Below are 135,435 nucleotides of genomic sequence, written 5' to 3'. Positions count from 1 at the left end.
TGGTCCACACCTTGGCGCTCTCATTTTTGACAACACAGTGCTCAGGCCTACTCCCGAGAAGGCAGGACTGGAAACAGCCGTCCCTCCTACTGGTGAACTGGAAGTCTTTCCTGAAAGAGAGAGGAGGAGGATAGTGATGATGATGTTGAAAACAGTTACAGCCAATAAGTCAGAGTGGAGAAAGCTTTGCCACCCACCAACCCACCTGTTGGCTGGGAATGCCGTGGTTCTTGAGGTACACAAAGCCCACACCGGTCAGGGCCGCTCCCAGCTCCTTTGCCACCCGCTGGAGCTCATCCTCGCTCAGGCCCCCAGCCACACCCAAGCCTGCAGAAGAAAGATTAGACTTTTGGGTATCGACTGCGCAGGGCTCATCTAGATGATCATTTTTTGCATAACTCTCCGTCTTCCCCCTACAACACTAGCGGCAACAGTCGAAGTTACATCCAGGTCCCCAGTTGTACATCTGGGTAAACGGGTCAAAGGGAAAATAAAATACGTCCAGCAGCTTGACTGATGCGAGATTCTAACTCGAGTCCTTAAAGCAGCGAGTTAGATATCCTATCCAATGATCCGTCCCCCCCCCCCCACTCTCCCATGCGCCTGAAGGAGGGTTCCTGCCGAGAATGTGGTAAAAACTTTATACGAAACACAGGACGAAGAGTTTGAAGTCAGTACCTACTTTAGGTACTAACTCATCTTTTGGAAGGCTCACTCTCTCTCTCTCTCTCTCTCTCTCTCTCTCTCTCTCTCTCTCTCTCTCTCTACACACACACACACACACATATATATATATATATATATATATATATATATATGAAGGATATTATATTATATATATTATATATATATATATATATATATATATATATATATATATATATATATATATATATATATATATATATATATATATAATATCCTTCATCTTCTTTCTTTGTTTTATGTGAAATGTAGGTGGTCCGGAATGTGTGTGTGTGTGTGTGTGTGTGTGTGTGTGTGTGTGTTTCCCAAATTAAACTAACCTCGTCTAACCTGACCAAACAAATGATAATGCATACAGATCGCACAGTGCAGCAACAATGAAGCCTGACATCCGCAAGTAAAACACCTCGACCTCATCATAATATATTTTAACGAGGGTCGATGAGGTTAGTTCAGTTTCTAAATACACGTTTTCAGTCACTTACAACTCAAACTATATAAGAAAGAAAATTGTGAAAGAAAAGGAGCCACTGACCTTGTTTTAAAATATTACAAGCTTAATTCCCTTGTTAAACCTGTTATCATTGGAACTGCTCAGTATTGTATTCCAGTTTACCCAGACGATTTTACTTTTTTGGGAGAGAGACATAAGAGCCTGAGTGTTAATGCAGTCACCAATAAACCTCTAGTGGTCTGTTCGCCATTGAGGCCGAAGCCCCTGATCGTTAAGGCACACACATATGTATACTTTAATGATTTTTTATTTATTTTTTAATATTTTATAATATACCGGTATATTTTTTCCTTTTTCATATAACCCATAAAAAAACCTAATTAAATAAAATCAAAAACTAAAACTAATAAACCTAACAGGGAAATCTCTAACCTACACTAAATTCTAAAGATACAAATAGGTAAACTACACTAATGGGAGAAATACCTATACCTAGAGAACACCGTCGACTGCAGATAATTAGGTCTGTTCGGGCTGAAGAATATTCTTTAAAATCATTGCAATCATTTCACTTAAGCAGTAAAGGTGTAATTCTCAAAGTAATTCGCCTAAGAAAAGGTGTTAAGAATCCTTCCTAGCCTGGTACAATAAGGTTTTTATATCACCCTCTTTCTTAGTTATCTATCAGTTATTTAACTCTAAGCTATCTATCTCACCCATCACATTATTTGACCCAAAACTACCTCACCCATTGCAGCTTCTTTAACAGTTGTACGTCTATTATATCTTTTTAGTAACGACATAGACTGAACAGATAACGTATAAGGGTATATGAACGTGTCAAATTAAAAAAAATGGACTACTAAGGATGAGTTGCCAAAGCGCCTATTATGCTTACGGTATTAAATTAACACACAGTGACAGGAGTAAATAAACTGATCACGTGACCACAACACACACACACACACACACACACACACACACACACACACACACACACACACACAGAGCAGCGGGGACATGACGGCCAATAGTTTAATTCCTACACTCCAAAGACCTAATTTTACAGCACAGTAACCAACAAAAGTAGTGTCGCTTGTCCTGCTCCTCTTTTCATGTACTTAGAAAATCAGGCTCGTAAAACCGCAGCGACCTACACTGATGACACTGATCCATAGATAAATAAAGTCATAAGTTTTCAACCAGTACCAGAGAAATGAAGTTCCTCTGATCCCTCTGATTACAGACCAATAGCTATCACATCTTTTCTTGATAAAGTTTTTAGACTGTAATTAATAAGCTCATGGTTAAACAATGAGAATGAAGTCGCCAAAAAACTATGGAAGCGAAGCACCTCATGTCCGGGGATCGTTAGTGAGAGACAGGTGCACAGAGCCGCTCCACTTAGAAGTGATCCCACATCTAGAAAAGCGATTGTCCGACCATCGTTTGAGGGCAGGGCCGCCGACAACCATCACCAGACCCTGGGCAAGATTATCGACAGTGGGCCCCCCTTCCCCTGAAATCTGTGCTGAATATACGAGTATTGTACTCTGTTTAGCTCACAGTTAAAGTGTTCCCTAACCAGTGTGCAATGGCACATTGATGTACTGCCCAAAGAATTCTGGTGTGCCATAGCGTCCTCCTCTACCTCTCTACAAAAGAGCGATAATAACTACAAGGAAATTATACTACATACAGGCTATATTATGTAAAGAAAAATAAGTAATACTATTGTGTAATGGAAAGAAACAAATGAATACATTAAAGTTTCCTATGATTTCATGCAGTACTTTATATATGAAAATTGCACTCCATTCACGTAATACATGATACATGTTACAGTTTCTTTCCACTTAACACTATCTTGGAGGTCTCGGGCCCTCCCTTCGGGCCCGGGCCCCGGGGATTGTCCCCATCTACCTCTCCCCTCTCTCTTCGTCCCGGTTTGAACGGCAGGGCTTATCGTATCTTTACTTGCTGATTATGACTTCTTGAACGCTTTAATTGTTTTTCGTTTTTTTAAATTATTTTTCGTCTTTTACTTCGTGTATGTATGTATGTACAGTATGTATGTATGTATGTAATAGGATAGATAGGGAGGTATGTACTGTAAGTAGCCAGGTACATAGGTGAAAATCAGTGTCGATCATGTGGAGGATGTGGAAAATCGTTGCTACCAATATATAGCCGTGAGCCACTTCTGCAACGGGCTGCAGCATGCACTGAGCAAGGAGGCCGGAGATGTGAACATTTGCTGTAAATATGAATGACGTACCAGTGTCTAGCATATTGTATAATATTGTTATTAAATCTCATTGTAAATGATGGACTTCTCATTTACAGTCCCCTGACTCCAACACATCCAGAGCCGATCTGTGGAGTGCTGTAACTCCCAAACTATTGAGATTTCGCAATATGCCCATTTAGGAATTTGCATTCAGTATCGTCTCTGGAACATCCCCCCAGATTTTTGCTACATATTTATTGAACACCCTGTACACTAATGCCTGTAATTGTCCATGTCTATAATTATTACATACCATATTAATGCCTATATGTATGTATGTGTATATGTATTTATATATGTCTCAATCTACCTCTCTTCACAGACATTTTTACTCATTCTTAATGTTTCATTCTATTTCTTTTAATATCAGAGTTTCGTCTCACGCAATGGTTCCCATCCTATAGTTCAAGAATTCTTGGTCCAGAGCTCCCCAGTTTCAGGACTTTTTGTTGATCAGTATCATGCAAACGAAGGACCAATGAATATATTTGGTAAGCATGAGATGTTATGATTGTACGTTGATGATTCATGTATGACGGAGGGAGAGGATGTTAATTAAATTCATAAAATTGTTTACAACTTTTCAGCCTGTCCATATAACAGAACAAGGCTTTGGCACATAGTATACTGAACACTGTGCTGCTATGACAAGAGTGAATGCAATAATTATATAAATGTGAAGAAAAACTACATTTCAAAATCAAGAGATGAAGCCGTCATTGGTCGGATCCGATAGCATAATTTTTTTACGGGTTTCTGTCCCAAACAACGTCTAACTTCCAAACAGTGTTTAGTAAATTACAGTAAGTGATAAGTAACCCATAACACCTAACTTAGAATCAGTGTTTAGTTACTCACCTAACTGGCCGAGGTCGACGATTGGGATGGTGGTGGTGTCTGGCTTCTTGCTGGACATGACTGGGGCCGCACTGAGGGTACAGAGCTTCATGAGATACGGAGAAAGGTTAATGGATACACAGGTAGACAGAAAGAAAACGAAAGATCGACACAGGAAGAAAGGCAAGGAGAGATAGAAATAATTAGTTACAGGGTATGTCAAACTTCTAGATAAATATATGGTTTTATACATTGATGGTGGTATTTGTGGTGATAGTGGTAGTTGTGGGGATGGTTGTGCTGTAGTGGTGGTTTTGGTTGGGTGCAGTGGAGGTTGTGGTGATAATTAATGGTTGTGGTTGTAGTGGTGGTTGTGGCAGTTATTGCAGTAGTGATAGTTGTGATAACGGAGGTGATGATAAAAGTGGTGGTTGCAGTAAAGGGGATAGTTGTGGTAATGGTGATTGTTGTGGTGGAAATGGTGGTTGTGGTCTTTGTGATAGTTGTGATGGTAGTGGTCGTTGTGCTAATATTGGCAGGTGCAGTAAGTGCTATTTGTGGTGACGGATACTAGTGGTAATTGTGGTAGTAATGGTAAAAGTGACTGTTGTGGTGGTTGTGGTAATTGTAACTGTTGTGGTGGTAATGGCAGTTGTAGTAAAAGTTGTCGTGGTTGTGGTAGGTGTAGAAACAGGGATAGTTATGGTGGCAATGGTGGCTGTGGTAGGTGTGGTAATAGGGACAATTGTGGTGGCAGTGGTTGTTGTGGTAGGTGTGGTAACAGGGATAGTTGTGGTGGTTGTGGTAGGTGTGGTAACAGGGATAGTTGTGGTAGGTGAGGTAATAGGGATAGTTGTGGTGGTAGTGGTGGTTGTGGTAGGTGTGGCAACAGGGATAGTTGTGGTGATCGTGGTAGGTGTGGTGGCATAATGAGGGACATACCCGAGGGAAGAGAAAGGTATACAAACACATGCACACAGCTCTGAGAGTGTGAGCAGACTGATAAGGATTAGCTGTGCTCCATACGAAATTTTTACACATTCTCCCCTTCTACCCATCCTTCCCGTACCTGTCCCCCTCTCCCTCTCTCTCTCCCTCCCCCTTCCCCAACATCTCCCTCCCTCTCCATCGTCCTCCCCTTCTCTCCCCTTCCCATAATGCACGAAGAACATTGGTGGTCACACAGCCTCCCCTCTCCACCTCCACAACGTAACTCAATCAGTAAACTCTACCACTCTCTTTCTCACGCCGGTCAGACTGGTGGACTCAGTTTTCTCCTGGATATAAAGCGACTACAGCGGGGCGTATCATAGATGATTATAGGGCAAGATCGAGACTATGTAATGTTACGGGGGTGGGTGTTTACGACGGACAGTTGTTCCCTTTCATGCTAACTGCCACCTGAATATAAAGTCAAAGCAAAACCCGTCCCCTTAACTGCAGTTATTGCATGCATAAGAAAAAAAAAAGGGTAATATAACGGCTAATTACCTTAAATTATATCTTATTAAAGTCTAGGTTATAATTTAATAAAGTACACACATTCTCCTGCCTACTTAGGACAACCACTACTAAAAAATATTAATACTCAAGACACGGGTAAGTGGGGCACGTGAGGTATGGCTCAGAGGTAGGTGTGGTGAGGTGAGTATAAGGCACGGTGTCTCCACCAAAACATCTGCTAGGGCCTTTCTACCGAGATCATGGTAGCACCTTACCCAGGCATTTTTTCCCCCAGCACCTGTGCCTTGGAATTTATTTGATTTACACTAGAAACATAATACTATATGTGATCCTAAGTTCACAGTAATGAGTAAGCACAAATTACAGAATTGGCAGAGTACATATTATGATATTTGTTTGAAAACGTAGTAGGAAATAAAATTCTTATTAGCTAGAGTTATACTTAGATTAGGTACTTTTACCCTTAAACTTCCAGTTGCTTCCAACGACCTGGAAAAAGTAAAGATTCTAACTTTTATTAATTTACCACTATGAGCCATTAATTAACTTATATTCAGTTACTACTTGGAATTTAATCAATAGTTATAAACTGGCATACGGGAATGATTCTGTACTAAAACACTGCCACGACAGTGAACAAAAGCTTTTTCCAGCAGGCCGTTCACTTCATTTCTCTTTATCACTTCTCAGTTTATGCTAAGACTACTTCAGGCTACATTTAATGTGCCCATGAGGAATATGCGTGTGAGTACTAACCTCTTTAGGGGGTCAAAATAACCTACATATCCACGGGGAGTATGAGTGCGAGAAGGATCCCTGCCCAGCACTGCTCCGCCTCGTGTTATATAGACAGGGGCGAGGGGAGCCGCTAAAGGGATGAGACGAGGGAAAATTCCATTTACCAACTTTTTTCTTAGCTAATTTGTCAGCATGAATTTAATATGAGAGGAAGAGTTAACGAATATGATTGTTATCATGCACTCTTCTTTTTTTAATACTTCAGTTTTACCTCACTACCTCCTATAATCATACCATGAACATAATAGGCCAGGGTCATGGAAGGGAACCTGAAAAAAATTCGAGATAGCTGAGTTTTTCAGGAAAGCTACTTGGAAGCATGCCAAGTTGAAATCCACAAACATTCTAAACATTCCACATGAGCTACCGGTGTGGGACGAAAATCCATGATGGCCGCCAACGGCATGGGACTCTTATATAACTTTGGGACCAGAAGTCACACATGGTCATGTAATACTCCTTTTTAAAGTTTTTTGAGTATAAGAAAACCATTTTTTACCATTATTTCAATGATTTATTGATGTATGTTCAAGATACGATGAAGGTAATGATATTCAAGATATGAAGGTAATGTACTGTTTTAAACAAAGTGGTAAAGTCAACACATTTAAAGCCAACAACCAGCACTAACTTTTGCCAGCAGCAATTATTGAACTACCGTGTTTTTAAATAAAACATTTTTTTTAGCATCATATCTAGTAATGGTCACAATTATAGCATGGGGACTCACTATCTTCTCCATCAGGTGGGCATGGATTAGCACAAGATTGGCCAATGCACGAGGAACACATCGGTGTACAGTTAAGTCCTGCTTTGCGACATTTACATCTCTTAACACACATTTGTTTACACCCACATAACACAGTGAGAAGAACATGCTCTGTTGCTACTGGTCTGTCAGTCAAATTGGGATTGAGCATTCCACCTTGAAGCTCCCAACCCCAGTCAGTAGGACTTAGATCTTCAACATTGCCCAACCACTCCTGAACTGCAAAGTAGGCGCGTTATGAGTGATACTTTGCAGCTGAGGATGTATGAGGTAGGCTCTGAAGTTGGAAGCTGCTGAATGCCTTGCTCAACCTCTGCTTGTACTGGACAAATCTCAGCTTATCAAGTGTTGTACATGATGGATTGGCATTATATAACTTCAGTAAGAATATTTCCTCCACTCTGGCTACTTCTTCATGGCTGAAAATGCTCTTCTTAAACAGCTCCAACGTCCTCATACAAATATTCAAACAGGTGACCCACTCATGGAGGACATGTTGTAAGATGTCGGGTTATTAATCTGCATGCAGCTGAGATTCTTGATTTCAGATGAGGTAGCACATTATCTTCTCAACATATACAACGTCACTGCCTTGTCTGGAATCAGGAATCACAGCTGCGTGCTGAGAAATAACCTCAGACATCTTTCGTGTCCTCGATGAATGGGTCACCCTTTTGAATATTTGTATGAGGCACGACGGTCAGCACTTCGAAAAAATACTCTAATAATCAATTTTACCTATGGTTCGTGACTCGCGAGACACCTTGTATTTATTTCTCCCTAAGTAATCCTGCTTCTTTAATTCCAGATCAGTTCTATGGTACTTCGTAAGAAAGATTTGAGAAGAAACGTACTGGTAGTTATTTTCACCTGAGAAGCCTGAGTGGGTTTTTCTGTGACCACCGTTGGACAGGTATGTAGGACGTAATACTGCTAAAATTTGCCAGCGATATCATGGAGGACAGTGCCACTGAGAGAGAGAGAGAGAGAGAGAGAGAGAGAGAGAGAGAGAGAGAGAGAGAGAGAGAGAGAGAGAGAGAGAGAGAGAGAGAGAGAGAGAGAGAGAGAGAGAGAGAGAGAGAATGATAATTTAAAAAAAAAATCTACATACGTACAGGACTGGGATGATTAGGCTAATGTTACGTAATTTTGCTAGGGTATTGACCCTTCATCAGACCAGAAGTACTCTGTGAAGGCCTCTCTCACACTGCTAGCTACTGTATTCTTTTGGAGCTTTTTTCTGTTGAACTTGATAATCGAACAATGTTAGAGTTTTCTTCCCTAGTCCGGTTTGCTGATGCATTGATGTCCTTTTGTGTAGAATGCATACAGCTTTCTTTTCTCTAAACATAAAGTCGGTATTTCAGCATACTATTTTCTAGTAGTGCAGACTTTTGTAAGTATGCCATGTCTTCAGACTTTGTTGCCAGAGATGAATCATGCAGAGAATCGGTGAGTCCTTTAACCCATGGCCTGACGAGAGGTTGCTATGGCAATTTAGAGATTCAGATCACAACGCATGATTAAACTATACTTGTAACCTTGACGTTTGGCCTATTGCCCTCAAACCTATTATGATTGGTCTTTGTCTGTCAAACGTTCAACCAAATTTGGTTAAAGTCGGAGAAGAACTCGTTATTTAGCTTGGCCAGAACTTTTCTGACGGCGGCTGTAATCTCCCAGAATTCCGGAAGTCTTTTTTTCCTTGGGAAGGTAGGGGTGTTCTTAAACTGAATAAAATCGGCTGGAAGTAGGAAGTATAAAATACTCAAAGGTGTGGCGTCCCTCTTTTCTGGAAGGTTTTATTCAACCCAAAATACCATACCGGCATCTTGCAATTTGAGTGTTATACGCACATGTTTGTGATACACCCACACATGTGAACTAATTACAGTTCTGTTAACTTGAAATTACACATGAAGGGTCAGGATAAAGGCATATTCTAAGTGGCATCTGTGGCTGTTGTCTGCGTTATTAGGGGTTAACAAAACTCCAGCTTCGCCTGATGCCTGTTAGATTATTCTCATTGCAAGGCACAGCATGGAGTGCAAAACATACAATAGCCATTAGCTACAAAGAGTACCTCCACCAAAACAACCATGATCCCACACTCACACATAGTCCATCAGTTATTGTTTCCTGGTAGCAAACACCAAGAGCATGTTCTTACCACTGCTTTAAAGAGTAAACGGAAACTGTAGCACCAGTCGAACAGGGTAGTACTCCCGAGGTTGATGGCAAGCTGGTGACAGGGAGAGCTGGAGCTCCCGTTTCACCAGCCCTCAGGACTTGATCCTGACCATCTCCCTTTTCTGAACATTTTCAGTGCATTCATTTACACAGAGAGTAGGCCAGCATGCTCTCATGATACCTCTACCTTCAACTGTCTACACCACACTACATGCGCATAACATATCACACCTTCTATTCACATCTTTAGTAATGGCCGCTGCAATCTCACAATCAAATGAGGTGGTATCTCGGATTGCCACCACCGGCAGGGTAGGGCTGGAGGCACAGGGTCCTCCCGGTCGCTATCAAGCGACTGTGCCAGCAGCGACTGTTGCTATTTCCGGGAATGCTCGTCGGCGAAGAGGTGACGGTGCGGCCTCATTCTTTACCAACATCCGCGGCCTTACCACAAATTTAAACTCAGTTCATTTTTTCCTTCAGTCCATATCCCCTTTGGCCCTTTTCCTCACAGAACCACAAATCTCACCATCTACCAATATATCTCCATTTTGTTTTCCCGGTTACCATCTCCTTACAAACTTTCGAAACAAGGACGGCACCTGTTGTTATATCAAATCCCAATATGCAGTTGATACTATTTTAAACTTCACTTCATCCAGTTTTGATTACTCATTATATAAATTAAATTGCCAAAACATTACCAAATATATCTGTGTAGTTTATCGTTCCCCCAATGCTTCTTCGGAACCCAGTGTATTTGATTCCATATCCACTCAGTTGAGTAACCTTGACCTTGCCCTTGGCAATGAAATTACCATTTTGGGTGATTTTAACATACACAATGTTGAATGGTTATTGCATTCTGCCCGGACTGACGACGCTGGTCTAGAATGCGAACTGTTTGCGAAATCGTTTAATCTCACCCAGTTGGTAAAGCAACCAACCAGAATACCTGATAATCCTGACCATAATCCCCATCTCTTGGACTTAATCTTGACAAATAATCCAGATCAATACAGGATAGAGGTACTGTCACCACTTGGATCCTCTGACCACAATCTCATCAAAGCCTCATTAGTAAACCCTCCTACACCTCCCCATTCCGAACCTGTCAGGGTGACCCGATGGCACTTTGACAGGGCAGACTGGGATGGATTTAGAAATTATCTTGCTGATGTTCCATGGCAGTCTTTCTTCTCTAGTGATCCCAATTCTACCCAGTCCCACATTTGTGACTTAATACTAGCTGATATGGATTTATTCATACCAAGTCAACAATTCACTAAAAGATCAAACTCTCCAAAATGGTTTGATGGCAATTGTGCCAGAGCAACAGCCCAAAAGTCATTAGCATATAACTCTTACTTAAAATCAAAAACACCTGAATCACTCTCCCAATTTAAAATTGCTAGAAATCATGCAAAAGCTGTATTAAATCTATCTAAATCAAACTTTCTTCAAAAGCAAGCATCAAAACTACTTAACAACCCTAATGACAATAGAATATTCTGGTCAACTCTTAATTCTTTCAATATTAACTTTAACAAGTCATCTTCCATTTCCCACTAAAATCTTCAGATGGCAATATTACAAATGACCCACGTGGGAAAGCAGATATCTTTGCTAGTACCTTTGCAAGAAACTCCACCATAGATGATACCAGCCAGAATGTCTCAGTACTGGAACTTGATTCTCCCGAAATTGCCCCACTTAAAATACAGACAAGATTTGTAAAATCCATCCTAGACAATTTACCTACCAACAAAGCTCCAGGTCCAGATGGAATTCCGCCAAATGTTTTGAAAAAGTGTTCCCCTGAACTTGCCTCTGTCCTAGCTAAATTATTCAGATTATGCATACGTACTTCTTTATTCCCAAATTCATGGAAAGAAGCCAATACCCACCCAGTTAAGAAAGGAAGTTCGTCTGACCCCTCCAATTACAGACCAATAGCTATCACATCTTCTCTTGGTAAGGTATTTGAAACTTTAATTAATAAGCATATTGTTAAACATCTTGAATCCAACAACTTAATTAATGATAGACAATACGGTTTTCACCACGAAAGATCCACCATTGACATACTCAATCTCTTAACTCATACCATCCATCAATCAATTGATCTTTTTGGAGAAACTCATGCAGTAGCTCTTGATATCTCTAAAGCTTTCGACAGAGTATGGCACCGTTCCCTGCTGTCCAAACTCCCTTGCTATGGACTAACGTCTTTTGTTCCTTTGATTTCTTCTTATCTTAGTGACAGGAAAATAAGAGTAAAAGTAGATGATGTATATTCGAATTTCCACTCAATTAACGCCGGCGTGCCGCAGGGATCAGTTCTGGCGCCAACCCTATTTCTGGTTCATATTAATGATCTCTTATCTGTCACTCACAATCCCATTCACTCATATGCAGATGACTCAACACTACGTAGTTCATTCACACTCAGACATCCATTTACAAAGTCTAATATCTCTACCTCTCAACTCAGTACAGCCATCTCCATAAATCAAGATCTATCTACAATCAGTGAATGGGGACAAAACAACCTTTTCTCTTTTAATGCTAGTAAAACTAAATATATAAAATTTACTAATAGACAGATATTGCCAGATTCGTACATTACCTTCAGTGCTACTAGGATTCCCATCTCCAAAAGTATTGAAATTCTTGGTGTCTCACTTAACAGTGCCCTCAGCTGGACCTCTCATGTCAGATCACTTGCTAAAACCGCCTCAAAGAAACTTGGATTATTGTACAGAGTCCGTAACTTCTTCGCCGATGAGCAGTTAGCTATAATTTATAAGAGTCATGTGCGCTCTCAGCTTGAATATTGCTCACCCTTGTGGAATGGTTGTGGAGAGGTTGCATTAAGACAACTAGACAAAATTCAGAATAAAGCTGTTAGAATCATTAACAACCCTGCCATTACATATAAACTACCTCCCCTGCAAGTAAGAGGGAATGTTACCTCCCTTGCATTATTTTACAGATATTTTTTTGGCAAATGCTCAGACGAAGTTGCGTCCATGGTGCCACCTCTCCATGCCTTCCCTCGTGCTACTCGGGCATCTGGTAGCGCTCATGACTGGAATGTCACTCAACCATATTGCAGAACATCTGCCTATCAGAATTCTTTCATTCCCCGAACTGCATCTCTCTGGAACTCGCTTCCCCAGAGTTGTTTTCCTCCAAATTTCAACCCACAACTGTTCAAGTCTAACTGTTACAGTTATTTTATGAACAGAGGACACCAGTAATCTGGTGTATGGATTATTTTTTTCTCCATTTGTTTTTCCTTCCTCCGTTCTGTTATTTAAAAAGAAAAAAAACTTTATTTTTTTAGATAATTTCATAGGACCTCCTCTTTAGCTATTTATTTTATATAGTATACCCATTCCACTGCGTTTACTCAACATTTAGAGCTCTCTGATGCCTCATATCATAAAGAGTCATCCACGGACAGATTCATACCAAATACCTCTCAGCTTAAGATTATTACCTAAAAGAGGAAAGGTGTATGTAGAGGAGGTGAAATATTAGACGAACTTTTGTCCCTGACTGTACATTACTAAGGGAAACTAACTCGATAATAGACATAAATAACATATGAGAAAACAACAGGGAGTAATATGCACAATAAAACACTAAGGCTAAGTGCTCTTTTATGCCATGTAGAATACGGTCCTGTGACTTGAAACAGTTACATCATGATCTATTTTTTGTTGTGTCACGGGGAACTAAAGCATTCTCGCCTACCACTTCCTCATCCTCTCTCGCCTTGCCTCCCCTCCTCCCTCCTTACCAGGTATGGTTCGGAAAGTGAGGTGTGGGAAGTGTTCTAAGAATTTCCTAAAACTTGCACCAAACCACCCCATCAGAGAAGGCCTTCCTGCCATGTCATCTGGGGGGACGATTTCCGCTCTTTTATTTATTTATTTATTTATTGCTTTTCCACGTAAAAATAATTGGTTGCATAAAGAAATTGACCCACTGAATATTTTTTTTTGTTTATTCTTGTTACTTCCTGACAATTTCATCCAACTTAGGGAAGGACTGTGAGTAAAGGAGTAAACGAAAGTTGTATCTAACACCTGCAGTTCGAAAAAATACCTCTAATGTTAAATAAAACGACCTGGTGATATAAAGAATATAATAAGCAAGATAAAGAACAACTTTGATGGTCACACACACCCCAAACTTATCTACCATAAAAAACACACCCCAGAAAATGCCCTTTGTATCTGGACATATCCCTGAGACACACCTGATGCGTACCTCAGACACACCTGATGCTAACCACAGACACACCCGATGCATACCTCAGACACACCCGATGCATACCTCAGACACACCTGATGCGTACCTTAGACACACCCGATGCATACCTCAGACACACCCGATGCATACCTCAGACACACCCGATGCTTACCTCAGACACACCTGATGCGTACCTCAGACACACCTGATGCGTACCTCAGACACATCCCAAACACACTCAAAAATAAAACAATATATATATCAATAGGAGTGAATGGATTATATAGAAATACACTGAAAACTATTCAGACTGAATGTTAATTAGAAGTTAACTGATGTCCTGTATAATAGTTAAACTAGTAAATAATACCAATACAGTATTATCATTATATTATCATTATCATTATTATTATTCGTCTTTATTATTATCATTATTATTATTATTTTGTCTGTAGGTAAGTGTAAGTCCACAGTACTACTCTCTCTCTCTCTCTCTCTTTCTCTCTTAATATTATTATTATTATTATTATTATTATTATTATTATTTAGTGGTAGGTAGGGGCGCTCGCCATCCACTCACTCGATGTAGTGTTGGTATCGGGTGTCTGCCCTTTCCTCTCCTTCATCCTTCTTTCCTTCCATCCTATTCTGTCTTTCTTGCCCTCAGTCTTTCCTCGTCCTTCTGCCTACGGGTGACTTTACACTCCCTCTTCTGTCTTCCTTTCCTTCATTCTCTCCTCTTACTTCTACCTGTGGGTGACTCTACACTGAATTACAAGCCAAATGGTTTCCTGTACACCAGGAAACCATTTACTACGCTGGGTGGCAACCATATAACCAAATTTTGGCGCCAGGTGGCTTAGTGGTTAATTACGGCGCTCCAATCGGATTGAGCCGGTGAAAGTTTATATCCAAGGGGTGGTTGGGGTTTATTGCTCATGTAATGCCATTCAGGGATGAGTGAGGCTGGTCACTCGTATCTTAAATATCAAGACCAACTTGCATAGCCCTGGGCTCCTACGCTCCTCATGGGGCAATGAAGGATTGGATGATGGATGGATTATTATTATTATCAATTATTCTTTTTTCTTCTCTCTAGGTAAGGAAATGTCCATAGTAGCACATTTTTAAATACCTCCCTCCCTCCCTCTCTCTCTCTCTCTCTCTCTCTTTAGGTGTAAGTCATCCTGATTCTATTAAGGAGGTGCTGCTTGGCTGTGATGGGCTGGTAGGTGTTGGAGCCGTCAAGGGGGCGAACCAGGGTCTCTGCGTTCGGGACCACGAAGAAAGCAATCGACTGGCGGGGGGACTGACGCCTCACCTCCTCCTCCGGGATTATCACGCGGTGTTCCTGGGAACATCATAGTCATTATTATTATTATTATTATTATTATTATTATTATTAGTGTGTGTGTGTGTGTGTGTGTGTGTGTGTGTATAGAATAAAGTGTGAAAAATGAGAGTGAGAGTGTGCGATAAAGTGTGTGAAAAATGGTGTGAGAATGTGAGTGTGAGACGCACAGCGAATGTAGAGTGAGTGTGAGGAGAGAGTTTGTGATATATGTGAGAGCGAGAAATAGTGTATGTGTGTGTGTGTGTGTGAAAACATGTGTGGAAAATGTGGATGTATGAGAAATTTTAAAATGATTGAAAATAAAGGGGGTGGGGTTGAGAGAAAGCAGGAAAAGTGAGCGTGTGAGAGAGGAATGTGTGAGAATGGATCGAGTACCGTATGTAAAAAAAAAATGTTTGATAGAAAAAGTAAAGAAAGTGGGTGAATGAAGGAAGGAAAAAGTGTGTGGAGTGAGTGTGAGAAAGAATCCAGCGTGTGTGACGGATGACGAATATATGCAACAGGGTCATGATGGTGATGATGATGATAATGATGATGATATACAAGACAGCGACGATTAATAAGCATGTGCAATTAGTAAAGTAAGTTCCCTTAATATTCGACCACTTCTACTCATGTCCTCAGCTGCCTAATATTCCTAAGCTGAGAGAGACTTCGTATGGTTTCTCTGCACAAAGATGATTCCTTTTTCGATAATGCGTCACAGAAGGAGTGACGAACATACCTTAGTTGTGAAGTAGATGTAGTGAAATTATAGTCGACCTTTTGTCGCCATATTTATTTATTTTTTCTGGTGGTGAGTAAATAAATAAATAAAGGAATGAAATAAATAATGCCCAAGGTAAGCCAGTCCTCCAGAATCATGTCTAACGTGGCACCTGTAAAATGCAGTAGGGAATACAATAACCCAGTCAATTTATCTTCGAGCTAACTAACATAAATATAATGTATACATGAAGAGATTAACAGAACCCTGCACCGTTGATCGTGTTTCCCGACTGCCCAGAAGTGAGGCAAATATAAAAATATATAAATCAGTGTGTCTCGGAACCAGATAACTTTGTTCCACTCGGGTTCCTATGACTGACTCTTAGTTGAATACAATCGTCTGGCGTTCGCTGGAATAAAGAAAGAGAGAGAGAGAGAGAGAGAGAGAGAGAGAGAGAGAGAGAGAGAGAGAGAGAGAGAGAGAGAGAGAGAGAGAGAGAGAGGTGGGGAGGGGGTTATTCAAAACCATCATTTCATAATAACAACAGAAAAACTATTAAAACTTCCAGCTTACCGTGGCTACATATTTTCCACTTGTCCAGAACTGAAGAAGGTCCCCAGCGTTGAGTACGATGGTCCCCGGGATGGGTGTGGCGTCCACCCATCGCCCTTCCACGTCACGCACCTAAATACATTATCCATCTAAAATTATCGCCCACCTTTACAAGGTGGAGCGATAATGTTTTTGCCCGCCTCTGTGTGTGTGTGTGTGTGTGTGTGTGTGTGTGTGTGTGTGTGTGTGTGTGTGTTCACATTATATATCATGAACGGCTTGACCTATCAACATGAAACCTTCAGGGTATCAAGATATGGCCAAAATCTTGGGCGAGTCCGAAAATGGGCACTCTGGGTCAATGTCAAGGTCAGCAAAATGGCTGCCAAAGATCAGCTTGTTTTTAACGCCCTCCTTTAGCACCCTTATATCTCATGAACGGCTTGAGCTATCAACATGTATCTTTCAGGGCATAAAGATATAGCCAAAATCTTGGACTTGGCCAACAGCATAATCAGGAAGGCGATTAGCATTCGGGTCCCGAATGCTTTTCTTTCATTATATTTATCTACTGTAATTTGTAAATGGACCAGAGATAATTATGCTTAAATAAAGGAAAAAAATAAATAGAACTGTAGTTTGTATTTTTGGTGATATGTGACTTCCATGTCCCCTCTCTGACAACAGCTCATTCCTGATCTTGCTTTACGTAGCTCTGAGTCTCCTACTAGTTCATTCTTTTTTTCCCTCTCTTTTCTTTTTCTTTCCCATTTCTCCCACGTTTCTTTTTTCTCTTCATTCTCTTCCTCCATGCCCTTCAACCTTCCACCCTCCCCTTCCTTCCTTACCCTCCTAACCTACCTATGCAGTGGGAACTAGAAATTCCACATTAAATAGTCAATAACGTCGTCAGATCTGACCTAACAAAACCGAACTTGACTTATTCAGTGCAACTAAACAATTTCCACCCGAAATTATTCATAATCTAATCCGACTTAACCGACGTTAATTCTCCCTGAACCGACTAACAAAATCATTTGTAAATCATGTCAAAGATAACCTAACCGACCTTGAAATATTTTTCATTAATATAAAGCTTAAAATAGTATGTCTCATGTAACCTAAACTAAGCTACATTAAAACAACCTAACTTCATCTACTAAAACTTTACCTAACCGAAGCTAATCTAACAGCATCTGCAATGATTTTATCCAATTCAACCTTATTTAATCCCACTAAATCAAACCAAACTTAACAGAGCATAACATGACATCATCTGACCAAACCCAAACAAACCTGGCGTCTTCCTATGTCGTCCTTGTGGTGGTGACATAATCCATCTTACTATGATTTATCCTCGCCTAATTTAATTTATCCTAACCTCCCATGAACTCATCTCATCTAACCTAATCCAGTCATACATGGAGTCTTCCTAAGCGTTGCAAATGATCCTAATCTTACCTAATCCACAATCCTAAGCTAATATATCCTAATCTATCAGGACCTCACCTCATCTAACCTAACCCAAGCAAACATGGAGTCTTCCTAGGTGTTGCAGTCCATCTTAATCTCACTTAACGCTACTTATCCTAAGTTAAAATACTCTTATCCTGACCTCCCATGACCTCATCTCAGCTAACCTAATCTAAGCTGACCTGGAGTCCTCCCATATCGTCCTGAAAGAGCAGTGTGATGGTGCCGTAGTCGGTGTGAGCACCACATCGGATGGTGTTGGGCGGGACGGTGGCGGGCACAGTGGGGTAATAGGCCATCCGCAGCAGCGCAAGCGATTCACCACCGCTCTTGAAGAGCTCCTCCTGGGTTGAGGTGAAGAAGTATCGTTCCAGGTCTGAGAATGTAGTATGACTGGGGCTGTGTTTTAGATGGCATAGGAGGCTTCGTAGCACCTCTTCCTCAGAGATTTATTCTGCATATTACATCTAAGTATTCTTTAGTATGTTACTGATGCACAGCATGTCCGTACTAAATATGGATGAATAACATAGAACATCAAGGCGTAAAGGGCATAACAAATAGCTAAGAAGAAGGAGCCACGAAGAGTAAGATGCATCTTGGAATACGACTCTTAATCGGACCTAGGTAAAGTTTTTGACATAAATGCTGATCGACCCCATAATTATACATAACGAGAAAGCTGCAATGACTTTTGAATCCTAAAGATGAGAAATCAACAAAGTTTTTCAGAATATTAAGCAAGAATTTCATAGGTTTTGGACTAAAATGTGGTGACATATTACGGGAAATGTTTTTGCGGGAAATCTAATATGTTCCCTGAGTGACCTGAAGAATTTTAATAACTAGCGAAATACAGGTAATTTTAAGAGAACAAATGAGTTTTTTGGATGGCCTAATCCTTACCTCCGCCAGTTCATTAGAGGAGGTTATGTACTCATCCGTGTCTATCTGTCTGTCTGTTGGTCTGGTTGTGGACAAGAGAATTCAAAAAGTTGTTATCGGATTTAAGTGAAGTTTGGTGGATAGGTGGACAGTGGGTCATGGAAGAGATTACAATATTAGATTTTGAGATGGATCCGGATCCGTGCGTAGGAACAAATTATTATTATTATCATTATTATTATTATTATTTAGCGTCGACGTAGGTCTGCGCTTCCTCAGATCCTGTAACGGGGCAAAGGATCATCGCAGAATTAAAGAATTAACTGACTGACGCTGTGACACCAAAGAAGTATAGGTCTGGTAGGAAAAAAGACTTATCACAATAAATTTTAAAGCTTATTGATGTTGGCGAAGGTATGCACTCTCTGGGTGCTTTCCAGTTCGCTATGTATTCGCCAAAACTTGGAAAGGCAGTCTCCTCTGACAGTATATTAGATTGTTATTTCTGAATAATGTTCCACTTAATGTTAACACTCCTCCTTTCACGAGGAATGAATCTCGGGTCTGCTGTAGTACTACTATTGAGTTACTGGTGGTAATGTTATTTCGAAGTTTTTAGTCCTAATGAATTCCCTCGAAGAACTGGCGCTCTGAGGAAACAAAAAAAAAATCGACCACTATCATCATCATTATTATTTTATTAATGACTTCCTACGAGGGGTATATATTTTACCCCACGTTGGTTTGCTTGTTTGTCTGTCTGTCTGTCTGTATGTCTGTCTGTCTGTATGTATGTCTGTCTTTTATCAGGATTACTAAAAAAGTTATGAACGGATTTCCATTAAATTTTTTGGAGGGGTAGAGTATGGCTCAATGGACAGTCGATTAGATTTTGGTTGTGATCCGGAATCATTCTTTTGTTTGTTCACAAAATATCTCCAAAAATTCTCAATGAATTTCAGTGAAATATTGTGGAAGGGTGGGCCATGACATGAGCCAAAAAAGAATTTACTAAATTTTGGGGCAGATCTGGATCCGGATCCGGATCGTACAGAATAGTATCTCCAAAAGTTATCAAATGAATTTCAATGAAATTCTGTAGAAGGGTGGGTCATACGCCAAGAAAGAATTCTTTATATTTAAAGGAGGATCCGGATCCGGATCCTATCGCACAGTATCTCCAAAAGTTATCAATGAATTTCAATGAAATTTTGTGGAAGGGTGGACTGTGGGCTAAGAAAGGATCGATTAAATTTAGGGGCAGATCCGGATCCGACATTGCCGGAGGTATGCGCCCTCTGAGTGCTGCTCTAGTTATTATTAACATTATTGTTGTTGTTGTTATTATTACTATTATTATTATTATTATTATTATTATTATTATTATTATTATTATTATTATTACTATTATTATTATTATGATGATGATTATTATTGCTATTATTATTATTATTATTATCATTATGACATCAATTCTACCCAGTCCTACATTAATGAATTAATACAAGCCGATAATGAATTGTTCATACCCAGTGAACAATTCACTAAATGATTTGACTCCCCAAAATGGTTTGATAGCAATTGTGCTAGAGCAACGACCCAAAAATCCTTAACATATGACTTTTACGTAAAATAAAAAACATCTGAATCGCTCAGTCAATTTAAAATTGCTAGAAACCATGCAAAAGCAATAATAACCCTCACTAAATCAAACTTTCTTCACAACCAAGCATCCAAACAATTAAATAATTCTAATAACAATGGAATATTCTGGTCAACTCTCAGTTCTTTCAATAATAACTTTAACAAGTCATCACCCATTCCTCTACTCAAATCTTCAGGTGGTAAGGCTATTAATGACCCTCGTGGTACAGCGAACATCCTTGCCAGTACATTTGCCAGAAATTCTACCTTAGAGGAAGTCAGTCAGAACGTGCCTTTACTAGAACTTGACTTTTTCGAAATTGCTCCACTTAAGATACAGACTCGATACTTTTTATCCATGCTAGATAATTTACCAACCAACAAAGCTCCAGGTCCAGATGGAATTTTTCCAATTGTTTTGAAAAAGTGTTCCCCAGAATCAGCTTCTGTTCTAGCTAAATTGTTCATACTATGCATATGTACTTCTTCATTCCCTAACTCTTGGAAAGAAGCAATATCTTCCCAGTTCCGAAGAATGGAAGTTCCTCTGACCCCCTCTGATTACAGACCAATAGCTATCACATCTTTTCTTGGTAAAGTATTTGAGACTGTATTTGATATGCACATTGTTTAACATCTTGAATCCAACAACTTAATTAGTGACATATATTATGGTTTTTGATGCGAATGACCCAGGGCTGATATTCTCAGTCTCTTGACTCACACCATCCATCAGTCAATTTACCAACATTTAGAAACTCATGCAGTATTCTTGGTATTTTTAAAGCTTTTGACAAAGTGTGGCACCGTTCCTTGCTATCCAGACTCTCTTGTTAGGGACTATTATTTTTTGTTCCTCTAATTTCCTCATACATCAGTGACAGAAAGATAAGAGTAAAAGTCGATGATTCCGATTTCCACTCGATTAACGCCGGTGTGCCACAAGGATCAGTTCTGGCTCCAACCCTATTCCTAATTCAAATTAATGATCTCTTATCTGTCACTCATAATCACATTCATTCATATGCAGATGCCACCAAGGATAGCAGGCTGGTCATCTAACCAAATATACAGCCTCTGACCCCTACACCTCGAAGCAGACAAAAAAAAAAAAAAACTGACTGTTACTTTTCTTTTTCTTCTGGTTCTGCTGCTGCTTCTAGTTTACTTTTATGTTCCATTCCCCTAACTTTTTTTTAAATTATCTTCTCCTGCTGAGGGTTCATCAAAAGCCTTCTAGGCTATAAATCAGGCAACATCTCTACTGAGTCGTTTTTCTTCTGCAAATTCAGTGTTCTTCACAACAGACCACTTCCATAACCCAGACAATTACGAATCCTCGAATTATTAACATGGCTTTTTATTATGCGTATTAAGAAATGGAACAGGGAACGTATATTCAAGACAAATAATATTACCAGTCAACAGAAGGACTCATGGTCGTATGCTGAAACAAAATGTGGAGTACATTAGTCGCATGCGACAGCGACACAGTCTGGTATGCTTGAACAAACTGTGGATTCCACATTTGTGGTGTGCTACATATCAGCTATATCTGAATGCCAAAATTACTGCGAAAAATGTGAAGCAGATGAAGGTTCTTCAAAATCGTTCTCAGATACAGGTAATACTCGTATAATGAAATAATACAAAACCACTCTTTTCACACCATCACATTTACTAATCTTTTCTATGCCACAATTCAGGCGCCTGGTACAAGAAGGGCTTAACCACCACATCGGCCATTTTCTGTTCTTCACAGCAAACCCTTCCTTCACCCTCTCTTCACCATGTGGTACCCTTTTCCAAAGATAAAGCAACCTTCTTATGGGCGGAAATAAGGTCGGGAGTCACGTGGCCCCAGTGTGTCGTGACCAAGGCTGGCTTTGGTGGCAGTGGGTTCAAGAATACCAAAATGTTTATCATTGTCAGCGATTATAAGATGGACATCAAGGTGTAGCTAGGTTATGGCCTGACTCTATATGATCCAGTGCCCATTTGGTTGCAGGAGGACCAGGAGGAGGAGTATATCCCCTTGGTCTTCTCTTTACCTAATACGAGTGCCCCAGTTGAGTCAGGCTTACACAAGTGAAGCTTAAAGATTTGAGGGATCTCTGTAAATACGCGTCATATCAATTCCAGGGCTTCTTTGAGGATGTCTACAGCAGTCAGAGAGAAGAGGAGAGAAGGAGGGATGTTGGCTGGGGGAGAGAAAATCTGACTTGGACAAAAACTTCCTCATGTATTAACTCCCCACCTCACTCTCCATCACTCTACTCAAGCATTACTGACCTTGAGGGATTAGTAGTTGTCCACATTTTAAATATCTTCATTCATATCCAGACCTTCATCTGATTATGGATTTCACTTTCCAGTTCTACATCAAAACCATTGGTAAAATTCAGACTTATAAAATTCATTAAAATATATAAATAACTCAAAGCACGAGCAGATTTTTAAAGGTTTTTATATTCTTACTAATGATGTTTAAGGACACACAGTTCTACGTGTCAGTAACATTTTCATGAGGGTTTGGTAGGTAGGTTTGTTGAATAATTGCCTATAAAATATTACAAAAACAATATTTTGGTGTAAGATTCATGTAATTGAAAAACACTCCACTAGTCGATTCAACTGATCTAATACATCATTAATATAGATACTTTATCTGCTGAACCTTAACTCGGCAAAACGGATTTGGTGGTTACGCCCTTCTAGTAACGGGCGCCTCAAGTGTGACTAAGCATACGATCAAACTGCAGAATACACTCGTGGAGCGTGTCGATCGCACAGGTCTAGAATGACACTCTTTTTTATGTAAGCATGCGACCAGAAGTCTCAAATGCGTCTGAGTCGGTGAAGTGAAGCAGAGGATTTCTAAGGCTGGATCAATGGATGAAAGGATGTACGAGCTATTTAATGGACTTTCTCTTGACAGTACTCCTACTTTATGTTTTTTTCCTCATGTCAAGGAGACTTTTCATAATAAAATGGTAAGATAAAGCATTACGTAATAAAAATAAATGTTAAGGAAGAAATAATAGGCTGGTATGGAAGAAGTGTTTAGAGCTTTTTAATATGATGAGAAGAAGATGCTGGGGAGTCACCTAACCTCATACGAGATTTTCCTGCGACCTCCAGTCTTACCAATAGCGATGGCTATGGCGGTGAGGAGGTTGGATACCAGGGCCCAGCAGGAGGCGCGGAAGGTCTCCAATGCCATCCTCATCTCCGGCACCTCCTCGTCAGGCAACGGGTAGCTCATGTCCTTCACGTTAAATGCCTCACGCAGCTCCAGGAACTTGGCCGAGGCGTCCAGCCTGCCGGGGAGGAAAGGAACGAATCAACTTATGGCGTCCTCTGGTTCACACCTGACGTGGTGAGAGCAACTGTGTGTGTGTGTGTGTGTGTGTGTGTGTGTGTGTGTGTGTGTGTGTGTGTGTGTTTCTTCGTAGTAATTGCAACTCCACGCTCATCTGAGTGTGAACTCAATAGACTGCAGGCTGAAGTTTCCCTCCCCCCGCAATACTCCATCCTCCTTTTAGCAAGACAGGAAGGGAACTAAGGGACGTTTGCATAACTGAACAGCGTTACCAGCTGGTCATATCTGTGCTATCACGTGAAGGCGTCCCTCTCCAACACTATTACTATGCTAAACAAACCACAACAGCTGCCCTGCAAAGGCCAGACAAGGGCATGCGGCTCTGCTATAGTTCATTCACTTTAACACTGCGGAGATTTTAGCCTTCTTGCAACCTATGTCCCGCAGCTCAGTAGCAGAATAAGACAATGCTATGGTCCTGCTCCTTTCCTGGACACATTTTTGTGACTACCATCATATTCTAATGTAAACTATTGTTACAACTAAGCATTCAAGATGGACATATGGCAGTTGTACGCCAAATTAGAATAAAAATGGTATAGTGGAGACAATTTCTGATCCTCACACCACAAAAGGCGTCCCCCAAACAGATCAAAATCGTCTGTCAGTAACGAGAATGAAATCAGAAGGCGGCTTGGTAATGAAATGGGATATCATTTTTTTTTTTTTTTTAACTCCTTCATTACAAGACACCAAACACCGTGTATAGCCAGCAGGATTGTTGGCAAGATTAACGCCTTGGATTGGTGTCACCTCCCCATTTTGACCTATTCTTGTTGTCACCATGAAGCTTTACTCAAGAGGAAAAAAAAATCTAGTACTAATGGGGTTTGTGAGGGCTAGATCTACCAAGCCCCAGTTTGGAAAAGGAAAAAAAAAAAGTCTCGAAAGCTGAATAAAATCGTCTGAAGATAGCAAGAATAAAATGAGAAAATAAGTAGGAGAGTAGAAATGGTTAGACTAGATCAACTCTCTCTCTCTCTCTCTCTCTCTCTCTCTCTCTCTCTCTCTCTCTCTCTCTCTCTCTCAGACGTACTTCTCCCTATCCACAGCTATATATCCATGCCTCTGTGACGGTCCCTTCTCATACTTCAGCTTCGTCTCCTTCCCGAGGCTGAAGAACTTGCTGGCACTCGATAACACCGCCTCTACCTGTCAAGGCAGACGTCATCGTTAGAACACGGATCATAGAACACAGAACATATATCACGGTTAAACCACACTTAGAACATAGAAGATAGAACATAGAACTCAGGCCATAGAACACAGAGTATAGAATAGCTAGAACACAGAACGTAGAACACAATTATAACATGCATGACAGTAAGAACATAGAACAGAGATTTACAGTTAAAAAAATTAGAACTAGAACTCAGTTACAGCATAGAACATAGATCATGGTTGGAACACTCTACACGGTTAGAACACAGAACACAGATGGAACACAATTAGAACACAGAAAACAGAACACAGAACATAGGTCCTGAGTTATAATTAGTGGCTGATAATACTAAATGGTTTGCTAGGAAAACAACTCTTTTTCCACTCCCTGCTTAGCTCTCGTGGTGAGCGGACCTCTTGCCAGTCTCTCTCGAGTATTGGACTCTGCCTCAGTTACTGAGAAGCATTTTTCGGGAGTTTTTCCTGTTTTTAACCATTGCAGGACTTAGCCTAATTTACTTAGGCGATTTTTCTCTTTTTTTCTCTGTTTCTGGGTGGACTCTGTCTCTGACAGATAGCCTTGCGAGCTTGTGTGTGTGAGTGTGTGGGTGTTTTGTGAGTGTGTTTGCGAGTGTGTGGGTGTTTTTTTTTTTTTTTTTTTTTTTTTTTTTTTCCGGCTGCCGTTAGAGTCTCTCTGCGTGGTACGAAGCCGAACCCTGGAGGGCTGTCGTTAGGGCAGTTCCATGAGGGGGGGCCATTAGGGCCTGGTTATAGGAAGCGCAGAGAGCGTCTCTGATAGATTAGGGAAGACCCGTAAGGGGCAGTGGCGGGGCCTCCCACGTCGCCCTTTAGAGGGCGGGGAGCATAGGTAGCCCGTCACTGTAGGGAACTGCCGGCTTTTCTTTTTTTTTTTTTTTTTTTTTTTTTTTTTTTTTTTTCAGAGTGAGTGTTGGTGTATCTGTTTGGGTGTCTGTGTGAGTGGCGTCTTTGCGTGTCTGTGTGACTGTCCCTCAGGGACATGAGACGCACCCAGATCCCTAGGCCTACGGGGCCACCGCGCCCATCCCAGTCCCAGCAGAGGACGACTCGCCCTGCTGCTACACCAGGCGCGAAGCGAGAGCGGCGTCTCTCAGATGCGAGCTCTCACTCGTCAACGTCTGGTGACGTCTCCGCCTCCACTTCTTGTCGCCCTAAAGGGCAGGCTCCCCGCGCGAGGGCTGTCGCCTCAGCCTCCCCCCTTCCCACTTTGGCACGTGCAGCTAAGGTTGCACGTGTCCATGAGGCTATGGAGGAAGCTGCTTCGGCTCCGCTTCCCGTCCCTACCAACGCGCCCTCTGCTAACGCCCCTACTGCTGCCTGCCCACGCCGCCAGGCCCTTACCACTGCCATGCCATCTCCACACAGTGGAGCCCGTGCTGCACAGGCACCCGGTGCCGACCATTCTCCCTCTGGAGCTGCCCCTGCTACTACTACCGAGGACGCTGACGGCTTTATAACTGTGGCGCGCAAACCACGGCGAGCGCCGCAGGGAAACACCGCTCCTCCAGCATCAAGGACTTTGGCGCCACGGCAGCCTTCCTCTACTCGTCGCCCCTCAGTGTCAGTCGTGCCTCCTCCACCTCCTCGCTCGTCCTTTCCAGCCTTCCGCGTTCCCCTCCAGGCGGGGTTCAGCACGAGCTACGATGCAGTAGCCGCCTTAGAGCAACACCTGCCGGGCCTAGTGGCTATGAATCGTTACGGCCGCGACGACAGCTGCGTGCTGATCCCTACCGAGGAGGAGTCTTATCTGCGCCTGAAGGCAGTGGCGGAGGAGGAGGCCCCATTTGTCAAGCTCGTGGAGCTCACGCAGGGCGCCCAGACTACAAGGGCGACGGTCATGGGCTATCCTCGGCGCATGCCGGTGGACATCCTTCTGAGGCATGCGCTAGTAGAGGCAGCAGAACGCTGTCAAAACCAGCGCACCAGGGAGGAAACGCTGCAGGTCTGTGTGACTCTGCGAGGGCCTCTCGTGCCATCCCTCGACCTGGGCAATTGGGGAGTTTTCCATCTCCGCCCCTTCACGCCAGAACCGCTGCGCTGTTACCGGTGCCAACGCTACGGGCACCACCGTGCCAACTGCAACCGCCCCGTCATCTGCGGCATGTGCAGTGGCGCCCACGATACGGACGAGTGCCTGCAGCGGTTCAAGGCAAAGCAACCAATTGCGGCCAAGTGCCCCAATTGCTCAGGACGACACCACGCCTGGCACCGCAGCTGCCCCGCGAGGGTTCAAAGAGTGAACCAGGGTCGAGAGAGGCAGGTTGCTTTTGTGAAGGACAATCAGGCCACCAGCGCCACTCCAGCTCCCCCTGGCACCTTCCTCTGGGGACAACAGCGCCGCCCTCCCAGTCACCGTCCACCACCTCTCAGCGACCAGGAGTTCCCTCCATTGCCCTCGGCTCTTACTGTAGTCCAGACCACAGCAGAGGTTCACCGCCAACAGCCGCCTGTCTCGCCACCACTTCCCACGGTAGCGCCAAGTCAGCCCCTGACGCTTCCGCCACCAGTACCTGGCTCCACACCCAGCCCACCTACTGCTGCTGCTCCACCAGTCCTTGCGTTCACGGCGGAGGATCTGCGGGACCTGGGTTCCCAAATTGCAGTGGCCGTTGCCCAAGCAGTGTCCCTCAAACTGGGGATCACCCTCAAGGCGGCCTCAATCGCCTCCGCAGCCGATCGCATCATCGATCGCGCAATTGCCAGGAAGCAGCATGGTCCCGACACCCATCCTGCCCCTCGACGTCCGGCTCGCTCAACAGGGGGACCACGGACTCCCCCCCGCAAGCCGGCTCGCTCTTTCAAGCGAGCCAAGCCCAGGAAGGCCGCTGCTCTGTCTTCCACCCCTCAGCAGAGTCGGCCTCGCCCCCTTCCAGAGCAACAACCAATGCACGTCGTGGCACCCTCGACAGCCATGGCCTCACCTCCGTTGCTGGAGGACGTCCGTCTCTGTCTGTCTCCGGACGGCGGGACGGCTCCCCCCTTCGACTCCTTCAGTGGAACTGCCTAGGAGCACGGAGCAAGCTCCCGCTCTTGCAGGAGGCGGCTGCGAGGGACCGCCCCCATATCATATTACTGCAGGAGACCCTGCTCCCAGACAGTTCCACATTTCGTCTCACGGGTTACACCACCCATCTCCTCCCGTACGTTCGTGGCGTCACACGGGGATGTGCCGTTCTGGTTCAGGACCACATTGAGTGCACAGACTGTGAACCTCCTCCTTTCTGTGGACCTGATGTGGAGGTTCTGGGCGTGGTTCTCCACCTGGCTACGTCGTCCCTGACGGTATACAACGTGTACCGAAGTCACAGGGGCTCCCTGGAGATGGGAGATTTGTTCTCCCAGGCTGCCAGGGGCACTGTGTATGTCGGGGGCGACTTTAACGCCCACCACGCCTTGCTTTCATCGCCTCTCCCGTCCAATGATGCAGGGCGGCACATCTCTTTGGTACTGGAGGAGATGGATGGTGTATCTCTCTTAAATGATACAAAGGTCGCTACTCATGTGGCTGGGGGCCGTCTCGACCTATCCTTTGTGTCGTCCCCTCTGGCTGGATCTGCGACATGGTCACTTCACCCCCACCTCACTAGTGATCATTTCGCAGTTGAAATTACACTACCAATGCCTCCACTCCCACCTCCCCCTCTCCCTCCACCGAGGTGGGATCTCCGCAGGGCTGACTGGCCGGCTTTTGGCCGTGTGTTAGCTGCGGCCTTTGAGGCATCTCCTCCTGCCCCGGACCTCGAGAGTCGAGCAGATCAGGTAGCCCGTGCTTTTTCCCATGCTGCCTCTCTCACTATTCCTCTGCAGCGACGATCCACGCGGTGCTATCGGGACGGCTGGATTTACTGCGACAGGGTCAGGGAGCTGAATCACAGGCTCAATGCAGCACGCAGGCAGTACCGGCGGCGCCGTACATCCCCTCACCGTCGGTGCTTGGCTGCTGTCACACGCCATGTGACGTTGGAGAAGCGTCGCCTTAAGGAGGAGGCGTGGATTAGATGGTGTCGAACCTTGGATTCTCACTCCACTCTCCGTGAGATGTGGAGGAGGATCCGGTCCATCTCTGATCCACGTCCACCTCGACCACCGTCACACCCTGACCCTGCTGCTGAAGCCAGCCGTCTTGCTCAGCATTTCGCGGATCGTTCTGCTTCCCACAATCTTCCGCAACCCGTCCGAGCCCTACAGGAGCAGTTGTCGGCTTCTCGTGTCGCTGCTGTACAGGCTGCTTGTGCCAGACCTGACCCCGCTGATCCTCCCATCACCAGCAGGGAGCTTCATAAGGCGCTGCGACATAGAACCGACACTGCACCTGGCCTGGATGGGCTCGTCTACTCGCTCTTGTCTCATGCTGGAGATTGTGGTAGTGAGAGACTGCTTGGTCTGTTCAATCTCTCGTGGTCTGAGGGCCGTTTGCCGAGGTCGTGGAAGACAGCTATCATCCACCCGATTCCAAAGCCTCGCGATCCCGACGCCATGCGCCCTATCTCGCTCCTTAGCTGTGTGGCTAAGACAGCAGAAAGGGTTGTGCGTGCCCGCCTTGCCTGGCGTCTGGGACCATTGCACCCGAGGACTTTTGCATACCATCCTGGCAGGAGTGCTTCTCACTGCCTTGCTTCCTTCCTCGGGAGCTTCGAGGTGGACGGGGGATGGCAGTCTTCCTCGACCTCGAAAAAGCCTTTGAGCTGGCAAGCCCTCTAGCCATCCAGGCAGCCCTTGCGGCCCGGGGAGTTGGGGGTAGACTTCTCTCATGGGTGGGGGATTTCTTTTTGCACAGGTCGGCAGGGGTCAGGTTTCAAGGGGAGCTCTCACCGTTTTACCACCATCTTAACAGCACGCCCCAAGGGAGTGTTCTCAGCCCCTTGCTTTTCAATGTCCTTGTTGAAGGGCTATTAACGGTGGATTATGGTCCCGGCGTGACTCTGCTGGTGTATGCTGACGATTTGGCACTGGTCTTTTCGAGGGGGGACTGTTTCACCCAGGCACCCGCTGCTCTTTCTCGGCTACACACCAAGTGTAATGAACTCGGGCTGAAGGTCAACCTCGGGAAGACCAAGTGCCTACCTTTCGGTCTCCACCCTCCAGACCGTCCTCTCTTGCTTGATGGCTGCAGCATTGAGCTGGTCAAGCTCCACCGCTACCTGGGCGTCTATTTTGATGCTGGCCTCACTTTCGCCAAGCACGTCAGGTACCTGCGGGAGCGGGCTGCCACCCGAACTTCTGCTCTGCGTTATCTGTCTCGTCGCAGTCTAGGGGCATCCTATAACGTGTTACGCACCTTTTTTGTCCACGCTATCCGCTCTCTTGTGGACTATAGTGCCATATGTCTCACCAGCCTTGCCCCACATGTCTCTCAGTCCTTGGAGGTCCTTCAAAATGAGGCACTCCGCACCATGCTACATGCGCCACGCTGGACAAGGTTGGTTAACCTACGTCTGGAGAGTGGTTTTCCTTCACTGGCTCATAGAATTGCATTGCGTGCAACAGCTGAAACACTCCGGCTTGTGCATCGCCATCCACACCTGCCGGTCTTGGCTTTACTGCGGCGTTTAGCAGGCCGACCCCCTGACCCGCTTACTCGCCGTGACTGGGCTCGTGCCACTACGGCCCTACTACAGGATTTGGGCGTGGCTTCGGAGGTGTGCAGTGATCCTGAGGTAGACTGTCCAGGTTACTTGCCCCTCCCCCCTGGTCGCCCCCCCCTTTCACTGTTGTCTATCCCTCAGTGCCCAAGCCTCGCCACTCCATTCCGGCAGTTCTTCGGCAGGTCAGTCTTTGTAGTATCTCTACTGTCAACTCAACAGCTTCGGCAGTCTATTATACGGACGGCTCAGTCTCCTCCGATGGCTCAGCGGAGGCGGCTTTTGCTTTGACTTTTCCTTTTGGACCATACACTGAATCCTGGCGCATCTCCACGGGGGTCTCAGCCTTCCAGGCGGAGCTGGTGGCTCTTCTCGGTGCCTTGCGTCATGCTTACCGGCATCAGCATCAGCGAGTCGTTCTGCACACTGACTCACTCTCTGCCCTTCAGTGTCTGGAGTCTCTCACGCTTACATCTCACCGTTTCCTACTAACGGCTATATATACTGTTGCGTCTTTCATTCAGCAGCGTGGTGGCTCAGTGATTTTTCACTGGGTCCCTGGACATGTTGGCGTTTGGGGGAATGAACTGGCAGATACAACTGCACGTGCGGCTAGCACCCTCCCTGCTGTCACATTTCCGCTTCGCCCCTGTGCCACCCGTGTCCTCTCAGAGGTGTATGCCACTATCTACAGGCGTACCAGGGATGAGCATGAACTCTGTATTGCCGAGGGATCACGCTCGGCTGCCTGGTATGCGGCGGCCACATCTTATTCACCTCTTCCGATACCAACTGGATTACCCAACTTTATTCTAGTTAGGATTAGGCGTCTCCGCTTAGGTTTCCTGTGCTACCGCCAGGTTGCCGGCTTGGAGCCTGACCCATGCCCCCATTGCTATGCATGGTCCGCCGATCCTTTATCCCATTACTTACTAGACTGTCCGGCCACAGCGCTGCTTCTTGCAGGTCCTGGCGGAGGCTTCTCTCGTACTGGGGATGATGTCTTTGATGCAGCTAGGGTTGTTGGCAATGCATCTTTTCAGAGAATTTTGCGCACTGTGCGGGACTACCCTCCTCCTCGGTAATTTTCTCAGGCATTGATCCTGCTTTTTTTTTTTTTTTTTTTTTTTTTTTTAAGGCTTTTCTCTGACGGGCTCTTAGTTTGCCCGTGCCCCACCAAGTGTGGGTAAATATCAAACAACAACAACAACAACAACTCTTTTCATCGACTTACAAATACACATTTGAATGATGCTTGGGTTTCTAACGAAACTGGAACTAATTAAAAGGTCTTTATTTGAGTATGGTATCCATATTCGTAGAACGAAATGTCCCTTTAAAATGAATTTTGTGGGCCTAGATGTTAATTGTATAAGAAACTATCACGTGTCATTTCTTTTTTACTTTATCTCGGAATTAGAATTCAGATAATGACGATAATAATAGTGGTAAACTATGTGGCTGGTTATCTAAAGACAAATGAGGCAGTAAAAGAGCATTGTGATATGGATGTGGAATCTTCTGATATATGATTTGGCCATGTGGAGAGGATGAAGAATGAGAGACTGACTGGTAAAGTCTACGTGAGTGAAGTGGAGGGGGAGAGGGAAGGGGAGACCAAAGGTGAAATGGATGGATGGAGTGGTGAGAGCTATGCGAGAGGGGGGTGTAAACTGGAGGGAAGGCATCCCAACGGCAGAGGACAGGACGACGTGGAGGTGATTTGTTTGTGGCCGTCCCTTACTGGATTACGGCGTCTGGCAATACATGGATAAATTGACTGACTGACTGATTGATTGACTGTACATGCATAGTAAGTTTTAGGCCAGTCAAAGAAATAAAGTCGTAAGGATATGGCAATAAGCATTGACAAAAAGAACACCAAGAAGAAACCAAGGAGAAAAAAAAAACTCTCTTTGGAAATGCAAAATATTAATAGATCATGAATTTTTTTTAGGTCAAAAGGGTTATTCATATTTCATTCTTGCCGCCTCAAAAAAAAAAAAAAAAAAAAAAAAAAAAAAAAAAATTGTTATTCGGCTCGGGACTAACTTTTCGAACTGTTACGAGTAGAGCTGCATGTAGGCTTCTTTAATTCCTTCACCATCACCTAAGCTGAATATAATCACTCGGTAGCAGGACGAATAAACTGCAAATAATGTCCTCAGACTGAAGGGGACTAGGTCACCAATAAGAAACTGAACAGAGAGGCTGCTAGAGAGAGAGCAGCGAGGAGAGCAGCTGTTAGGTGACATGTTGGAACTTTTATAAAAACGAAAGAACGATGTAATACAATATATATCACGAAAGAAGAGGTACTACAACACTCCGAAGACACCCAAAGCCAACAGTGGAGAAAATCGATGACCCCTTGTAAACTGGGGATCAAAATACTTAATAACTAAGTGCGCCATGGTGTGAGCGATGTCCCTGGATTTTGACTGTCACTGATGGAACACATGTAATTGTTTGATGTGATCAGTCTGCATCCCAAAATACAACGTGGAGTCAGCAACGATATAAAGATCACACGTGTACTACCGCCACCGCATGCTTCAAAAATTATCGCCAAAACCTGGATTTCGGTCCACACCTTGACGCTCTCATTTTTAAGAACATAGTGCTCAGGCCTACTCCCGAGAAGGCAGGACTGGAAACAGCCGCCCCTCCTACTGGTGAACTGGAAGTCTTTCCTGAAAGAGAGGATGATGATGGTGATGATGATGTTGAAAACAGTTACAGCCAATAAGTCAGAGTGGAGAAAGCTTTGCCACCCACCAACCCACCTGTTGGCTGGGAATGCCGTGGTTCTTGAGGTACACAAAGCCCACACCGGTCAGGGCCGCTCCCAGCTCCTTTGCCACCCGCTGGAGATCATCCTCGCTCGGGCCCCCAGCAACACCCAAGCCTGCAGAAGAAGAAAGATTAGACTTTTGCGTATCGACTGCGCAGGGTTCATCTAGATGATCATTTTTTGCATAACTCTCCGTCTTCCCCCTACAACACTAGCGGCAACAGTCGAAGTTACATCCAGGTCCCCAGTTGTACATCTGGGTAAACAGGGACAAAGGGAAAATAAAATACGTCCAGCAGCTTGACTGATGCGAGATTCTAACTCAAGTCCTTAAAGTAGCAAGTTGGATATCCTATCCAGTGAACAGTCCCCCTCCCCCCACTCTCCCTTGCTCCTGAAGGAAGGTTTCTGCCGAGAATGTGGTAAAAACTTTATTCGAAACACAGGACAAAGAATTTGAAGTCAGTACCTACTTTAGGTACTAACTCATCTTTTGGAAGTCTCTCTCTCTCTCTCTCTCTCTCTCTCTCTCTCTCTCTCTCTCTCTCTCTCTCTCTCTCTCTCTCTCTCTCTCTCTCTCTCTCTCTCTCTCTCTGTAATATCCTTCATCTTCTTTCTTTCTTTTATGTGAAATGTAGGTGGTCCGGAATGTGTGTGTGTGTGTGTGTGTGTGTGTGTGTGTGTGTGTGTGTGTGTGTGTGTGTGTGTGTTTCCAAATTAAACTAACCTCGTCTAACCTGACCAAACAAACTATAATGCATACAGATCGCACAGTGCAGCAACAATGAAGCCTGACATCCGCAAGTAAAACACCTCGACCTCATCATAATATATTTTAACGAGGGTCGATGAGGTTAGTTCAGTTTCTAAATACACGTTTTCAGTCACTTACAACATAAACTCAAACTGTATAAGAAACAAAATTGTGAAAGAAAAGGAGCCACTAACCTTGTTTTAAAATATTACAAGCTTAATTCCCTTGTTAAACCTGTCATCATTGGAACTGCTCAGTATTGTATTCCAGTTTACCCAGACGATTTTACATTTTTGGGAGAGACATAAGAGCCTGAGTGTTAATGCAGTCACCAATAAACCTCTAGTGGTCTGTTCGCCATTGAGGTCGAAGCCCCTGATCGTTTAGGCACACACATATGTATATTATAATTATTTTTCATTTATTTTTTAATATATTATAATATACTGGTATATTTTTTCCATTTTCATATAACCCATAAAAATACCTAATTAAATAAAAACAAAAACTATAACTAATAAACCTAACAGTCAAATCTCTAACCTACACTAAATTCTAAAGATACAAATAGGTAAACTACACTAATGGGAGAAATACCTGTACCTAGAGAACACCATCGACTGCAGATAATTAGGTCTGTTCGGACGCAAGAATATTCTTTAAAATCATTGCAATAATTCCACTTAAGCAGTAAAGGTTTAATTCTCAAAGTAATTCGCCTAAGAAGAGGTGTTAAGAATCCTTCCTAGCCTGGTACAATAAGGTTTTTATATCACCCTCTTTCTTAGTTATCTATCAGTTATTTAACTCTAAGCTATCTATCTCACCCATCACATTATTTGACCCAAAACTACCTCACCCATTGCAGCTTCTTTAACACTTGTATGTCTATTATATCTTTTTAGTAACGACATAGACTGAACAGATAACGTATAAGGGTATATTAACGTGTCAAATTAAAAAAATGGACTAGTAAGGATGAGTTGCCAAAGAGCCTATTATGCTTACGGTATTAAATTAACACACAATGACAGGAGTAAATGAACTGATCACGTGACCGCAACACGCACACACACACACATACACACACACACACACACACACACACACACACACACACACACACACACACACACACACACACACACACACACACACACACACACAGCAGCGGGGACATGACGGCCAATAGTTTAATTCCTACACTCCAAAGACCTAATTTTACAGCACAGTCACCAACAAAAGTAGTGTCGCTTGTTCTGCTCCTCTTTTCATGAACTTAGAAAATCAGGCTCGTAAAACCGCAGCGACCTACACTGATGACATTGATCCATAGATAAATAAAGTCATAAGTATTCACCCAGTTCCAGAGAAATGAAGTTCCTCTGATCCCTCTGATTACAGACCAATAGCTATCACATCTTCTCTTGATAAAGTTTTTGAGAATGTAATTAATAAGCACATGGTTAAACAATGAGAATGAAGTCGCGAAAAACTATGGAAGCGAAGCACCTCATGTCCGGGGATCGTTAGTGAGAGACAGGTGCACAGAGCCGCTCCACTTAGAAGTGATCCCACATCTAGAAAAGCTATTGTCCGACCATCGTTTGAGGGCAGGGCCGCCGACAGCCATCACCAGACCCTTGGCAAGATTATCGACAGTGGGCCCCCCTTCCCCTGAAAATTGTGCTGAATATACGAGTACTGTACTTTATGTCTATCTCATGGTTAAAGTGCTCCCTTACCAGTGTGTAATGGCACATTGATGTCCTGCCCAAAGAATTCTGCTGTGCCATAGCACCTTCTCCTAACTCTCTACAAAACAGCGATAATAACTACAAGGAAATTATAGTACATGTAGGCTATATTATGTAAAGAAAAATAAGAAATGCTATTGTGTAATGGAAAGAAACAAATGAATACATTAAAGTTTCCTATGATTTCATGTATTCATGCAGTACATTATATATGCAAATTGCACTCCATTCACGTAATACATGATACATGTTATATTTTCTTTCCACTTAACACCATCTTGGAGGTCTCGGGCCACCCCTTCGGGCCGGGCCCCGGGGATTGTGCCCATCTACCTCTTCCCCTTCTCTTCGTCCGGATTTGAACGGCGGGGCTTAACTGATCGTATCTTGACTTGCTGATTAAGACTTCTTGAACGCTTTAATTGTTTTTCGTTTTTTAAAGTTATTTTTCGTCTTTTACTCCGGGTATGTATGTATGTATGTAATAGGATAGATAGGGAGGTATGTACTGTAAGTAGCCAGGTAGATAGGTGAAAATCAGAATCGATCATGTGGATGATGTGGAAAATCGTTGCTACCAATATAAAGCCGTGAGCCACTTCTGCAACGGGCTGCAGCATGCACTGAGCAAGGAAGCCGGAGTTGTGAACATTTGCTGTAAATATCAATGACGTACCAGTGTCTAGCATATTGTATAATATTGTTATTAAATCTCATTGTAAAAGATGGGCGTCTCATTTACAGTCCCCTGACTCCAACACATCCAGAGCCGATCTGTGGAGTGCTGTAACTCCCAAACTATTGAGATTTCGCAAAATGGTCATTTAGGAATTTGCATTCAGTATCGTCTCCGGAACATCCCCCCTGATTTTTGCTACATATTTACTGAACACCCTGTATACTAATGACTGTGATTCTACATGTCTATAATTATTACATGACATTTTAATGCCTATATGTATGTATGTGTATATGTATTTACGTATGTCTTAATCTACCTCTCTTCACAGACATTTTTACTCATTCTTAATGTTTCATTCTTTTTCTTTTATATCAGAGTTTCGTCTCACGCAATGGTTCCCATCCTATAGTTCAACAATTTTTGGTTCAAAGATCCCCAATTTCAGGACTTTGTGTTGGTCAGTATCATGCAAACGAAGGAGCAATGAATATATTTGGTAAGCATGAGATGTTATGATTGTACGTTGATGATTCATGTATGACGGAGGGAGAGGATATTAATTAAATTCATAAAATTGTTTACAACTTTTCAGCCTGTCCATATAACAGAACATGGCTTTGGCACATAGTATACTGAACACTGTGCTGCTATGACAAGGGTGAATGCAATAATTATATAAATGTGAAGAAAAACTACATTTCAAAATCAAGAGATGAAGCCGTCATTGGTCGGATCCGATAGCATAATTTTTTTACGGGCTTCTGTCCCAAACAACGTCTAACTTCCAAACAGTGTTTAGTAAATTACAGTAAGTGATAAGTAACCCATAACACCTAACTTAGAATCAGTGTTCAGTTACTCACCTAACTGGCCGAGGTCGACGATTGGGATGGTGGGGATGTCTGGCTTCTTGCTGGACATGACTGGGGCCGCACTGAGGTTAGAGAGAAAGAAAACGATAGATCGACACAAGAAGAAAGGCAAGGAGAGGTAGAAGACTTAGTTACAGGGTATGTCAAACTTCGAGATAAATATATGGTTTTATACGGTGATGGTGGTATTTGTGGCGATAGTGGTAGTTGTGGGGATGCTTGTGGTGTAGTGATGGTTTTGGTTGGGTGCAGTTGAGGTTGTGGTGATAATTAATGGTTGTGGTGGTAGTGGTGGTTGTGGCAGTTATAGCAGTAGTGATAGTTGTGATAACGGAGGTGATGATAAAAGTGGTGGTTGCAGTAAAGGGAATAGTTGTGGTAATGGTGATGTTTGTGGTGGAAATGGTGGTTGTGGTCATAGCGGTAATTGTGGTAGTAATGGTAAAAGTGACTTGACGGTGGTTGTGGTAATTGTAACTGTTGTGGTGGTAATGGTAGTTGTAGTAAAAGTTGTCGTGGTTGTGGTAGGTGTAGAAACAGAGATCGTTATGGTGGCAATGGTGGCGTGGTAGGTGTGGTAATAAGGACAATTCTGGTGGCAGTCGTTGTTGTGGTAGGTGCGGTAACATGGATAGTTATGGTGGTTGTGGTAGGTGAGGTAATAGGGATAGTTGTGGTGGTAGTGGTGGTTGTGGTAGGTATGGGAACAGGGAGAGTTGTGGTGATCGTGGTAGGTGTGATGGCATACTGAGGGACATACCCGAGGGAAGAGAAAGGTATACAAACACATGCACACAGCTCTGAGAGTGTGGGCAGACTAATAAGGATTAGCTGTGCTCCATACGAAACATTTTACACATTCTACCCTTCTACCCATCCTTCCCGTACCTGTCCCCCTCTCCCTCTCTCTCTCCCTTCCCCTTCCCCAACATCTCCCTCCCTCCCCATCGTCCTCCCCTTCTCTCCCCTTCCCATAATGAACGAAGAACATTGGTGGTCACACAGCCTCCCCTCTCAACCTCCGCATCGTAACTTAACCAGTAAACTCTACCACTCTCTTTATCACGTCGATCAGACTGGTGGACTTAGTCAGTTTTCTCCTGGATATAAAGCGACTACAGCGGGGCGTATCATAGATGATTATAGGGCAAGATCGAGACTATGTAATGTAACGGGGGTGGGTGTTTACGACGGACCGTTTTCCCTTTCATGCTAACTGCCACCTGAATATAAAGTCAAAGCACAACCCGTCCCCTTAACTCCAGTTATTGCATGCATAAGAAAAAAAGGGTAATATAACGGCTAATTACCTTAAATTATATCTTATTAAAGTCTAGGTTATAATTTAATAAAGTACACACATTATCCTGCCTACTTAGGACCACCACTACTAAAAAATACTAATACTCAAGACACGGGTAAGTGGGGCGCTTGAGGTAGGGCTCAGAGGTAGGTGTGGCGAGGTGACTATCAGGCACGGTGTCTCCACCGAAACATCTGCTAGGGCCTTTCTACCGAGATCATGGTAGCACCTTACCTAGGTATATCTTCTCCCAGCACCTGTGCCTTGGAATTTATTTGATTTACACTAGAAACATAATACTATATGTGATCCTAAGTTCACACTAATGAGTAAGTACAAGTTACAGAATTGGCAGAGTACATATTATGATATTTGTTTGAAAAAGTAGTAGGAAATAAAATTTTTATGAGCTAGAGTTATACTTAGATTAGGTAAGTTTACCCTTAAACTTCCAGTTGCTTCCAACGACCCGGAAAAAGTAAAGATTCTAACTTTTATTAATTTACCACTATGAGCCATTAATTAACTTATATTTAGTTACTACTTGGAATGTAATCACTAGTTTTAAACTGGCATACAGGAATGATTCTGTACTAAAACACTGCCACGACAGTGAATAAAGGCTTTTTCCAGCAGGCCGTTCACTTCTTTTCTCTTAATCACTTCTCAGTTTATGCTAAGACTACTTCAGGCTACATTTAATGTGTCCATGAGGAATATGCGTGTGAGTACTAACCTCTTTAGGGGGTCAAAATAACCTACAGATCCACGGGGAGTATGAGTGCGAAAAGGATCCCTGCCCAGGACTGCTCCGCGTCGTGTTATAGACAGAGGCGAGGGGAGCCGCTAAAGGGATGAGACGAGGGAAAATTCCATTTACCAACTTTTTTCTTAGCTAATTTTTCAGTATGAATTTAATATGAGAGGAAGAGTTATCGAATATGATTGTTATCATGCACTCTTCTGTTTTTAATACTTCAGTTATACCTCACCACCTTCTATAATCATACCATCAACATAATAGGCCAGGATCATGGAAGGGAACCTGAAAAAAAATTCGAGATAGCTGATTTTTTCAGGAAAGCTACTTGGAAGCATGCCAAGTTGAAATCCACAAACATTCTAAACATTTCACATGAGCTAGCCGTGTGAGACGAAAATCCATGATGGCCGCCAACGGCATGGGACTCTTATATAACTTTGAGACCAGAAGTCACAGATGGTCATGTAATACTCTTTTTTAAAGGTTTTTGAGTATAAGAAAACCATTTTACCATTATTTCAATGATTTACTGATGTATGTTCAATGTATGATGAAGGTAATGATATTCAAGATATGAAGGCAATGTACTGTTTTAAACAAAGTGGTAAAGTCAACACATTTAAAGCCAACAACCAGCATTAACTTTTGCCAGCAGCAGTTATTGAACTACCGTGTTTTTAAATAAAATATTTATTTAGCATCATATCTAGTAATGGTCACAATTATAGCATGGGGACGTACTATCTTCTACATCAGGTGGGCATGGATTAGCACAAGATTGGCCAATACACGAGGAACACATCGGTGTACAGTTAAGTCCTGCTTTCCGACATTTACATCTCTTAACACACATTTGTTTACACCCACATAACACAGTGAGAAGAACATGCTCTGTTGCTACTGGTCTGTCAGTCAAAATGGGATTGAGCATTCCACCTTGAAGCTCCCAACCCCAGTCAGTAGGATTTAGATCTTCAACATTGCCCAACCACTTCTGAACTGCAAAGTAGGCTCGTTATGAGTGATACTTTGCAGCTGAGGATGTAGGAGGTAGGCTCTGAAGTTGGAAGCTGCTGAATGCCTTGCTCAACGTCTGCTTGTACTGGACAAATCTCAGCTTATCAAGTGTTGTACATGATGGATTGGCATTATATAACTTCATTAAAAATATTTCCTCCACTCTGGCTATTTCTTCATGGCTGACAATACTCTTCTTAAACACCTCCAACGTCCTCATACAAATATTCAAACAGGTGACCCACTCATCCAGGACATGTTGTAAGATGTCGGGTTATTAATCTGCATGCAGCTGTGATTCTTGATTTCAGATGAGGCAGCACATTATCTTCTCAACATATACAACGTCACTGCCTTACCTGGAATCAGGAATCACAGCTGCATGCTGAGAAATAACCCCAGACATCTTTCGTGTCCTCGATGAATGGGTCACCCTTTTGAATATTTGTATGAGGCACGACGGTCAGCACTTCGAACAAATACTCTAATCATCAGTTTTCCCTATGGTTCGTGACTCGCGAGACACCTTGTATTTATTTCTCCCTAAGTAATCCTGCTTCTTTAATTCCAGATCAGTTCTATGGTACTTCGTAAGAAAGATTGGAGAAGAAACGTACCGGTAATTATTTTCACCTGAGAAGCCTGAGCGGGTTTTTCTGTGACCACCGTTGTATAGGTATGTAGGACGTAATGCTGCTAAAATTTGCCAGCGATATCATGGAGGACAGTGCCACTGAGAGAGAGAGAGAGAGAGAGAGAGAGAGAGAGAGAGAGAGAGAGAGAGAGAGAATGATAATTAAAAAAAAATTCTACATACGTACAGGACTGGGATGATTAGGCTAATGTTACGTAATTTTGCTAGGATATTGACCCTTCATCAGACCAGAAGTACTCTGTGAAGGCCTCTCTCACATTGCTGGCTACTGTATTCTTTTGTAGCTTTTTTCTGTTGAACTTGATAATCGAACAATGTTAGAGTTTTCTTCCCTAGTCCGGTTTGCTGATGCATTGATGCCCTCTTGTGTAGAATACATACAGCTTTCTTTTCTCTAAACACAAAGTCGGTATTTCAGCATACTATTTTCTAGTAGTGCAGACTTTTGTAAGTATGCCATGTCTTCAGACTTTGTTGCCAGAGATGAATCATGCAGAGAATCGGTGAGTCCTTTAACCCATGGCCTGACGAGAGGTTGCTATGGCAATTTAGAGATTCAGATCACAACGCATGATTAAACTATACTTGTAACCTTGACGTTTGGCCTATTGCCCTCAAACCTATTATGATTGGTCTTTGTCTGTCAAACGTTCAACCAAATTTGGTTAAAGTCGGAGAAGAACTCGTTATTTAGCTTGGCCGGAACTTTTCTGACTGCGGCTGTAATCTCCCAGAATTCCGCAAGTCTTTTTTTCCTTGGGAAGGTAGGGGTGTTCTTAAACTGAATAAAATCGGCTGGAAGTAGCAAGTATAAAATACCCAAAGGTGTGGCGTCCCTCTTTTCTGGAAGGTTTAATTCAACCCAAAATACCATTCCGGCATCTTGCAATTTGAGTGTTATACGCACATGTCTGTGATACAGCCACACATGTGAACTAATTACAGTTCTGTTATCTTGAAATTACATATGAAGGGTTAGGATAAAGCATATTGTAAGTGGCATCTGTGGCTGTTGTCTGCGTTATTAGGGGTTAACAAAACTCCAGCTTCGCCTGATGCCTGTTAGATTATTCCCATTGCAAGGCACAGCATGGAGTGCAAAACATACAAAAGCCATTAGCTACAAAGAGTACCTCCACCAAAACAACCATGATCCCACACTCACACACAGTCCATCAGTTATTGTTTCCTGGTAGCAAACACCAAGAGCATGTTGTTGCTTTAAAGAGTAAACGGAAACATTATTTCGTAGTACCTCCTCTTTAGCTATTTATTTTATATAGTATACCCATTCCACTGCGTCTACTCAACATTTAGAGCTCCCTGATGCCTCATATCATAAAGAGTCATCCACGGACAGATTCATAACAAATATCTCTCAGCTTAAGATTATTACCTAAAAGAGGAAAGGTGTATGTAGAGGAGGTGAAATATTAGACGAACTTTTGTCCCTGACTGTACATTACTAAGGCAAACTAACTCGATAATAGACACATAAATAACATATGAGAAAACAACAGGGAGTAATATGCACAATAAAACACTAAGGCTAAGTGGTCTCTTATGCCATGTAGAATACGGTCCTGTGACTTGAAACTGTTACATCATGATCTATTTTTTGTTGTGTCACGGGGAACTAAAGCATTCTCGCCTCCCACTTCCTCATCCTCTCTCGCCTTGCCTCCCCTCCTCCCTCCTTACCAGGTATGGTTCGGGAAGTGAGGTGTGGGAAGTGTTCTAAGAATTTCCCAAAACTTGAACCAAACCACCCCATCAGAGAAGGCCTTCCTGCCATGTCATCTGGGGGTGACGATTTCAGCTCTTTTATTTATTTATTTATTGCTTTTCCACGTAAATATAATTGGTTGCATAAAGAAATTGACCCACTGAATACTTTTTTTGTTTATTCTTGTTACTTCCTGACAATTTCATCCAACGTAGGGAAGGACTGTGAGTAAACGAGTAAACGAAAGTTGTATCTAACACCTGCAGTTCGAAAAAATATCTCCAATGTTAAATAAAACGACCTGGTGATATAAAGAATATAATAAGCAAGATAAAGAACAACTTTGATGGTCGTACACAACCCAAACTTATCTACCACCAAAAAACACACCCCAGAAAATGCCCTTTGTATCTGGACATATACCTCAGACACACCTGATGTGTACTTCAGACACACCCGATGCTTACCTCAGACACACCTGACGCGTACCTCAGACACACCTGAGGCTTACCTCGGACACACCTGATGCGTACCTCAGACACACCTGATGCTTACCTCGGTCACACCTGATGCGTACCTCAGACACAGCCGATGCTTACCTCAGACACACCTGATACGTACCTCAGACACACCCGATGCTTACCTCAGACACACCCGATGCTTACCTCAGACACACCTGATGCGTACCTGAGACACACCTGATGCGTACCTCAGACACACCTGATTAGTACCTGAGACACACCTGATGCGTACCTGAGACACATCCCAAACAAACCCAAAAATAAAACAAAATATATCAATAGGAGTGAATGGATTATATAGAAATACACTGAAAACTATTCAGACTGAATGTTAATTAGAAGTTAACTGATGTCCTGTATAATAGTTAAACTAGTAAACAATACCAATACAGTATTATCATTATATTATCTATCTATCTATCTATTGCCAGACGCCTTAATCCCGTTTGGAGTGGTCACAAACAAATCACCTCCATGTCGCCCTGTCCCCCGCCATTTCACTGCCCTGCTCCCAACTCACTCCCCGCTCTCTCATATACCTCTCCACCCCATCCCTCCATGTCATCCTCGGCCTCCTCCTCCTCCCTCTTCCCCCCTCCACCTCACTCACATACACTCTCTTCGTCAGTCTTTCACATTCCATTCTCTCCACATGGCCAAACCATCTCAGTGTGTTCCACATAACGCTTCCTATCACATCCACATGCACACCACAACGCTCCTTTATATCCTCATTCGTCAGCCTGTCTCTTCATATGACTCCACAGGCTACTTTTAAATAACTCATTTCCACTGCTTTCACTTTTGACTTGTGTCCTTCCAACAACGTCGAAGCTTCACTTCCATACGTTAGAGTTGGTATCACAATACTGTCATGTAGTAACTTTTTTACTTCCATGCTCAATTCCCTGTTTCGTATCACTGCTTTCAATGAACCAACAACCTTTCTTACCTGCTGTACCCTTTCAAGCACTTCACCCTCCGAACCTCCATCCTTACTCATCACACTACCCAAGTACTTAAACGTACTCACATTTTCCAATTCCTCACCATCCAACGTCGCTGTACATTCACTGACTTCACCCTCTCAAAGACCATCACTTTACTCTTCCCTACATTCACCTTTAGATTCCGTTTCTTACACACTCTCCGTAACTCATCCACCAAGCCTTGCAGCTCTCCTTCGTCTTCACTCAACAACACAGTATCATCTGCAAACAACAATACAGAGAGTTTCCAAACACTATCCTCTCTCACCAGGGCCACTCCAACATCCACCACCCTACCTTGTACCTGTTTTATTACCCCATCCATGTACAGATTAAACAACCATGGAGACATGACACATCCCTGTTTCAACCCAACTTTCAAAGAGAAAAATTCACTTAGTTCACCATCCACACTCACTGCAGCCTTAGCACCATCGTACATACTCTTCACAGCATTCAACAACTTCCCATCTACTCCATATATTCTTAACACTTTCCACAATCCTTGTCTGTCCACCCTGCCATATGCTTTCTCCAAATCCATGAAAGCCGCATACAACTCTTTCCCTTCTTTAGAAACTTTTCCACTAAAGATCTAAGAATGAATATCTGATCTACACAACCTCTTCCCTTCCTAAAGCCTCCCTGTTCTTCTCCAACTAATTTCTCAGTTCTTTCTCTAACTCTGTCAATAAGTATCCTACCATACACTTTTCCTATTATACTAAGAAGACAAATGCCCCTATGATTACCACACACTTCTTTTCCCCTTTTTCCTTTGTACAAGGGAATAATTATACCTGACTTCCAATTTTCCGGGACTCTACCTTCCTCGCAGGCCAATCTGCACATCTACCACATCCATTCTACTACTATCTCTCCCCCATGTTTCAGCATTTCACCACACACTCCATCAATTCCAAAACATTTTCTTACAGTCCCTCCACTTTACACTCAAATTCCTTCCAAATTCCTCATTCAGTCTCTTCTTACTCTTTCTTACTAATCATTAATATTATTCCTATTTATTATTATCATTATTATTATTATTTTCTCTGTAGATAAGTCCACAGTACTACTCTCTCTCTCTCTCTCTCTCTCTCTCTCTCTCTCTCTCTCTCTCATTATTATTATTAATATTATTATTTAGTGATAGGTGATGTAGTGTTGCTATTGGGTGTCTGCCCTTTCCTCTCCTCCACCCTTCTTTCCTTCCATCCTCTTCTGTCTTTCTTGCCCTCAGTCTTTCCTCGTCCTTCTGCCTACGAGTGACTTTACACTCCCTCTTCTGTCTTCCTTTCCTTCATTCTTTCCTCTTACTTCTGCCTGTGGGTGACTACACTGAATGACAAGCCAAATGGTTTCCTGTACACCAGGAAACCATTTACTACGCTGGGTGGCAACCATATAACCAAATTTTGGCGCCTGGTAGCTTAGTGGTTAATTACGGCTCTCCAATCGGATTGAGCCGGTGAAAGTTTATATCCAAGGAGTGGTTGGGGTTTATTGCTCATGTAAGGCCATTCAGGGTTGAGTGAGGCTGGTCACTCTTATCTTAAATGTCAAGACCAACTTGCATAGCCCCGGGCTCCTACGCTCCTCATGGGGCAATGAAGGATTGGATGATGGATGGATTATTATTATTTTTATCAATTATTCTTTTTTCTTCTCTCTAGGCAAGGAAATGTCCATAGTAGCACATTTTTAACCACCTCCCTCCCTCCCTCCCTCCCTCTCTCTCTCTCTCTCTCTCTCTCTCTCTCTCTCTCTCTCTCTCTCTCTCTCTTTAGGTGTAAATCATCCTGATTCTATTAAGGAGGTGCTGCTTGGCTGTGATGGGCTGGTAGGTGTTGGAGCCGTCAAGGGGGCGAACCAGGGTCTCTGCGTTCGGTTGCACGAAGAAAGCAATCGACTGGCGGGGGGACTGACGCCTCACCTCCTCCTCCGGGATTATCACGCGGTGCTCCTGGGAACATCATAGTCATCATTATTATTATTATTATTATTATTATTATGTGTGTGTGTGTGTGTGTGTGTGTGTGTGTGTGTGTGTGTGTGTGTGTGTGTGTGTGTGTGTGTGTGTGTGTGTGTGTGTGTGTGTGTGTGTGTGTGTGTGTGTGTGTGTGTGTGTGTGTGTGTGTGTACAGAATAAAGTGTGAAAAATGAGTGAGAGTGAGCGATAAAGTGTGTGAAAAATGGTGTGAGAATGTGAGTGTGAGACGCACAGCGAATGTAGAGTGAGTGTGAGGAGAGAGTTTGTGATATATGTGAGAGCGAGAAATAGTGTATGTGTGTGTGAAAACATGTGTGGAAAATGTGGATGTATGAGAAATTTTAAAATGATTGAAAAAAAGGGGGGGGGAGAGGTTGAGAGAAAGCAGGAAAAGTGAGCGTGTGAGAGAGGAATGTGTGAGAATGGATCGAGTACCGTATGTAAAAAAAAAAAAAAATGTTTGATAGAAAAAGTAAAGAAAGTTTGTGAATTAAGGAAGGAAAGAGTGTGTGGAGTGAGTGTGAGAACGGATGACGGATGACGAATGGTGATGATGATGATGATGATGATGATCATGATATACAAGACAGCGACGATTAATAAGCATGTGCAATCAGTAAAGTAAGTTCCCTTAATATTCGACCACTTCTACTCATGTCCTCAGCTGCCTAATATTCCTAAGCTGAGAGAGGCTTGGTATGGTTTCTCTGCACAAAGATGATTCCTTTTTCGATAATGCGTCACAGAAGGAAAGTGACGAACATACCTTAGTTGTGAAGTAGATGTAGTGAAATTATAGTCGACCTTTTGTCGCCATATTTATTTCATTTTTTCTAGTGGTGAGAAATAAATAAATATACGAATGAAATAAATAATGCCCAAGGTAAGCCAGTCCTCCAGAATCATGTCTAACGTGGCACCTGTAAAATGCAGTAGGGAATACAATAACCCAGTCAATTTATCTTGGAGCTAACTAACATAAATAAAATGTATACATGAAGAGATTAACAGAACCCTGCACCGTTGATCGTATTTCCCGACTGCCCTGAAGTGTGACAAATATAAAAGTAAATAAATCAATGTTTCTCGGAACCAGATAACTTTATTCCACTCTGGTTCCTATGACTCACTCTAAGTTGAATACAGTCGTCTGGCGTTCGCTGGAATAGAGAAGGGGAGAGAGAGAGAGAGAGAGAGAGAGAGAGAGAGAGAGAGAGAGAGTGAGAGAGAGAGAGAGAGAGAGAGGTGGGGAGGGGGTTATTCAAAACCATCATTTCATAATAACAACAGAAAAACTATTCAAACTTCCAGCCTACCGTGGCTACATATTTTCCACTTGTCCAGAACTGAAGAAGGTTCCCAGCGTTGACTACGATGGTCCCCGGGATGGGCGTGGCGTCCACCCATCGCCCTTCCACGTCACGCACCTAAATACATTATCCATCTAAAATTATCGCCCACCTTTACAAGGTGGAGCGATAATGTTTTTGCCCGCCTGTGTGTGTGTGTGTGTGTGTGTGTGTGTGTGTGTGTGTGTGTGTGTGTGTGTCTGTTCACATTATATATCATGAACGGCTTGACCTATCAACATGAAACCTTCAGGGTACAAAGATATGGCCAAAATTTTGGGCGAGTCCGAAAATGGGCACTCTGGGTCAATGTCAAGGTCAGCAAAATGGCTGCCAAAGGTCAACTTGTTTTTAACGCCCTCCTTTAGCACCATTATATCTCATGAACGGCTTGAGCTATCAACATGTATCTTTCAGGGCTTCAAGATATAGCCAAAATCTTGGACTTGGCCAACAGCAAAATCTGCAAGGTGATTAGCATTCGGGTCCCGAATGCTTTTCTTTCATTATATTTATCTACTGTAATTAGTAAATGGACCAGAGATAGTTATGCTTAAATAAAGAAAAAAAATAGAACCGCAGTTTGCATTTTTGGTGATATGTGACTTCCATGTCCCCTCTCTGACAACAGCTCATTCCTGATCTTGCTTTACGTAGCTCTGAGTCTCCTACTAGTTCATTCTTTTTTTCTCTCTCTTTTCTTTTTCTTTCCCATTTCTCCCACGTTTCTTTTTTCTCTTCATTCTCTTCCTCCATGCCCTTCAACCTTCCACCCTCCCCTTCCTTCCTTACCCTCCTAAGCTACCTATTCAGTGGGAACTAGAAATTCCACATTAAATAGTCAATAACGTCGTCAGATCTGACCTAACTAAACCGAACTTGACTTATTCAGTGCAACTAAACAATTTCCACCCGAAAATATCCATAATCTTATCCGACTTAACCGACGTTAATTCTCCCTGAACCGACTAACAAAATCATTTGTAAATCATGTCAAAGATAACCTAACCGACCTTGAAATATTTTTCATTAATATAAAGCTTAAAATAGTATGTCTCATGTAACCTAAACTAAGCTACATTAAAACAACCTAACTTCATCTACTAAAACTTTACCTAACCGAAGCTAATCTAACAGCATCTGCAATGATTTTATCCAATTCAACCTTATTTAATCCCACTTAATCAAACCAAACTTAACAAAGCATAACATGACATCATCTGACCAAACCCAAACAAACCTGGTGTTTTCCTATGACGTCCTTGTGGTGGTCACATAATGCATCTAACTGTGATTTATCCTCTCCTAAGTTAATTTATCCTAACGACCCATGAACTCATCTCATCTAACCTAATCCAGTCATACGTGGAGTCTTCCTAAGCGTTGCAAATGATCCTAATCTTACCTAATCCACAATCCTAAGCTAATATATCCTAATCTATGACGACCTTACCTCATCTAACCTAACCCAAGCAAACATGGAGTCTTCCTAGGTGTTGCAGTCCATCTTAATCTCACTTAACGCTACTTATCCTAAGTTAAAGCACTCTTATCCTGACCTCCCATGACCTCATCTCAGCTAACCCAATTTAAGCTGACCTGGAGTCCTCCCATATCATCCTGAAAGAGCAGTGTGATGGTGCCGTAGTCGGTGTGAGCACCACATCGGATGGTGTTGGGCGGAATGGTGGCGGGAACAGTGGGGTAGTAGGCCATCCGCAGCAGCGCTAGCGATTCACCACCGCTCTTGAAGAGCTCCTCCTGGGTTGAGGTGAAGAAGTATCGTTCCAGGTCTGAGAATGTAGTATGACTGGGGCTGTGTTTTAGATGGAATAGGAGGCTTCGTAGCACCTCTTCCTCAGAGATTTATTTTGCATATTACATCTAAGTATTCTTTAGTATGTTACTGATGCACAGCATGCCCGTACTAAATATGGATGAATAACATAGAACATCAAGGTGTAGAGGGCATAAGAAATCGCTAAGAGGAAGGCGCCACGAAGCGTAAGATACATCTTGGAATATGACTCTTAATCGGACCTACGTAAAGTTTTTGACATAAATGCTGATCGACCCCATAATTATACATAAAGAGAAAGCTGCAATGACTTTTGAATCCTAAAGATGAGAAATCAACAAAGTTTTTCAGAATATTAAGCAGGAACGTCATAACTTTTCGACTAAAATGTGGTGACATATTACGGCAAATGTTTTTGCGGGAAATCTAATATGTTCCCTGAGTTACCTGAAGAATTTTAATAACTAGAGAAACACAGCTAATTTTAAGAGAACAGATTTCTTTGGATGGCCTAATCCTTCCCTCCGCCAGTTCATTAGAGGAGGTTATGTACTCACCCGTGTCTATCTGTCTGTCTGTTGGTCTGGTTGTGGACAAGTGAATTCAAAAAGTTGTTATCGGATTTAAGTGAAGTTTGGTGGATAGGTGGACAGTGGGTCATTGAAGAGATTACAATATTAGATTTTGAGATGGATCCGGATCCGTACGTAGGAACAAATTATTATTATTATTATTATTATTATTATTATTATTATTTAGCGTCGACGTAGGTCTGCGCTTTCTCAGATCCTGTAACGTGGCAAAGCATCATCGCAGAATTAAAGAATTAACTGACTGACGCTGTGACACCAAAGAAGTATAGATCTGGTAGGAAAAAAGACTTATCACAATAAATTTTAAAGCTTATTGATGTTGAGGAAGGTATGCACTCTCTGGGTGCTTTCTAGTTCGCTATGTATTCGCCAAAATTTGGAAAGGCAGTCTCCTCTGACAGTATATTAGATTGTTATTTCTGAATAATGTTCCACTTAATGTTAACACTCCTCCTTTCACGAGGAATGAATCTCGGGTTTGGTGTAGTACTACTATTGAGTTACTGGTGGTAATGTTATTTCGAAGTTTTTAGTCCTAGTGAATTCCCTCGAAGAACTGGCGCTTTGGGGAAACAAAAAAATCGACCACTATCATCATCATTATTATTTTATTAATGACCTCCTCCGCGAGGTATATATTTTACCCCACGTTGGTTTGCTTGTTTGTCTGTCTGTCTGTCTGTCTGTATGTCTGTCTGTCTTGTATCAGGATTACTAAAAAAGTTATGAACGGATTTCCATTAAATTTTTTGGAGGGGTAAGTATGGCTCAATGGATAGTCGATTAGATTTTGGTTGTGATCCGGAATCATTCGTTTGTTTGTTCACAAAATATCTCCAAAAATTCTCAATGAATTTCAGTGAAATATTGTGGAAGGGTGGGCCATCAGCCAAAAAATAATTTACTAAATTTTGGGGCAGATCTGGATTCGGATCCGGATCGTACAGAATAATATCTCCAAAAGTTATCAAATGAATTTCAATAAAATTCTGTAGAAGGGTGGGTCATACGCCAAGAAAGAATTCTTTAAATTTAAAGGAGGATCCGGATTCGGATCCTATCGCACAGTATCTCCAAAAGTCCTCAATGAATTTCAATGAAATTTTGTGGAAGGGTGGACTGTGGGCTAAGAAAGGATCGATTAAATTTGAGGGCAGATCCGGATCCGGCATTGCCGGAGGCATGCGTCCTCTGAATGCTGCTCTAGTTGTTATTATTAACATTTCTGTTGTTGTTGTTGTTATTATTATTATTATTAAATAATAATAATAACAAGGGACGGGGGATGGAGTTATCCCCGTACCCTGAAGATTGGGTCTATGAATGTGCGTGGATGTAGTACAATTGAGGCTAAAAGGGAGGAGATTGGGAGAATGTTTGTGAGAAGAAAGTTGGATGTGTTAGCTTTGAGTGAAACGAAGATGAAAGGGAAGGGGGAATATATGTTTGGAAGTGTGAATGGAAGATTGTCAGGTGTTGATAGAGGAAGGGCAAGAGAAGGTGTGGCCTTGTTAGTGAGTCCGGAAGTGCAGCAGTGTGTGATTGAATGGAAGGAGGTGTCATCGAGACTGATGTGGGTGAAAGCGAAATTTGAACGTGAGTTGTGGGTGTTTGTGAGTGCATATGGGCCTGGTAGTGAAAGGGATGAACAAGAGAGGGAGTCTTTCTGGAATGATGTTGATGAGTGTCTGCAGAGTTTTGGAGCGAATGTGAATGTGGTAATGATGGGAGATCTGAATGCTAGAGTGGGAAATGTAGCAGTTCAAGGCGTAGTTGGTATGCATGGTGTGCCTGGAAGAAATGAAAATGGGGAACGAATGATAGCGATGTGTGTTGAGCGAGAGATGGTGATTGGGAATACGCTGTTTGAGAAGAAAGATATTTATAAGTATACATGGGTGAGACAGGAGGGTGGAAGGGTTGTTGATAGAGCCTTGATGGACTATGTGGTTGTGTCTAGGAATGTAATAGGAAGATTGTTGGATGTGAGAGTTCTGAGAGGGGGGGGGTGGAGGTATGTCTGACCACTACCTGGTGGAGGGAAAGTTAAGAGTAGGTAAGAGATGGGTGAGAGCTAGGAGGGTTAGGTGTGGCAGGGAGGTTTTGAAAGTGAGTGAGTTGGATAAAAGAGAGAAAAAGATAGAGTATCAGGAGAAATTGAAAGATGAGTGGAACGCAGTGAAAGATCGGGAAAATGGCAGTGTGGAGGAGGAATGGCAGTTGTTTAAGAGTGCTGTGGTGGAGCATGCAGAAGAGGTGTGTGGTGTGAGACGTGTGGGTGGTGGTGTAAGAAAAGGAAGTGAATGGTGGTGCGAGGAAGTAAGTATGGCTGTGGCTGAGAAGAGACGTGCATATGAAGTGTGGCTGCAGAGGAAGGATGAGATGTCATATGAAAGGTATAAGGAAAAGAGGAATAGAGCGAGAAGGGCTGTGCGTGATGCTAAAGTGGCAGCAGATGAGAGGTGGGGTAGGCGGCTGACAGAGAATTTTCAACAGAATAAGAAAATGTTTTGGAAGGAGGTGAAAAGGGTGCGAAAGGGAGAGTCTGGGAAGGAAGAACGAGTAAAAGCAGAGGATGGAAGGATGTTAATTGAGATGGATGCAGTAAGGAAGAGATGGGCAGAGTATTTTGAAAGATTGTTAAATGTAGAGGAGGAAAACGTGGCTGAGATTGTGGCAGATAGAAGGGTGCAAGGAATAAATGTGTTGGGAGAGTTGAATGATTCTTTGATCACGAAGGAGGAAGTGGAGAAGGCAGTAAAGGAGATGAAAACAGGGAAAGCTGCAGGTATGGATGGGTGTGCTGTGGAATGCCTGAAGGGTGGTGGAGTGACTATTGTTGACTGGTTAGTAAGATTATTGAATGTGTGCTTTGAGAAAGGTATGGTGCCAATTGACTGGGCAAGTGCTTGTGTGGTCCCGTTGTATAAAGGCAAGGGTGATAAGTATGAATGTACTAGCTTTAGGGGTATAAGTCTGTTGAGTGTTGTAGGTAAAGTGTATGGTAGAGTGTTAATTATGAGAGTTAGAGAGGGTACAGAGGGAGTGATTAGTGATGAGCAGTGTGGCTTTAGGAGAGGGAGGGGATGCGTTGATCAGGTGTTTGCTGTGAGACAAGTGTGTGAAAAGTATTTAGCGAAAGGCAAGGATGTGTTTTGGGCATTTATGGATTTAGAGAAAGCGTATGATAGAATTGATAGGGAGGCTTTGTGGACTGTTTTAAGATTGTATGGACTTGATGGTAGGTTACTAAAAGGGGTGAAAAGTTTTTATGTAAATAGTAGAGCGTGTGTAAGAGTGGGAAATGCTGTGAGTGATTGGTTTCCCGTGAGAGTGGGGCTGCGACAGGGATGTGTGATGTCGCCTTGGTTGTTTAATATTTACATGGATGGTGTTGTAAGGGAGGTGAATGCAAGAGTTTTAGGTGGTCTGAGTCTGGTAAATGTTGATGGAGGAGAGTGGAATCTGAAGCAACTGCTGTTTGCAGATGATACTGCATTGGTGACTGATTCAGAGGAGAAATTGAGACGGTTGGTAGAGGAGTTTGGAAGGGTGTGTGAAAGGAGGAAATTGAAAGTAAATGAGAATAAGAGTAAAGTGATGAAGTGTACGAGGTTGATAGATGGTAGGGGGATGAATATAGTTTTGAATGGTGAGTTGCTTGAGGAGGTAGATTGTTTTAAATATCTAGGGTCACATGTTGCTGTGGATGGAAGAATAGATGCAGAAGTGAAGTTTAGAATTAATGAAGTAGGAAAGGTGCTGGGAGGAATGAAAAAAGTGTTTAAATGTCGTTCGCTTAGAATGGATGTAAAGAGAAGGCTGTATGAGGGTGTTGTGGTACCGACTGCGTTATATGGGGCTGAAACATGGAATATGGGTGTAGCAGAGAGGAAAAGTTTGAATGTAATGGAGATGAGATGTCTGAGGAGTATGTGTGGAGTGACGCGTATGGATCGAGTGCGAAATGATGAAGTGCGAAGGAGAACTGGAGTTGTTCGGGAGATGGCTGGTAGAGTTGAGCAGAGGGTGTTGCAATGGTTTGGGCATATGGAGAGAATGGATAATGAGCGATTGGTGAAAAAGATAACTAGATCTGATGTGAGAGGTGTAAGACTGAGAGGAAGACCACGAATAGGATGGATGGACAGTGTGAAGAGAGCGCTGGATGCGAGAGGGATGTCTGTTGAGCAAGGAAGAGTGGCTGTGCGTGACAGAAATAAATGGAGAGAAATTGTGAATGAATAAGTGATGACGCAGCCCTGAGGGGATATTCTCCTGCTTTTGGTCTGATCAGCTAGTCAGGTCAGGTGCGGGTAAGGGGATGGGTCTGTTATGATGTGGCAGGGGTAAACCAGTTCTGCTGTCGGGCCCTGCTGTGGATGTCACTGCTTGCATTGCGCAGTTGACCCTTGTGCGGTGTGATGCGGTGAGGATCTGTCCGTTCTCCCCTTTGGGGCTAAGATGCGAATGAATGTGTTTGAATGGATGAGTAAATGAAGAGTGAGTCGTCCTGTCTCGGCTACCTCCCTTTCCTTGGGGGAAGCAGCCTTGGTATATAGATAGATAGATAGATAGATAGATAGATTAATATTGCTATTATTATTATTATTATTATTGTTGTTGTTGTTGTTGTTGTTGTTCTATCTATCTATCTATTGCCAGACGCCTCAATCCCGTTTGGGGTGACCACAAACAAATCGCCCCCAAGTCGCCCTGTCCCCCGCCATTTCACTGCCCTGCTCCCAACTCACACACCCCTCTCTCATATACCTCTCTACCCCATCCCTCCATCTCATCCTCGGCCTCCCCCTCCCTCTTCCCCACTCCACCTCACTCACATACACTCTTTCCCCAGTCTTTCACCCTTCGTTCTCTCCACATGGCCAAACCACCTCAGTGTGTTCCTCATAACGCTTTCAATCACATTCAAATCCACACCACAACTCTCCTTTATATCCTCATTCGTCAGCCTGTCTCTCCATGTGACTCCACAGTCTCTTCTTAAATAACTCATTTCCACTGCTCTCACTCTTGACTTGTGTCCTTCCAACAACGTCCAAGCTTCACTTCCATACGTTAGAGTTGGTATCACAATACTGTCATGTAGTAACTTTTTCACTTCCATGCTCACTTCCCTGTTTCTTATCACTGCTTTCAAAGAACCAGCAATCTTCCTTCCCTGCTGTACCCTTTCAAGTACTTCACCCTCCAAACCTCCATCCTTACTCATCACACTACCCAAGAACTTAAACGTACTCACATTTTCCAATTCCTTACCATCCAACCCCGCTGTACATTCACTGACTTCACCCCTCTCAAAGACCATCACTTTACTCTTCCCTACATTCACCTTTAGATTCCGTTTCTTACACACTCTCCCTAACTCATCCACCAAGCCTTGCAGCTCTCTTTCGTCTTCACTCAACAACACAGTATCATCTGCAAACAACAATACAGGGAGTTTCCAAACACTATCCTCTCTCACCAGGGCCACTCCAACATCCACTACCCTACCTTGTGCCTCTTTTATTACCCCATCCATGTACAGATTGAACAACCATGGAGACATGACACATCCCTGTTTCAACCCAACTTTCAAAGAGAAAAATTCACTTAGTTCACCATCCACACGCACTGCAGCCTTCGCACCATCGTACATACTCTTCATAGCATTGAACAACTTCCCATCTACTCCATATATTCTTAACACTTTCCACAGTCCTTGTCTATCCACCCTGCCATATGCTTTCTCCAAATCCATGAAAGCCGCATACAACTTCTTTCCCTTCTCTAGAAACTTTTCCACTAAGATCTAAGAATGAATATCTGATCTACACAACCTCTTCCCTTCCTAAAGCCTCCCTGTTCTTCTCCAACTAATTCCTCTGTTCTTTCTCTAACTCTGTCAATAAGTACCCTACCATACACTTTTCTTATTATACTAACAAGACAAATGCCCCTATGATTACCACACTCTTCTTTTTTCCCTTTTCCTTTGTACAAGGGAATAATTATAGCTGACTTCCAATCCTCCGGGACTCTACCTTCCTCCCAGGCCAATCTGCACATCTTCCACATCCATTCTACTAGTATCTCTCCCCCATGCTTGAGCATTTCACCACACACTCCATCAACTCCTGGGGCTTTTCCCGATTTAACTTTCTTCATTGCTTCCACAACTTCTGTCCTAATGATTTCTTTCTGTCTTCTTCTTGGTGCTCTTCTCATATTACCATTTTTTTAATTATTATTATTATTTATATTATTATTATTATTATTATTATTATTATTATTATTATTATCATTATCATTATTATTATTATTATTATTATTATCATTATTATTATTATTATCATTATGACATCAATTCTACCCAGTCCTACATTAATGAATTAATACAAGCTGATACAGAATTGTTCATACCCAGTCATCAATTCACTAAAAGATTTGACTCCCCAAAATGGTTTGATAGCAATTGTGTTAGAGCAACGACCCAAAAATCCTTAACATATAACTTTTACGGAAAATAAAAAACATCTGAATCGCTCAGTCAATTTAAAATTGCTAGAAACCATGCAAAAGCAATAATAACTCTCACTAAATCAAACTTTCTTCACAACCAAGCATCCAAACAATTAAATAATTCTAATAACAATGGAATATTCTTGTCAACTCTCAGTTCTTTCAATAATAACTTTAACAAGTTATCACCCATCCCTCTACTCAAATCTTCAGGTGGTAAGGCTATTAATGACCCTCGTGGTACAACGAACATCCTTGCCAGTACATTTGCCAGAAATTCTACCTTAGAGGAAGTCAGTCAGAACGTGCCTTTACTAGAACTTGACTTTTTCGAAATTGCTCCACTTAAGATACAGACTCGATACTTTTTATCCATGCTAGATAATTTACCAACCAACAAAGCTCCAGGTCCAGATGGAATTTTTCGATTTGTTTTGAAAAAGTGTTCCCCAGAATCAGTTTCTGTTCTAGCTAAATTGTTCATACTATCCATACGTACTTCTTCATTCCCTAATTCTTGGAAAGAAGCAATATCTTCCCAGATCCGAAGAATGGAAGTTCCTCTGACCCTCTCTGATTACAGACCAATAGCTATCACATCTTTTCTTGGTAAAGTATTTGAAACTGTATTTGATACGCACGTTGTTTAACATCTTGAATCCAACAACTTAATTAGTGACATATATTATGGTTTTTGATGCGAATGACCCAGGGCTGATATTCTTAGTCTCTTGACTCACACCATCCATCAGTCAATTTACCAACAGGGAGAAACTCATGCAGTAGTTCTTGATATTTCTAAAGCTTTTGACAAAGTGTTTCACCGTTCCTTGCTATCCAGACTCTCTTGTTAGGGACTATTATTTTTTGTTCGTCTTATTTCCTCATACCTCAGTTACAGAAAGATAAGAGTAAAAGTCGATGATTCCGATTTCCACTCGATTAACGCCGGTGCGCCACAAGGATCAGTTCTGGCTCCAACCCTATTCCTAATTCAAATTAATGATCTCTTATCTGTCACTCATAATCACATTCATTCATATGCTGATGCCAACAAGGATAGAAGGCCGGTCATCTAACCAAATATAATACAGCCTCTGACCTCTACACCTCGAAGCAGACAAAAAAAAAAACTGACTGTTGCTTTTATTCTTCTTCTTCTGGTTCTGCTGCTGCTGCTAGTTTACTTTTATATTCCATTCGCTAACTTTTTTTTTAAATTATCTTCTGCTGAGCGTTCAACAAAAGCCATCTAAGCTATAAATCAGGCAACATCTCTACTGAGTCGTTATTCTTCTGTAAATTCAGTGTTCTTCACAACAGACCACTTCCATAACCCAGACAATAACGAATCCTCGAATTATTAACACGGCTTTTTATTATGCATATTAAGAAATGGAACGGGGAACGCAAATTCAAGACAAATAATATTACCAGTCAACAGAAGGACTCATGGTCGTATGCTGAAACAAAATGTGGAGTACATGAGTCGCATGCGACAGCGACACAGTCTGGTATGCTTGAACAAACTGTGGATTCCACATTTGTGGTGTGCTACATTGCAGCTATATCTGAATGCCAAAATTACTGCGAAAAATGTGAAGCACATGAAGGTTCTTCAAAATCGTTCTCAGATACTGGTAATACTCGTATAATGAAATAATACAAAACCACTCTTTTCACACCATCACATTTACTAATCTTTTCTATGCCACAATTCAGGCGCCTGGTACAAGAAGGGCTTAACCACCACATCGGCCATTTTCTGTTCTTCACAGCAAACCCTTCCTTCACCCTCTCTTCACCATGTGGTACCCTTTTCCAATGATAAAGCAACCTTCTTATGGGCGGAAATAAGGTCGGGAGTCACGTGGCCCCAGGGTGTCGTGACCAAGGCTGGCTTTGGTGGCAGTGGGTTCAAGAATACCAGAATGTTTATCACTGTCAGCGATTATAAGATGGGCATCAAGGTATAGCTAGGTTATGGCCTGACTCTATATGATCCAGTGCCCATTTGGTTGTAGGAGGACCAGGAGGAGGAGTACATCCCCTTGGTCTTCTCTTTACCTAATACGAGTGCCCCAGTTGAGTCAGGCTTACAGAAGTGAAGCTTAAAGATTTGAGGGATCTCTGTAAATACGCTTCATATCAATTCCAGTGCTTCTTTGAGGATGTCTACAGCAGTCAGAGAGAAGAGGAGAGAAGGAGGGATGTTGGCTGGGAGAGAGAAAATCTGACTTGGACAAAAACTTCCTCATTTATTAACTTCCCACCTCACTCTCCATCACTCCAGTCAAGCATTACTGACCATGAGGGATTAGTAGTTGTCCATATTTTAAATATCTTCATTCGTATCCAGACCTTCATCTGATTATGGATTACACTTTCCAGTTCTAAATCTAAACCACTGGTAAAATTCAGACTTATAAAATTCATTAAAATTCATAAATAACTCAAAGCACGAGCAGATTTTTAAAGGTTTTTATCTTCTTACTAATGATGTTTTAAGGACACACAGTTCTACGTGTCAGTAACATTTTCATGAGGGTTTGGTAGGTAGGTGTGTTGAGTAATTGCCTATAAAATATTACAAAAATAATATTTTGGTGTAAGATTCATGTAATTGAAAAACACTCCACTAGTCGATTCAACTGATCTAATACATCATTAATATAGATATTTTATCTGCTTAACCTTAACTCGGCAAAACGGATTTGGTGGTTACGCCCTTCTAGTAACGGGCGCCTCAAGTGTGACTAAGCATACGATCAAACTGCAGAATACACTCGTGGAGCGTGTCGATCGCACAGATCTAGAATGACACTCTTTTTTATGTAAGCATGCGACCAGAAGTCTCAAATGCGTCTGAGTCGGTGAAGTGAAGCAGAGGATTTCTAAGGCTGGAACAATGGATGAAAGGATGTACGAGCTATTTAATGGGCTTTCTCTTGACAGTACTCCTACTTTATGCTTTTTTCCTCATGTCAAGGAGCCTTTTCATAATAAAATGGTAAGAAAAAGCATCACGTAATAAAAATAAATGTTAAGGAAGAAGTGATAGGTAGTCACTTAATAGGCTGGTATGGAAGAAGTGTTCAGAGCTTTTTAATATGATGAGAAGAAGATGCTGGGGAGTCACCTAACCTTATACGAGATTCTCCTGCCACCTCCAGTCTTACCAATAGCGATGGCTATGGCGGTGAGGACGTTGGATACGAGGGCCGAGCAGGAGGCGCGGAAGGTCTCCAATGCCATCCTCATCTCCGGCACCTCCTCGTCAGGCAACGGGTAGCTCATGTCCTTCACTTTAAATGCCTCACGCAGCTCCAGGAACTTGGGCGAGGCATCCAGCCTGCCGGGGAGGAAAGGAACGAATCAACTTATGACGTCCTCTGGTTCACACCTGACGTGGTGAGAGCAACTGTGTGTGTGTGTGTGTGTGTGTGTGTGTGTGTGTGTGTGTGTGTGTGTTTCTTCGTAGTAATTGCAACTCCACGCTCATCTGAGTGTGAACCCAATAGACTGCAGGCTGAAGTTTCCCTCCTCCCGCAATACTCCATCCTCCTTTCAGCAAGACAGGAAGGGAACTGAGGGACGTTTGCATAACTGAACAGCGTTGCCAGCTGGTCATATCTGTGCCATCACGTGAAGGCGTCCCTCTCCAACACTATTACTATGCTAAACAAACCACAACAGCTGCCCTGCACAGGCCAGACAAGGGCATGCGGCTCTGCTGTAGTTCATTCACTTTAACACCACGGAGATTTTAGCCTTCTTGCAACCTATGTCCCGCAGCTCAGTAGTAGAATAAGACAATGCTATGGTCCTGCTCCTTTCCTGGACACATTTTTGTGACTACCATCATATTCTAATGTAAACTATTGTTACAACTAAGCATTCAAGATGGACATATGGCAGTTGTACGCCAAATTAAAATAAAAATGGTATAGTGGAGACAATTTCTGATCCTCACACCACAAAAGGCGTCCCCCAAACAGATTAAAATCTGTCAGTAAGGAGAATGAAATCAGAAGGCGCCTTGGTAATGAAATGGGATATCATTTTTTTTTTTTTTTTTTACTCCTTCATTACAAGACACCAAACACCGTGTATAGCCAGCAGGATTGTTGGCAAGATTAACGCCTTGGATTGGTGTCACCTCCCCATTTTGACCTATTCTTGTTGCCACCATGAAGCTTTACTCAACTTAAGAGGAAAAAAAAATCTAGTACTACAGGGATTTGTGAGGGCTAGATCTACCAAGCCCCAGTTTGGAAAAGGAAAAAAAAAAGTCTCGAAAGCTGAATAAAATCGTCTGAAAATAGCAAGAATAAAATGAGAAAATAAGTAAGCGAGTAGAAATGGTTAGACTAGATCAACTCTCTCTCTCTCAGACGTACTTCTCAATGTCCACGGCTACATATCCATGCCTCTGCGACGGTCCCTTCTCATACTTCAGCTTCGTCTCCTTCCCGAGGCTGAAGAACTTGCTGGCACTCGATAACACCGCCTCCACCTGTCAACCCAGACGTCATCGTTAGAACACGGAACATAGAACACAGAAACATACATCACGGTTAAACCACACTTAGAACATAGAAGATAGAACATAGAACGCGGGCCATAGAACACAGAACATAGAATAGTTAGAACATAGAACGTAGAACTCAATTATAACATGCATCACAGTAAGAACATAGAACAGAGATTTACAGTTAAAGAGAATTAGAACTAGAACGCAGTTACAGCATAGAACATAGATCATGGTTGGAACACTCTACACGGTTAGAACACAGAGCACAGATGGAACACAATTAGAACACAGAAAACAGAACACAGAACATAGGTCCTGAGTTATAATTAGTGGCTGATAATACTAAATGGTTTGCTAGGAAAACAACTCTTTTCATCAACATACAAATACACATTTGAATGATGCTTGGGTTTGTAACGAAACTGGAACTAATTAAAAGGTTTTTATTTGAGTATGGTATCCATATTCGTAGAAGGAAATGTCCCTTTAAAATGAATTTTGTGGGCCTAGATGTTAACTGTATAAAAAACTATCACGTGTCATTTTTTTTTTTTACTTTATCTCGGAATTAGAATTCGGATAATGACGATAATAATAGTGGTAAACTATGTGGCTGGTTATCTAAAGACAAATGAGGCAGTAAAAGAGCATTGTGATATGGATGTGGAATCTTCTGATATATGATTTGGCCATGTGGAGAGGATGAAGAATGAGAGACTGACTGGTAAAGTCTACGTGAGTGAAGTGGAGGGGGAGAGGGAAGGGGAGACCAAGGATGAAATGGAGGGATGGAGTGGTGAGAGCTATGCGAGAGGGGGTTGTAAATTGGAGGGAAGGCATCCAAATGGCAGAGGACAAGACGACGTGGAGGTGATTTGTTTGTGGCCGTCCCTTACTGGATTACGGCGTCTGGCAATACATGGATAGATTGGCTGACTGATTGATTGACTGTACATGCATAGTAAGTTTTAGGCGTCAAAGAAATAAAGTCGTAAGGATATGGCAATAAGCATCGACAAAAAGAACACCAAGAAGAATCTATCTATCTATCTATCTATAGCCCGACGCCCTAATCCCGCAAAGGGTGGCCGCAGACAAAACGCCTCCAAGTCACTCTGTCACCCACCATTTGACTCCCCTCCCCCCAACACCCCCCCCCTCCCTCATATACCTCTCAACTCCATCCCTCCACCTCATCCTCGGTCTACCCCTCCCTCACCCTCCCTCCACCTCACCTACATACACCCTATTAGTCAGTCTTTCATTCTCCATTCTCTCCACATGTCCAAACCACCTCAGTGTATTTCTCCTAATCTTTTCAACCACATCCACATCTACCCCACAACGTTCCTTCACTTCTTCATTCGTCAACCTGTCCCTCCACGTCACTCCACATGCTCCTCTCAAGTAACTCATTTCCACTGCTCTCACTCTTGACTTGTTCCCCTCTTGCAAGGTCCTCGCCTCGCTTCCATACGTCAGGGTAGGGATCACAATACCATCATGCAGTGACTTCTTAACTTCCATACTCACCTCCCTATTTCTCATCACTGCTTTCAGTGTACCAACAACCTTTCTTCCCTGCTGTACCCTTTCACGTACTTCATCCCCCAAAGTTCCATCCTTACTCATCACACTACCCAAGTACTTGAATGCACTCACATTCTCCGTATCCTCACCATCCAACCTCACTGCACACTCTGTGACTTCATTCCTCTCAAACATCATTACTTTACTTTTGTTTACATTAACTTTCAGCTTCCTCCTCCTACACACTGTCTCAAATTCATTCACCAAACCTTGCAACTCCCATTCATCTTCACTCAACAATACTGTATCATCAGCAAACAGCAACACCGGAAGCTTCCAAATCTCACCCTCATTCATTAGGGCCAGCCCCACATCCACTGCCCTACCTTGCACCTCCTTTACAACCCCATCCATATATATATTAAACAGCCATGGAGACATAACACACCCCTGTTTCAGTCCCACACTGAGATCAAAGAACTCACTGAGCTCACCATCCACTCGCACCGTAGCCCTAGCTCCTTCGTACATACTCTTCACAGCACTGAACAATTTCCCCTCCACTCCATATATTCTTAATACCTTCCACATACCTTGCCTATCTATTCTGTCATAAGCTTTCTCCAAGTCCATGAAGGCAGCATACACTTTCCTTCCCTTCTCTAGATACTTCTCCACTAAACATCTTAGAGGAGAAAACCGAGGAGAAAAAAAAACCTCTTTGGAAATACAAAATATTAATAGATCATGAATTTTTTAGGTCAAAAGGGTTATTCATATTTCATTCTTGCCGCCTAAAAAAAAAAAAAAAAAAAAGTGTTATTCGGCTCAGGACTGACTTCTCGAACTGTTAGAGCTGCATGTAGGCTTCTTTAACTCCTTCACCATCACCTAAGCTGAATATAATCACTCGGTCGCAGGAAGAATAAACTGCAAATAATGTCCTCAGACTGAAGGGGACTAGGTCATCAATAAGAAATTGAACAGAGAGGCTGCTAGAGAGCGAGCAGCGAGGAGAACAGCTGTTAGGTGACACGTTGGAACCTTTATAAAAAAAACGAAAGAACGATGTAATACAATATATATCACGAAAGAATAGGTCCTACAACACTCCGAAGGCACCCAAAGCCAACAGTGGAGAAAATCGATGACCCCTTGTAAACTGGGGATCAAAATACTTAATAAACTGAGTGCGCCATGGTGTGAGCCATGTCCCTGGATTTTGACTGTCATTGATGGAACATCTGTAATTGTTTGATGTGATCAGTCTGCATCCCAAAGTACAAAGTGGAGTCAGCAATGATATAAAGATCACACGTGTACTACCGCCACCGCATGCTTCAAAAATTATCGCCAAAACCTGGATTTCGGTCCACACCTTGACGCTCTCATTTTTGAGAACACATTGCTCAGGTCTACTCCCGAGAAGGCAGGACTGGAAACAGCCGCCCCTCCTACTGGTGAACTGGAGGCCTTTCCTGAAAGAGAGAGGATGATGGTGAAGATGATGTTGAAAACAGTTACAGCCAATAAGTCAGAGTGGAGAAAGCTTTGCCACCCACCAACCCACCTGTTGGCTGGGAATGCCGTGGTTCTTGAGGTACACAAAGCCCACACCGGTCAGGGCCGCTCCCAGCTCATTGCCACCCGCTGGAGCTCATCCTCGCTCGGGCCCCCAGCAACACCCAAGTCTGCAGAAGAAGAAAGATTAGACTCTTGCCTATCGACTGCGCAGGGCTCATCTAGATGATCATTTTTTGCATAACTTTCCGTCTTCCCCCTACAACACTAGCGGCAACAGTCGAAGTTACATCCAGGTCCCCAGTTGTACATCTGGGTAAACAGGGACAAAGGGAAAATAAAATACGTCCAGCAGCTTGACTGATGCGAGATCTAACTCAAGTCCTTAAAGTAGCGAGTTGGATATCCTATCCAATGAACCGTCCCCCCTCCCCCCCACTCTCCCTTGCTCCTGAAGGAAGGTTTCTGCCGAGAATGTGGTAAAAACTTTATTCGAAACACAGGACAAAGAATTTGAAGTCAGTACCTACTTTAGGTACTAACTCATCTTTTGGAAGTCTCTCTCTCTCTCTCTCTCTCTCTCTCTCTCTCTCTCTCTCTAATATCCTTCATCTTCTTTCTTTCTTTTATGTGCAATGTAGGTGGTCCGGAATGTGTGTGTGTGTGTGTGTGTGTGTGTGTGTGTGTGTGTGTGTGTGTGTGTGTTTCCCAAATTAAACTAACCTCGTCTAACCTGACCAAACAAACTATAATGCATACAGATCGCACAGTGCAGCAACAATGAAGCCTGACATCCGCAAGTAAAACACCTCGACCTCATCATAATATATTTTAACGAGGGTCGATGAGATTAGTTCAGTTTCTAAATACACGTTTTCAGTCACTTACAACATAAACTCAAACTATATAAGAAACAAGATTGTGAAAGAAAAGGAGCCACTAACCTTGTTTTAAAATATTACAAGCTTAATTCCCTTGTTAAACCTGTCATCATTGGAACTGCTCAGTATTGTATTCCAGTTTACCCAGACGATTTTACTTTTTTGGGAGAGAGACATAAGAGCCTGAGTGTTAATGCAGTCACCAATAAACCTCTAGTGGTCTGTTCGCCATTGAGGCCGAAGCCCCTGATCGTTAAGGCACACACATATGTATATTTTAATTATTTTTTATTTGTTTTTCAATATTTTATAATATACCGGTATATTTTTTCCTTTTTCATATAACCCATAAAAATACCTAATTAAATAAAAACAAAAACTAAAACTAATAAACCTAAGAGGCAATTCTCTAACCTACACTAAATTCTAAAGATACAAATAGGTAAACTACACTAATGGGAGAAATACCTATACCTAGAGAACACCATCGACTGCAGATAATTAGGTCTGTTCAGACGCAAGAATATTCTTTAAAATCATTGCAATCATTCCATTTAAGCAGTAAAGGTTTAATTCTGAAAGTAATTCGCCTAAAAAGAGGTGTTAAGAATCTTTCCTAGCCTGGTACAATAAGGTTTTTATATCACCCTCTTTCTTAGTTATCTATCAGTTATTTAACTCTAAGCTATCTATCTCACCCATCACATTATTTGACCCAAAACTACCTCACCCATTGCAGCTTCTTTAACACTTGTATGTCTATTATATCTTTTTAGTAACGACATAGACTGAACAGATAACGTATAAGGGTATATTAACGTGTCAAATTAAAAAAATGGACTAGTAAGGATGAGTTGCCAAAGAGCCTATTATGCTTACGGTATTAAATTAACACACAATGAAAGGAGTAAATAAACTGATCACGTGACCGCAACACACACACACACACACACACACACACACACACACACACACACACACACACACACACATACACACACACACACAGACACACACACACACACACACACACACACACACACACACACAGACACACAGACAGACAGACAGACAGACAGACAGACACACACACACACACACACACACACACACACACACACACACACACACACACACACACACACACACACACACACACAGCAGCGGGGACATGACGGTCAATAGTTTAATTCCTACACTCCAAAGACCTAATTTTACAGCACAGTAACCAACAAAAGTAGTGTCGCTTGTCCTGCTCCTCTTTTCATGAACTTAGAAAATCAGGCTCGTAAAACCGCAGCGACCTACAGTACACTGATGACATTGATCCATAGATAAATAAAGTCATAAGTATTCACCCAGTTCCAGAGAAATGAAGTTCCTCTGATCCCTCTGATTACAGACCAATAGCTATCACATCTTCTCTTGATAAAGTTTTTGAGACTGTAATTAATAAGCTCATGGTTAAAGAATGAGAATGAAGTCGCCAAAAACTATGAAAGCGAAGCACCTCATGTCCAGTGATCGTTAGTGAGAGACAGGTGCACAGAGCCGCTCCACTTAGATGTGATCCCACATCTAGAAAAGCTATTGTCCGACCATCGTTTGAGGGCAGGGCCGCCGACAGCCATCACCAGACCCTGGGCAAGATTATCGACAGGGGGCCCCCCTTCCCCTGAAATCTGTGCTGAATATACGAGTATTGTACTCTTTGTCTAGCTAATGGTTAAAGTGCTCCCTAACCAGTGTGTAATGGCACATTGATGTCCTGCCCAAAGAATTCTGGTGTGCCATAGCACCTTCTCCTCCCTCTCTACAAAACAGCGATAATAACTACAAGGAAATTATAGTACATGTAGGCTATATTATGTAAAGAAAAATAAGAAATACTATTGTGTAATAGAAAGAAACAAATGAATACATTAAAGTTTCCTATGATTTCATGTATTCATGCAGTACTTTATATATGCAAATTGCACTCCACTTAATACATGATACATTTACATTTTCTTTCCACTTAACACTATCTTGGAGGTCTCGGGCCCCCCCTTCGGGCCCGGGCCCCGGGGATTGTCCCCATCTACCGCTTCCCCCTCTCTTCGTCCCGATTTGAACGGCGGGGCTTAACTGATCGTATCTTGACTTGCTGATTAAGACTTCTTGAACACTTTAATTGTTTTTCGTTTTTATTTTTTTTATTTTTCGTCTTTTATTTCGTGTATGTATGTATGTACAGTATGTATGTATGTAATAGGATAGATAGGGAGGTATGTACTCTAAGTAGGCAGGTAGACAGGTGAAAATCAGAGTCGATCATGTGGATGATGTGGAAAATCGTTGCTACCAATACAAAGCCGTGAGCCACTTCTGCAACGGGCTGCAGCATGCACTGAGCAAGTAAGCCGGAGTTGTGAACATTTGCTGTAAATATGAATGACGTACCATTGTCTAGCATATTGTATAATATTGTTATTAAATCTCATTGTAAATGATGGACGTCTCATTTACAGTCCCCTGACTCCAACAGATCCAGAGCCGATCTGTGGAGTGCTGTAACTCCCAAACTATTGAGATTTCGCAATATGCTGAATTAGGAATTTGCATTCAGTATCGTCTCCGGAACATCCCCCCCTGATTTTTGCTACATGTTTACTGAACACCCTGTATACTAATGACTGTAATTCTACATGACTATAATTATTATATACCATATTAATGCCTATCTGTATGTATGTGTATATGTATTTATGTATGTCTCAATCTACCTCTCTTCACAGACATCTTTACTTATTCTTAATGTTTCATTCTTTTTCTTTTAATATCAGAGTTTCGTCTCACGCAATGGTTCCCATCCTATAGTTCAACAATTCTTGGTTCAGGGATCCCCAGTTTCAGGACTTTGTGTTGGTCAGTATCATGCAAATGAAGGACCAATGAATACATTTGGTAAGCATGAGATGTTATGATTGTACGTTGATGATTCATGTATGACGGAGGGAGAGGATGTTACCTAAATTCATAAAATTGTTTACAACTTTTCAGCCTGTCCATAAAACAGAACAAGGCTTTGGCACATAGTATACTGAACACTGTGCTGCTATGACAAGAGTGAATGCAATAATTATATAAATGTGAAGAAAAACTACATTTCAAAATCAAGAGATGAAGCCGTCATTGGTCGGATCCGACAGCATAATGTTTTTACTTGTTTCTGTCCCAAACAACGTCTAACTTCCAAACAGTGATAGTAAATTACAGTAAGTGATAAGTAACCCATAACACCTAACTTAGATTCAGTGTTCAGTTACTCACCTAACTGGCCGAGGTCGACGATTGGGATGGTGGTGGTGTCTGGCTTCTTGCTGGACATGACTGGGGCCGCACTGAGGGTACAGAGTTTCATGAGATACGGAGAAAGATTAATGGATACACAGGTAGACAGAAAGAAAACGAAAGATCGACACAGAAAGAAAGGCAAGGAGAGATAGAAAGACTTAGTTACAGGGTATGTTAAACTTCGAGATAAATATATGGCTTTATATGGTGATGGTGGTATTTGTGGTGATAGTGGTAGCTGTGGAGATGGTTGTGGTGTGGTGGTGGTTTTGGTTGGGTGCAGTGGAGGTTGTGGTGATAATTAATGGTTGTGGTGGTAGTGGTGGTTGTGGCAGTTATAGCAGTAGTGATAGTTGTGATAACGGAGGTGATGATAAAAGTGGTGGTTGCAGTAAAGGGGATAGTTGTGGTAATGGTGATAGTTGTGGTGGAAATGGTGGTTGTGGTCATAGTGATAGTTGTGATGGTAGTGGTGGTTGTGGTAATATTGGCAGGTGCAGTAAGTGCTATTTGTGGTGACGGATACTAGTGGTAATTGTGGTAGTAATGGTAAAAGTGACTGTTGTGGTGGTTGTGGTAATTGTAACTGTTGTGATGGTAATGGCAGTTGTAGTAAAAGTTGTCGTGGTTGTGGTAGGTGTAGTAATAGGGATAGTTATGGTGGCAATGGTGGCTGTGGTAGGTGTGGTAATAGGAACAATTGTGGTGGCAGTGGTTGTTGTGGTAGGTGCGATAACAGGGATAGTTGTGGTGGTTGTGATAGGTTAGGTAATAGGGATAGTTGTGGTGGTAGTGGTGGTTGTGGTAGGTATGGTAACAGGGATAGTTGTGGTGATCGTGGGACGTACGTGTGGTGGCATTATGAGGGACATACCCGAGGGAAGAGAAAGGTATACAAACACATGCACACAGCTCTGAGAGTGTGGGCAGACTGATAAGGATTAGCTGTGCTCCATACGAAACATTTTACACATTCTGCCCTTTTACCCATCCTTCCCGTACCTGAACCTCTCTCCCTCTCTCTCTCCCTCCCCCTTCCTCAACATCTCTCTCCCTCCCCATCTTCCTCCCCTTCTCTCCCCTTCCCATAATGCACGAAGAACATTGGTGGTCACACAGCCTCCCCTCTCCACCTCCACATCGTAACAGACTCACAAATGGACTTAACCAGCAAACTATACCACTCTCTTTCTCACGCCGGTCAGACTGGTGGACTTAGTCAGTTTTCTCCTGGATATAAAGCGACTACAGCGGGGCGTATCATAGATGATTATAGGGCAAGATCGAGACTACGTAATGTAACGGGGGTGGGTGTTTACGACGGACCATTTTCCCTTTCATGCTAACTGTCACCTGAATATAAAGTTAAAGCAGAACCCGTCCCCTTAACTGCAGTTATTGCATGCATAAGAAAAAAAGGGTAATATAACGGCTAATTACCTTAAATTATATCTTGTTAAAGTCTAGGTTATAATTTAAAAAAGTACACACATTCTCCTGCCTACTTAGGACAACCACTACTAAAAAAATACTAATACTCAAGACACGGGTAAGTGTGGTGGGTGAGGTAGGGCTCAGAGGTAGGTGTGGCGAGGTGACTATAAGGCACGGTGTCTCCACCGAAACATCTGCTAGGGCCTTTCTACCGAGATCATGGTAGCACCTTACCCAGGCATTTCTTCTCCCAGCACCTGTGCCTTGGAATTTATTTGATTTACACTAGAAACATAATACTATATGTTATCCTAAGTTCACACTAATGAGTAAGTACAAATTACAGAATTGGCAGAGTACATATTATGGTATTTGTTTGAAAAAGTAGTAGGAAATAAAATTTTTATGAGCTAGAGTTACACTTAGATCAGGTAAGTTTACCCTTAAACTTCCAGTTGTTTCCAACGACCTGGAAAAAGTAAAGATTCTAACTTTTATTAATTTACCACTATGAGCCATTAATTAACTTATATTCAGTTACTACTTGGAATGTAATCACTAGTTATAAACTGGCATACAGGAATGATTCTGTACTAAAAACACTGCCACGACGGTGAACAAAGGCTATTTCCAGGTGGCCGTTCACTTCATTTCTCTTAATCACTTCACAGATTATGCTAAGACTACTTTTGGCTACATTTAATGTGTCCATGAGGAATATGCGTGTGAGTACTAACCTCTCTAGGGGGTCAAAATAACCTACAGATCCACGGGGAGTATGAGTGCGAGAAGGATCCCTGGTCAGCACTCATTCTGCTGCCTGCCTCCACACTGACAACATCTCCTGCTCCTGTCTTGTTTCAACAAGGGTAACAGCTCTCCGGTTCGCCGTTGATCGAGCTGCTCTGCCCTTCTTGTCTCTCGACAGTGCTTTGAGGTGTTGTTGCTGTCGTTGCTTGCCGCCTTCATCCTGACCACGCCTTGGTCTCCAGCCACTGTTTGTGTACCGGGGTGCTCACGCTTGTGCGCGCTCGCCCTTCGGTGGTTTCTTTTTGCCTCTTACTGTATTTCCTTTCTGGCTCTTAGTGTTCCCCTGGTACGTGGTACGAAGCCGAACCCCGCGGTTTCCAGGCGCAGGCCTGGTACACAAGGGGGCCCCGTAGTCGGGGTGGTTATAGGAAGCTGCAGGGGTGAGCCAAAACTTTGTTTAGGGCTAGGGTTAGGCAAGACCTTCGGGGCTGTGGTAAGGGCTGCCGCGTCCTCCGCTAGCGGAGGGGCAGATTCCTGCCACAGTAGGTAGGCTTCTTCCTGCGTTTCTGTGTGCCTGTTCTGTGTGTTTGTGTGAGTGTTAGTGTGGGTGTTTGTGCCTGTGTGTGATGACAGGCAAGTCGAGGTCTAGGCCCCCAGGGCCTTCGAGGATTCCTATGCCATCTAGGATCCAGCTGCCTGGTTCATCTGCTCGCGTCCCCTATGCTGGAGGTAGGGTTGAGACGGTTCCTGGGGTCTTGGGTGGGAGCATTGCTGCGGTCGCCCATCCAGCTGCTGTCTCGGCCCAGGGTGTCTTGACCTCGGTAACCCATCCAGCTGCTGCTAGAGGCCAGGAGTTTTTCTCTACTGGAAGGAAAAGGGAGCGTCGTGGATCAGGGGATAGCTCGACTGTGTCTGCTGGCGGTTGTGCTGATCCGGAACATCCAAATTCTTGCTCCTCTGGTTCCTCTACAGCACCACGGAAGATAGCTCGCCGTCATGAGGGGATGGATGACATTGTGCCTGCTTCAAACCCTGACACTGCTACTTCTCAGGTTGATGCTGTTTCAACCGCTGCTGCTACTCCTGCTGTTAAACATGGCTCTGCCGATGATGAAGGGTTTACCCTTGTGTCTCGCAGAGCTAAGCGCGCAACCATGACCAAGCCTGCGGCCCAGGGTTTTTCTCTGACTGCTCCAAAGCAACCTCCTCCACCTCGCCCTTCAGTGTCTGTGGCAGCCCCTCCTCCACCCCGCTCCTCCTTTCCAGCTTTCAGGGTTCCACTGCAATCGGGTTACGACACCAGCTACGATGCAGTGGCGGCCCTGGAGAGCCAGTTGCCGGGTCTTGCAGCGAGGAATCGCTTTGGCAGGGACGAAAGTTGTGTCCTCATTCCTTCCACGGAAGAGGCTTACCAGCAGCTCAAGGCCGTAGCAGAGGACGAGGCGGCAACAGTGAAGGTGACAGAGCTCACACGGGGTGGACAGGTGACGAAGGCTGTAGTGATGGGATACCCTCGTCAGTTCCCATTAAACATCCTTCGCAGGCACGACCTAGTAGAGGAGGCCACCAGGTGCCAGCACCAGAGGACGCGGGAGGAAACCTTGCAGGTGTGTGTCACCTTCCGCGGCCCCCTTGTCCCCTCTCTCGATCTTGGGAAATGGGGAGTGTACTGGCTGCGCCCGTACACTCCAGAGCCACTGAGGTGCTACCGCTGCCAGAGGTTCGGACACCATCGTGCAAGCTGCAGCAGGCCTGCAGTGTGCGGGATCTGCAGCGGCTCCCACGACACGGAGCAGTGCTTGGCAAAATTCCGAGCAAAGGAGCCGGTCACCTCCCGCTGTCCCAACTGTGCAGGAGCACACCACGCCTGGCATCCCAGTTGCCCAGTGAGGGTGAAGAGGGTGAACCAGGGCAGAGAAAGGCAGGTCTCTTGGGTGCAGGAACAGCAGTCCTTGGTCTCAACGCCGGCCCCCCCAGGCACTTTTGTTTGGGGCCAACAACGCCGCCCCCAGGCACAGACTCCTGTATTAGATACGACTGCTTTTCCTCCCCTGCCAACTCCCGCACAGACCATCGAGACAGTGGCGGAAGTTCACAGGCCCATGGCCTCAATGGATCCATCACCCCTGCTGCCCCCTCCTTCCCAAGAGGATCCAGTGCTCGCGCCGGTAACGCAAACCCCTCCTCCGCAGGCACATCAATCTCAAGCAGCCCCACTCTTCACACTGGACGAGCTGCGCACCCTGGGGACGCAATTGGCTCTTGCCATAGCAGAAACCGTGGCTCAGACTCTGGGGGTCCAGCTAAACACAGATCCTATAGTGGCAGTAGTGGACCGTACACTAAATCAAGCAGTCGAGGCGAAACGACAGCTCGTTGTTCCTCCTGCCTCAGCCAAGCGGCCTCGATCACCGAGGAAGCCCAAGTCGTCCCCCAAAGGGGCTGCTTCAAAGGTAGCCAAGATCAAGGCTCGGCCACCCCGCACCCTAGCGGCCGGCTCTCCTCATCTTCCATCGGCCCCCTTGGTGCCTCCTTTGATGCCAGTGGGTCAGGAATCAGAGGAGGTTCGCCTCTGTCTGTCTCTGGGCCCCAGGACGGTACCTACCTCAGGGTCCTCCAATGGAACTGCGCAGGAGCAATGAGTAAGCTTCCCCTCCTGCAAGAGGTGGCCAACAGGGATCAACCACATGTTATTCTCCTGCAGGAAACCTTGTTGACTGAGAGCTCCCGGTTTCGTTTGGCGGGATACACCTCCTATCTCCTCCCTCGTGAACGTGGTGTAGCTCAGGGTTGTGCCGTTTTGGTTAGGGACCACATCGGTTCTGCAGTCTGTGAGCCTCCCTACTGTGGGACTGGTGTTGAGGTCCAGGGCGTGATCCTACAATTAGCGGGGTCACCCCTCACTGTGTTTAATGTATATCGTGGCCGAGATGCCTCTCTGGAGTTGGGGGACTTGTTCTTCCAGGCTACGAGGGGGCCTGTGTTCATTGGAGGCGACTTCAATGCACACCACGATATGTTTTCCTCGCCTCTCAAGACCAACGAGGCTGGTCGGCACATCTCTGTAGTTATGGAGGAGATGGGAGGTGTCTCCCTGCTGAATGATATCGGTGAGGCTACTCATATTAGAGGAGGTCGACTAGACCTCACCTTTGTTTCCACCCCTCTCGCAGGCTCGGCAATGTGGTCACTCCATCCCCACCTCATGAGTGGAGTGACCACTATGCTGTTGTGGTTGATTTACCTTTGGCTCCCCTTCCTCCACCCGGGTCGCCTCCTCAGAGGTGGGATATTAGCAGGGCGGACTGGGCAGCCTTTGACAGGGCTCTCACTCTTGCCTTCTCATCTGCCCCTGCAGCAGACCTCGAGGGTCGAGCGGAGCAAGTTGCTGATGCTTTTAGGCAAGCGGCATCTCTTGCTATCCCGATACAGCAGCGCTTTGCGGGGTGCTACCGGGATGGCTGGTTCTATTGTGACAGGGTCAGGGAGTTGAATCGGAGGCTGAATGCAGCTCGCAGACAGTACCGGCGGCGCCGCACTTCGCCGTGCCGCCGGTGCCTGTCTGCCGTGTCTCGCCATGTCCTTGCGGAGAAGCGCCGCCTTCGGGAGGAGGCGTGGATTAGGTGGTGTCGTACCCTTGATTCTCACTCCACACTCCGAGAGATGTGGAGGAGAATCAGGTCCATCTCCGATCCACGTCCCTCCCGTCCACCTTCACACCCTGATCCTGTCGCAGAGGCCAGCCGCCTGGCTCAGCACTTTGCAGACCGCTCTGCCTCTTGCAATCTCCCGCGGTCCATCTTGGCCATTCAGGAGCAGCTGTCCGCCTCTCGTGTTGAGGCTATTCAGGCGGCCTGTGACCGTCCTGATCCAGCTGATTGCCCCATCACTAGTGGGGAGCTGCTGGCAGCTTTGCAGCGTAGAGCGGACACTGCTCCAGGCCTTGATGGGGTGACTTATTCCATCCTGTTGCATGCGGGAGATTGTGGTACAGAACGGCTTCTTGCTCTGCTCAACCTCTCGTGGTCTGAGGGGCGTCTGCCGAGGTCGTAGAAGACTGCTGTCATCCACCCCATCCCGAAGCCTAACAATCCTGGTGCCATGCGCCCCATCTCGCTGCTCAGCTGTATTGCCAAGACGGCTGAGCGGGTTGTGCGGGCGCGTCTGGCATGGAGGTTAGGTCCGCTTCACCAGAGGATATTTGCCTATCATCCAGGCAGAAGTGCCTCTCACTGCCTTGCATCTCTCCTCGGTGAACTTCGGGGTGGAGTGGGGATGGTGGTCTTCCTTGACCTTGAGAAAGCTTTTGAGTTGGCGAGCCCTAAAGTCATACTTCAGGCTCTTGCAGACAAGGGAGTGGGTGGCAATCTCTTGTCATGGCTTGTGGACTTTTTTAATGAACGTGCTGCGGGGGTCCGCTTCCAGGGGCAGCTCTCCTCCTTTCATACCCACCTAAATGGCACCCCCCAGGGGAGTGTCTTGAGCTCTCTCCTTTTCAATATCCTCATGGAGGGGCTACTTACTGAGGATTATGGGCGCGGCGTTACCCTCCTGTGCTATGCCGATGATCTGGCCCTCGTCATAGCCAGGAGGGATTGTTACGACCATGCAAACGTTGCACTTGCACGGCTATATAGTAAGTGTGCGGAGCTGGGCCTAAAAATTAACTACGGAAAGACCAAATGCATGCCTTTTGGCCTTAGGCCTCCCGGCTTTCCCCTTCTGCTTGGTGGCCACCAGCTGTCTCTCGTGGCAGTACACACATATCTTGGGGTGCGACTAGACAGCAACCTTACATTCGAGAGCCACGTCAGGTACTTGCGCGAGCGGGCAAAGACACGTCTGTCTGCTCTTCGCTCCCTCTCAAAGAAGAGTTTGGGGGCCTCTTTTTATGTGCTGCGCACATTCTACGTCCACGCTATCAGGTCTTTGGTGGACTATAGTGCCATCTGCCTGACGGGTCTTGCCCCAAGTGTTTCTCAGTCTCTGGAGGTCGTGCAGAATGAGGCCCTGCGCATCATTCTGCATGCACCCCCTTGGACCAGACTGGTGAATCTGCGAGTGGAGGGCGGTTTCCCTTCGTTAAAAGGCCGAATCATGCTCCGGGCTGCAGCGACCTCTCTGCAACTTGTGCACCGCAGGCCAGATCTCCCAGTCTCTTATCTACTAAAGCGGCTTCTGTCACGCCCTCCTGACCCGGCCCCTGGGCGAGACTGGGCCCGTGCCACGGTTGCTATGTTACATAGTATGGGTGCTACTGCCGATATATGCCAGGTCCCTGACTCGCCCTTCTATGGGTTCGAGGAACCACCACCTTGGGGGCCTCCTCTTTTCCGGTGTGTTTATCCAGCAGGTGGAAAGCCTCGCAATACCATCCCAGCACTCCTCCGTCAGGATAGTCTACGCCGGGTAGCTGCTCTAGGGTCTGCGGGGTCAGCAGTTTATTATACTGATGGCTCTGTGGCAGCTGATGGCACTGCTGGAGCGGCCTTTGTTTTTGGTGACATGGTGAAGTCTTGGCGGGTGTCCCAGGGGGCGTCTCCCTTCCAGGCAGAACTTGCTGCTATTCTGGGAGCTTAACGGCATGCACACAACCACCGATATTGCCGTGTGGTTATTCATACAGACTCGCTCTCATCTATTGTATGCCTTCGCTCCTTCTCCCTCAAAGACAACATTTTTTTGTTATCCTCCATATATACTATAGCTTCTCTCCTCGTCCGTAGGGGAGCCACGATCATCCTTCACTGGCTTCCAGGTCATGTTGGCATCTTGGGGAATGAGATGGCAGATGAGGCAGCGCGCTCTGCCTGTACTCTCCCTGCTGTCACGTTCCCACTCTGCAAAAGTCAGGCTCAAATCATTAGATCTTTCGCTGTGACTATTGGACATCAATCAGTGGAGGAACATAGGCTATGTGTGGCTGAAGGCTCACGCTCTGCCACTTGGTATGCCAGTGCCACTTCTTATTCACCATTGCAGCCCCCTCTGGGCTTACCGAATCGTCTGCTAGTGAGGCTGCGGCGTTTACGTTTGGGATACTTATGCTATAACCAGATAAAAGGAGTGGCCCCAGACACTTGTGAACACTGCTTAGAGAGGTCGGAGGAGCCTCTACTGCACTATCTATTGACTTGCCCTGTGACTTCTGCTCTCAGGTCTCTCCCTAGTGGGGCATACGTCCCATCAGAAGATGAGGTGAGGGATGCCGCTGGCATAGTTGCCCGTGCTCCTTTTTCACTATTACTTCGGGTAGTCAATCGCTACCCTCCGCCACGATAATATAGATGCGCATGCATAGCGCAACTGTGACGGGCTCACATGTTTGCCCGTGTCCCAGTACGTCCTGGGACGAATATCACACAAACAAACAGGTCAGCACTGCTCCGCGTCGTGTTATAGACAGAGGCGAGGGGAGCCGCTAAAGGGATGAGACGAGGGATAATTCCATTTACCAACTTTTTTCTTAGCTAATTTGTCAGTATGAATTTAATATGTGAGGAAGAGTTATCGAATATGATTGTTATCATGCACTCTTCTGTTTTTAATACTTCAGTTTTACCTCACCACCTCCTGTAATCATACCATCAACATAATAGGCCAGGATCATGGAAGGGAACCTGAAAAAAATTCGAGATAGCTGAGTTTTCAGGAAAGCTACTTGGAAGCATGCCAAGTTGAAATCCACAAACATTCTAAACATTCCACATGAGCTAGCCGTGTGGGACGAAAATCCATGATGGCCGCCAACGGATTGGCATTATATAACTTCAGTAAGAATAATTCCTCCACTCTGGCTACTTCTTCATGGCTGACAATGCTCTTCTTAAACACCTCCAACGTCCTCATACAAATATTCAAACAGGTGACCCACTCATCGAGGACATGTTGTAAGATGTCGGGTTATTACTCTGTATGCAGCTGTGATTCTTGATTTCAGATGAGACAGCACATTATCTTCTCAACATATACAACGTCACTGCCTTATCTGGAATCAGGAATCACAGCTGCATCCTGAGAAATAACCCCAGACATCTTTCGTTCCTCGATGAATGGGTCACCCTTTTGAATATTTGTATGAGGCACGACGGTCAGCACTTCGAACAAATACTCTAATCATCAGTTTTCCCTATGGTTCGTGACTCGCGAGACACCTTGTATTTATTTCTCCCTAAGTAATCCTGCTTCTTTAATTCCAGATCAGTTCTATGGTACTTCGTAAGAAAGATTGGAGAAGAAACGTACCGGTAATTATTATCACCTGAGAAGCCTGAGCGGGTTTTTATGTGACCACCGTTGTACAGGTATGTAGGACGTATTATTGCTAAAATTTGCCAGCGATATCATGGAGGACTGTGCCACTGAGAGAGAGAGATAGATAGATAAATAGATAGATAGATAGATAGAGAGAGAGAGAGAGAGAGAGAGAGAGAGAGAGAGAGAGAGAGAGAGAGAGAGAGAGAGAGAAAGAGAGAGGGAGAATGATAAATTAAAAAAAAATTATACATACGTACAGGACGGAGATGATTAGGCTAATATTATGTAATTTTGCTAGGGTATTGACCCTTCATTAGACCAGAAGTACTCTGTGAAGGCCTCTCTCACATTGCTAGCTACTGTATTCTTTTGTAGCTTTTTTCTGTTGAACTTGATAATCGAACAATGTTAGAGTTTTCTTCCCTAGTCTGGTTTGCTGATTCATTGATGTCCTTTTGTGTAGAATGCATACAGCTTTCTTTTCTCTAAACACAAAGTCGGTATATCAGCATACTATTTTCTAGTAGTGCAGACTTTTGTAAGTATGCCATGTCTTCAGACTTTGTTGCCAGAGATGAGTTATGCAGAGAATCGGTGAGTCCTTTAACCCATGGCCTGACGAGAGGTTGCTATGGCAATTTAGAGATTCAGATCACAACGCATGATTAAACTATACTTGTAACCTTGACGTTTGGCCTCTTGCCCCCAAACCTATTATGATTGGTCTTTGTCTGTCAAATGTTCAACCAGATTTGGTTAAAGTCGGAGACGAACTCGTTATTTAGCTTGGCCCGAACTTTTCTGACGGCGGCTGTAATCTCCCAGAATTCCGGAAGTCTTTTTTTCCTTGGGAAGGTAGGGGTGTTCTTAAACTGAATAAAATCGGCTGGAAGTAGCAAGTATAAAATACCCAAAGGTGTGGCGTCCCTCTTTTCTGGAAGGTTTTATTCAACCCAAAATACCATACCGGTATCTTGCAATTTGAGTGTTATACGCACATGTCTGTGATACAGCCACACATGTGAACTAATTACAGTTCTGTTAACTTGAAATTACACATGAAGGGTCAGGATAAAGCATATTGTAAGTGGCATCTGTGGCTGTTGTCTGCGTTATTAGGGGTTAACAAAACTCCAGCTTCGCCTGATGCCTGTTAGATTATTCCCATTGCAAGGCACAGCATGGAGTGCAAAACATACAATAGCCATTAGCTACAAAGAGTACCTCCACCAAAACAACCATGATCCCACACTCACACACAGTCCATCAGTTATTGTTTCCTGGTAGCAAACACCAAGAGCATGTTGTTGCTTTAAAGAGTAAACGGAAACTTTATTTATTTTATTATTATTATTTTTTTGATAATTTCGTAGTACCTCCTCTTTAGCTATTTATTTTACATAGTATACCCATTCCACTGCGTCTACTCAACATTTAGAGCTCCCTGATGCCTCATATCATAAGGAGTCATCCACGGACAGATTCATAACAAATACCTCTCAGCTTAAGATTATTACCTAAAAGAGGAAAGGTGTATGTAGAGGAGGTGAAATATTAGACGAACTTTTGTCCCTTACTGTACATTACTAAGGCAAACTAACTCGATAATAGACACATAAATAACATATGAGAAAACAACAGGGAGTAATATGCACAATAAAACACTAAGGCTAAGTGGTCCTTTATGCCATGTAGAATACGGTCCTGTGACTTAAAACTGTTACATCATGATCTATTTTTTGTTGTGTTACGGGGAACTAAAACATTCTCGCCTCCCACTTCCTCATCCTCTCTCGCCTTGCCTCCCCTCCTCCCTCCTTACCAGGTATGGTTCGGGAAGTGAGGTGTGGGAAGTGTTCTAAGAATTTCCCAAAACTTGCACCAAACCACCCCATCAGAGAAGGCCTTCCTGCCATGTCATCTGGGGGTGACGATTTCCGCTCTTTTATTTATTTATTTATTGCTTTTCCACGTAAATATAATTGGTTGCATAAAGAAATTGACCCACTGAATATTTTTTTTTTTTGTTTATTCTTGTTACTTCCTGACAATTTCATCCAACTAAGGGAAGGACTGTGAGTAAAAGAGTAAACGAAAGTTGTATTTAACACCTCCAGTTCGAAAAAATATCTCCAATGTTAAATAAAACGACTTGGTGATATAGAGAATATATTAAGCAAGATAAAGAACAACTTTGATGGTCACACACAACCCAAACTTATCTACCACAAAAAACACACCCCAGAAAATGCCCTTTGTATCTGGACATATACCTCAGACACACCTGATGTGTACCTCAGACACACCCGATGCATACCTCAGACACACCCGATGAATACCTCAGACACACCCGATGCTTACTTCAGATACACCCGATGCTTACCTCAGACACACCCGATGCTTACTTCAGATACACCCGATCCTTACCTCAGACACACCTGATGCTTATCTCAGACACACCTGATGCGTACCTCAGACACACCTGATGCGTACCTCAGACACACCTGATGCGTACCTTAGACACACCTGATGCGTACCTCAGACACACCTGATGCGTACCTCAGACACATCCCAAACACACTCAAAAATAAAACAATATATATCAATAGGAGTGAATGGATTATATAGAAATACACTGAAAACTATTCAGACTGAATGTTAATTAGAAGTTAACTGATGTCCTGTATAATAGTTAAACTAGTAAACAATACCAATACAGTATTATCATTATATTATCATTATCATTATTATTATTCCTGTTTATTATTATTATTATTATCATTTTGTCTGTAGGTAAGTGTAAGTCCACAGTACTACTCTCTCTCTCTCTTTTTCTCTCTCTTATTATTATTATTATTATTATTATTATTATTATTATTATTTAGTGGTAGGTGGGGGCGCTCGCCATCCACTCACTCGATGTAATGTTGCTTTCGGGTGTCTGCCCTTTCCTCTCCTCCATCCTTCTTTCCTTCCATCCTCTTCTGTCTTTCTTGCCCTCAGTCTTTCCTCGTCCTTCTGCCTACGGGTGACTTTACACTCCCTCTTCTGTCTTCCTTTCCTTCATTCTTTCCTCTTACTTCTACCTGTGGGTGACTACACTGAATGACAAGCCAAATGGTTTCCTGTACACCAGGAAACCATTTACTACGTTGGGTGGTAACCATATAACCAAATTTTTGGCGCCAGGTGGCTTTGTGGTTAATTACGGCGCTCCAATCGGATGGAGCCGGTGAAAGTTTATATCCAAGGGGTGGTTGGGGTTTATCGCTCATGTAATGCCATTCAGGGATGAGTGAGGCTGGTCACTTGTATCTTAAATGTCAAGACCAACTTGCATAGCCCCGGGCTCCTACCCTCCTCATGGGGCAATGAAGGATTGGATGATGGATGGATTATTATTATTATCAATTATTCTTTTTTCTTCTCTCTAGGTAAGGAAATGTCCATAGTAGCACATTTTTAAATACCTCCCTCCCTCCCTCTCTCTCTCTCTCTCTCTCTCTCTCTCTCTCTCTCTCTCTCTCTCTCTCTTTAGGTGTAAGTCATCCTGATTCTATTAAGGAGGTGCTGCTTGGCTGTGATGGGCTGGTAGGTGTTGGAGCCGTCAAGGGGGCGAACCAGGGTCTCTGCGTTCGGTTGCACGAAGAAAGCAATCGACTGGCGGGGGGACTGACGCCTCACCTCCTCCTCCGGGATTATCACGCGGTGCTCCTGGGAACATCATAGTCATCATCATTATTATTATTATTATTATTATTATTATTATTATTATGAGTTTGTGTGTGTGTGTGTGTGTGTGTGTGTGTGTGTGTGTGTGTGTGTGTGTGTGTGTGTGTGTGTACAGAATAAAGTGTGAAAAATGAGAGTGAGAGTGTGCATTAAAGTGTGTGAAAAATGGTGTGAGAATGTGAGTGTGAGACGCAGAGCGAATGTAGAGTGAGTGTGAGGAGAGAGTTTGTGATATATGTGAGAGCGAGAAATAGTGTGTGTGTGTGTGTGTGTGAAAACACGTGTGGAAAATTTGGATGTATGAGAAATTTTTTAAAATGATTGAAAATAAAGGGGGGGGGGGTTGAGAGAAAGAAGGAAAAGTGAGCGTGTGAGAGAGGAATGTGTGAGAATGGATCGAGTACCGTATGTAAAAAAAAAAAAAGGTTTGATAGAAAAAGTAAAGAAAGTGGGTGAATGAAGGAAGGAAAGAGTGTGTGGAGTGAGTGTGAGAAAGAATCCAGCGTGTGTGACGGGTGACGAATTTATGCAACAGGGTCATGATGGTGATGATGATGATAATGATGATGATGATGATGATATACAAGACAGCGACGATTAATAAGCATGTGCAATCAGTAAAGTAAGTTCCCTTAATATTCGACCACTTCTACTCATGTCCTCAGCTGCCTAATATTCCTAAGCTGAGAGAGGCTTGGTATGGTTTCTCTGCACAAAGATGATTCCTCTTTCGATAATGCGTCACAGAAGGAAAGTGACGAACATACCTTACTTGTGAAGTAGATGTAGTGAAATTATAGTCGACCTTTTGTCGCCATATTTATTTTATATTTTCTGGTGGTGAGAAATAAATAAATAAACGAATGAATAAATAACGCCCAAGGTAAGCCAGTCCTCCAGAATCATGTCTAACGTGGCACCTGTAAAATGCAGTAGGGAATACAATAACCCAGTCAATTTATCTTGGAGCTAACTAACATAAATATCATGTATACATGAAGAGATTAACAGAACCCTGCACCGTTGATCGTATTTCCCGACTGCCCTGAAGTGTGACAAATATAAAAGTAAATAAATCAATGTTTCTCGGAACCAGATAACTTTATTCCACTCTGGTTCCTATGACTCACTCTAAGTTGAATACAATCGTCTGGCGTTCGCTGGAATAGAGAAAGAGAGAGAGAGAGAGGTGGGGAGGGTTGTGTTGAAGACCATCATTTCAGAATAACAACAGAAAAACTATTCAAACTTCCAGCTTACCGTGGCTACATATTTTCCACTTGTCCAGAACTGAAGAAGGTCCCCAGCGTTGACTACGATGGTCCCCGGGATGGGCGTGGCGTCCACCCATCGCCCTTCCACGTCACGCACCTAAATACATTATCCATCTAAAATTATCGCCCACCTTTACAAGGTGGAGCGATAATGTTTTTGCCCGCCTGTGTGTGTGTGTGTGTGTGTGTGTGTGTGTGTGTGTGTGTGTGTGTGTGTGTGTGTGTGTGTCTGTTCACATTATATATCATGAACGGCTTGACCTATCAACATGAAACCTTCAGGGTACCAAGATATGGGCAAAATTTTGGGCGAGTCCGAAAATGGGCACTCTGGGTCAATGTCAAGGTCAGCAAAATGGCTGCCAAAGGTCAGCTTGTTTTTAACGCCCTCCTTTAGCACCATTATATCTCATGAACGGCTTGAGCTATCAACATGTATCTTTCAGGGCATCAAGATATAGCCAAAATCTTGGACTTGGCCAACAGCATAATCTGGAAGGCGATTAGCATTCAGGTCCCGAATGCTTTTCTTTCATTATATTTATCTACTGTAATTAGTAAATGGACCAGAGATAGTTATGCTTAAATAAAGAAAAAAAATAGAACCGCAGTTTGTATTTTTGGTGATATGTGACTTCCATGTCCCCTCTCTGACAACAGCTCATTCCTGATCTTGCTTTACGTAGCTCTGAGTCTCCTACTAGTTCATTCTTTTTTTCCCTCTCTTTTCTTTTTCTTTCCCATTTCTCCCACGTTTCTTTTTTCTCTTCATTCTCTTCCTCCATGCCCTTCAACCTTCCACCCTCCCCTTCCTTCCTTACCCTCCTAAGCTACCTATTCAGTGGGAACTAGAAATTCCACATTAAATAGTCAATAACGTCGTCAGATCTGACCTAACTAAACCGAACTTGACTTATTCAGTGCAACTAAACAATTTCCACCCGAAATTATCCATAATCTTATCCGACTTAACCGACGTTAATTCTCCCTGAACCGACTAACAAAATCATTTGTAAATCATGTCAAAGATAACCTAACCGACCTTGAAATATTTTTCATTAATATAAAGCTTGAAATAGTATGTCTCATGTAACCTACACTAAGCTACATTAAAACAACCTAACTTCACCTACTAAAACTTCACCTAACTGAAGCTAATCTAACACAATCTGCAATGATTTTATCCAAATCAATCTTATTTAATCCCACTTAATCAAACCAAACTTAACAAAGCATAACATGACATCATCTGACCAAACCAAAACAAACCTGGTGTTTTCCTATGTCGTCCTTGTGGTGGTGACATAATGCATCTTACTGTGATTTATCCTCGCCTAAGTTAATTTATCCTAACGTCCCATGAACTCATCTCATCTAACCTAATCCAGTCATACATGGAGTCTTCCTATGCATTGCAAATGATCCTAATCTTACCTAATCCACAATCCTAAGCTAATATATCCTAATCTATCAGGACCTCACCTCATCTAACCTAACCCAAGCAAACATGGAGTCTTCCTAGGTGTTGCAGTCCATCTTAATCTCACTTAACGCTACTTATCCTAAGTTAAAGCACTCTTATCCTGACCTCCCATGACCTCATCTCAGCTAATCTAACCTAAGCTGACCTGGAGTCCTCCCATATCGTCCTGAAAGAGCAGTGTGATGGTGCCGTAGTCGGTGTGAGCACCACATCGGATGGTGTTGGGCGGAACGGTGGCGGGCTCAGTGGGGTAGTAGGCCATCCGCAGTACAACAAGCGATTCACCACCGCTCTTGAAGAGCTCCTCCTGGGTTGAGGTGAAGAAGTATCGTTCCAGGTCTGAGAATGTAGTATGACTGGGGCTGTGTTTTAGATGGAATAGGAGGCTTCGTAGCACCTCTTCCTCAGAGATTTATTCTGCATATTACATCTAAGTATTCTTTAGTATGTTACTGATGCACAGCATGTCCGTACTAAATATGGATGAATAACATAGAACATCAAGGTGTAAAGGGCATAACAAATCGCTAAGAGGAAGGCGCCACGAAGCGTAAGATACATCTTGGAATATGACTCTTAATCGGACCTAGGTAAAGTTTTTGACATAAATGCTGATCGACCTCATAATTATACATAAAGAGAAAGCTGCAATGACTTTTGAATCCTAAAGATGAGAAATCAACAAAGTTTTTCAGAATATTAAGCAGGAACGTCATAGCTTTTCGACTAAAATGTGGTGACATATTACGGCAAATGTTTTTGCGGGAAATCTAATATGTTCCCTGAGTTACCTGAAGAATTTTAATAACTAGAGAAACACAGCTAATTTTAAGAGAACAGATTTCTTTGGATGGCCTAATCCTTACCTCCGCCAGTTCATTAGAGGAGGTTATGTACTCACCCGTGTCTATCTGTCTGTCTGTTTGTCTATTTGTGGACAAGTGAATTCAAAAAGTTGTTATCGGATTTAAGTGAAGTTTGGTGGATAGGTGGACAGTGGGTCATTGAAGAGATTACAATATTAGATTTTGAGATGGATCCGGATCCGTACGTAGGAACAAATTATTATTATTATAATTCTTTTAGCGTCGACATAGGTCTGCGCTTCCTCAGATCCTGTAACGGGGCAAAGCATCATCGCAGAATTAAAGAATTAACTGACTGGCGCTGTGACACCAAAGAAGTATAGATCTGGTAGGAAAAAAGACTTATCACAATAAATTTTAAAGCTTATTGATGTTGGCGAAGGTATGCACTCTCTGGGTGCTTTCCAGTTCGCTATGTATTCGCCAAAACTTGGAAAGGCAGTCTCCTCTGACAGTATATTAGATTGTTATTTCTGAATAATGTTCCACTTAATGTTAACACTCCTCCTTTCACGAGGAATGAATCTCGGGTTTGGTGTAGTACTACTATTGAGTTACTGGTGGTAATGTTATTTCGAAGTTTTTAGTCCTAGTGAATTCCCTCGAAGAACTGGCGCTCTGAGGAAACAAGAAAATCGACCACTATCATCATCATTATTATTTTATTAATGACCTCCTCCGCGAGGTATATATTTTACCCCACGTTGGTTTGCTTGTTTGTCTGTCTGTCTGTCTGTCTGTATGTCTGTCTGTCTTTTATCAGGATTACTAAAAAAAGTTATGAACGGCTTTCCATTAAATTTTTTGGAGGGGTAGAGTATGGCTCAATGGACAGTCGATTAGATTTTGGTTGTGATCCAGAATCATTCGTTTGTTTGTTCACAAAATATCTCCAAAAATTCTCAATGAATTTCAGTGAAATATTGTGGAAGGGTGGGCCATGAGCCAAAAAATAATTTACTAAATTTTGGGGCAGATCTGGATTCGGATCCGGATCGTACAGAATAATATCTCCAAAAGTTATCAAATGAATTTCAATGAAATTCTGTAGAAGGGTGGGTCATACGCCAAGAAAGAATTCTTTATATTTAAAGGAGGATCCGGATTCGGATCCTATCGCACAGTATCTCCAAAAGTCCTCAATGAATTTCAATGAAATTTTGTGGAAGGGTGGACTGTGGGCTAAGAAAGGATCGATTAAATTTGGGGGCAGATCCGGATCCGGCATTGCCGGAGGTATGCGCCCTCTGAGTGCTGCTCTAGTTGTTATTATTAACATTACTGTTGTTGTTGTTGTTGTTATTATTATTAATTTTATTATTATTAATATTGCAATTATTATTATTATTATTATTGTTGTTGTTGTTGTTGTTCTATCTATCTATCTATTGCCAGACGCCTGAATCCCGTTTGGGGTGACCATAAACAAATCGCCCCTAAGTCGCCCTGTCCCCCGCCATTTCACTGCCCTGCTTCCAACTCACACACCTCTCTCTCATATACCTCTCTACCCCATCCCTCCATCTCATCCTCGGCCTCCCCCTCCCTCTTCCCCCCTCCACCTCACTCACATACACTCTCTTCCTCAGTCTTTCACCCTCCGTTCTCTCCACATGGCCAAACCACCTCAGTGTGTTCCTCTTAACGCTTCCAATCACATTCAAATCCACACCACAACTCTCCTTTATATCCTCATTCGTCAGCCTGTCTCTCCATGTGACTCCACAGGCTCCTCTTAAATACCTCATTTCCACTGCTCTCACTCTTGACTTGTGTCCTTCCAACAACGTCCAAGCTTCACTTCCATACGTTAGAGTTGGTATCACAATACTGTCATGTAGTAACTTTTTCACTTCCATGCTCACTTCCCTGTTTCTTATCACTACTTTCAAAGAACCAGCAATCTTCCTTCCCTGCTGTACCCTTTCAAGCACTTCACCCTCCAAACCTCCATCCTTACTCATCACACTACCCAAGAACTTAAACGTACTCACATTTTCCAATTCCTTACCATCCAACCCCGCTGTACATTCACTGACTTCACCCCTCTCAAAGACCATCACTTTACTCTTCCCTACATTCACCTTTAGATTCCGTTTCTTACACACTCTCCCAAACTCATCCACCAAACCTTGCAGCTCTCCTTCGTCTTCACTCAACAACACAGTATCATCTGCAAACAACAATACAGGGAGTTTCCAAACACTATCCTCTCTCACCAGGGCCACTCCAACATCCACTACCCTACCTTGTACCTGTTTTATTACCCCATCCATGTACAGATTGAACAACCATGGAGACATGACACATCCCTGTTTCAACCCAACTTTCAAAGAGAAAAATTCACTTAGTTCACCATCCACACGCACTGCAGCCTTCGCACCATCGTACATACTCTTCATAGCATTCAACAACTTCCCATCTACTCCATATATTCTTAACACTTTCCACAGTCCTTGTCTATCCACCCTGCCATATGCTTTCTCCAAATCCATGAAAGCCGCATACAACTTCTTTCCCTTCTCTAGAAACTTTTCCACTAAAGATCTAAGAATGAATATCTGATCTACACAACCTCTTCCCTTCCTAAAGCCTCCCTGTTCTTCTCCAACTAATTCCTCTGTTCTTTCTCTAACTCTGTCAATAAGTACCCTACCATACACTTTTCTTATTATACTAACAAGACAAATGCCCCTATGATTACCACACTCTTCTTTTTTCCCTTTTCCTTTGTACAAGGGAATAATTATACCTGACTTCCAATCCTCCGGGACTCTACCTTCCTCCCAGGCCAATCTGCACATCTTCCACATCCATTCTACTACTATCTCTCCCCCATGCTTGAGCATTTCACCACACACTCCATCAACTCCTGGGGCTTTTCCCGATTTAACTTTCTTCATTGCTTCCACAACTTCTGTTCTACTGATTTCTTCCTGTCTTCTTCTTGGTGCTCTTCTCATATTACCATTTTTTTAATTATTATTATTATTTTTATTATTATTATTATTATTATTATTATTATTATTATCATCATTATTATTATTATTATTATTATTATTATTATTATTATTATTATTATTATTATTATCATTATGACATCAATTCTACCCAGTCCTACATTAATGAATTAATACAAGCTGATACAGAATTGTTCATACCCAGTCAACAATTCACTAAAAGATTTGACTCCCCAAAATGGTTTGATAGCAATTGTGCTAGAGCAACGACCCAAAAATCCTTAACATATGACTTTTACGTAAAATAAAAAACATCTGAATCGCTCAGTCAATTTAAAATTGCTAGAAACCATGCAAAAGCAATAATAACTCTCACTAAATCAAACTTTCTTCACAACCAAGCATCCAAACAATTAAATAATTCTAATAACAATGGAATATTCTGGTCAACTCTCAGTTCTTTCAATAATAACTTTAACAAGTCATCACCCATCCCTCTACTCAAATCTTCAGGTGGTAAGGCTATTAATGACCCTCGTGGTACAACGAACATCCTTGCCAGTACATTTGCCAGAAATTCTACCTTAGAGGAAGTCAGTCAGAACGTGCCTTTACTAGAACTTGACTTTTTCGAAATTGCTCCACTTAAGATACAGACTCGATACTTTTTATCCATGCTAGATAATTTACCAGCCAACAAAGCTCCAGGTGCAGATGGAATTTTTCCAATTGTTTTGAAAAAGTGTTCCCCAGAATCAGTTTCTGTTCTAGCTAAATTGTTCATACTGTGCATACGTACTTCTTCATTCCCTAATTCTTGGAAAGAAGCAATATCTTCCCAGTTCCGAAGAATGGAAGTTCCTCTGACCCCCTCTGATTACAGACCAATAGCTATCACATCTTTTATTGGTAAAGTATTTGAGACTGTATTTGATACGCACGTTCTTTAACATCTTGAATCCAACAACTTAATTAGTGACATACATTATGGTTTTTGATGCGAATGACCCAGGGCTGATATTCTCAGTCTCTTGACTCACACCATCCATCAGTCAATTTACCAACATGGAGAAACTCATGCAGTAGTTTTTGATATTTCTAAAGCTTTTGACAAAGTGTGGCACCGTTCCTTGCTATCCAGACTCTCTTGTTAGGGACTATTATTTTTTGTTCCTCTAATTTCCTCATACCTCAGTGACAGAAAGATAAGAGTAAAAGTCGATGATTCCGATTTCCACTCGATTAACGCCGGTGCGCCACAAGGATCAGTTCTGGCTCCAACCCTATTCCTAATTCAAATTAATGATCTCTTACCTGTCACTCATAATCACATTCATTCATATGCTGATGCCAACAAGGATAGAAGGCCGGTCATCTAACCAAATATAATACAGGCTCTGAACTCTACACCTCGAAGCAGACAAAAAAAAAAAAAAAAAAAAAACTGACTGTTGCTTTTCTTCTTCTTCTTCTGGTTCTGCTGCTGCTTCTAGTTTATTTTTATGTTCCATTCCCCTAACTTTTTTTAAAATTATCTTCTCCTGCTGAGGGTTCATCAAAAGCCTTCTAAGCTATAAATCAGGCAACATCTCTACTGAGTCGTTTTTCTTCTGTAAATTCAGTGTTCTTCACAACAGACCACTTCCATAACCCAGACAATAACGAATCCTCGAATTATTAACATGGCTTTTTATTATGCGTATTAAGAAATGGAACAGGGAACGTATATTCAAGACAAATAATATTACCAGTCAACAGAAGGACTCATGGTCGTATGCTGAAACAAAATGTGGAGTACATGAGTCGCATGCGACAGCGACACAGTCTGGTATGCTTGAACAAACTGTGGATTCCACATTTGTGGTGTGCTACATTGCAGCTATATCTGAATGCCAAAATTACTGCGAAAAATGTGAAGCAGATGAAGGTTCTTCAAAATCGTTCTCAGATACAGGTAATACTCGTATAATGAAATAATACAAAACCACTCTTTTCACACCATCACATTTACTAGTCTTTTCTATGCCACAATTCAGGCGCCTGGTACAAGAAGGGCTTAACCACCACATCGGCCATTTTCTGTTCTTCACAGCAAACCCTTCCTTCACCCTCTCTTCACCATGTGGTACCCTTTTCCAAAGATAAAGCAACCTTCTTATGGGCGGAAATAAGGTCGGGAGTCACGTGGCCCCAGGGTGTCGTGACCAAGGCTGGCTTTGGTGGCAGTGGGTTCAAGAATACCAAAATGTTTATCATTGTCAGCGATTATAAGATGGGCATCAAGGTGTAGCTAGGTTATGACCTGACTCTATATGATCCAGTGCCCATTTGGTTGTAGGAGGACCAGGAGGAGGAGTATATCCCCTTGGTCTTGTCTTTACCTAATACGAGTGCCCCAGTTGAGTCAGGCTGACACAAGTGAAGCTTAAAGATTTGAGGGATCTCTGTAAATACGCGTCATATCAATTCCAGGGCTTCTTTGGGGATGTCTACAGCAGTCAGAGAGAAGAGGAGAGAAGGAGGGATGTTGGCTGGGAGGGAGAAAATCTGACTTGGACAAAAACTTCCTCATTTATTCCCACCTCACTCTCCATCACTCCACTCAAGCATTACTGACCTTGAGGGATTATTAGTTGTCCATATTTTAAATATCTTCATTCGTATCCAGACCTTCATCTGATTATGGATTACACTTTCCAGTTCTAAATCTAAACCATTGGTAAAATTCAGACTTATAAAATTCATTAAAATACATAAATAACTCAAAGCACGAGCAGATTTTTAAAGGTTTTTATCTTCTTACTAATGATGTTTAAGGACACACAGTTCTACGTGTCAGTAACATTTTCATGAGAGTTTGGTAGGTAGGTGTGTTGAGTAATTGCCTATAAAATATTACAAAAATAATATTTTGGTGTAAGATTCATGTAATTGAAAAACACTCCACTAGTCGATTCAACTGATCTAATACATCATTAATATAGATATTTTATCTGCTTAACCTTAACTCGGCAAAACGGATTTGGTGGTTACGCCCTTCTAGTAACGGGCGCCTCAAGTGTGACTAAGCATACGATCAAACTGCAGAATACACTCGTGGAGCGTGTCGATCGCACAGATCTAGAATGACACTCTTTTTTATGTAAGCATGCGACCAGAAGTCTCAAATGCGTCTGAGTCGGTGAAGTGAAGCAGAGGATTTCTAAGGCTGGAACAATGGATGAAAGGATGTACGAGCTATTTAATGGGCTTTCTCTTGAGAGTACTCCTACTTTATGCTTTTTTCCTCATGTCAAGGAGCCTTTTCATAATAAAATGGTAAGAAATAGCATCACGTAATAAAAATAAATGTTAAGGAAGAAGTGATAGGTAGTCACTTAATAGGCTGATATGGAAGAAGTGTTCAGAGCTTTTTAATATGATGAAAAGATGCTGGAGAATCACCTAACCCCATACGAGATTCTCCTGAGACCTCCAGTCTTACCAATAGCGATGGCTATGGCGGTGAGGACGTTGGATACGAGGGCCCAGCAGGAGGCGCGGAAGGTCTCCAATGCCATCCTCATCTCCGGCACCTCCTCGTCAGGCAACGGGTAGCTCATGTCCTTCACGTTAAATGCCTCACGGAGCTCCAGGAACTTGGCAGAGGCACCCAGCCTGCAGGGGAGGAAAGGAACGAATCAACTTATGGCGTCCTTTGGTTCACACCTGACGTGGTGAGAGCAACTGTGTGTGTGTGTGTGTGTGTGTGTGTGTGTGTGTGTGTGTGTGTGTGTGTGTGTTTCTTCGTAGTAATTGCAACTCCACGCTCATCTGAGTGTGAACCCAGTAGACTGCAGGCTGAAGTTTCCCTCTTCCCGCAATACTCCATCCTCCTTTCAGCAAGACAGGAAGGGAACTGAGGGACGTTTGCATAACTGAACAGCGTTGCCAGCTGGTCATATCTGTGCCATCACGTGAAGGCGTCCCTCTCCAACACTATTACTATGCTAAACAAACCACAACAGCTGCCCTGCACAGGCCAGACAAGGGCATGCGGCTCTGCTATAGTTCATTCACTTTAATACTGCGGAGATTTTAGCCTTCTTGCAACCTATGTCCCGCAGCTCAGTAGCAGAATAAGACAATGCTATGGTCCTGCTCCTTTCCTGGACACATTTTTGTGACTACCATCATATTCTAATGTAAACTATTGTTACAACTAAGCATTCAAGATGGACATATGGCAGTTGTAAGCCAAATTAGAATAAAAATGGTATAGTGGAGACAATTTCTGATCCTCACACCACAAAAGGCGTCCCCCAAACAGATTAAAATCGTCTGTCAGTAACGAGAATGAAATCAGAAGGCGCCTTGGTAATGAAATGGGATGTCATTTTTTTTTTTTTTTTTTTTACTCCTTCATTACAAGACACCAAACACCGTGTATAGCCAGCAGGATTGTTGGCAAGATTAACGCCTTGGATTGGTGTCACCTCCCCATTTTGACCTATTCTTGGTGCCACCATGAAGCTTTACTCAACTTAAGAGGAAAAAAAAATCTAGTACTAATGGGGTTTGTGAGGGCTAGATCTACCAAGCCCCAGTTTGGAAAAGGAAAAAAAAAAAGTCACGAAAGCTGAATAAAATCGTCTGAAGAGAGCAAGAATAAAATGAGAAAATAAGTAAGCGAGTAGAAATGGTTAGACTAGATCAACTCTCTCTCTCTCAGACGTACTTCTCAATGTCCACGGCTACATATCCATGCCTCTGCGACGGTCCCTTCTCATACTTCAGCTTCGTCTCCTTCCCGAGGCTGAAGAACTTGCTGGCACTCGATAACACCGCCTCCACCTGTCAACCCAGACGTCATCGTTAGAACACGGAACATAGAACACAGAAACATACATCACGGTTAAACCACACTTAGAACATAGAAGATAGAACATAGAACGCGGGCCATAGAACACAGAACATAGAATAGTTAGAACATAGAACGTAGAACACAATTATAACATGCATCACAGTAAGAACATAGAACAGAGATTTACAGTTAAAGAGAATTAGAACTAGAACGCAGTTACAGCATAGAACATAGATCATGGTTGGAACACTCTACACGGTTAGAACACAGAACACAGATGGAACACAATTAAAACACAGAAAACAGAACACAGAACATAGGTCCTGAGTTATAATTAGTGGCTGATAATACTAAATGGTTTGCTAGGAAAACAACTCTTTTCATCGACATACAAATACACATTTGAATGATGCTTGGGTTTCTAACGAAACTGGAACTAATTAAAAGGTTTTTATTTGAGTATGGTATCCATATTCGTAGAACGAAATGTCCCTTTAAAATGAATTTTGTGGGCCTAGATGTTAACTGTATAATAAACTATCACGTGTCATTTTTTTTTTTACTTTATCTCGGAATTAGAATTCGGATAATGACGATAATAATAGTGGTAAACTATGTGGCTGGTTATCTAAAGACAAATGAGGCAGTAAAAGAGCATTGTGATATGGATGTGGAATCTTCTGATATATGATTTGGCCATGTGGAGAGGATGAAGAATGAGAGACTGACTGGTAAAGTCTACGTGAGTGAAGTGGAGGGGGAGAGGGAAGGGGAGACCAAGGATGAAATGGATGGATGGAGTGGTGAGAGCTATGCGAGAGGGGGGTGTAAATTGGAGGGAAGGTATCCCAATGGCAGAGGACAAGACGACGTGGAGGTGATTTGTTTGTGGCCGTCCCTTACTGGATTACGGCGTCTGGCAATATATGGATAGATTGACTGATTGACTGATTGATTGACTGTACATGCATAGTAAGTTTCAGGCCAGTCAAAGAAATAAAGTCGTAAGGATATGGCAATAAGCATCGACAAAAAGAACACCAAGAAGAATCTATCTATCTATCTATCTATAGCCCGACGCCCTAATCCCGCAAAGGGTGGCCGCAGACAAAACGCCTCCAAGTCACTCTGTCACCCACCATTTGACTCCCCTCCCCCCAACTCACCCCCCCCTCCCTCATATACCTCTCAACTCCATCCCTCCACCTCATCCTCGGTCTACCCCTCCCTCACCCTCCCTCCACCTCACCTACATACACCCTCTTAGTCAGTCTTTCATTCTCCATTCTCTCCACATGTCCAAACCACCTCAGTGTATTTCTCCTAATCTTTTCAACCACATCCACATCTACCCCACAACGTTCCTTCACTTCTTCATTCGTCAACCTGTCCCTCCACGTCACTCCACATGCTCCTCTCAAGTAACTCATTTCCACTGCTCTCACTCTTGACTTGTTCCCCTCTTGCAAGGTCCTCGCCTCGCTTCCATACGTCAGGGTAGGGATCACAATACCATCATGCAGTGACTTCTTAACTTCCATACTCACCTCCCTATTTCTCATCACTGCTTTCAGTGTACCAACAACCTTTCTTCCCTGCTGTACCCTTTCACGTACTTCATCCCCCAAAGTTCCATCCTTACTCATCACACTACCCAAGTACTTGAATGCACTCACATTCTCCATATCCTCACCATCCAACCTCACTGCACACTCTGTGACTTCATTCCTCTCAAACACCATAACTTTACTTTTGTTTACATTAACTTTCAGCTTCCTCCTCCTACACACTGTCCCAAATTCATTCACCAAACCTTGCAACTCCCATTCATCTTCACTCAACAATACTGTATCATCAGCAAACAGCAACACCGGAAGCTTCCAAATCTCACCCTCATTCATTAGGGCCAGCCCCACATCCACTGCCCTACCTTGCACCTCCTTTACAACCCCATCCATATATATATTAAACAGCCATGGAGACATCACACACCCCTGTTTCAGTCCCACATTGAGATCAAAGAACTCACTCAGCTCACCATCCACTCGCACCGTAGCCCTAGCTCCCTGGTACATACTCTTCACAGCACTGAACAATTTCCCCTCCACTCCATATATTCTTAATACCTTCCACATACCTTGCCTATCTATTCTGTCATAAGCTTTCTCCAAGTCCATGAAGGCAGCATACACTTTCCTTCCCTTCTCTAGATACTTCTCCACTAAACATCTTAGAGGAGAAAACCGAGGAGAAAAAAAAACCTCTTTGGAAATACAAAATATTAATAGATCATGAATTTTTTAGGTCAAAAGGGTTATTCATATTTCATTCTTGCTACCTCAAAAAAAAAAAAAAAAAAAAAAAAAGTGTTATTCGGCTCAGGACTGACTTCTCGAACTGTTAGAGCTGCATGTAGGCTTCTTTAACTCCTTCACCATCACCTAAGCTGAATATAATCACTCGGTCGCAGGAAGAATAAACTGCAAATAATGTCCTCAGACTGAAGGGGACTAGGTCATCAATAAGAAACTGAACAGAGAGGCTGCTAGAGAGCGAGCAGCGAGGAGAACAGCTGTTAGGTGACATGTTGCAACCTTTATAAAAAAAACGAAAGAACGATGTAATACAATATATATCACGAAAGAATAGGTCCTACAACACTCCGAAGGCACCCAAAGCCAACAGTGGAGAAAATCGATGACCCCTTGTAAACTGGGGATCAAAATACTTAATAAACTGAGTGCGCCATGGTGTGAGCCATGTCCCTGGATTTTGACTGTCATTGATGGAACATCTGTAATTGTTTGATGTGATCAGTCTGCATCCCAAAGTACAAAGTGGAGTCAGCAACGATATAAAGATCACACGTGTACTACCGCCACCGCATGCTTCAAAAATTATCGCCAAAACCTGGATTTCGGTCCACACCTTGACGCTCTCATTTTTGAGAACACATTGCTCAGGCCTACTCCCGAGAAGGCAGGACTGGAAACAGCCGTCCCTCCTACTGGTGAACTGGAGGCCTTTCCTGAAAGAGAGAGGATGATGGTGATGATGATGTTGAAAACAGTTACAGCCAATAAGTCAGAGTGGAGAAAGCTTTGCCACCCACCAACCCACCTGTTGGCTGGGAATGCCGTGGTTCTTGAGGTACACAAAGCCCACACCGGTCAGGGCCGCTCCCAGCTCATTGCCACCCGCTGGAGCTCATCCTCGCTCGGGCCCCCAGCAACACCCAAGTCTGCAGAAGAAGAAAGATTAGACTCTTGCCTATCGACTGCGCAGGGCTCATCTAGATGATCATTTTTTGCATAACTTTCCGTCTTCCCCCTACAACACTAGCGGCAACAGTCGAAGTTACATCCAGGTCCCCAGTTGTACATCTGGGTAAACAGGGACAAAGGGAAAATAAAATACGTCCAGCAGCTTGACTGATGCGAGATCTAACTCAAGTCCTTAAAGTAGCGAGTTGGATATCCTATCCAATGAACCGTCCCCCCTCCCCCCCACTCTCCCTTGCTCCTGAAGGAAGGTTTCTGCCGAGAATGTGGTAAAAACTTTATTCGAAACACAGGACAAAGAATTTGAAGTCAGTACCTACTTTAGGTACTAACTCATCTTTTGGAAGTCTCTCTCTCTCTCTCTCTCTCTCTCTCTCTCTCTCTCTCTCTCTCTCTCTCTCTGTAATATCCTTCATCTTCTTTCTTTCTTTTATGTGCAATGTAGGTGGTCCGGAATGTGTGTGTGTGTGTGTGTGTGTGTGTGTGTGTGTGTGTGTGTGTTTCCCAAATTAAACTAACCTCGTCTAACCTGACCAAACAAACTATAATGCATACAGATCGCACAGTGCAGCAACAATGAAGCCTGGCATCCGCAAGTAAAACACCTCGACCTCATCATAATATATTTTAACGAGGGTCGATGAGATTAGTTCAGTTTCTAAATACACGTTTTCAGTCACTTACAACATAAACTCAAACTATATAAGAAACAAGATTGTGAAAGAAAAGGAGCCACTAACCTTGTTTTAAAATATTACAAGCTTAATTCCCTTGTTAAACCTGTCATCATTGGAACTGCTCAGTATTGTATTCCAGTTTACCCAGACGATTTTACTTTTTTGGGAGAGACATAAGAGCCTGAGTGTTAATGCAGTCACCAATAAACCTCTAGTGGTCTGTTCGCCATTGAGGCCGAAGCCCCTGATCGTTAAGGCACACACATATGTATATTTTAATTATTTTTTATTTGTTTTTCAATATTTTATAATATACCGGTATATTTTTTCCTTTTTCATATAACCCATAAAAATACCTAATTAAATAAAAACAAAAACTAAAACTAATAAACCTAAGAGGCAATTCTCTAACCTACACTAAATTCTAAAGATACAAATAGGTAAACTACACTAATGGGAGAAATACCTATACCTAGAGAACACCATCGACTGCAGATAATTAGGTCTGTTCGGACGCAAGAATATTCTTTAAAATCATTGCAATCATTCCACTTAAGCAGTAAAGGTTTAATTCTGAAAGTAATTCGCCTAAGAAGAGGTGTTAAGAATCCTTCCTAGCCTGGTACAATAAGGTTTTTATATCACCCTCTTTCTTAGTTATCTATCAGTTATTTAACTCTAAGCTATCTATCTCACCCATCACATTATTTGACCCAAAACTACCTCACCCATTGCAGCTTCTTTAACACTTGTATGTCTATTATATCTTTTTAGTAACGACATAGACTGAACAGATAACGTATAAGGGTATATTAACGTGTCAAATTAAAAAAAATGGACTAGTAAGGATGAGTTGCCAAAGAGCCTATTATGCTTACGGTATTAAATTAACACACAATGACAGGAGTAAATAAACTGATCACGTGACCGCAACACACACACACACACACACACACACACACACACACACACACACACACATACACACACAGACACACACACACACAGACACACACACACACACACACACAGACACACAGACAGACAGACAGACAGACAGACACACACACACACACACACACACACACACACACACACACACACACACACACACACACACACACACACACACACACACACACACACACACACACACACACACACACACACACACACACACAGCAGCGGGGACATGACGGCCAATAGTTTAATTCCTACACTCCAAAGACCTAATTTTACAGCACAGTCACCAACAAAAGTAGTGTCGCTTGTTCTGCTCCTCTTTTCATGAACTTAGAAAATCAGGCTCGTAAAACCGCAGCGACCTACACTGATGACATTGATCCATAGATAAATAAAGTCATAAGTATTCACCCAGTTCCAGAGAAATGAAGTTCCTCTGATCCCTCTGATTACAGACCAATAGCTATCACATCTTCTCTTGATAAAGTTTTTGAGACTGTAATTAATGAGCTCATGGTTAAAGAATGAGAATGAAGTCGCCAAAAACTATGAAAGCGAAGCACCTCATGTCCGGGGATCGTTAGTGAGAGACAGGTGCACAGAGCCGCTCCACTTAGAAGTGATCCCACATCTAGAAAAGCTATTGTCCGACCATCGTTTGAGGGCAGGGCCGCCGACAGCCATCACCAGACCCTGGGCAAGATTATCGACAGTGGGCCCCCCTTCCCCTGAAATCTGTGCTGAATATACGAGTATTGTACTCTATGTCTAGCTAATGGTTAAAGTGCTCCCTAACCAGTGTGTAATGGCACATTGATGTACTGCCCAAAGAATTCTGGTGTGCCATAGCACCTTCTCCTCCCTCTCTACAAAACAGCGATAATAACTACAAGGAAATTATAGTACATGTAGGCTATATTATGTAAAGAAAAATAAGAAATACTATTGTGTAATAGAAAGAAACAAATGAATACATTAAAGTTTCCTATGATTTCATTTATTCATGCAGTACTTTATATATGCAAATTGCACTCCACTTAATACATGATACATTTACATTTTCTTTCCACTTAACACTATCTTGGAGGTCTCGGGCCCCCCCTTCGGGCCCGGGCCCCGGGGATTGTCCCCATCTACCGCTTCCCCCTCTCTTCGTCCCGATTTGAACGGCGGGGCTTATCTGATCGTATCTTGACTTGCTGATTAAGACTTCTTGAACACTTTAATTGTTTTTCGTTTTTTTAAATTATTTTTCGTCTTTTACTTCGTGTATGTATGTATGTACAGTATGTATGTATGTAATAGGATAGATAGGGAGGTATGTACTCTAAGTAGGCAGGTAGACAGGTGAAAATCAGAGTCGATCATGTGGATGATGTGGAAAATCGTTGCTACCAATATAAAGCCGTGAGCCACTTCTGCAACGGGCTGCAGCATGCACTGAGCAAGTAAGCCGGAGTTGTGAACATTTGCTGTAAATATGAATGACGTACCATTGTCTAGCATATTGTATAATATTGTTATTAAATCTCATTGTAAATGATGGACGTCTCATTTACAGTCCCCTGACTCCAACACATCCAGAGCCGATCTGTGGAGTGCTGTAACTCCCAAACTATTGAGATTTCGCAATATGCTGAATTAGGAATTTGCATTCAGTATCGTCTCCGGAACATCCCCCCCTGATTTTTGCTACATGTTTACTGAACACCCTGTATACTAATGACTGTAATTCTACATGACTATAATTATTATATACCATATTAATGCCTATCTGTATGTATGTGTATATGTATTTATGTATGTCTCAATCTACCTCTCTTCACAGACATCTTTACTTATTCTTAATGTTTCATTCTTTTTCTTTTAATATCAGAGTTTCGTCTCACGCAATGGTTCCCATCCTATAGTTCAACAATTCTTGGTTCAGGGATCCCCAGTTTCAGGACTTTGTGTTGGTCAGTATCATGCAAATGAAGGACCAATGAATACATTTGGTAAGCATGAGATGTTATGATTGTACGTTGATGATTCATGTATGACGGAGGGAGAGGATGTTACCTAAATTCATAAAATTGTTTACAACTTTTCAGCCTGTCCATAAAACAGAACATGGCTTTGGCACATAGTATACTGAACACTGTGCTGCTATGACAAGAGTGAATGCAATAATTATATAAATGTGAAGAAAAACTACATTTCAAAATCAAGAGATGAAGCCGTCATTGGTCGGATCCGACAGCATAATGTTTTTACGGGTTTCTGTCCCAAACAACGTCTAACTTCCAAACAGTGATAGTAAATTACAGTAAGTGATAAGTAACCCATAACACCTAACTTAGATTCAGTGTTCAGTTACTCACCTAACTGGCCGAGGTCGACGATTGGGATGGTGGTGGTGTCTGGCTTCTTGCTGGACATGACTGGGGCCGCACTGAGGGTACAGAGTTTCATGAGATACGGAGAAAGATTAATGGATACACAGGTAGACAGAAAGAAAACGAAAGATCGACACAGGAAGAAAGGCAAGGAGAGATAGAAAGACTTAGTTACAGGGTATGTTAAACTTCGAGATAAATATATGGCTTTATATGGTGATGGTGGTATTTGTGGTGATAGTGGTAGTTGTGGAGATGGTTGTGGTGTAGTGGTGGTTTTGGTTGGGTGCAGTGGAGGTTGTGGTGATAATTAATGGTTGTGGTGGTAGTGGTGGTTGTGGCAGTTATAGCAGTAGTGATAGTTGTGATAACGGAGGTGATGATAAAAGTGGTGGTTGCAGTAAAGGGGATAGTTGTGGTAATGGTGATAGTTGTGGTGGAAATGGTGGTTGTGGTCATAGTGATAGTTGTGATGGTAGTGGTGGTTGTGGTAATATTGGCAGGTGCAGTAAGTGCTATTTGTGGTGACGGATACTAGTGGTAATTGTGGTAGTAATGGTAAAAGTGACTGTTGTGGTGGTTGTGGTAATTGTAACTGTTGTGGTGGTAATGGCAGTTGTAGTAAAAGTTGTCGTGGTTGTGGTAGGTGTAGTAATAGGGATAGTTATGGTGGCAATGGTGGCTGTGGTAGGTGTGGTAATAGGAACAATTGTGGTGGCAGTGGTTGTTGTGGTAGGTGCGATAACAGGGATAGTTGTGGTGGTTGTGATAGGTTAGGTAATAGGGATAGTTGTGGTGGTAGTGGTGGTTGTGGTAGGTATGGTAACAGGGATAGTTGTGGTGATCGTGGGACGTACGTGTGGTGGCATTATGAGGGACATACCCGAGGGAAGAGAAAGGTATACAAACACATGCACACAGCTCTGAGAGTGTGGGCAGACTGATAAGGATTAGCTGTGCTCCATACGAAACATTTTACACATTCTGCCCTTTTACCCATCCTTCCCGTACCTGAACCTCTCTCCCTCTCTCTCTCCCTCCCCCTTCCTCAACATCTCTCTCCCTCCCCATCTTCCTCCCCTTCTCTCCCCTTCCCATAATGCACGAAGAACATTGGTGGTCACACAGCCTCCCCTCTCCACCTCCACATCGTAACAGACTCACAAATGGACTTAACCAGTAAACTCTACCACTCTCTTTCTCACGCCGGTCAGACTGGTGGACTTAGTCAGTTTTCTCCTGGATATAAAGCGACTACAGCGGGGCGTATCATAGATGATTATAGGGCAAGATCGAGACTACGTAATGTAACGGGGGTGGGTGTTTACGACGGACCGTTTTCCCTTTCATGCTAACTGTCACCTGAATATAAAGTTAAAGCACAACCCGTCCCCTTAACTGCAGTTATTGCATGCATAAGAAAAAAAGGGTAATATAACGGCTAATTACCTTAAATTATATCTTATTAAAGTCTAGGTTATAATTTAATAAAGTACACACATTCTCCTGCCTACTTAGGACAACCACTACTAAAAAATACTAATACTCAAGACACGGGTAAGTGGGGTGGGTGAGGTAGGGCTCAGAGGTAGGTGTGGCGAGGTGACTATAAGGCACGGTGTCTCCACCGAAACATCTGCTAGGGCCTTTCTACCGAGATCATGGTAGCACCTTACCCAGGTATTTCTTCTCCCAGCACCTGTGCCTTGGAATTTATTTGATTTACACTAGAAACATAATACTATATGTGATCCTAAGTTCACAGTAATGAGTAAGTACAAATTACAGAATTGGCAGAGTACATATTATGGTATTTGTTTGAAAAAGTAGTAGGAAATAAAATTTTTATGAGCTAGAGTTATACTTAGATCAGGTAAGTTTACCCTTAAACTTCCAGTTGCTTCCAACGACCTGGAAAAAGTAAAGATTCTAACTTTTATTAATTTACCACTATGAGCCATTAATTAACTTATATTCAGTTACTACTTGGAATGTAATCACTAGTTATAAACTGGCATACAGGAATGATTCTGTACTAAAAACACTGCCACGACGGTGAACAAAGGCTATTTCCAGGAGGCCGTTCACTTCATTTCTCTTAATCACTTCACAGATTATGCTAAGACTACTTCAGGCTACATTTAATGTGTCCATGAGGAATATGCGTGTGAGTACTAACCTCTTTAGGGGGTCAAAATAACCTACAGATCCACGGGGAGTATGAGTGCGAGAAGGATCCCTGCCCAGCACTGCTCCGCGTCGTGTTATAGACAGAGGCGAGGGGAGCCGCTAAAGGGATGAGACGAGGGAAAATTCCATTTACCAACTTTTTTCTTAGCTAATTTGTCAGTATGAATTTAATATGTGAGGAAGAGTTATCGAATATGATTGTTATCATGCACTCTTCTGTTTTTAATACTTCAGTTTTACCTCACCACCTCCTATAATCATACCATCAACATAATAGGCCAGGATCATGGAAGGGAACCTGAAAAAAATTCGAGATAGCTGAGTTTTTCAGGAAAGCTACTTGGAAGCATGCCAAGTTGAAATCCACAAACATTCTAAACATTCCACATGAGCTAGCCGTGTGGGACGAAAATCCATGATGGCCGCCAACGGATTGGCATTATATAACTTCAGTAAGAATATTTCCTCCACTCTGGCTACTTCTTCATGGCTGACAATGCTCTTCTTAAACACCTCCAACGTCCTCATACAAATATTCAAACAGGTGACCCACTCATCGAGGACATGTTGTAAGATGTCGGGTTATTACTCTGTATGCAGCTGTGATTCTTGATTTCAGATGAGACAGCACATTATCTTCTCAACATATACAACGTCACTGCCTTATCTGGAATCAGGAATCACAGCTGCATGCTGAGAAATAACCCCAGACATCTTTCGTTCCTCGATGAATGGGTCACCCTTTTGAATATTTGTATGAGGCACGACGGTCAGCACTTCGAACAAATACTCTAATCATCAGTTTTCCCTATGGTTCGTGACTCGCGAGACACCTTGTATTTATTTCTCCCTAAGTAATCCTGCTTCTTTAATTCCAGATCAGTTCTATGGTACTTCGTAAGAAAGATTGGAGAAGAAACGTACCGGTAATTATTATCACCTGAGAAGCCTGAGCGGGTTTTTCTGTGACCACCGTTGTACAGGTATGTAGGACGTAATATTGCTAAAATTTGCCAGCGATATCATGGATGACAGTGCCACTGAGAGAGATAGATAGATAGATAGATAGATAGATAGAGAGAGAGAGAGAGAGAGAGAGAGAGAGAGAGAGAGAGAGAGAGAGAGAGAGAGAGAGAGAGAGAGAGGGAGAATGATAATTAAAAAAAAAATTCTACATACGTACAGGACGGAGATGATTAGGCTAATATTATGTAATTTTGCTAGGGTATTGACCCTTCATCAGACCAGAAGTACTCTGTGAAGGCCTCTCTCACATTGCTAACTACTGTATTCTTTTGTAGCTTTTTTCTGTTGAACTTGATAATCGAACAATGTTAGAGTTTTCTTCCCTAGTCTGGTTTGCTGATGCACTGATGTCCTTTTGTGTAGAATGCATACAGCTTTCTTTTCTCTAAACACAAAGTCGGTATTTCAGCATACTATTTTCTAGTAGTGCAGACTTTTGTAAGTATGCCATGTCTTCAGACTTTGTTGCCAGAGATGAGTCATGCAGAGAATCGGTGAGTCCTTTAACCCATGGCCTGACGAGAGGTTGCTATGGCAATTTAGAGATTCAGATCACAACGCATGATTAAACTATACTTGTAACCTTGACGTTTGGCCTATTGCCCTCAAACCTATTATGATTGGTCTTTGTCTGTCAAATGTTCAACCAGATTTGGTTAAAGTCGGAGAAGAACTCGTTATTTAGCTTGGCCCGAACTTTTCTGACGGCGGCTGTAATCTCCCAGAATTCCGGAAGTCTTTTTTTCCTTAGGAAGGTAGGGGTGTTCTTAAACTGAATAAAATCGGCTGGAAGTAGCAAGTATAAAATACCCAAAGGTGTGGCGTCCCTCTTTTCTGGAAGGTTTTATTCAACCCAAAATACCATACCTTCATCATGCAATTTGAGTGTTATACGCACATGTCTGTGATACAGCCACACATGTGAACTAATTACAGTTCTGTTAACTTGAAATTACACATGAAGGGTCAGGATAAAGCATATTGTAAGTGGCATCTGTGGCTGTTGTCTGCGTTATTAGGGGTTAACAAAACTCCAGCTTCGCCTGATGCCTGTTAGATTATTCCCATTGCAAGGCACAGCATGGAGTGCAAAACATACAATAGCCATTAGCTACAAAGAGTACCTCCACCAAAACAACCATGATCCCACACTCACACACAGTCCATCAGTTATTGTTTCCTGGTAGCAAACACCAAGACAATGTTGTTGCTTTAAAGAGTAAAAGGAAACGTTATTTACTTTTTTTTTTTTTTTTTAATAATTTCGTAGTACCTCCTCTTTAGCTATTTATTTTACATAGTATACCCATTCCACTGCGTCTACTCAACATTTAGAGCTCCCTGATGCCTCATATCATAAAGAGTCATCCACGGACAGATTCATAACAAATACCTCTCAGCTTAAGATTATTGCCTAAAAGAGGAAAGGTGTATGTAGAGGAGGTGAAATATTAGACGAACTTTTGTCCCTGACTGTACATTACTAAGGCAAACTAACTCGATAATAGACACATAAATAACATATGAGAAAACAACAGGGAGTAATATGCACAATAAAACACTAAGGCTAAGTGGTCCTTTATGCCATGTAGAATACGGTCCTGTGACTTGAAACTGTTACATCATGATCTATTTTTTGTTGTGTCACGGGGAACTAAAGCATTCTCGCCTCCCACTTCCTCATCCTCTTTCGCCATGCCTCCCCTCCTCCCTCCTTACCAGGTATGGTTCGGGAAGTGAGGTGTGGGAAGTGTTCTAAGAATTTCCCAAAACTTGCACCAAACCACCCCATCAGAGAAGGCCTTCCTGCTATGTCATCTTGGGGTGACGATTTCCGCTCTTTTATTTATTTATTTATTGCTTTTCCACGTAAATATAATTGGTTGCATAAAGAAATTGACCCACTGAATATTTTTTTTTGTTTATTCTTGTTACTTCCTGACAATTTCATCCAACTTAGGGAAGGACTGTGAGTAAAGGAGTAAACGAAAGTTGTATCTAACACCTGCAGTTCGAAAAAATATCTCCAATGTTAAATAAAACGACCTGGTGATATAAAGAATATAATAAGCAAAATAAAGAACAACTTTGATGGTCACACACAACCCAAACGTATCTACCACCAAAAACACACCCCAGAAAATGCCCTTTGTATCTGGACATATCCCTCAGACACACCTGCTGCGTACCTCAGACACACCTGCTGCGTACCTCAGACACACCTGATGCGTACCTCAGACACACCTGCTGCGTACCTCAGACACACTTGATGCGTACCTCAGACAAACCTGATGCGTACCTCAGACACACCTGATGCGTACCTCAGACACACCTGATGCTTACCTCAGACACACCTGATGCGTACCTCAGACACACCTGATGCGTACCTCAGACACACCCGATGCTTACCTCAGACACACCTGATGCTTACCTCAGACACACCTGATGCGTACCTCAGACACACCTGATGCGTACCTCAGACACACCTGATGCTTACCTCAGACACACCTGATGCGTACCTCAGACACACCTGATGCGTACCTCAGACACACCTGATGCGTACCTCAGACACACCTGATGCTTACCTCAGACACACCTGATGCGTACCTCAGACACACCTGATGCGTACCTCAGACACACCTGATGCGTACCTCAGACACATCCCAAACACACCCAAAAATAAAACAATATATATCAATAGGAGTGAATGGATTATATAGAAATACGCTGAAAACTATTCAGACTGAATGTTAATTAGAAGTTAACTGATGTCCTGTACAATAGTTAAACTAGTAAACAATACCAATACAGTATTATCATTATATTACCATTATCATTATTATTATTCCTGTTTATTATTATCATTATTATTATTATTTTGTCTGTAGGTAAGTGGAAGTCCACAGTACTACTCTCTCTCTCTCTCTCTCTCTCTCTCTCTCACTCTTATTATTATTATTATTATTATTATTATTATTATTTAGTGGTAGGTGGGGCCGCTCGCCATCCACTCACTCGATGTAGTGTTGCTATCGGGTGTCTGCCCTGTCCTCTCCTCCATCCTTCTTTCCTTCCATCCTCTTCTGTCTTTCTTGCCCTCAGTCTTTCCTCGTCCTTCTGCCTACGGGTGACTTTACACTCCCTCTTCTGTCTTCCTTTCCTTCATTCTTTCCTCTTAACTCTGCCTGTGGGTGACTCTATACTGAATGACAAGCCAAATGGTTTTCTGTACACCAGGAAACCATTTACTACGTTGGGTGGCAACCATATGACCAAATTTTGACGCCAAGTGGCTTAGTGGTTAATTACGGCGCTCCAATCGGATTGAGCCGGTGAAAGTTTATATCCAAGGAGTGGTTGGGGTTTATTGGTCATGTAATGCCATTCAGGGATGAGTGAGGCTGGTCACTCGTATCTTAAATGTCAAGACCAACTTGCTTAGCCCCGGGCTCCTACGCTCCTCATGGGACAATGAAGGATTGGATGATGGATGGATTATTATTATTATCAATTATTCTTTTTTCTTCTCTCTAGGTAAGGAAATGTCCGTAGTAGCACATTTTTAACCACCTCTCTCTCTCTCTCTCTCTCTCTCTCTCTCTCTCTCTCTCTCTCTCTCTTTAGGTGTAAATCATCCTGATTCTATTAAGGAGGTGCTGCTTGGCTGTGATGGGCTGGTAGGTGTTGGAGCCGTCAAGGGGGCGAACCAGGGTCTCTGCGTTCGGTTGCACGAAGAAAGCAATCGACTGGCGGGGGGACTGACGCCTCACCTCCTCCTCCGGGATTATCACGCGGTGTTCCTGGGAACATCATAGTCATCATCATTATTATTATTATTATTATTATTATTATTATTATTATTATTATTATGAGTGTGTGTGTGTGTGTGTGTGTGTGTGTGTGTGTGTGTGTGTGTGTGTGTGTGTGTATAGAATAAAGTGTGAAAAATGAGAGTGAGAGTGAGCGATAAAGTGTGTGAAAAATGGTGTGAGAATGTGAGTGTGAGACGCACAGCGAATGTAGAGTGAGTGTGAGGAGAGAGTTTGTGATATATGTGAGAGCGAGAAATAGTGTATGTGTGTGTGAAAACATGTGTGGAAAATGTGGATGTATGAGAAATTTTAAAATGATTGAAAATAAAGGGGGGGGGGTTGAGAGAAAGCAGGAAAAGTGAGCGTGTGAGAGAGGAATGTGTGAGAATGGATCGAGTACCGTATGTAAAAAAAAAAAAAAAAAGTTTGATAGAAAAAGTAAAGAAAGTGGGTGAATGAAGGAAGGAAAGAGTGTGTGGAGTGAGTGTGAGAAAGAATCCAGCGTGTGTGACGGATGACGAATTTATGCAACAGGGTCATGATGGTGATGATGATGATGATGATGATGATGATGATGATGATGATGATGATGATATACAAGACAGCGACGATTAATAAGCATGTGCAATCAGTAAAGTAAGTTCCCTTAATATTCGACCACTTCTACTCATGTCCTCAGCTGCCTAATATTCCTAAGCTGAGAGAGGCTTGGTATGGTTTCTCTGCACAAAGATGATTCCTTTTTCGATAACACGTCACAGAAGGAAAGTGACGAACATACCTTAGTTGTGAAGTAGATGTAGTGAAATTATAGTCGATCTTTTGTCCCCATATTTATTTTATTTTTTCTGGTGGTGAGAAATAAATATACGAATGAATAAATAATGCCCAAGGTAAGCCAGTCCTCCAGAATCATGTCTAACGTGGCTTCTGTAAAATGCAGTAGGAAATACAATAACCCAGTCAATTTATCTTGGAGCTAACTAACATAAATATCATGTATACATGAAGAGATTAACAGAACCCTGCACCGTTGATCATGTTTCCCGACTGCCCTGAAGTGTGACAAATATAAAAGTAAATAAATCAATGTGTCTGGGAACGAGATAACTTTGTTAAACTCGGGTTCCTGTGACTAACTCTTAGTTGAATACAATCGTCTGGCGTTCGCTGGAATAAAGAGAGAGAGAGAGAGAGAGAGAGAGAGAGAGAGAGAGAGAGAGAGAGAGAGAGAGAGAGAGAGAGAGAGAGAGGTGGGGAGGGGGTTATTCAAAACCATCATTTCATAATAACAACAGAAAAACTATTCAAACTTCCAGCTTACCGTGGCTACATATTTTCCACCTGTCCAGAACTGCAGGAGGTCCCCAGCGTTGACTACGATGGTCCCCGGGATGGGCGTGGCGTCCACCCATCGCCCTTCCACGTCACTCACCTAAATACATTATCCATCTAAAATTATCGTCCACCTTTACAAGGTGGAGCGATAATGTTTTTGCCCGCCTGTGTGTGTGTGTGTGTGTGTGTGTGTGTGTGTGTGTGTGTGTGTGTGTGTGTGTGTGTGTGTGTGTGTGTGTGTGTGTGTGTGTGTTTGTTCATATTATATATCATGAACGGCTTGACCTATCAACATGAAACCTTCAGGGTATCAAGATATGGCCAAAATCTTGGGCGAGTCTCAAAATGGGCACTCGGGGTCAATGTCAAGGTCAGCAAAATGGCTGCCAAAGGTCAGCTTGTTTTTAACGCCCTCTTTTAGCACCATTATATCTCATGAACGGCTTGAGCTATCAACATGTATCTTTCAGGGCATCAAGATATAGCCAAAATCTTGGACTTGGCCAACAGCATAATCAGGAAGGCGATTAGCATTCGGGTCCCGAATGCTTTTCTTTCATTATATTTATCTACTGTAATTAGTAAATGGACCAGAGATAATTATGCTTAAATAAAGAAAAATAAAATAGAACCGTAGTTTGTATTTTTGGTGATATGTGACTTCCATGTCCCCTCTCTGACAACAGCTCATTCCTGATCTTGCTTTACGTAGCTCTTAGTCTCTTACTAGTTCATATTTTTTTTCCCTCTCTTTTCTTTTTCTTTCCCATTTCTCCCACGTTTCTTTTTTCTCTTCATTCTCTTCCTCCATGCCCTTCAACCTTCCACCCTCCCCATCCTTCCTTACCCTCCTAACCTACCTAATCAGTGGGAACTAGAAATTCCACATTAAATAGTCAATAACGTCGTCAGATCTGACCGAACAAAACCGAACTTGACTTATTCAGTGCAACTAAACAATTTCCACCCGAAATTATTCATAATCTAATCCGACTTAACCGACGTTAATTCTCCCTGAACGGACTAACAAAATCATTTGTAAATCATGTCAAAGATTACGTACCCGACCTCGAAATATTTTTCATTAATATAAAGCTTGAAATAGTAAGTCTCATGTAACCTAAACCAAGCTATAATAAAACAACCTAACTTCACCTACTAAAACTTCACCTAACCAAAGCTAATCTAACAGCATCTGCAATGATTTTATCCAACTCAACCTTATTTAATCCCACTTAATCAAACCAAACTTAACAAAACATAACATGACATCATCTGACCAAACCCAAACAAACCAGGCGTTTTCCTATGAGGTCCTTGTGGTGGTGACATAATGCATCTTACTGTGATTTATCCTCGCCTAAGTTAATTTATCCTAACCTCCCATGAACTCATCTCATCTAACCTAATCCAGTCATACATGGAGTCTTCCTATGCATTGCAAATGATCCTAATCTTACCTAACCCACAATCCTAAGCTAATATATCCTAATCTATCAGGACCTCACCTCATCTAACCTAACCCAAGCAAACATGGAGTCTTCCTAGGTGTTGCAGTCCATCTTAATCTCAACGCTACTTATCCTAAGTTAAAATACTCTTATCCTGACCTCCCATGACTTCATCTCGGCTAATCTAACCTAAGCTGACCTGGAGTCCTCCCACATCGTCCTGAAAGAGCAGTGTGATGGTGCCGTAGTCGGTGTGAGCACCACATCGGATGGTGTTGGGCGGAACGGTGGCGGGCACAGTGGGGTAGTAGGCCATCCGCAGCACAGCAAGCGATTCACTACCGCTCTTGAAGAGCTCCTCCTGGGTTGAGGTGAAGAAGTCTCGTTCCAGGTCTGAGAATGTAGTATGACTGGGGCTGTGTCTTATGTGGCATAGGAGGCTTCGTAGCACCTCTTCCTCAGAGATTTATTCTGCATATTACATCTAAGTATTCTTTAGTATGTTACTGATGCACATCATGTCCGTACTAAATATGGATGAATAACATAGAACATCAAGGCGTAAAGGGCATAACAAATCGTTAAGAAGAAGGTGCCACGAAGAGTAAGATGCATCTTGGAATACGACCCTTAATCGGACCTAGGTAAAGTTTTTGACATAAATGCTGATCGACCCCATAATTATACATAACGAGAAAGCTGCAATGACTTTTGAATCCTAAAGATGAGAAATCAACAAAGTTTTTCAGAATATTAAGCAGGAACGTCATAGCTTTTCAACTAAAATGTGGTGACATATTACGGCAAATGTTTTTGCTGGAAATCTAATATATTCCCTGAGTTAACTGAAGAATTTTAATAACTAGCGAAACACAGCTAATTTTAAGAGAACAGGGATGTGTCATGTCTCCATGGTTGTTCAATCTGTACATGGATGGGGTAATAAAACAGGTACAAGGTAGGGTAGTGGATGTTGGAGTGGCCCTGGTGAGAGAGAATAGTGTTTGGAAACTCCCTGTACTGTTGTTTGCAGATGATACTGTGTTGTTGAGTGAAGACGAAGGGGAGCTGCAAGGCTTGGTGGATGAGTTTGAGAGAGTGTGTAAGAAACGGAATCTAAACGTGAATGTAGGGAAGAGTAAAGTGATGGTCTTTGAGAGAGGTGAAGTTAGTGAATGTACTGCGAGGTTGGATGGTGAGGAATTGGAAAATGTGAGTACGTTTAAGTACTTGGGTAGTGTGATGAGTAAGGATGGAGGTTTGGAGGGTGAAGTGCTTGAAAGGGTACAGCAGGGAAGAAAGGTTGCTGGTTCTTTGAAAGCAGTGATAAGAAACAGGGAAGTGAGCATGGAAGTGAAAAAGTTACTACATGACAGTATTGTGATACCAACTCTAACGTACGGAAGTGAAGCTTGGACATTGTTGGAATGACACAAGTCAAGAGTGAGAGCAGTGGAAATGAGTTATTTAAGGGGTGCCTGTGGAGTCACGTGGAGAGAGAGGCTGACGAATGAGGATATAATGGAGCGTTGTGGTGTGGATGTGAATGTGATAGGAAGCGTTATGAGGAACACACTGAGGTGGTTTGGCCATGTGGAGAGGATGGAGGGTGAAAGACTGACGAAGAGAGTGTATGTGAGTGAGGTGGAGGGGGGAAGAGGGAGAGGGAGGCCGAGGATGAGATGGAGGGATGGGGTGGAGAGGTATATGAGAGAGGGGTGTGTGAGTTGGGAGCAGGACAGTGAAATGGCGGGGGACAGGGCGACTTGGAGGCGATTTGTTTGTGGCCACCCCAAATGGGATTGAGGCGTCTGGCAATAGATAAATAGATGAGTTCTTTGAATGACCTAATCCTTACCTCCGCCAGTTCATTAGAGGAGGTTATGTACTCATCCGTGTCTATCTGTCTGTCTGTTGGTCTGGTTGTGGACAAGAGAATTCAAAAAGTTGTTATCGGATTTAAGTGAAGTTTGGTGGATAGGTGGACAGTGGGTCATTGAAGAGATTACAATATTAGATTTTGAGATGGATCCGGATCCGTACGTAGGAACAAATTATTATTATTATAATTCTTTTAGCGTCGCCATAGGTCTGCGCTTCCTCAGCTCCTGTAACGGGGCAAAGCATCATCGCAGAATTAAAGAATTAACTGACTGACGCTGTGACACCAAAGAAGTATAGATCTGGTAGGAAAAAAGACTTATCACAATAAATTTTAAAGCTTATTGATGTTGGGGAAGGTATGCACTCTCTGGGTGCTTTCCAGTTCGCTATGTATTCGCCAAAACTTGGAAAGGCAGTCTCCTCTGACAGTATATTACATTGTTATTTCTGAATAATGTTCCACTTAATGTTAACACTCCTTTCACGAGGAATGAATCTCGGGTCTGGTGTAGTACTACTATTGAGTTACTGGTGGTAATGTTATTTCGAAGTTTTTAGTCCTAGTGAATTCCCTCGAAGAACTGGCGCTTTGGGGAAACAAAAAAATCGACCACTATCAACATCATTATTATTTTTTTATTGACCTCCTACGAGGGGTATATATTTTACCCCACGTTTGTCTGTCTGTCTGTCTGTCTGTCTGTCTGTCTGTCTTTTATCAGGATTACTAAAAAAGTTATGAACGGCTTTCCATTAAATTTTTTGGAGGGGTAGAGTATGGCTCAATGAACAGTCGATTAGATTTTGGTTGTGATCCGGAATCATTCGTTTGTTTGTTCACAAAATATCTCCAAAAATTCTCAATGAATTTCAGTGAAATATTGTGGAAGGGTGGGCCATGAGCCAAAAAATAATTTACTAAATTTTGGGGCAGATCTGGATCCGGATCCGGATCGTACGGAATAATATCTCCAAAAGTTATCAAATGAATTTCAATGAAATTCTGTAGAAGGGTGGGTCATACGCCAAGAAAGAATTCTTTATATTTAAAGGAGGATCCGGATCCGGATCCTATCGCACAGTATCTCCAAAAGTTCTCAATGAATTTCAATGAAATTTTGTGGAAGGGTGGACTGTGGGCTAAGAAAGGATCGATTAAATTTGGGGGCAGATCCGGATCCGGCATTCCCGGAGGTATGCGCCCACTGAGTGCTGCTCTAGTTGTTATTATTAACATTATTGTTGTTGTTATTATTATTATTATTATTATTATCATTATTATTATTATTATGATTATTATGATTATTATTGCTATTACCATTATTATTATTATTATTATTATTGTTGTTGTTGTTGTTGTTGTTGCTTTTCTCATATTATCATTTTTATTATTATTATTATTATCATTATTATTATCATTATTATCATTATTATTATTATTATTATTATTATTATTATTATTATTATGACATCAATTCTACCCAGTCCTACATTAATGAATTAATACAAGCTGATACAGAATTGTTCATACCCAGTCAACAATTCACTAAAAGATTTGACTCCCCAAAATGGTTTGATAACAATTGTGCTAGAGCAACGACCCAAAAATCCTTAACATATGACTTTTACGTAAAATAAAAAACATCTGAATCGCTCAGTCAATTTAAAATTGCTAGAAACCATGCAAAAGCAATAATAACTCTCACTAAATCAAACTTTCTTCACAACCAAGCATCCAAACAATTAAATAATTCTAATAACAATGGAATATTCTGGTCAACTCTCAGTTCTTTCAATAATAACTTTAACAAGTCATCACCCATTCCTCTACTCAAATCTTCAGGTGGTAAGGCTATTAATGACCCTCGTGGTACAGCGAACATCCTTGCCAGTACATTTGCCAGAAATTCTACCTTAGAGGAAGTCAGTCAGAACGTGCCTTTACTAGAACTTGACTTTTTCGAAATTGTTCCACTTAAGATACAGACTCGATACTTTTTATCCATGCTAGATAATTTACCAACCAACAAAGCTCCAGGTCCAGATGAAATTTTTCCAATTGTTTTGAAAAAGTGTTCCCCAGAATCAGCTTCTGTTCTAGCTAAATTGTTCATACTATGCATATGTACTTCTTCATTCCCTAATTCTTGGAAAGAAGCAATATCTTCCCAGTTCCGAAGAATGGAAGTTCCTCTGACCCCCTCTGATTACAGACCAATAGCTATCACATCTTTTCTTGGTAAAGTATTTGAAACTGTATTTGATATGCGCGTTGTTTAACATCTTGAATCCAACAACTTAATTAGTGACATACATTATGGTTTTTGATGCGAATGACGCAGGGCTGATATTCTCAGTGTCTTGACTCACACCATCCATCAGTCAATTTACCAACATGGAGAAACTCATGCAGTATTCTTGATATTTCTAAAGCTTTTGACAAAGTGTGGCACCGTTCCTTGCTATCCAGACTCTCTTGTTAGGGACTGTTATTTTTTGTTCCTCTAATTTCCTCATACCTCAGTGACAGAAAGATAAGAGTAAAAGTCGATGATTCCGATTTCCACTCGATTAACGCCGGTGCGCCACAAGAATCAGTTCTGGCTCCAACCCTATTCCTAATTCCAATTAATGATCTCTTACCTGTCACTCATAATCACATTCATTCATATGCAGATGCCACCAAGGATATAAGGGGGTCATCTCACCGTATATAATACAGGCTCTGACCTCTACACCTCGAAGCAGACAAAAAAAAAAAAAAAAAAAAAAAAAAAAAACTGACTTTCTTCTTCTTCTTCTTCTTCTGGTTCTGTTGCTGCTTCTAGTTTACTTTTATGTTCCATTCCCCTAACTTTTTTTATAATTATCTTCTCCTCCTGAGGGTTCATCAAAAGCCTTCTAAGCTATAAATCAGGCAACATCTCTACTGAGTCGTTTTTCTTCTGTAAATTCAGTGTTCTTCGCAACGGACCACTTTCATAACACAGACAATAACGAATCCTCGAATTATTAACATGGCTTTTTATTATGTGTATTAAGAAATGGAACAGGGAACGTATATTCAAGACAAATAATATTACCAGTCAACAGAAGGACTCATGGTCCTATGCTGAAACAAAATGTGGAGTACATGAGTCGCATGCGACAGCGACACAGACTGGTATGCTTGAACAAACTGTTGATTCCACATTTGTGGTGTGCTACATTGCAGCTATATCTGAATGCCAAAATTACTGCGAAAAATGTGAAGCAGATGAAGGTTCTTCAAAATCGTTCTCAGATACAGGTAATACTCGTATAATGAAATAATACAAAACCACTCTTTTCACACCATCACATTTACTAATCTTTTCTATGCCACAATTCAGGCGCCTGGTACAAGAAGGGCTTAACCACCACATCGGCCATTTTCTGTTCTTCACAGCAAACCCTTCCTTCACCCTCTCTTCACCATGTGGTACCCTTTTCCAAAGATAAAGCAACCTTCTTATGGGCGGAAATAAGGTCGGGAGTCACGTGGCTCCAGGGTGTCGTGACCAAGGCTGGCTTTGGTGGCAGTGGGTTCAAGAATACCAGAATGTTTATCACTGTCAGCGATTATAAGATGGGCATCAAGGTGTAGCTAGGTTATGGCCTGACTCTAAATGATCCAGTGCCCATTTGGTTGCATGAGGACCAGGAGGAGGAGTATATCCCCTTGGTCTTCTCTTTACCTAATACGAGTGCCCTAGTTGAGTCAGGCTTACACAAGTGAAGCTTAAAGATTTGAGGGATCTCTGTAAAAACGCGTCATATCAATTCCAGGGCTTCTTTGAGGATCTCTACAGCAGTCAGAGAGAAGAGGAGAGAAGGAGGGATGTTGGCTGGGAGAGAGAAAATCTGACTTGGACAAGAACTTCCTCATATATTAACTTCCCACCTCACTCTCCATCACTCCACTCAAGCATTACTGACCTTGAGGGATTAGTAGTTGTGCACATTTTAATTATCTTCATTCGTATCCAGACCTTCATCTGATTATTGATTACACTTTCCAGTTCTAAATCTAAACCATTGGTAAAATTCAGACTTATAAAATTCATTAAAATATATAAATAACTCAAAGCACGAGCAGATTTTTAAAGGTTTTTATCTTCTTACTAATGATGTTTAAGGACACACAGTTCTACGTGTCAGTAACATTTTCATGAGGGTTTGGTAGGTAGGTTTGTTGAATAATTGCCTATAAAATATTACAAAAATAATATTTTGGTGTAAGATTCATGTAATTGAAAAACACTCCACTAGTCGATTCAACTGATCTAATACATCATTAATATAGATATTTTATCTGCTTAACCTTAACTCGGCAAAACGGATTTGGTGGTTACGCCCTTCTAGTAACGGGCGCCTCAAGTGTGACTAAGCATACGATCAAACTGCAGAATACACTCGTGGAGCGTGTCGATCGCACAGGTCTAGAATGACACTCCTTTTTTATGTAAGCATGCGACCAGAAGTCTCAAATGCGTCTGAGTCGGTGAAGTGAAGCAGAGGATTTCTAAGGCTGAATCAATGGATGAAAGGATGTACGAGCTATTTAATGGGCTTTCTCTTGACAGTACTCCTACTTTATGCTTTTTTCCTCATGTCAAGGAGACTTTTCATAAGAAAATGGTAAGAAAAAGCATCACGTAATAAAAATAAATGTTAAGGAAGAAGTGATAGGTAGTCACTTAATAGGCTGGTATGGAAGAAGTGTTCAGAGCTTTTTAATATGATGAAAAGATGCTGGGGAGTCACCTAACCTCATACGAGATTCTCCTGCGACCTCCAGCCTTACCAATAGCGATGGCTATGGCGGTGAGGACGTTGGATACGAGGGCCCAGCAGCAGGCGCGGAAGGTCTCCAATGCCATCCTCATCTCCGGCACCTCCTCGTCAGGCAACGGGTAGCTCATGTCATTCACGTCAAATGTCTCACGCAGCTCCAGGAACTTGGCCGAGGCGTCCAGCCTGCCGGGGAGGAAAGGAACGAATCAACTTATGGCGTCCTTTGGTTCACACCTGACGTGGTGAGAGCAACTGTGTGTGTGTGTGTGTGTGTGTGTGTGTGTGTGTGTGTGTGTGTGTGTGTGTGTGTGTGTGTTTCTTCGTAGTAATTACAACTCCACGCTTATCTGAGTGTGAACCCAATAGACTGCAGGCTGAAGTTTCCCTCCTCCCGCAATACTCCATCCTCCTTTCAGCAAGACAGGAAGGGAACTGAGGGACGTTTGCATAACTGAACAGCGTTGCCAGCTGGTCATATCTGTGCCATCACGTGAAGGCGTCCCTCTCCAACACTATTACTATGCTAAACAAACCACAACAGCTGCCCTGCACAGGCCAGACAAGGGCATGCGGCTCTGCTATAGTTCATTCACTTTAACACTGCGGAGATTTTAGCCTTCTTGCAACCTATGTCCCGCAGCTCAGTAGCAGAATAAGACAATGCTATGGTCCTGCTCCTTTCCTGGACACATTTTTGTGACTACCATCATATTCTAATGTAAACTATTGTTACAACTAAGCATTCAAGATGGACATATGGCAGTTGTAAGCCAAATTAGAATAAAAATGGTATAGTGGAGACAATTTCTGATCCTCACACCACAAAAGGTGTCCCCCAAACAGATTAAAATCGTCTGTCAGTAACAAGAATAAAATCAGAAGCCGCCTTGGTAATGAAATGGGATATCATTTTTTTTTTTTAACTCCTTCATTACAAGACACCAAACACCGTGTATAGCCAGCAGGATTGTTGGCAAGATTAACGCCTTGGATTGGTGTCACCTCCCCATTTTGACCTATTCTCGGTGCCACCATGAAGCTTTACTCAACTTAGAGGAAAAAAAAATCTAGTACTAAAGGGGTTTGTGAGGGCTAGATCTACCAAGCCCCAGTTTGGAAAAGGAAAAAAAAAAAGTCTCGAAACCTGAATAAAATTGTCTGAAGATAGCAAGAATAAAATGAGAAAATAAGTAAGCGAGTAGAAATGGTTAGACTAGATCAACTCTCTCTCTCTCTCTCTCTCTCTCTCTCTCTCTCTCTCTCTCTCTCTCTCTCTCTCAGACGTACTTCTGCCTATCCACAGCTAAATATCCATGACTCTGTGACGGTCCCGTCTCATACTTCAGCTTCGTCTCCTTCCCGAGGCTGAAGAACTTGCTGGCACTCGAGAACACCGCCTCTACCTGTCAACCCAGACGTCATTGTTAGAACACGGAACATAGAACACAGAACATACATCATGGTTAAACCACACTTAGAACATAGAAGATAGAACATAGAACTCAGGCCATAGAACACAGAACATAGAATAGCTAGAACGCAGAACGTAGAAGACAATTATAACATGCATCACAGTAAGAACATAGAACAGAGATTTACAGTTAAAGAGAATTAGAACTAGAACGCAGTTACTGCATAGAACATAGATCATGGTTGGAACACTCTACACGGCTAGAACACAGAACACAGATGGAACACAATTAAAACACAGAAAACAGAACACAGAACCTAGGTCCTGAGTTATAATTAGTGGCTGATAATACTAAATGGTTTGCTAGGAAAACAACTCTTTTCGTCGACTTACAAATACACATTTGAATGATGCTTGGGTTTCTAACGAAACTGGAACTAATTAAAAGGTCTTTATTTGAGTATGGTATCCATATTCGTAGAACGAAATGTCCCTTTAAAATGAATTTTGTGGGCCTAGATGTTAACTGTATAATAAACTATCACATGTCATTTTTTTTTTTTACTTTATCCCGGAATTAGAATTCGGATAATGGCGATAATAATAGTGGTAAACTATGTGGCTGGTTATCTAAAGAATGAGGCAGTAAAAGATCATTGTGATATGGATGTGGAATCTTCTGATATATGATTTGGCCATGTGGAGAGGATGAAGAATGAGAGACTGACTAGTAAAGTCTACGTGAGTGAAGTGGAGGGGGAGAGGGAAAGGGAGACCAAAGATGAAATGGAGGGATGGAGTGGTGAGAGCTATGCGAGAGGGGGGTGTAAATTGGAGGGAAGGCATCCAAATGGCAGAGGACAGGACAACGTGGAGGTGATTTGTTTGTGGCCGTCCCTTACTGGATAACGGCGTCTGGCAGTACATGGATAGATTGACTGATTGTCTGATTGATTGACTGTACATGCATAATAAGTTTCAGGCCAGTGAAAGAAATAAAGTCGTAAGGATATGGCAATAAGCATCGACAAAAAGAACACCAAGAAGAAACCGAGGAGAAAAAACACCCTCTTTGGAAATGCAAAATATTAATACCCCTGGGGGTAGGGGGGTTTCAAGAATACTTCCGCAGTATCCCTGCTTGTCGTACGAGGCGACTAAAAGGGTTGGTGGTGGGTTAGTGCCCCACCCCGTAAAAAGAACTAACTAAAAAAGCAAATAAAGCGCCTCGGACCCGGACGGACCATACGTTGACGACTAAGGAACGGACAAAGGACATTCTGAGAGTAGGAACGTGGAATGTGAGAGGAGTGAATGATGAAGTGAAAGAGAGAGAGATTGTCCAGGTGCTTGAGGATGCAAAAGTGGATATATGTGGATTGACTGAAACTAAATGGAGGGGTGAAAGGATGAGAGAATGGGAATACGGTGTAGGTATATGTGCGGGAGTCAGTGAGAATGAGAGGGCAAGAGAGGGAGTATGTCTGATGATAAGCAAGAAGTGGATGGAGAATATAAGAGAGTATGGAACAGTGGGTGCAAGGATTGTATGGGTGAGGATGAAAGTAGGTATACAAGCATGGGCGATTGTATGTGTGTATGCTCCAACAGAGGATCGAGTGGCAAGAGTGAAAGATGAGTTTTGGGCGAGAGTAGAAGCATGTATGGACAAGTTTGAGAGGAGCGAGAGAGTGCTGTTGATTGGAGACATGAATGGCAAAGTCGGGAATGTGCGAGTGGATGGAGTGGTTGGTCAGTGGGGTGTGCCAGCGGAAGTAGATGGGAATGGTAGTGCTTTGGTGGACATCTGTGCTGGTAAGGGGTTGGCAATAGCCAACACCTACTTTCGTCATAAGATGATCCACCGGTATACATGGAGAGTAATGAGGAGGATGGATGGTGAACTTGTTGAACGAAAAGCAATGATAGACTACGTGTGTGTGGATGAGCGAATGAGAAGACAAGTGTTGGATGCAAGGGTGTGGAGAGGGTGGGGGAATGGAGTCTCGGACCATCACTTAGTGATGGCCAAGGTAGAGCTGCAAAGAAAGTGGTTGAGGAGGCGAAGGTGAAGACAGGAGGAAGCAGCTCCTGTGAGAAGAGTGGAGAAATTGCAAGATAGTGAGAAGAGGACAGAGTATAAGAGCATAGTGGAAGAAAGATTGGGAAGGTATGAGCTAGAGCAGATGGAAGGGGTGGAAGACGTATGTAAGATATTCACGGAAGAGATAAGCGCAGCGTGTGAGGCAGTTTGTGGAGTGAGGAGGAGATGCAAGGGTGTGCAAGGGACAGCATGGTGGAATGATGAGGTGAAACGAGCTGTGGAACAAAAGAAGAAGGCATATGGTGAATGGTTGGCGAGTAGAGGTAGGGGAGAAGATGAGAGAGAGAAGAGAGAGGTATATGTGAGCAGGAGAAGGGAGGTTAAGAGACTGGTGAAGGAGAGTAAGAAGAAAGTGGATGAAGAGTTTGGGAGGAATCTGAGTGTGAAATGGAGGGAGAGTAAGAAATTGTTTTGGAAGGAGGTAAAGAAAGTAAGGCAGTGTGAAAGGGGAAATAGTAGGGGAGTGAAAGATTGGAATAATAGATTGTTGGTGGAGAAGAGACCGAAATTGAGGAGATGGAAGGAGCACTTTGAGGATTTGTTGAATGTAGAGAGTGAGAGCAGTGTGAGTATAAGTGGTTGGGGAATGGCTGGGAGAAGAAGAGATGAGAGGAGGGAGGAAGAGATCAGTAGGTCGGAAGTAGTGGAAGCGATGAAGAAGATTAAGCTGGGAAAGGCCCCAGGAATTGATGGAGTGTGTGGTGAAATGCTTAGGTATGGGGGTGAGATTGTTGTGGAGTGGATATGGAAGTTGTGTAGATTGGCTTGGGAAGAGGGAAGGGTTCCAGAGGACTGGAAATCAGGTATAATTGTTCGTCTGTACAAAGGAAAAAGGGAGAGAGAAGTATGTGGTAACCATAGGGGTATTTGCCTTCTTAGTGTGACTGGTAAAGTATATGGTAGAATACTCATTGATAGGGTTAGGCATATGACAGAGGAACTAGTTGGAGAAGAACAAGGGGGATTTAGGAAGGGAAAAGGGTATGTAGATCAGATATTTGTTCTAAGATGTTTAGTGGAGAAGTATCTAGAGAAGGGAAGGAAAGTGTACGCTGCCTTCATGGACTTGGAGAAAGCTTATGACAGAATAGATAGGAAAGGTATGTGGAAGGTATTAAGAATATATGGAGTGGAGAGGAAATTGTTGAGTGCTGTGAAGAGTATGTACGAGGGAGCTAGGGCTACGGTGCGAGTGGATGGTGAGCTGAGTGAGTTCTTTGATCTCAATGTGGGACTGAAACAGGGGTGTGTAATGTCTCCATGGCTGTTTAATATATATATGTGGATGGGGTCGTAAAGGAGGTACAAGGTAGGGCAGTGGATGTAGGGGTGGCCCTAATGAATGAGGGTGAGATTTGGAAGCTTCCGGTGTTGCTGTTTGCTGATGATACAGTATTGTTGAGTGAAGATGAATGGGAGTTGCAAGGTTTGGTGAATGAATTTGGGACAGTGTGTAGGAGGAGGAAGCTGAAAGTTAATGTAAACAAAAGTAAAGTTATGGTGTTTGAGAGGAATGAAGTCACAGAGTGTGCAGTGAGGTTGGATGGTGAGGGTATGGAGAATGTGAGTGCATTCAAGTACTTGGGTAGTGTGATGAGTAAGGATGGAACTTTGGGGGATGAAGTACGTGAAAGGGTACAGCAGGGAAGGAAGGTTGTTGGCACACTGAAAGCAGTGATGAGAAATAGGGAGGTGAGTATGGAAGTTAAGAAGTCACTGCATGATGGTATTGTGATCCCTACCCTGACGTATGGAAGCGAGGCGTGGACCTTGCAAGAGGGGAACAAGTCAAGAGTGAGAGCAGTGGAAATGAGTTACTTGAGAGGAGCATGTGGAGTGACATGGAGGGACAGGTTGACGAATGAAGAAGTGAAGGAACGTTGTGGGGTAGATGTGGATGTGGTTGAAAAGATTAGGAGAAATACACTGAGGTGGTTTGGACATGTGGAGAGGATGGAGAATGAAAGACTGACTAAGAGGGTGTATGTAGGTGAGGTGGAGGGAGGGAGAGGGAGGGGTAGACCGAGGATGAGGTGGAGGGATGGAGTTGAGAGGTATATGAGGGAGGGGGGGGTGAGTTGGGGGGAGGGGAGTCAAATGGTGGGTGACAGAGTGACTTGGAGGCGTTTTGTCTGCGGCCACCCTTTGCGGGATTAGGGCGTCGGGCTATAGATAGATAGATAGATAGATTATTTTTTTGGGTCAAAAGCGTTATTCATATTTCATTCTTGCTACCTAAAAAAAAAAAAAAAAAAAAAAAAAGTGTTATTCGGCTCAGGACTGACTTTTCGAACTGTTAGAGCTGCATGTAGGCTTCTTTAACTCCTTCACCATCACCTAAGCTGAATATGATCACTCGGTAGCAGGAAGAATAAACTGCAAATAATGTCCTCAGACTGAAGGGGACTAGGTCATCAATAAGAAACTGACCAAAGAGGCTGATAGAGAGCGAGCAGCGAGGAGAACAGCTGTTAGGTGACATATTGGAACCTTCATAAAAAACGAAAGAACAATGTAATACAATATATATCACGAAAGAAGAGGTCCTACAACACTCCGAAGATACCCAAGGCCAACAGTGGAGAAAATCGATGACCCCTTGTAAACTGGGGATCAAAATACTTGATAAACTGAGTGCGCCATGGTGTGAGCGATGTCCCTGGATTTTGACTGTCATTGATGGAACACCTGTAATTGTTTGATGTGATCAGTCTGCATCCCAAAATACAACGTGGAGTCAGCAACGATATAAAGACCACACATGTACTACCGCCACCGCATGCTTCAAAAATTATCGCCAAAACCTTGATTCCGGTCCACACCTTGACGCTCTCATTTTTGAGAACACAGTGCTCAGGCCTACTCCCGAGAAGGCAGGACTGGAAACAGCCGTCCCTCCTACTGGTGAACTGGAAGTCTTTCCTGAAAGAGAGGATGATGATGGTGATGATGATGTTGAAAACAGTTACAGCCAATAAGTCAGAGTGGAGAAAGCTTTGCCACCCACCAACCCACCTGTTGGCTGGGAATGCCGTGGTTCTTGAGGTACACAAAGCCCACACCGGTCAGGGCCGCTCCCAGCTCCTTTGCCACCCGCTGGAGATCATCCTCGCTCGGGCCCCCAGCCACACCCAATCCTGCAGAAGAAGAAAGATTAGAGTTTTGCGTATCGACTGGGCAGGGCTCATCTAGATGATCATTTTTTGCATAACTCTACGTCTTCCCCCTACAACACTAGCGGCAACAGTCGAAGTTACATCCAGGTCCCCAGTTGTACATCTGGGTAAACAGGGACAAAGGGAAAATAAAATACGTCCAGCAGCTTGACTGATGCGAGATTCTAACTCAAGTCCTTAAAGTAGCGAGTTGGATATCCTATCCAATGAACCGTCCCCCCCCTCCACTCTCCCCTGCGCCTGAAGGAGGGTTCCTGCCGAGAATGTGGTAAAAACTTTATTCGAAACACAGGACGAGGAATTTCAAGTCAGTACCTAATTTAGGTACTAACTCATCTTCTGGAAGTCTCTCTCTCTCTCTCTCTCTCTCTCTCTCTCTCTCTCTCTCTCTCTCTCTCTCTCTCTCTCTCTCTCTCTGTCTCTCTGTCTCTCTGTCTCTCTCTCTCTCTCTCTCTCTCTCTCTCTCTCTCTCTCTCTGTAATATCCTTCATCTTCTTTCTTTCTTTTATGTGAAATGTAGGTGGTCAGGAATGTGTGTGTGTGTGTGTGTGTGTGTGTGTGTGTGTGTGTGTGTGTGTGTGTGTGTGTGTGTGTGTGTGTGTGTGTTTCCCAAATTAAACTAACCTCGTCTAACCTGACCAAACAAATGATAATGCATACAGATCGCACAGTGCAGCAACAATGAAGCCTGACATCCGCAAGTAAAACACCTCGACCTCATTATAATATATTTTAACGAGGGTCGATGAGGTTAGTTCAGTTTCTAAATACACGTTTTCAGTCACTTACAACATAAACTCAAACTATATAAGAAACAAAATTGTGAAAGAAAAGGAGCCACTAACCTTGTTTTAAAAAATTACAAGCTTAATTCCCTTGTTAAACCTGTCATCATTGGAACTGCTCAGTATTGTATTCCAGTTTACCCAGACGATTTTACTTTTTGGGGAAAGACATAAGAGCCTGAGTGTTAATGGAGTCACCAATAAACCTCTAGTGGTCTGTTCGCCATTGAGGTCGAAGCCACTGATCGTTAAGACACACATATGTATATTTTAATTATTTTTTATTTATTTTTTAATATTTCATAATATACTGGTATATTTTTTCCTTTTTCATATAACCCATAAAAATACCTAATTAAATAAAAACAAAAACTATAACTAATAAGCCTAACAGTCAAATCTCTAACCTACACTAAATTCTAAAGATACAAGTAGGTAAACTACACTAATGGGAGAAATACCTGTACCTAGAGAACACCATCGACTGCAGATAATTAGGTCTGTTCGGACACAAGAATATTCTTTAAAATCATTGCAATCATTCCACTTAAGCAGTAAAGGTTTAATTCTGAAAGTAATTCGCCTAAGAAGAGGTGTTAAGAATCCTTCCTAGCCTGGTACAATAAGGTTTTTATATCACCCTCTTTCTTAGTTATCTATCAGTTATTTAACTCTAAGCTATCTATCTCACCCATCACATTATTTGACCCAAAACTACCTCACCCATTGCAGCTTCTTTAACACTTGTACGTCTATTATATCTTTTTAGTAACGACATAGACTGAACAGATAACGTATAAGGGTATATTAACGTGTCAAATTAAAAAAATGGACTAGTAAGGATGAGTTGCCAAAGAGCCTATTATGCTTACGGTATTAAATTAACAAACAATGACAGGAGTAAATAAACTGATCACGTGACCGCAACACACACACACACACACACACACACACACACACACACACACACACACACACACACACACACAGCAGCGGGGACATGACGGCCAATAGTTTAATTCCTACACTCCAAAGACCTAATTTTACAGCACAGTTACCAACAAAAATAGTGTCGCTTGTTCTGCTCCTCTTTTCATGAACTTAGAAAATCAGGCTCGTAAAACCGCAGCGACCTACACTGATGACATTGATCCATAGATAAATAAAGTCATAAGTATTCACCCAGTTCCAGAGAAATGAAGTTCCTCTGATCCCTCTGATTACAGACCAATAGCTATCACATCTTCTCTTGATAAAGTTTTTGAGAATGTAATTAATAAGCACATGGTTAAACAATGAGAATGAAGTCGCGAAAAACTATGAAAGCGAAGCACCTCATGTCCGGGCATCGTTAGTGAGAGACAGGTGCACAGAGCCGCTCCACTTAGAAGTGATCCCACATCTAGAAAAGCTATTGTCCGACCATCGTTTGAGGGCAGGGCCGCCGACAGCCATCACCAGACCCTGGGCAAGATTATCGACAGTGGGCCCCCCTTCCCCTGAAAATTGTGCTGAATATACGAGTCCTGTACTTTATATCTAGCTCATGGTTAAAGTGCTCCCTAACCAGTGTGTAATGGCACATTGATGTACTGCCCAAAGAATTCTGCTGTGCCATAGCACCTTCTCCTCCCTCTCTACAAAACAGCGATAATAACTACAAGGAAATTATAGTACATGTAGGCTATATTATGTAAAGAAAAATAAGAAATGCTATTGTGTAATGGAAAGAAACAAATGAATACATTAAAGTTTCCTATGATTTCATTTATTCATGCAGTACTTTATATATGCAAACTGCTCTCCATTCACGTAATACATGATACATGTTATATTTTCTTTCCACTTAACACCATCTTGGAGTCATCAGAGAAATTACCAATATGCCTGGAATCGAACCCAGGACTCTCAGGTGAGAGCCAGGCAGCATACCACTACACCACGACCAGGTAAAAGTTAACTCACGTTGTCACAATCTTGTAACCAACGTCCCTCCGCCCCCACTGTGGAGGTCTCGGGCCACCCCTTCGGGCCGGGCCCAGGGGATTGTCCCCATCTACCTCTTCCCCTTCTCTTCGTCCGGATTTGAACGGCGGGGCTTATCTTATCGTATCTTGACTTGCTGATTAAGACTTCTTGAACGCTTTAATTGTTTTTGGTTTTTTAAAGTTGTTTTTCGTCTTTTACTCCGGGTATGTATGTATGTATGTAATAGGATAGATAGGGAGGTATGTACTGTAAGTAGCCAGCTAGATAGGTGAAAATCAGAGTCGATCATGTGGATGATGTGGAAAATCGTTGCTACCAATATAAAGCCGTGAGCCACTTCTGCAACGGGCTGCAGCATGCACTGAGCAAGGAAGCCGGAGTTGTGAACATTTGCTGTAAATATCAATGACGTACCAGTGTCTAGCATATTGTATAATATTGTTATTAAATCTCATTGTAAAAGATGGGCGTCTCATTTACAGTCCCCTGGCTCCAACACATCCAGAGCCGATCTGTGGAGTGCTGTAACTCCCAAACTATTGAGATTTCGCAAAATGGTCATTTAGGAATTTGCATTCAGTATCGTCTCCGGAACATCCCCCCTGATTTTTGCTACATATTTATTGAACACCCTGTATACTAATGACTGTGATTCTACATGTCTATAATTATTACAAGACATTTTAATGCCTATATGTATGTATGTGTATATGTATTTATGTATGTCTTAATCTACCTCTCTTCACAGACATTTTTACTCATTCTTAATGTTTCATTCTTTTTCTTTTATATCAGAGTTTCGTCTTACGCAATGGTTCCCATCCTATAGTTCAGCAATTCTTGGTTCAGAGATCCCCAATTTCAATACTTTGTGTTGGTCAGTATCATGCAAACGAAGGACCAATGAATATATTTGGTAAGCATGAGATGTTATGATTGTACGTTGATGATTCATGTATGACGGAGGGAGAGGATATTAATTAAATTCATAAAATTGTTTACAACTTTTCAGCCTGTCCATAAAACAGAACATGGCTTTGGCACATAGTATACTGAACACTGTGCTGCTATGACAAGAGTGAATGCAATAATTATATAAATGTGAAGAAAAACTACATTTCAAAATCAAGAGATGAAGCCGTCATTGGTCGGATCCGACAGCATAATTTTTTTACGGGCTTCTGTCCCAAACAACGTCTAACTTCCAAACAGTGTTTAGTAAATTACAGTAAGTGATAAGTAACCCATAACACCTAAATTAGAATCAGTGTTCAGTTACTCACCTAACTGGCCGAGGTCGACGATTGGGATGGTGGGGATGTCTGGCTTCTTGCTGGACATGACTGGGGCCGCACTGAGGTTAGACAGAAAGAAAACGATAGATCGACACAGGAAGAAAGGCAACGAGAGGTAGAAGACATAGTTACAGGGTATGTCAAACTTCGAGATAAATATATGGTTTTATACGGTGATGGTGGTATTTGTGGTGATAGTGGTAGTTGTGGGGATGGTTGTGGTGTAGTGATGGTTTTGGTTGGGTGCAGTGGAGGTTGTGGTGATAATTAATGGTTGTGGTGGTAGTGGTGGTTGTGGCAGTTATAGCAGTAGTGATAGTTGTGATAACGGAGGTGATGATAAAAGTGGTGGTTGCAGTAAAGGGGATAGTTGTGGTAATGGTTATGTTTGTGGTGGAAATGGTGGTTGTGGTCATAGCGGTAATTGTGGTAGTAATGGTAAAAGTGACTTGATGGTGGTTGTGGTAATTGTAACTGTTGTGGTGGTAATGGTAGTTGTAGTAAAAGTTGTCGTGGTTGTGGTAGGTGTAGAAACAGAGATCGTTATGGTGGCAATGGTGGCGTGGTAGGTGTGGTAATAGGGACAATTGTGGTGGCAGTCGTTGTTGTGGTAGGTGCGGTAACATGGATAGTTGTGGTGGTTGTGGTAGGTGAGGTAATAGGGATAGTTGTGGTGGTAGTGGTGGTTGTGGTAGGTATGGTAACAGGGATAGTTGTGGTGATCGTGGTAGGTGTGGTGGCATACTGAGGGACATACCCGAGGGAAGAGAAAGGTATACAAACACATGCACACAGCTCTGAGAATGTGGGCAGACTAATAAGGATTAGCTGTGCGCCATGCGAAACATTTTACACATTGTCCCCTTCTACCGATCCTTCCCGTACCTGCCCCCCTCTCCCTCTCTGTCTCCCTCCCCCTTCCCCAACATCTCCCTCCCTCTCCATCTTCCTCCCCTTCTCTCCCCTTCCCATAATGCACGAAGAACATTGGTGGTCACACAGCCTCCCCTCTCCACCTCCGCATCGTAACTTAACCAGTAAACTCTACCACTCTCTTTCTTACGCCGATCAGACTGGTGGACTTAGTCAGTTTTCTCCTGGATATAAAGCGACTACAGCGGGGCGTATCATAAATGATTATAGGGCAAGATCGAGACTATGTTATGTAACGGGGGTGGGTGTTTACGACGGACCGTTTTCCCTTTCATGCTAACTGCCACCTGAATATAAAGTCAAAGCACAACCCGTCCCCTTAACTGCAGTTATTGCATGCATAAGAAAAATAGGGTAATATAACGGCTAATTACCTTAAATTATATCTTATTAAAGTCTAGGTTATAATTTAATAAAGTACACACATTCTCCTGCCTACTTAGGACAACTACTACTAAAAAATACTAATACTCAAGACACGGGTAAGTGTGGTGGGTGAGGTAGGGCTCAGAGGTAGGTGTGGCGAGGTGACTATAAGGCACGGTGTCTCCACCGAAACATCTGCTAGGGCCTTTCTACCGAGATCATGGTAGCACCTTACCCAGGCATTTCTTCTCCCAGCACCTGTGCCTTGGAATTTATTTGATTTACACTAGAAACATAATACTTTATGTGATCCTAAGTTCACACTAATGAGTAAGTACAAATTACAGAATTGGCAGAGTACATATTATGGTATTTGTTTGAAAAAGTAGTAGGAAATAAAATTTTTATGAGCTAGAGTTATACTTAGATCAGGCAAGTTTACCCTTAAACTTCCAGTTGCTTCCCACAACCTGGAAAAAGTAAAGATTCTAACTTTTATTAATTTACCACTATGAGCCATTAATTAACTTATATTCAGTTCCTACTTGGAATGTAATCACTAGTTATAAACTGGCATACAGGAATGATTCTGTACTAAAACACTGCCACGACGGTGAACAAAGGCTTTTTCCAGCAGGCCGTTCACTTCTTTTCTCTTAATCACTTCTCAGTTTATGCTAAGACTACTTCAGGCTACATTTAATGTGTCCATGAGGAATATGCGTGTGAGTACTAACCTCTTTAGGGGGTCAAAATAACCAACAGATCCACGGGGAGTATGAGTGCGAGAAGGATCCCTGCCCAGCACTGCTCCGCGTCGTGTTATAGACAGAGGCGAGGGGAGCCGCTAAAGGGATGAGACGAGGGAAAATTCCAGTTACCAACTTTTTTCTTAGCTAATTTGTCAGTATGAATTTAATATGAGAGGAAGAGTTATCGAATATGATTGTTATCATGCACTCTTCTGTTTTTAATACTTCAGTTATACCTCACCACCTTCTAAAATCATACCATCAACATAATAGGCCAGGATCATGGAAGGGAACCTGAAAAAAAATTCGAGATAGCTGAGTTTTTCAGGAAAGCTACTTGGAAGCATGCCAAGTTGAAATCCACAAACATTCTAAACATTTCACATGAACTAGCCGTGTGAGACGAAAATCCATGATGGCCGCCAACGGCATGGGACTCTTATATAACTTTGGGACCAGAAGTCACAGATGGTCATGTAATACTCTTTTTTAAAGGTTTTTGAGTATAAGAAAACCATTTTACCATTATTTCAATGATTTACTGATGTATGTTCAAGATATGATGAAGGTAATGATATTCAAGATATGAAGGCAATGTACTGTTTTAAACAAAGTGGTAAAGTCAACACATTTAAAGCCAACAAGCAGCACTAACTTTTGCCAGCAGCAGTTATTGAACTACCGTGTTTTTAAATAAAACATTTATTTAGCATCATATCTAGTAATGGTCACAATTATAGCATGGGGACTTACTATCTTCTCCATCAGGTGGGCATGGATTAGCACAAGATTGGCCAACAGACGAGGAACACATCGGTGTACAGTTAAGTCCTGCTTTCCGACATTTACATCTCTTAACACACATTTGTTTACACCCACATAACACAGTGAGAAGAACATGCTCTGTTGCTACTGGTCTGTCAGTCAAAATGGAATTGAGCATTCCACCTTGAAGCTGCCAACCCCAGTCAGTAGGATTTAGATCTTCAACATTGCCCAACCACTTCTGAACTGCAAAGTAGGCTCGTTATGAGTGATACTTTGCAGCTGAGGATGTAAGAGGTAGGCTCTGAAGTTGGAAGCTGCTGAATGCCCTTGCTCAACCTCTGCTTGTACTGGACAAATCTCAGCTTATCAAGTGTTGTACATGATGGATTGGCATTATATAACTTCAGTAAGAATATTTCCTCCACTCTGGCTACTTCTTCATGGCTGAAAATGCTCTTCTTAAACACCTCCAACGTCCTCATACAAATATTCAAACAGGTGACCCACTCATCCAGGACATGTTGTAAGATGTCGGGTTATTAATCTGCATGCAGCTGTGATTCTTGATTTCAGATGAGGGAGCACATTATCTTCTCAACATATACAACGTCACTGCCTTACCTGGAATCAGGAATCACAGCTGCATGCTGAGAAATAACCCCAGACATCTTTCGTGTCCTCGATGAATGGGTCACCCTTTTGAATATTTGTATGAGGCACGACGGTCAGCACTTCGAACAAATACTCTAATCATCAGTTTTCCCTATGGTTCGTGACTCGCGAGATACCTTGTATTTATTTCTCCCTAAGTAATCCTGCTTCTTTAATTCCAGATCAGTTCTATGGTACTTCGTAAGAAAGATTGGAGAAGAAACGTACCGGTAATTATTATCACCTGAGAAGCCTGAGCGGGTTTTTCTGTGACCACCGTTGTACAGGTATGTAGGATGTAATGCTGCTAAAATTTGCCAGCGATATCATGGAGGACAGTGCCACTGAGAGAGAGAGAGAGAGAGAGAGAGAGAGAGAGAGAGAGAGAGAGAGAGAGAGAGAGAATGATAATTAAAAAAAAATTCTACATACGTACAGGACTGGGATGATTAGGCTAATATTATGTAATTTTCCTGGGGTACTGACCCTTCATCAGACCAGAAGTACTCTGTGAAGGCCTCTCTCACATTGCTAGCTACTGTATTCTTTTGCAGCTTTTTTCTGTTGAACTTGATAATCGAACAATGTTAGGGTTTTCTTCCCTAGTCTGGTTTGCTGATGCATTGATGTCCTTTTGTGTAGAATACATACAGCTTTCTTTTCTCTAAACACAAAGTCGGTATTTCAGCATACTATTTTCTAGTAGTGCAGATTTCTGTAAGTATGCCATGTCTTCAGACTTTGTTGCCAGAGATGAATCATGCAGAGAATCGGTGAGTCCTTTAACCCATGGCCTGAGGAGAGGTTGCTATGGCAATTTAGAGATTCAGATCACAACGCATGATTAAACTATACTTGTAACCTTGACGTTTGGCCTATTGCCCTCAAACCTATTATGATTGGTCTTTGTCTGTCAAACGTTCAACCAAATTTGGTTAAAGTCGGAGAAGAACTCGTTATTTAGCTTGGCCGGAACTTTTCTGACGGCGGCTGTAATCTCCCAGAATTCCGGAAGTCTTTTTTTCCTTGGGAAGGTAGGGGTGTTCTTAAACTGAATAAAATCGGCTGGAAGTAGCAAGTATAAAATACCCAAAGGTGTGGCGTCCCTCTATTCTGGAAGGTTTAATTCAACTCAAAATACCATACCGGCATCTTGAAATTTGAGTGTTATACGCACATGTCTGTGATACAGCCACACATGTGAACTAATTACAGTTCTGTTATCTTGAAAATACACATGAAGGGTCAGGATAAAGCATATTGTAAGTGGCATCTGTGGCTGTTGTCTGCGTTATTAGGGGTTAACAAAACTCCAGCTTCGCCTGATGCCTGTTAGATTATTCCCATTGCAAGGCACAGCATGGAGTGCAAAACATACAATAGCCATTAGCTACAAAGAGTACCTCCACCAAAACAACCATGATCCCACCCTCACACACAGTCCATCAGTTATTGTTTCCTGGTAGGAAAAACCAAGAGCATGTTGTTGCTTTAAAGAGTAAACGGAAACGTTATTTCGTAGTACCTCCTCTTTAGCTATTTATTTTATATAGTATACCCATTCCACTGCGTCTACTCAACATTTAGAGCTCCCTGATGCCTCATATCATAAAGAGTCATCCACGGACAGATTCATAACAAATACCTCTCAGCTTAAGATTATTACCTAAAAGAGGAAAGGTGTATGTAGAGGAGGTGAAATATTAGACGAACTTTTGTCCCTGACTGTACATCACTAAAGCAAACTAACTCGATAATAGACGCATAAATAACATATGAGAAAACAACAGGGAGTAATATGCACAATAAAACACTAAGGCTAAGTGGTCTCTTATGCCATGTAGAATACGGTCCTGTGACTTAAAACTGTTACATCATGATCTATTTTTTGTTGAGTCACCTGGAACTAAAACATTCTCGCCTCCCACTTCCTCATCCTCTCTCGCCTTGCCTCCCCTCCTCCCTCCTTACCAGGTATGGTTCGGGAAGTGAGGTGTGGGAAGTGTTCTAAGAATTTCCCAAAACTTGCACCAAACCACCCCATCAGAGAAGGCCCTCCTGCCATGTCATCTGGGGGTGACGATTTCAGCTCTTTTATTTATTTATTTATTGCTTTTCCACGTAAATATAATTGGTTGCATAAAGAAATTGACCCACTGAATACTTTTTTTGTTTATTCTTGTTACTTCCTGACAATTTCATCCAACGTAGGGAAGGACTGTGTGTAAAGGAGTAAACGAAAGTTGTATCTAACACCTGCAGTTCGAAAAAATATCTCCAATGTTAAATAAAACGACCTGGAGATATAAAGAATATAATAAGCAAGATAAAGAACAACTTTGATGGTCGTACACAACCCAAACTTATCTACCACCAAAAACACACCCCAGAGAATGCCCTTTGTATCTGGACATATACCTCAGACACACCTGATGTGTACCTCAGACACACCCGATGCGTACCTCAGACACACCTGACGCGTACCTCAGACACACCCGATGAGTACCTCAGACACACCTGACGCGTACCTCAGACACACCTGACGCGTACCTCAGACACACCTGATGCGTACCTCAGACACAGCCGATGCTTACCTCAGACACACCTGATACGAACCTCAGACACACCTGATGCGTACCTCAGACACACCTGATTCGTACCTTAGACACACCTGATGCGTACCTGAGACACATCCCAAACAAACCCAAAAATAAAACATAATATATCAATAGGAGTGAATGGATTATATATAAATACACTGAAAACTATTCAGACTGAATGTTAATTAGAAGTTAACTGATGTCCTGTATAATAGTTAAACTAGTAAACAATACCAATACAGTATTATCATTATATTATCATTATCATTATTATTATTCCTTTTTTTTATTATCATTATTATTATTATTATCTTATCTGTACGTAAGTGTAAGTCCACAGTACTACTCTCTCTCTTTTTCTCTCTCCTATTATTATTATTATTATTATTATTATTACTTAGTGGTAGGTGGGGGCGCTCGCCACCCACTCACTCGATGTAGTGTTGCTATCGGGTGTCTGCCCTTTCCTCTTCTCCATCCTTCTTTCCTTCCATCCTCTTCTGTCTTTCTTGCCCTCAGTCTTTCCTCGTCTTTCTACCTACGGGTGACTTTACACTCCCTCTTCTGTCTTCCTTTCCTTCATTCTTTCCTCTTACTTCTACCTTTGGGTGACTCTACACTGAATGACAAGCCAAATGGTTTCCTGCACACCAGGAAACCATTTACTACGTTGGGTGGCAACCATATAACCAAATTTTGGCGCCTGGTGACTTAGTGGTTAATTACGGCGCTCCAATCGGATTGAGCCGGTGAAAGTTTATATCCATGGGGTGGTTGGGGTTTATTGCTCATGTAATGCCATTCAGAGATAAGTGAGGCTGGTCACTCGTATCTTAAATGTCAAGACCAACTTGCATAGCCCCGGGCTCCTACGCTCCTCATGGGGCAATGAAGGATTGGATGATGGATAGATTATTATTATTATCAATTATTCTCTTTTCTTCGCTCTAGGTAAGGTAATGTCCATAGTAGCACATTTTTAACCACCTCTCTCTCTCTCTCTCTCTCTCTCTCTCTCTCTCTCTCTCTCTCTCTCTCTCTCTCTCTCTCTCTTTAGGTGTAAGTCATCCTGATTCTATTAAGGATGTGCTGCTTGGCTGTGATGGGCTGGTCTTTTTGTCCACGCTATCCGCTCTCTTGTGGACTATAGTGCCATATGTCTCACCAGCCTTGCCCCACATGTCTCTCAGTCCTTGGAGGTGCTTCCAAATGAGGCACTCCGCACCATGCTACATGCGCCACGCTGGACAAGGTTGGTTAACCTACGTCTGGAGAGTGGTTTTCCTTCACTGGCTCATAGAATTGCATTGCGTGCAACAGCTGAAACACTCCGGCTTGTGCATCGCCATCCGCACCTGCCGGTCTCGGCTTTACTGCGCGAGGCGTTTAGCCAGGCCGACCCCCTGACCCCGCTTACTCGCCGTGACTGGGCTCGTGCCACTACTGGCCCTACTACAGGATTTGGGCGTGGCTTTGGAGGTGTGCAGTGATCACCTGAGAGTAGACTGTCCAGGTTACTTGCCCCCTCCCCTGGTCGCCCCCCCCTTTTCACTGTTGTCTATCCCTCAGGTGCCCAAGCCTCGCCACTCCATTCCGGCAGTTCTTCGGCAGGTCAGTCTTTGTAGTATCTCTACTGTCAACTCAACAGCTTCGGCAGTCTATTATACGGACAGCTCAGTCTCCCTCCGATGGCTCAGCGGGGGCGGCTTTTGCTTTGACTTTTCTCCTTTTGGACCCATACACTGAA

General features: G+C 42.7%; 6 protein-coding genes across 6 annotated transcripts in view; all 6 read right to left on the bottom strand.

Moving 5' to 3' along the window:
• The window catches only part of LOC145391454 (uncharacterized), a 17,178-nt gene extending 12,780 nt beyond the window's left edge, over positions 1 to 4,398 (bottom strand). The window contains exons 1-2 of the mRNA XM_080266067.1: positions 4,308 to 4,398; positions 206 to 327 (exon numbers count right to left, since the gene is read on the bottom strand). Of these exons, the coding sequence (XP_080122193.1) occupies positions 206 to 327; positions 4,308 to 4,398 (213 nt within the window). The remainder of the gene's footprint in view (positions 1 to 205; positions 328 to 4,307) is intronic.
• A 10,543-nt stretch (positions 4,399 to 14,941) lies between these two features.
• LOC145391453 (uncharacterized) lies at positions 14,942 to 37,459 on the bottom strand. Its single transcript, XM_080266066.1, has 7 exons — positions 37,402 to 37,459; positions 33,338 to 33,459; positions 24,806 to 24,921; positions 23,535 to 23,707; positions 18,041 to 18,234; positions 16,407 to 16,517; positions 14,942 to 15,121 (listed from the first exon to the last, which is right to left on the bottom strand). Exons 1-7 carry the CDS (start codon positions 37,457 to 37,459, stop codon positions 14,942 to 14,944), a joined length of 954 nt encoding a protein of 317 aa, XP_080122192.1.
• An 8,711-nt stretch (positions 37,460 to 46,170) lies between these two features.
• On the bottom strand, positions 46,171 to 70,847 carry LOC145391452 (uncharacterized). The gene is made up of 8 exons (XM_080266065.1): positions 70,744 to 70,847; positions 68,421 to 68,491; positions 64,277 to 64,356; positions 61,043 to 61,158; positions 59,822 to 59,994; positions 49,326 to 49,519; positions 47,694 to 47,804; positions 46,171 to 46,350 (listed from the first exon to the last, which is right to left on the bottom strand). Exons 1-8 carry the CDS (start codon positions 70,845 to 70,847, stop codon positions 46,171 to 46,173), a joined length of 1,029 nt encoding a protein of 342 aa, XP_080122191.1.
• Positions 70,848 to 81,419: 10,572 nt separating this feature from the next.
• Positions 81,420 to 100,385, bottom strand: LOC145391451 (uncharacterized). Its single transcript, XM_080266064.1, has 7 exons — positions 100,328 to 100,385; positions 96,164 to 96,243; positions 92,918 to 93,033; positions 91,685 to 91,857; positions 84,520 to 84,713; positions 82,878 to 82,988; positions 81,420 to 81,599 (listed from the first exon to the last, which is right to left on the bottom strand). Exons 1-7 carry the CDS (start codon positions 100,383 to 100,385, stop codon positions 81,420 to 81,422), a joined length of 912 nt encoding a protein of 303 aa, XP_080122190.1.
• A 6,793-nt stretch (positions 100,386 to 107,178) lies between these two features.
• Positions 107,179 to 131,105, bottom strand: LOC145391450 (uncharacterized). Its single transcript, XM_080266063.1, has 8 exons — positions 131,059 to 131,105; positions 129,911 to 129,963; positions 123,389 to 123,510; positions 118,146 to 118,261; positions 116,869 to 117,041; positions 110,359 to 110,552; positions 108,695 to 108,805; positions 107,179 to 107,358 (listed from the first exon to the last, which is right to left on the bottom strand). Exons 1-8 carry the CDS (start codon positions 131,103 to 131,105, stop codon positions 107,179 to 107,181), a joined length of 996 nt encoding a protein of 331 aa, XP_080122189.1.
• A 4,257-nt stretch (positions 131,106 to 135,362) lies between these two features.
• Positions 135,363 to 135,435, bottom strand: part of LOC145391449 (uncharacterized) — a 15,125-nt gene continuing 15,052 nt past the window's right edge. Inside the window, exon 7 of the mRNA XM_080266061.1 lies at positions 135,363 to 135,430. Within this exon, the coding sequence (XP_080122187.1) occupies positions 135,363 to 135,430 (68 nt within the window). The remainder of the gene's footprint in view (positions 135,431 to 135,435) is intronic.

This window comes from Coenobita brevimanus, chromosome 18 (assembly GCF_032717465.1).
Source record: "Coenobita brevimanus isolate Jiangsu-jjx chromosome 18, ASM3271746v2, whole genome shotgun sequence".
NCBI lineage: Eukaryota > Metazoa > Arthropoda > Malacostraca > Decapoda > Coenobitidae > Coenobita > Coenobita brevimanus.
This window is presented reverse-complemented; position numbering and strand designations above follow the sequence as displayed.

Coding starts and splice junctions, on each gene's coding strand:
- LOC145391453 (XM_080266066.1), bottom strand. CDS start 37,459: ATGTCCAGCAAGAAGCCAGACATCCCCACCATCCCAATCGTCGACCTC. Junction 23,708..24,805: donor ATAGCTGTGGATAGGGAGAA/GTACGTCTGAGA, acceptor CCTCCCCGGCAG/GCTGGACGCCTCGGCCAAGT. Junction 15,122..16,406: donor GTGGAAAATATGTAGCCACG/GTAAGCTGGAAG, acceptor TGATGTTCCCAG/GAACACCGCGTGATAATCCC.
- LOC145391451 (XM_080266064.1), bottom strand. CDS start 100,385: ATGTCCAGCAAGAAGCCAGACACCACCACCATCCCAATCGTCGACCTC. Junction 91,858..92,917: donor GTAGCCGTGGACATTGAGAA/GTACGTCTGAGA, acceptor CCTCCCCTGCAG/GCTGGGTGCCTCTGCCAAGT. Junction 81,600..82,877: donor GTGGAAAATATGTAGCCACG/GTAAGCTGGAAG, acceptor TGATGTTCCCAG/GAGCACCGCGTGATAATCCC.
- LOC145391450 (XM_080266063.1), bottom strand. CDS start 131,105: ATGTCTGGGGTTATTTCTCAGCATGCAGCTGTGATTCCTGATTCCAG. Junction 123,511..129,910: donor TGGTATGATTTTAGAAGGTG/GTGAGGTATAAC, acceptor CTTCTTCTGCAG/GATTGGGTGTGGCTGGGGGC. Junction 108,806..110,358: donor ACGATGTGGGAGGACTCCAG/GTCAGCTTAGGT, acceptor TAATGTATTTAG/GTGAGTGACGTGGAAGGGCG.
- LOC145391452 (XM_080266065.1), bottom strand. CDS start 70,847: ATGAAGGCGGCAAGCAACGACAGCAACAACACCTCAAAGCACTGTCGA. Junction 68,492..70,743: donor ACCGGAGAGCTGTTACCCTT/GTTGAAACAAGA, acceptor CTGTACCCTCAG/TGCGGCCCCAGTCATGTCCA. Junction 46,351..47,693: donor GTGGAAAATATGTAGCCACG/GTAGGCTGGAAG, acceptor TGATGTTCCCAG/GAGCACCGCGTGATAATCCC.